The sequence below is a fragment of the Miniopterus schreibersii genome (genome assembly GCF_964146895.1).
Source record: "Miniopterus schreibersii genome assembly, chromosome: 8".
Taxonomy (NCBI): domain Eukaryota; kingdom Metazoa; phylum Chordata; class Mammalia; order Chiroptera; family Miniopteridae; genus Miniopterus; species Miniopterus schreibersii.
In genome coordinates this window covers 32,910,002-33,018,069 of record NC_138109.1, presented here as the reverse complement: position 1 = coordinate 33,018,069, position 108,068 = coordinate 32,910,002, and the positions used below count along the sequence as shown (strand labels likewise).

At 42.5% G+C, this 108,068-nt stretch overlaps 5 protein-coding genes and 1 pseudogene across 17 annotated transcripts; 3 read left to right on the top strand and 3 right to left on the bottom strand.

Annotated features, from left to right (window-relative positions):
• Positions 1-4,642: 4,642 nt before the first annotated feature.
• Positions 4,643-14,246, top strand: LDLRAD1 (low density lipoprotein receptor class A domain containing 1). 2 transcript variants are annotated; one of them, XM_081146239.1, is made up of 6 exons: positions 4,643-4,747; positions 5,122-5,173; positions 7,820-7,948; positions 9,629-9,766; positions 11,691-11,819; positions 12,997-14,246. In XM_081146239.1, the coding sequence occupies exons 1-6, from the start codon at positions 4,727-4,729 to the stop codon at positions 13,143-13,145; spliced, it is 618 nt and encodes a 205-aa protein (XP_081002365.1). In that variant the 5' UTR covers positions 4,643-4,726; the 3' UTR covers positions 13,146-14,246. The 2 variants fall into 2 exon arrangements, with proteins under 2 accessions (XP_081002365.1, XP_081002364.1); XM_081146238.1 differs by having other exon boundaries at positions 4,645-4,747; positions 5,119-5,173.
• A 6,554-nt stretch (positions 14,247-20,800) lies between these two features.
• On the bottom strand, positions 20,801-40,273 carry LRRC42 (leucine rich repeat containing 42). Its single transcript, XM_081145811.1, has 8 exons — positions 40,065-40,273; positions 34,333-34,819; positions 28,813-28,944; positions 27,492-27,610; positions 26,160-26,248; positions 25,871-25,984; positions 22,564-22,648; positions 20,801-21,299 (listed from the first exon to the last, which is right to left on the bottom strand). Exons 2-8 carry the CDS (start codon positions 34,803-34,805, stop codon positions 21,025-21,027), a joined length of 1,287 nt encoding a protein of 428 aa, XP_081001937.1. The 5' UTR covers positions 34,806-34,819; positions 40,065-40,273; the 3' UTR covers positions 20,801-21,024.
• A 46-nt stretch (positions 40,274-40,319) lies between these two features.
• On the top strand, positions 40,320-62,455 carry IFT25 (intraflagellar transport 25). Of its 9 annotated transcripts, none has more exons than XM_081146230.1 (7): positions 40,412-40,542; positions 46,604-46,674; positions 47,392-47,504; positions 52,590-52,696; positions 54,803-54,871; positions 58,638-58,681; positions 60,328-61,101. In XM_081146230.1, the coding sequence occupies exons 3-7, from the start codon at positions 47,407-47,409 to the stop codon at positions 60,439-60,441; spliced, it is 432 nt and encodes a 143-aa protein (XP_081002356.1). In that variant the 5' UTR covers positions 40,412-40,542; positions 46,604-46,674; positions 47,392-47,406; the 3' UTR covers positions 60,442-61,101. The 9 variants fall into 9 exon arrangements, with proteins under 9 accessions (XP_081002360.1, XP_081002356.1, XP_081002355.1 ...); XM_081146229.1 differs by lacking the exon at positions 40,412-40,542 and adding an exon at positions 40,682-40,724; XM_081146228.1 differs by lacking the exon at positions 40,412-40,542 and adding an exon at positions 40,714-40,842 and having other exon boundaries at positions 60,328-62,455.
• LOC308561329 (large ribosomal subunit protein uL15 pseudogene) lies at positions 50,870-51,357 on the bottom strand (annotated as a pseudogene). Its single transcript has one exon. The product of its transcript is annotated as a large ribosomal subunit protein uL15 pseudogene (transcript).
• Positions 62,456-64,109: 1,654 nt separating the features above from the next.
• On the bottom strand, positions 64,110-77,728 carry DIO1 (iodothyronine deiodinase 1). Its single transcript, XM_081146227.1, has 4 exons — positions 77,357-77,728; positions 71,579-71,722; positions 67,155-67,354; positions 64,110-65,185 (listed from the first exon to the last, which is right to left on the bottom strand). Exons 1-4 carry the CDS (start codon positions 77,676-77,678, stop codon positions 65,117-65,119), a joined length of 735 nt encoding a protein of 244 aa, XP_081002353.1. The 5' UTR covers positions 77,679-77,728; the 3' UTR covers positions 64,110-65,116.
• Positions 77,729-81,278: 3,550 nt separating this feature from the next.
• Positions 81,279-106,412, top strand: YIPF1 (Yip1 domain family member 1). Of its 3 annotated transcripts, none has more exons than XM_081145149.1 (10): positions 81,279-81,371; positions 82,089-82,168; positions 86,265-86,425; positions 89,882-89,962; positions 90,208-90,295; positions 93,854-93,970; positions 96,889-97,055; positions 97,493-97,675; positions 102,219-102,316; positions 105,905-106,412. In XM_081145149.1, exons 2-9 carry the CDS (start codon positions 82,138-82,140, stop codon positions 102,306-102,308), a joined length of 918 nt encoding a protein of 305 aa, XP_081001275.1. In that variant the 5' UTR covers positions 81,279-81,371; positions 82,089-82,137; the 3' UTR covers positions 102,309-102,316; positions 105,905-106,412. The 3 variants fall into 3 exon arrangements, with proteins under 3 accessions (XP_081001275.1, XP_081001276.1, XP_081001277.1); XM_081145150.1 differs by having other exon boundaries at positions 81,279-81,724; XM_081145151.1 differs by lacking the exon at positions 81,279-81,371 and adding an exon at positions 81,823-81,873.
• The last annotated feature ends 1,656 nt before the right edge of the window (positions 106,413-108,068 follow it).

Sequence of the window (108,068 nt, the reverse complement as noted above, 5' to 3'; positions counted from 1 at the left end):
GTCAAAACCCATACAATTAACTAATTAAGACGTTGGTCACAAAATACAGGTTTCGGGTTTTAAAATAGTTTGTCTGGATTTGGAAGATAGAGGGTTAGAAGATAATGAGCACATCCAGATGCAAAAGAGAGGAGTAATTACTAAGGAGTTGTCAAGCAGTCGTCTTATTTTTTGTGAGAAAGCAGTAATAGAACATAGGGATTGGATTGGAGTACAGCTTTAAAAAAAAGCCTGGTTGTCTTATTTCCCACCCATGGTGCGTATTTAGTATCAGGTTCAGGTTTAACTGAAATACATCCAGTGAAGCAAGCTGAGGGGGAAATTCACAAAATGCTGCAGATTTATAGGAGTCAGCCTACTGTTAGGAAAGCCCTCCCTTAGAAAAACAGAACGATAAAAGGAATATCTAGATAAGAAGGAACAGCTGTATGACTGCCCTATATTTTCTCACCTACCCTTGGTTTTGTTTTTCTTTGCTTCCCGAATAAGGTTCTCCTGAGATCTCATTTGTTTTGAAAGTATTGATCCAAGTGCAAACTTTCCCCTTTTGTTTATGAGATAATTTCCTTTTTTTCCCTTTTTTTTTTTTTTTCCCAGAGAGAGGAAGGGAAAAGGGAGAGAGAGACAGAAACATCAATGACAAGAGTCTTTGATAGGCTGTCTCCTGCATGCCGCCTGTTGGGGATCGAGCCTGCATCCAGGGCATGTGCCCTGACCGGAATCAAACTGCGATTTCCTGGATCCTAGCTTGATGCTCAACCACTGAGCCACGCTGGCCGGGTGAGATAATTTCTATCTGAAAACAACTCAATCATTCCTGGTGTTTAGTAGGCACTCAGATATTTGTGTCCTGCCCTCTTTTTATTTTAGCATGATTAAACCAGACTGACATTTCCAAAAAGAATTTTACTTTAAAAAAGAAAAGTTATCTTCCCCATTAAAAAATATATATATTGAGAAAAATGTTTGACTTGAAAATTCTAACAAAACAGCCTCTAGGCCCCTTCTCCTAAAGCCTAGGACTGATCTCTGGGACCTGGTCACAATCTGAGTGTTGCCAAGCAGACTCGGAAGGTTGTTCCATGTTGGGCTAAATTTTGAAGCTATAATGCTAGGTCAACCATCCTCAAATTCTAGGTTTGTCAACCCAGCCTCTCCCAACTGGGTGTGCTCTTGAGCACCTCCCACCAGGTTTCCTATTCCTAAATGCGTCATGTTTATATTTGAATATCATCAGGATATGTTACCTTATTTATCTTCCTTTCCTTGACCACTTTTTCTAGACTGGGTGGGGAGGTATGTACAGTAAAGGAGATAAAAGATTGAGATAGTGGAAAATGCAGTCTTCTGTGGAAAGCTAGATTATATAGTGTGGATTTTCCAACTTCTTGTGTTAATTCTGAAGCACAGTTTATATAACTTTCCTGAAATTTGTAATTGTAAAGTGGGCTTCATATATTACGCTATTAAGTATTCTCTTAGTGTTCTTAACCTTTTTTATGGGCCTTTTTGGCGATTTGGTGAAGCCTATTGACCTGCTTCTCAGAATACTGTTCTCAAATGCACAAACTAAATGTGAAGGATTGGAAAGGAAACTAATTATACTAAAATACAATTACTTCCCTGGCCAGTGTAGAGCAGTTGGTTGGGCGTCATCCTGTGCACAAGACTGCCGGTTCCATCCCCGTCAGGGCACATGCCCAGGTTGCAGGCTTGATCCGCAGTAGGGGGCGTGCAGGAGACAGCTGACAGATACTTAGCTTTCACATCAATGTTTCTCTCCCTCTCTTTTCCTTTCTCTCTAAAAATCAATAAAAAGCCTTCAAAAAATAAAATACAATTATTCAGATATTTTCAAAATTTTGTGATAGTTACATACGTGTTTTATTACTACATAAAGCAACAAGGTCTAGTGCTCATTCTAAAACAGCTGCAATTTCACATTATTATTTTGAAACGAATGCAACAACCACAATTTGATACCTAAATGTGATTTTTATTGGTGATAAAGTCACAGGTACTGCGAATACCACTCTCAATTGTTGCCTATGTTCCTAATTGAAGGAAATGCTATATTTCAGTTAGAAGTTAGTGAAAAAAAGGATTTAATTATTTTCCCGTCCAAGTTCACTGAACCCCTGGTTCAGAGGTTGCCTGATTTTACTTTGTCATTTTATGAGTAAAATACTTCAGTTTGTTCAATTCTAAATTATTTGGGCTTCTTTTACTACCGCTTGTGTGCTTTTTGTACTTGAATTGTTTTGCAACATTGGAGCAGCAATAATTGAAGGCTTGGGTGGAAAGAAATTAGCAACTGATTAGAAATGAGAAGTTTCAACAAAAGCTCTTGATAATGTTACCTCAAGATAGATCATCGTGCATTCACTGGAACCCCACCTCTGTTAATTTCATAATGCTTAAGTCTATAAACTTCAATAAAATTCGGATCATCTGCATTAAACTATTATTTTAGTGCTATCTGTAAAAGTGTCTACTTAGATATTTCACGAGGGATTTTTTCCATTGAGTCCCATGACTTTTGCAAAGCCCTTTATAGCACTTCCCGCTTTCACCTTAAATGAGTCCTTGCAACACGCCCCTAGGAGAGCAGGATGGGGTTTAATATCTGCATTTTGGAGTTGAGGAAGCAGAGTCTCTGCGAGGAGAGGTAGCTAGTCAGGGCTCCCAGAGTTGGGGAAAGCACAGGGGAGGAGTGATAAATGCTGAGGCAGGGACTGTGCCTCACCTCTAGCCTGGTCTGGAAGCAGATCTCCAGGTCCCTGGGTCAGTCTAATTGTGGTCTCCACTTAACATTCTCCAACTCAGAGTTGGGCCCTGAAGTTAGAAGCAGTCCCAGCCCTCAAGCAGATCTCTTTGTAATTGTAAACAAGCCAAGGCGCCCAGAAACAATATTGCACCTTCAAAGGATGCAAAAAAATGTTCCCATGTGTGCGGTCACTTCATCCTCACAACTCTGAGGTAAGTATTCTTATCCCCATTCTTCAGATGAGGAAACAGACTTAGGCTCTGATTGGCCACCTTAATTTAGATAGGTATTAATTTGGCAGAGTTGGGATGAAAACAGGTCTGACTCAAGCTGGGATTTGCTGATCTCATGTTCAGAGGGTCTCCTAGCTACGACCAGGCTAAGATGGAGTCCCAGACCACAAGAAATTCGGGGAAAGGTAAATCCAGGGGAGCAGGGAGAGTCGAAGAAGGCTTCGTGAAGTGAGACTTTTACCTGGTTCTGGGCAAGAAAGATTTAGAGAGAGGGAGCCAGCAAAAGTCACTAAGCAAGTAACAAGCTACAGACTGGGAGAGAGATGTATAACCAATGTGACAAATGATTCTAATTCAGCATAAAGAAATCCATAAATGAGTAAGAAAAAGACAAACCATCCATTTAAAAAAGTGGGAAAGATGTGAAAAAAAAAATTCACCGGGTGGGAAATCCATATAACCAATATATTTTTAAAAGGGCAGCCTAGCAGCATGGGGTGGGGCAGGGCTTTTCAAATTGTGCATTAGAATCTCCTGGGGATCTTGTTAAGATGCAGGTTCTGGTTTGGTAGGTCTGGGGTGAGACCCACCTCTGACCAGCTCCCATATGATGCGGATGCTACTGGTCCGAGGACCACACTTTTGAGTGGTGAGGGCATGGGTAGAGGAAAGGGTGTGAACCTTTCAGCCAGCCAGGTCTGTCTCCTGGTTCTGCCACTTTTCAAATGTAAACCTTGGGCAAGCAATTTAATGTATCTGTGCCTCAGTTCCCTCATCTGTAAAATGGAAACAATAATAGTCCCTATCTTCTGTGGTTGGGGAGACTAAATGAATTAATATAATAATAAAGTATGTAGAACAGCACATGGCAAAGGTAAGTGCTCAATAAATATTAGTGATTGGTCCTAGCAGGAGAAATCACTAGAGAAATGCAAACTAGCCACCCTGAGATGCCATTTCACACCTACCAGACTGGCAGATGTCAGAAAGCCTGACAATTTCAAGGCTGGGGAGACAAAGGCATCCGGCTGCAAGGGAGCTCACAACTCATGGAGTGGGTAGAAGGGGTTAGTCGGGTTAGCAACCTGTCCCCACCCCTTCCCCATCACAGGCACAATCTCAGGAAAAATTTAAATGCACATGGCCACTTTTAAAAAGAAAATAATTTAAAATTATATTTACTTTATAATTTTAGTGGAAAATGCATATTCTTTCAACCTAGATTACCTATTTAATTGAACAGAACATCAGTGAGAAAATGACCCCTGCTTTTTAGCCCCTGGAATATTAATTCTGGGTATTTCTGGCTGGATCTTCATGCCACTGGGGGCCTGAGATCCTCCAGTCTCATCACTGACATCGAGGAAAAATCATGTCCTGAAAAGCCCCTGGGTTCAAACCTGCACCCCCACCCGTACTGTGTGACTTGAGGGCCGTTTCTCTCCGCACCTCAGGCTGTCGGTTGGGAGTGAGGATTCAGCGACCTCGGGGCCTGGCCATGGGCCTGCGAGATGGCAAGGCTGGGCAGGAGCGGGGCTCTCCCGCCTCTCCCTCCACCTGGGAGGCTGCCCGGGAAGGGACGGCCCACAGGGAGGGTGTGGCCCGGGGGGCCTCCTGCCCTCCCTCCTCCAGGCCGCCCCTGGTGACAAGGCAGGGAACCTGATCTGAGTTCTACGCACCCACCCCAGTGCCCAGAGACTAGAGCTGGGAGCTGAGAACTGGAAACATGAACAGGATCTTCCCCCAGGTAAGATCTGCCCTGAGATGGCTCCTGACCCGGGGGAGCCAACCTGGAGTAAGAGAGATGTTGAGGTGGCTTAGCCCCCCACTGCTCTGAAGGTAAGGGGAGGGGGCGTGGGGGAAAGCCTCTCGGAGGAAGAGCCGCCTGAGCTGGGCTGAAGGATGAAAGTTTACCACGCGGACAGCGGGGCAAAGGCAGCCCAGGCAGAGGGCGCAGCACAGGCGAGGGTGCAGGATGTGGGCAGGCCTGGCGAGTTCTCTCGGGAGGGGCGGGCCGTTCCATCTAAGGCTCTCCATGACTGTAAAAACTTCGGTGTGGCTCCGTGAAGCTGGACTTTACCTCACCTACGCCCACCCTGACTCTGTTCTCTTGGGCAGCAGGACATCAATGGCAGAGCTGCCGCTGGAACCAAAGTCCTCCCTGGAGAAGAAGGTAAAAGATGGAGGGCCCGGGGCCAGTGCCCTGCAGGCCCCCTCCCCAGGCAGGGTTCCCGGAGGTTGAGCTGTTGCTATAGAGGCACATAGAGGGCACCCTAAGGCTGCCACTCTCCCAAAGACCTCTGCCCCCTATGTTGATGCCATTCGCTCTTTACTGCCAACTTCCTGGCTGGCCATGCTGACAGCCACCTGCTTAATACGGTTATTCATTCTCTCCATGCACAAGCATTTGTTGAGCACCTACTGTATATAGCCTACCTCACAGGCACTGCACAACATACAGAGTCCACCTGTAACCTATAAAGGAAAGGGCTCTGGAGTCAAATACTTGACCCAATGGGTCACCTGGGCAATTCTCTTTACTACTGAGGGATAAAGTAGGCAGGATCACAAACTTATTTAGCACCTACTTTGTGCCACTGACTTGTGCAATCAGACAGTTGAAAGGGAGGAACACACATTTATTGAGCATCTACTATGTGCTGTGTCTTGACCCACATTTGATCAATGGGGAAGCAGACCCAGAGAGGCAGATACTAATCATAGCTCCAAAGGATCAAGGCCCTATTACGTGCCTGGAAATGCATGGTCTCTTAACCCTCAGGACAACTCTAAGAGCAGGGTACTGTTATGGGGCAATAACAAATGAGGCAGTTGAGGCCAAGACAGGATGGTCAAGCTGGGATCCCACACAGCTGGGAGGTGGGAGAGACAGGGTTCATATTCAAATTGGGGTCCCTCTGGTTGCAAAGCCCCAGTGCCTGTGTTGCTCCACATTGGTGTTTGTTTATTTTCAAGTCCTGGTTCATGGTGGGCATGGTGGTGGAACAAATGGTTTCTTTTTCCCCATCTGTCCATAGGGGGATTGGTGCCTAAGGGCATTCAGCTTTGGGGTGCAGCATCTTCATCTGGGCATGGGCCTCAGTTCTGCTTGAGTCTCTCCTCGGACCCTATCCTGCCCATGGCCTGTGCTGTACAAATATTTGAGGAGCAGCTGCTTGGCTGACCAGGATACTCTTCTTGCCCAGCCTCACATTGTCTTGTCTCCCGGGTTACCTGAGTTTACCCTGTGTTTGCTGACAACAAGGAAACCACTGACAAGGACTTGTAGGGATTATTGGTTTTAGATTTATGCTAAATCTCCTATTGTCTGCTTTTCCAATAGACACCCATCCCTGGCTCCAGCCACACCAGCCACTTGCTGTCCACCACCCACCACCCACCAGGCCTTTACTCCTCCTACACTCTCTACTTGGAATGTCCTCTCCTTGCACCCTCCCCTCACCTGCCTGTAGAAATCCCACCCTCCTTCGAGCACCTATGGCACTTTTCTCACATTTCCTTTACCACATTTACTACATGGCTCTGTGAGCTGCACAGGGACAGATCTGACTAGGAGGCGAGCAGAATAGGCAGCTCCACAAATATGAGTGGATTGGATGAAGATGACCTGAACTGACCTGAATTGGGACCCTTTCCTTGTCTCCTGGAGCTCCGGGTCAGAGTACTCACAAAGCACCTACTATGTGCCTGCCTCTGGGCTGGAGCCTAGGGACACAGATGCATCAGACCTGTCCTGCTTCTTTCTCTGAAATAACTTGGACCCAGAGGACAGCAGCTGTACCCAGACTCTCCTTTTAACCTGTCCATGCTTTGCCTTCTAAAAGGAACTACAAACTTTCAGAGGCCAGTGACCAGAGCTATGATTGTTTTTGTGTCCTCTACAGAGCACGACACCTAGTAGGTCCTCAATAAAGCTTTCTTTCATTATTTCTCAAGCAAGCAAAAATTAAAGGAGCCAAGTAAGTTAAAGGAGAAGGATGTCTCCTATTACTGTTATATTCCCACAGTGCTTAAGATATAGCTTGGCACATAGTAAGTGCTCAATAAACACCAACAATAGCTAAAACCTTTATTGCACTTACTAAGTGCCAAGCACTGTTTTGATACATTATCTAGCTTAATCCTCTCGACAACCCTATGATAGGTATTATGACCCCCATTTTCCACATGAGGAAACAGGCACAGAGAAGTAAAGTGATGTCTCAGTGGGGCCCAGCTGGGAAGTGGGGGAGCTGGGATTCCAACCAGCATCCTGGTGGGCTGCAGAATGGACAATCAGTTGGCATCACAGAAAGGGCTCTGGTTTGGGCAGCAAATAGGTGTGAACTCACATCTCAGCTCCACATAAGGTGAGCTGAACCTTGTCTTCTCTGAGCCTCAGTTTCCTCATCTATAAAATGTTGTTTTAAAAAATAAAAAGAATGGCTATGAAGAACCTGTTATAGTTTCTGCCTCATGATAGGAGCTCGAAAAGCAGGTGCCCATCTTTCCTTGCCTCCCAAGGAGACCGTCTTGTGGAAGGACTAGAGGGCGAGAGTGGTGGAGCAGAGACCTGGGACCCTCATCCCAACTGCCACTCACTAGCTACAGGACTGGGGACAGGGACTGGTGCTTGGTGGGGGTGGGTCACAGGCAGAAATGAGAGCATCAGGGCTGGCTTAGGAGCCCCCACCTCCAGGGAACCTCTTTCTGCCCCCAGACCCCTGGTAGGGCAGGCCACTAATAAGAAGGGCCAAAGGAGGGGGGTCCCTGGGCCCCAGCACTGGCTGCTCCATCACTGGTTTCCTGCTCCACACAGCAGGCTGCAGCGCCCTCTGCTGCTCTCGCCGAGGGGCCTGCCTTTCGACTCTTGTGCTGCTCCTGCTGGCAACTGTTGCTGCCCTGATCACCTTGGTTGCCATCTTTGGACTCCCACCAAGTACACCAGGTCAGGGTAGTCAATAGAAGGTGGATCAAACTTGCTGGGAGGGGAGGGGATGGGTGGCACAGAGAAATGGGGGAACCCTGACCCTGCCTGGCTTCTCTACGAAGTGAGTTTTGGACAATTCCTTAGGGTGTGTGCTTAGACTCATGCACACACTCTGACATTAACATGTCTCTGAGCCTCCATGTACACTTCTGTAATATGAGCTATTGAGAGGACCCAGCTCTGATGACACACCTCCTTCAGGAAGCCTGCCCTGACGCCCAGTCTGGGTTAGAAGCCTCGTCTCAGCTCCCACAACCCCCTGACTTCCTCTTGCCCTGGCCTGGCTGTCCTGGGTGGTGCCATCCATGTGTGTGTCTGCCTCCACCATGCAGGATAGGAATGTGGCCCCAGCTTCAGTGGTGAGCCCCAACATGGTCCCTGCCTTCATGGAACTAACAGTTAGGAGAGCGACATAAACATTAATCAAATAAGCACGTTAAGGCAGAGTTCACGGGGCTCTGAGGATCTGGAATAGGGCCTCTGACCCAGTCCAGGAGTCAGAATTGGCACCTTGAGAAGGGAAAGGGAGCATGAAGGGAAAGTGGGAATTGGTTAGTGGGGGGGTGGCAGGAAAGGCATCCCAGGCACCGGAAACACCATGTGCAGAGTCCCTGGGGTGGGAGGAAACATGAGGGGAAGGAGAGATGGCAAGAAAGCTAGTGGACACCGAGGGCTGGAGCAGTGGGCAGGGCTCGGGGCCTAGGGCCTCAAAGGCTGCCCTGGGGAGGGAGGTCACTATCCAGAGAGCCATGGAAGGGGGTTGAGCTGGGGGGAGGGTGTCACCACATCTACCTTTCTGACAGATGGCTCTGTAGCCAGGCTAGGGGTGTAAGGGGACAAGGTAGGGAGGGGTGAATCCACAGTTCTCTACAGGCCTGTGCAGAAACGCAGGCTCTTCGGGCAGGGGTGCACACAAGAGGAGCTGCATTCAGTGGGATGGGAGGGAAGACTCTCGGAAGGACAGACACATTCAGATGGCTACCCGTGCTTCCTGGACACTGGGGAGACAGTCCCAGCCTCAGGAAAGAGATGAGTCAGCTGGCCTGGGTTATTAGCTGCGCGACTGGGCCCGTCACACCTCTCTGAGCCTTCCCTTTCTCACCTATAAAAGGGGCTAATCATGATACTTCAAAGGGGTTTAGGGAAAAAATAGAATAAAATGCCCAGATGTAAGGAATGATGGCATAACGGTCCCCAGGCCAGGCCCAATATATTGTTTCTGAGAACCTAAGCTGGTGGCAGGAGCCCACCATTAAAACCACTTTACTGACTGGGCCCTGTCCTCAGGAGCCTCCTGTGAGACTGTCCACAAGCTTTCAGTAAAGGAGGGAACCATGACTTACTCTGCACATTCTACGTTATGGGATTATGTAAATCTCAACAGTCTTATGGGTGTGTATTGTAATCCCCATTTTGCAGACAAGAAATCTGAAGCTCAGAGAGGTTGAATAATTTGCCCAAGGTCACTCAACTGGCAGGTGGTAGAGCTGGGACTTTGGCCTCCGGTGCCAAGCCCAGTGTCCTCCTCACTGCCCCAGCCCCTCAGTCCAGCTCAGGGTGGGTCTCAGGTGTGGGAAACAGGTGGTGCCCTTGTGAGCGCCACCCTTGACCCTCCGGGGCCTCGCCCTGCCCACTCAGGAGCCCAGGCCTGTGTGACACTGACGAACAGGACAGGCTTCCTATGCCATGACCGAAGGAGCTGCATCTCGGCCAGTGGGGTCTGTGATGGTGTCCGCACCTGTCCCCACGGCGATGACGAGGATGAGGCCTTGTGCCGTGAGTACTGCTCAGTCCTGCCCCTGCCCTACACGTGGGTTGCCCCCCAGCTCCAACTACCCCTGCAGCCAAAATGAGGCTCAATCATCCCTGACATTACCAGGCACTTTTGTGTCCTCAGGCCTTTGCTTATATGGCCCTCAGCCAGAACACCTGCCCCACCCACACGCATATGTACATGCCCACATTAGGGGATGCCTAATGCGTCTCCTTGCCCAGAGAACCTGTATTCAAACTTCATGGAAAAGTTCAAGTGTTACCTCCACCAGGAAGCCTTGTCTGACTCTCAGACTAGGTTAAAGTCCCTCCTTTGGGCTCCCACAGTCCTGTGCTTCCCTGTGTCCCAGTCCTAGTCACCTTGGTTGTCACTCTCAATTGGCATTTTTCCATGGCCATCAGACTGTAAACTCCCCTGGGGGCAGGCCTGATCTGCTTGACCTTGGGACCCCAGTGACTGGCACAGGGCATGACACAGAAGGGTATTTGGAATGATTTGCTGAATGAGTGAGTGAATGAATGAATGAATGGGAAGATCTTGTTCCAGACCTTAAAGACCTGACAATTCTCAGTAGAGAGGAGCCAGGACACTTTCCATGTAGGAGGGAGAGAACTTGGTAAGTTGGAGTGGAAGGAATAGGGGAGCTAATGAGGGGGAAGGTCATTATATCATCAACCCTCAAGGCTAGAAGAGATCTTGAAAGTCATCTAGTTATATCCCAGCTCATGCCCAAATCCCCTCTATTACAAACCCAACAGAGGCCACCCAGCCTTTGCTTGCATACTTCCAGGGTGGGGAGCTCACTACAACTTGAGGCAGTTGCTCCCTTCACTGCATGGTTGCTCTCCCACTAGCATCCTTGATTGGTTCCACCTCTGCCCTCTCATCAACACTTGACCCCAAGAACCACATCTTTATCTCCATAATGGTGGCACTGCATGAATTCGGAGATTGAATTTCTCCCCACTTAAGTGTCTCCTTCCCTGGGCCACACTCTCCACTCCACCAGCACTCCACAAACACATACCAACTGCCCATGCCTGTCTCCCCAGACAGGCTCCAGAAGCATTCAGGACACTTCTGACTGGTTCCGGTTAGTCTAAAGAACAAAGGCTTTTCCCCTCCCAGGTCTGGGTTATACCTCTAGTGATGTGGCCTGAGTTTGTGTTAATTTTTGGCAGCCTTGTCACACTGCTGCCTAACAGAACCCACTCTCAAGAAAGGTGCTCTGACTCCTTCTCACAAGGTATGTGAACCCATATCCTCTGAGTTATGGGACCCAGGTGCAAGACTTCACATTTATTCTTTTTTTTTTTTTTTTTTTTTTTAAACATATCTTTATCGATTTCAGAGAGAGGAAAGGAGGGGGAGAGAGAGAGATAGAAACATCAATGATGAGAGAGTCATTGATCGGCTGCCTCGCCCGCAACCCGGGCATGTGCCCTGACCGGGAATCGAACCCCGATCTCCTGGATCCTAGGTCAATGCTCAACCGCTGAGCCACGCCCGGCCGGGCCACATTTATTCTTGTTATGTCCCAGCTGGAGAAAGCTTCCTGGAGATGAAGGAGCTTGAACCTGGACTTGAAGTGGAATGGTTTTGAATAGGTGTCAAGGAAGACATTTCTGGAGGGAGGAAAGGGCAGACAATGGTGTAGGGTGGGGGTGCATATGAGCTAATAGGGAGCGAGGAAGGGAGAGGTGGCTCCATGGGCATCTTGTTGGATATACATGGAAAGAACATTTCTCTCTTTTTGACTCAACCTCTTCCCAGGGAAATCTTCCCCTCATGCCCTTCCTGGGATGGATGCATGGTGATCCTGAGTTTGGCAACTGCCTAGGGTAACCAGGACAGTCCACCTCCAGAAAGCCCTGAGACAGCTGTGGCCAGATGTGGACTTCCCCCTGCCTCATCTGTCCTCTGTAGGAGATGTGCCCCAGAGTCTCCCCAGATTCCTTGTGGCCCACTGTGGAAACCCAGATTCCTGGATCTACTCAGACCAAAAGTGTGATGGAACCAACAACTGCGGGGACTGCTCGGATGAACGGAGCCCAGGTGGGGGTCTAGGCACAGACTGGGCTGGGGTAGGTGGCCAGGCAGAGGGCAAAGGTTGACCAGGGAATCTCTGAGGCTCCCTCTGCCCCCACTCCTTGCATCCTAAAAAGAAGCTTTCCACCCCTGCCTGGATGCCTCCAGTGGTGGGGTGCTCACTACCACACCAAGTAGCTCCTTCTGGAGGTTTATTCTTCTGTGGTGGGAACTTACTTTCAAGAACACAGATGAGGAAAAAAGTGGGGCTCAGAGGGTGATCATGCAAGAAGTGTGGATGTGGCCCAACTGGGGACTGAACCTGCGTTTCCCTCATCTCCTCTGCAGCTCCCAACAACCCTGTGAGGAAAGTAGGGCAGGAATCACTGCCCCCAATTTATATGTAGGTAAACTGAGGCCAGAGAGGAAAAGGGATTTAATACAATGAATGATAGGAAGCTTGGTACACCCTCCCTAACTCCAGGTCTTCTGACTCCAAGTCCAGTATCTTTTCACTGCCCCAGTTTCTGTTCATTCTCTTCCCCAGTGTTCAATCAACAAACGGTCTGAGCACTGTTTGGGGCTGGGCCTCTGCCAGGTTCTGCTGGAGGACAGTCAGGAGTCAAACATGTGTCCTATCTATAGGATTCACATCACGCTGATGCCAAAAGGAAGTGACGAGGACCTGGGGAGGTTTTTCTTGGGAAGGAAGGGCATAAGAATCAAAGGAGACTTCTCAGAAGAGGCAGTATTCAAGCAGGCCTTAGAGGGTGGACAGGGTTTCAACAGGCAGAGGCTGGGCGTGCAGGGAAGAATGCTGGAGGCCCAGGATACAGAGCAAAGGAGGGAAGTCTATGGGGCACCCTCAGGGAGTCCTAAGTGGGCTGGTGTGGCTGAGTCAGGGGGAGGGAGGGAGGACGGGCTGGGGTAGACCCATTAATATTTGAACATGGACCATGCGCCTGGCACTATTTCTTAGTAACAGATGAGGAAACTGAGGCTCAGAAAGGGTAAGAGATTTGCTTGAGGTAATACAACCCATGAATTGGGATCTAGATTCTCTCTTCCACAGGGAAATAAGGAATACAGTAAACCATGTCAGATGGATGGGGCTCTGGGGAGCTATGGCAGGTGTCAGAGCAAGTGGTCCCTTGGGCATTCCAGGACACTACCGCGGCTCTTTTGTTGGCTCTTGTCCCTCTAGTGACTGCATGCCCACCTTGTGGCCCTGGGTGGTGGCGCTGCCCCCCAACTGTCTTCAAATATTGTGACTGTATCCCGATGAGCCTCTGCCGGGACCGTGTGCAGCACTGCTCCGACTGGTCTGACGAGTACTCCTGTCCTGGACCCTGAGTGGCACCCAGGCCAGAGCAGGAGGCTGGCTGAATGGCAGTGGTAGTCCTCCACATGAGCATCAAATCGAAGAGCATGAGGGCAGGAAAGAGCATTCAAGATCATCTAGTGAGATCTACTGACTGTGTCTGAATAGGACTTGCCTCTCCTGCTTTCAAGATGTTCAGCCCCCTCCTTGAATGCCTCCAGGGACAGGGAGCTCACTATCATGTTTGGCAGCTCCTAACAAAGATGAGAGGAATCTGCTTCCATGATTTTAGGCTGCCTCCGTGGCCACACGCAGCAAATCTCCTCCCCTCCAAGTTGGACTTGCAGATCCTGACCTTATCGCCTCTTGGAGAAAAGACAAGTCCGGAGCTCAAACACCAGGTTGAGGAGTTTAGCTCTTATGTAGAGTGTATGCCATCCCTTTGGTACCAGAGGCAGATATTGCTGGGCTTGGCTATAGCCTTGGCATTTTTCTCATCTCAGTAATCCTAGGAGGTGCTACTGACTGATCACATGAAATTGCACCTGAGAAGGAGCTTTGTCATCCTGCCAGCAGGGAGCCGTCCAGGAGGCTCTGAGCTATAGAAGAGAAGGTCTGAAGAAAGAGCAGCCCTTCTGTCCATCCCATTCTCCACCCTACCACTCCCCACCCTCCACTCCGTGCCCAGCGCCCAGACAAGCAGCCTAGGGTTCTTATAGTAGATAGTATTTTGATCCCAGAGCCTGAGTGAATGAGCTGTTTCTCTGCTTCACAACACCCAGACAGACAAGGGTGGAAGCTCCCATTAAACAGATGAGGAAACTGAGGCCCAGAAGAAGAAACGAGTTGCTCAGGATCATATAGCAAAGTCAGTGCTAGAACTGGAATTCAAACATAGTCTATGGTGTCCCAACCTTGGAACCTTTCCTGCTACCAATATGATTATATCTTGGCATGTGTGGGAAGGGGGTGTGCAGAGTCCATATGGGGTATTTTAAAAATTAGCTTGAGGGTCAGAAAGTGTCCCACCCTCATTCTGAAAGAGAGACTTGGAATCTGGCCAACAAGAGGGTTCCTGTTAAGGGAGACAGGCATATCCCCATTGGAAAGTAATAAAATCAGTTTTATCTATCAATCTCATGTGAGTTTTGAACGGAAAATGGTCATCTGACACACAGGCGAGCTCTGGTTCATTCATCACTCACTCAAGAGTCTCAGTGCACCTCTCTGGGCCAGTCTGGGTACCAGGCACCCAGAAGTGAGGAGAGCTGGATCCCAGCACATGAGGAAAGCGAGGTCTCATGGAGGAGGCACCTCACACCATGGATGGATGGGGGGACAGCAGGAAATGCCAGGTGGAGGATACTGAAGAGGGGCCTCTGGGAGCCAGGACATGGTCGTGTTCCTGACCCTGATGAACTGAGGACCAGTTCCTAGAACAGGGCTCCTCAGGGATCCTGCCTGAGGGATGGTCAGCCCTGGTCTCTAGCACCTTTGGCTGAGTTTCTCTCCAACTGCACCACAAGTGAGGAGCTGCAGGGACACTTGGGGCATCCTGGGTTCTGACCACCGATCTAGAGGAGCTTTTTTCCAGAGGAGGGGCATTTGGGCAGGCTCTGGAGGGCAGAACTTCCCATGGTACAGGTGGAAGCAAAGGGCATTCCCAGCTGAGGGGCCACATGCACGAAGGCTTGGATGTGTGCCAGGGTATGGCTCAGCCAGGGAATGCCAGCAGGTCAGGACAGCTAAAACATCGATGGGGTGGGGGAGAGATGGTAGGTGAGGAGGTAAGCAGGGACATGATCCTGGAGGGCACAGCATGTCACACTTCATCCTAAGGACAATGGTGATAAGGCACGATAAACAACACTATCTGGAGCTACAATGGCCTTTAATTACAACAGTTCAAGAAAGACATGCCAGGACTTGAACCAGGTGGGCAGAGAAGAAGGGAGGTCAAGGGCTACTTACTGGCAGAACACATGGGCCTCAGGGACCTATGTGGGTGAAGAGGAAGACGGAGGAGTCCAGAGGCCTGAGAGGCACCTGGCCCCCTGCCCTGGGCCATGCCTTCTTCAACAGGACACCAGTCTCCAAGGGGGGAGAGGGCTGAGCTGGTCTCTGAGGAACAAGGAGCTCATTCTGGCAAGCAAATGCCAACATGTTCCTGACACTCTGAGCATCGGTTGCTGAAAACAAAGTCGCTGGAGACAGACCACAGGAACATGAGCCTATGTTTGCTCATACCAGTCAGGCTCTGTGGCTCTCGTGACAGGAGAGAGCCCTGTTCCCGGCAGGGGCTGGTGGTGCATCAGTTGGGCCCCGTGGGAGAGAGCCAGGAGGACCTTGGTGGTCACCCAGTCCTAGGCCTCTTCAGTGGCCCGTGGCTTCTCAGAAAAGCTCCTGGAGGCACCAGCATCACGGTTGTACTTTTTACCCGCCCCTCTCAACCAAGCCCGTCCACAGGCCCCTGGGTACAAAGCTTCATTTTACAGAACGGAGAAACCAAGGCTGAGACCAACTTGTCCAAGTCCACTCAGTGTGTCAATAGCAGGGTAGGGGACTAAAAGCCAGGTTTCTTTTTTTTAAAAAAAATTAATTAAATTGATCAGGATGACATTGGTTACTAACATTATGTAAGCTTCAGGCACACAATTCTATTACACACACATACTGCATGCAGCACGTGCTCGGCACCCCCAGCCTAGTCTTCTCCGTCACCATGTATTTGACCCCCTTGACCCTCCTCACCCTCCTCCTACCCCCTCCCCTCTGGTAACCACCACACTGTTGTCTGTGTCTATGAGTTTGTTTGTTGCTGTTTTATATCCCACGAGTGAAATCATATGGCTCTTGTCCTTTCCTGTCTCCTTTATTTCACTTAGCGTAATACTCTCAAGATCCAAGCTGTCACAAATATAAAAGCCAGGTTTCTAGGTGCACACATTAGCCCGTGCCGAGCACTTACTGCGCACGAGGCACTGCGCTAAGAGCTTTACCTCTCATCCTCGCTGCAGCGCTCCGAAGGAGGTACTGTTTTTACACGAGGCTTAGACAGGCCAGGCAGCTGGTTGCAGGGCATATGACTGGTGGGGCTCAGAGCCAGGTGCCTGGGCACTTAGCAATGGTAGTTCACTGTTTTATGCTATGTCTCATGAGGTCTGGAAGCTTCCAGTGGCGATGATGCTTGAGCAAGGCAGTGATGGAGCCAGGTGGGAAGCAGCGACAGGGGTGTCCTAGCCGAGGAGTGTGAAGCAGTCCCCCCTGGCTGGAGCTGGAGCGTGAGGAAGAGCCTCAGACTCTGGGCTGCAGGGAGTGAACTTGACTCAAGGCTGCAGGGAGCTGGAGAGGAGTTCAGCAGGAAAAACAAACTGGATTCCTCCTTCTGAGGAGGGGCTGTAAAGAAGGCTCCCCCCTCTGTACATTAGAAATAAGGACGTCATGGCCAGACTATCTGCAGGCTTATGGAGAGGAAAAAGTGAGATCTGGCATGGGAACAACACTTGGAAACCATAAAGCTTCAAGCAGAAGAAAGGAGAGTGTCAAGTGCTGTGTTAGGAGATTAATGAATATTAACAGACAATATTTAGTGAGCAGTTAGTACATGCCAAGCATCATGGCAAACTTTTGTATGTCTTATCTCTTAGATCTCATTTCCAGGAACCTGGTTTGGTTATGCACATTTACAGAGGCATGAAATTGCTTAAGATCACACAGCTTTTATTTCTTGTTAATCTTCATCTGAGCATATTTTTTCCATTGATTTTTTAGAAAGTGTAAGGGAGGGAAGGAGGGGAAGACACGGGGGAGGGGGGGAGAAAGAGAGAGAGAGAGAGAGAAACATCATTGTGAGAGAGACACATTGGTTGCCTCCCCCATACATGGATTGAACCCGCAACCCTCCAGTGCCCAGGCCAATGCTCTAACCACTGAGACACGCTGGTCAGGGCAAGGTCACACAGCTTTTAAAGGACTTACTCAGGATCAAACCTTGATAGGTCCAAATCCAGAGCCCACCATACCCCTCCTTAATGTCTCACCCTTTCTCTGCCAGGACTCCCTAGAAGAGAAAACTGGAGCCCAGGCCAGAAGGTCGCTGGCATTAGCAGAACAGCATTTTTTCTTTTCTTACTTACTGGTTCTTCCTTTCAGAACAAAGCAGATGTCCTAGCAACTTCCCAAACAGCACTCCATAAACCAGGTCCAGAAAGACAGTGCCTAGCACAGCCAGCCAGGGCCCTCCCCTGGTTCTCATCTGCAGAGCAGGGGATTTGATGCCACAGCCTGCAGGGAGAATCCAGGCAGCCAGCATCAGTATTTGCCATCTCCCAGCATCCCTGGCCCCAGCTCCAAGATCAGTACTTAAGTACAACAGACTCTTTGCTGAGCAAACACGCAGGGATAGATGGATGGAATTTAAAGTGGCTCAGCCTTTGCCCCAGGGTTTGGACTGGAAATCTGGTCTGATTTAACCCTCTGCCATCACTGTTTGCCTGGGACTCTCCGTTCATCCTTAGATTGATTGAACTGCTGACATCAAAGCTGGAGAGTCACTCAGAGCCCAGGGCCCAATAGTCCTTATATACTTTTTGGTTGTTCCAGGCAGGAAGGTGAAGCTGATCCCATTACTCCATCTTGGCTGCTTTCTGAATCCTTTGAGCAAAGCAGAGGGAGGCGCTTTCCCAGAAGTCTTCCACGACCAGCCAGGCTTGGGGGAGGTGGGGGGGGGAGTCTAAACTTGGATATTTGTTCTACCTCATTCATTGAGAAGGCAGGACCCAACCATCATTTCATTTTTTTAAAAAAAATGATTTTTAGAGAGATGGAGAGGGAGAGAAACATTGATTGGCTGCCTCCTGCACACCCCCTACTGGGGATTGAGCCAGCAACCCAGGCATGTGCCCTGACTGGGAATTGAACCAGCAACCTCTTGGTGCATGGGACAACGCTCAATCCACTGAGCAACACTGGCCTGGCATTATTTTATTTTATAGGCTGAGTTGGAGGCAGTGACTTGAGCCTCCTATTTCCTCGGATGGGAGTGGGGGAGTAAATGAGATTAAGGCCTGTAAAATTCTCCATTTAGCCTGCTCGATGCCACAGGGAAATACCGGACCTGAAGTCAATCTGAGATTTTTTTTAAAAAATGTATCTTTATTGATTTCAGGGAGAGAAAGGGACAGAGAGAGAGAAACATCAATGATGAGACAGTCGTCATTGATCTGCTGCCTCCTGCACGCCCCCGACCAGGGATCGAGCCCGCAACCCGGGCATGTGCCCTGACCGGGAATCAAAAGGTGATCTCCTGGATCCTAGATCGATGCTCGACCGCTGAGCCACGCCTGGCGGGGCAATCTGAGACTTATACCCTGACTTTCCCAGCAAGTCCCCCACACACCCAAGCAGTTTCTCATCTGCAAAGCACACTGAGATTTAGAGTACTTTATTTGGGGAGTCCTTGTCATCCTCATTTCATCTTCTTCATCTAGTTTCTCAAAGAGAAGTCCTGGGATCTTCCACATCAGATTCTTGGGGGTGGCATAGAGGAGTGTTGCTTGATGAAAACGCAGGTTCCTGGGGCCAACCAGTGCTCCAGAATCAGAATGGAGGGGTGGGGGTTATTTGCACTTTTATTACAGGCTCCCTATAGTAAGTAAATGAGAAGAAAACTTGGCCCAATGTAAGAATCTTCTGTAATTCAAACAAACTAAAAGATTCTGAGTCACTGAATATGGGTGGAGTGTAGGAATTTTCATCTTAACAAATACCCTAGGAGACTCTGGGCAGAGGTCCACAGACCATACTTATGAGAAACATTGATTTATTTATTTTTACAAGCATTATGTAGGTAGGCGGCAGTTTTCAAGAGGTAAATTGAGGATTAACAGAATTGAGTCACTTGCCCAAAGTCCATAAATCAGCAAGTGAATCCTAAGAAATAAACTATAATTTAAAAATAGCTTAATCCTCACATGTAAGTTAAACATACACACACACATACACACTCCATCTATTTTATGCCAAATTCTTGACCTTCATCTCAATCGTTAAAACAAACCTTAGACTTTCATAACTCCATTTGAATGACTACAATAAATTGTTCAGCTCAAACAAGAAATATTTGTTTAGGGGAATCACCAGTGGACAAAAATGAGATCCTTGAAAGAAAAAAAAAAAGAATTAAAGAAAATGAAACCTTAGCTCTAAAAGAAAACTGTGTTTATAAAAGAAGTAATCAGATGTTGCTTTGAAGGAAGATTTGCCTTCCAAAATGATCTAAACAGGTGGAATGTTTGAGAAGTAATTCTAGATGCCACTTTCTGACACAGCATTGCACCACACTATGGGGGTGGTGGCAGTGGGGGGTGATCAAATTAGACTCAAGTTTGACTTTCAATATAAGCCAAGTTTGACAAGGCTGTTTATTTGCACTGGGAATTTGATAAGGTGTGCTACTGTCCACCCAAATAACATTGTAAAACTCAAGTTTACTTCTACAAAAAGAACAATCTATGCTGCCTTTTCATTTCATAAATTTCACAAATCAGAGCTTCTGATATGATGCTGGGAAGCAGGCTAGCACCATATCAGATCCAAGCTCTACCTTTATAAAAATCCCAGTTAAACTCCAGAGTACTTCCAAATGTCAAACCTGTCACACCAACTTTCTTAATTCCTTAAGGTATTCTCTCTTCCTTCCTTATACTTGCCAGGTCTGGCTTTAAGCTACTGTTTAAGGATGGAATATGGTCTAGAGCAGCACTGTCCAGTGGAAATATAATGCAAACCACAAATGCAAGCCATGTTAAGCTTTTTAGGAGCCACATCAGAAAAACAAAACCAGGTGAAATTCACATTTTTAAACCCCAAATTACCATGTTAACATGTAATCAATACTTTAAAATGCAGATATTTTTCACTCATACTTTTGTACTTTGATGTCTGATATCTGGTAGTTAGTTTATACACATCTCAATTTGGACTAGACACATACCAAATGTTCAATGGCCGTAAGTGATTAGGGGTTACCATATTAGACAGTGAAGGTCTAGAGCCCTGCTACTCAAAGTGCAGTCCACAGATTAGAAACACTGGCATATCCGGAAACTTGTTACCAAAGCTGAACTTCAGGCCCCACTCCAGACCTACTGAATCAGAATCTGCATTTTAACAAAACCCCCAGGTGACTGCATGCACAACAAAGATTGAGAAGCACTGGTCCAAGGCAAGTCGTCGGTCTCAGGTTCCTCATCTGTAACACAGAGGTGATAATACTTACTTTGCAGAACTGCTGTGAAGATTCCTGCTGCTTTACTTCATAGACATAGCAGTTGGGATTTTAATAAATGGTAATTATTATTTAAAAGGCACTAACAGAGTGGGCTTTAGAGTCGGACAAAAAGGAGTATAAATTCTGGTTCTGTCACTTATAAGCTCTGTGACCTTGAACAACTCACTTAACTTGAGGCTGAGTTTTCTTAACTCTAAATTGGGGCTAATACCTTTCTTCCACGGAGGACAGGGCTTGGCACCTAGTAAACACTCAATATGGTAGATATACATGTAATTGGCCAGGCCAAATTGAGGTGGTAACAAATCATGCTAAGCTGCCTTGTTATTTTAGATGGCCTTTCATCCCAAACCAGTGTTATTTCCTATGGCTCAGTCCATATATCATAAGCATAACTTAAGGACAGCAAAAATGTTTATTTGAAAAAATTACTATGTATTGAAAATATACATTAGAAATTATTACATACTTCCATAGCATTCCCCTCCCCCACCACAAAAGTAGAAATATCTGCTTGCTATGCTAATATCATAGGTAAATTCAAACAAAGAGGAAAACATCAGCCCCCTTTTCTCGTACATTAGAGTTGGCAGGGGGAAAGGTCAACTTCTATCTGCCAATCAATAGGAATTTAACAAGTCCCAGTCTTCCACAGTGAGACACACGTATTTCTGCTTTGAAGACTGTGAAGAGTTACTCTGTTCCTTTTCTGGTTCCTCAAAACCTCTTTTCTTGCTCTTCTTTGACTCCTGGCTTGAGACAGCTTCGAGTTTCAACACTGGCCCATGGCAGTCTGGGGCTTTCTCTCTATAGAACTGGAGTTTCTCAGAAGAGTTCATGTGGGTGTCTGCCAGGGGATACTTCACTGGGGTTTCTGTCCGAGCCTGCTTCCCATCTGTAAGAGAGACAGAAGGGAAGGGTGAGGAGTTTACTACACTGGCATGTTAATGCCTGCCCAGGTCTAGAAAGATGATCCAAAGAAAATGACAAAGGCCCAAACAGGGTGATGTTTGGATTAATTTTATTCCCTTTGAGTTACAGTGGCATATGCAAAAGCACAAGTTGAAGGCATGTACTCTAATTTCTGGATTAGAGACCTTGGGTAAATGACCTGAGATTCAGTTTTCTCATCTTTATAGGGATATAAAACCTGTTTCTTAAGGGTGATGTGAAGATAAATGAAATAATGTGCATAAAATGCTTAGCACAATGCTTGACACATAGTAAAAGCTAAAAAATGTTGGCTATTACTATTAAAAATCTGGACTTGACTATCTTCTAAGAGCCAAATTTATGGCACGACTCTAGCGAATGATATGACATGTATTCGTTTTGGTATGCCTTCACTTCCTATTTTGTTACCTTTATTTTTCCTTCACTTAGATTTCATCATTTAACCCTGTTTTTAAAAATTATGGTAAAATATACATAACTAAATTTACAATTTTAACTATTTTTTAGTGTACAGTTCTGTGGCATTAAGTACATTCACACTGCTGTGCTACTGTGACCACCATCCAACTCCATAAGTTTTTCATTTTGCAAAACTGAAATTCCATACCTATTATTAAACAATAAGTCCCTATTACCCCCCACCTAGTCCCTGACAACCACCTTCCACTCTCTGCCTCTATGAACTTGACTATTCTAGGAGCCTCATATAAGAAGAATCATACAATATTTGGGTTTTTTTGACTGGCTTACTTCACTTGGCATGTCTTCAAGTTTCATCTATGTTATAGCATGTATTAAAATTTCCTTCCTTTTTAAGGCTTAATAATATCCCACCATATGTAAATAATACATTTTGATTATTCATTCATCTATTGATGAACACTTGAGTTGCTTCTACCTTTGGCTATGCTTAATTCCTTTTAATCTTCTGTAATCTATCTACTTTTGTGCCATTGCAAATCATTTTTGGAACAAGATGGGATAAGTAAATACATATATACATTTAATAAGCTATTTTCCCAGTACTGGTGCTCAAAGCTAAGTGCGAACTTATACTGTAAGCTATGTTGAAGAACACAAGGTTTGGTGATTTAATTAAGTCGGTACTATCAGAATTCATTTTCCACTTTGTGAAAACAAGCTAACTGCTTTATGGGTGCAAAAAACCTAAGAGCAAAAATTCCAAAGGAAATAGAATTCCTCACAGAAGTGCTGAGCTGCCTTTCGAGGTTCCAAGGCTTCTCGTGGCTTCACAGCTTCCGAAGTCACACGCTCCCACTGCAGGACAATCTAAAATGTATTTGAAAAGATGTGAATCTGAACAAAATCTCAAGCTTTTAATCACAAACCTTCCTTGTTGCCCTTTGTTCCCTGTCCGTGATCACAAACTCCTGCAGTAGTCTCACTTCAGATGACTGTGGTTAAGAACAAGGATCAAGTCAGGCCTGGTCCCTGTGTTAATACTGGAGCTGGTCAGATACAAGCCTGTGGGGTACGTGTGTCTGCATGACTCAGGAAACACCTGGAACCTCACTCCCTATTCTCATCTCTCATCCAAGCTAGAAATAAACTGCATATCCTTAAACTAAATACTAAAATTTGAAACCTTAGTCATTACTATTCACACATTCCTAGTCTCACTCTCATGCCTCAAAATGCACCAACTATAACTCAAAACTCTTGTATGTGTGTAAAATGCCCACATTTCCATATTCTTAAGACACTTCATGATCAACTTCCATTTTTAACACCATCACAAATGTATTTTTATTATAAGCGACTACAAATTCTTTAGGAAATCTGGCCGAGTAGAAACTATATATAAATAAATGATTATTTCACATATACCATGAGTAACAAGAACTAAACTTAATATTTTTCATTATAGTATGCAATGAAATGATCATAAAGAAAAATATTTCAGGACACAGAGCCAGTATGTCCTGAAAAATATTTCAGTACACAGTTTAAGAATACAATTCCAGCCCGGCCGGGCGTGGCATCGACCTGGGATCCACGCGATCGGGGTTCAATTCCCAGCCAGGGCACATGCCTGGTTTGCGGGCTCAGTCCCCAGTCGGGGGCGTGCAGGAGGCAGCTGATCAATGACTCTCTCATCACTGATGTTTCTGTCTCTCTCCCTCTCCTTTCCTCTCTCTGAAATCAATAAAGATATATTTAAAAAAAAAAAAAAAAGAATACAATTCCAGAGCTTGCGCTACTACTTACTAGCCAGGGGGACCCTTGGCAAGTGATTTAATTTCTGAGTCTCAATTTCTTGTTAAATGAGATAACATACATGAAGGGTGCGGCACAGTGTCTGGCACACAAAAAGCACTCAATAAATATCAACTGACAACCCTTCTACAATACTTTCCTGATTATGGAAAATGTGGACAGATCGAAGAAAATGCCAAGATGGATGAACTGAATCTGGTGACTCAGTGGGCAACTAAGAAATTAGAATGTCCATAAGAAGAGCTTGTGGATAGGGAAGAAGAGTATGTGTTAGGTTCTAGAAAAGGGGAATTTGAGGTACTAGGTGGAGATTTATGGATGTTATTTAGGAATGGGTCGTGTGAGAGAGAAGGTGGATCCACAGGGACAGTTACACCTCTGAGAACAGTTAAGATCACCAGGAGAGCGAGTGGAGGTATCAGAAAAGAGGTGAGGAATCAGCAAGAAATAGAGGGAAAAGTGAAAAAGTTAGGGGAGAACCAGGAGAAAGGCCAAGAGAGAAAAAGCGTAAGGCAGGCATGTTTCTATCGATGCTGCAGAAAATCCAAGGAGGTGACTATGAGATCACATGCTACCTTTAAGAGAACACCTACAGTAGAGAAGTGAAGGCCAGACCTAGATTACAAAGGATTAAGAACTGAGTAGGTAGTGAGGAGGTGAGAGAGATAACAGAAAACAATTCACCATTCTGTTGGGGGATGAGGACCATGTTAGAGTAAGAGTAGCTCAAGTATGTTTATACACAGAAAGAAAATAGCCAATACAGGGTGAGACTGAAGGTGCAGTGGTGGGGCAGTGGAGGGAAATAATTAGTAAAATATCACAGAGGAAGCTGGTGATCTTAGGGAACAGAACTGAAAAAACATACCAAAAGGACTTATCACTAAAATAGTCACATCCCTGTTCCCCTTAGATAGGAGGGAAGTAGAATACAGCAGAAGAAATGGAGACAATTTAAGAAAGAGATAGGGAAGTAAGGAGACTCCTGTTAGCCTCATTTTTTCTGTCGCATGCTGAAAATGAGGCAGGAGGAGCACAGAGTCTGCCTGAAACAGTTTTAACAAGGGATCAACAAGAGACAGATAAAGCTCTGCAGCCAAGTCCTGGGGGCCAGGCTGAATCTGCACAGAGTCTAATTCACTTACTTCCAGGCCAGGCTGCCAGGTACTTTACTTTACCTTTACCAAGCTCTGAAGGAGAGCTCCTGGTTTCTGCATTTTACAGATGAAGATACAGAGACTCAAAGTTGCCTTAAGTCGGGTTGTCAAGCCAGGATCCCAAATCCAGGTCTCTTTGACTCCATAGCTCTTTCCACCATGACAACCTGCTACCAAACTACATCAGCCTTTATATGACCATCCACACCTACCTGCCCCAAGTCCACTACTAGCTATGTCTAGGATTCATCCAGTGCTACAAACTGTGTCTGGCAATGCACTATGATAATTATTTCAGCATGCATTTTCTGGACCAACTTCAAAATGCTTCTGAAAGACCGACTCACTGGCACCCCTTCCTGTTTATCTATGGGGAGGTGATACTACAATCAGGCAGTTGGATAGGTCCACCATCATGCATTACAGCTTGAACCAAGGAAGAATACAGAACAAAACAGTTTGGGGAGTCCTCTAGGCCTCTACCAAGGAACACTGATTTAAAGGGTCTGAAGGAGAAAGGCACCAGCCATAGTCAAGCTGGCATCTACTGGTGCTGTATACTTAGTTACCTTTTGGCTTCCCACTTAAGCCTGTACTTTATGAAGTTGAGGGAGACCATCAAGACAACGAGACAGAGTCAAGATAAAAATGGGAATGTCCAGTGAGAGGACAAAAAGACCTTTCCTCATTTAGGCTCTAAGATGTAAGAAATTTGTCCCCCAAAGAGGAAGAGGTTTGGATCATTATCAGTGTGACTTACTCTCTTTCTAGACAGCTAAGAGAAACTGTCCTTCAGAAGTGGGTCATACTGCTTTTTTCAAAGTAAGCCAAAGTTCATTTATTTTCAGAATCTTTGTAAGATGAAATTTTCTCCTAGGTCCAATAAGGATGAGGCACAGTCTAGTGACCAGAGCATGAGATTTAAGGACTAGCATCTAACATCTTTCTTGAAGTAGTTGGGTCAATTATAGGCCATCGGTGTGTCTGATTTAACATGAAGATGACAATTCAGTCAAGAAATACCAAGAGGATTAATGTTTGTTCAAAGTGTTGAATATGAAACTTAGAACGAAAATGAAAAGCCATATTAATTGTGTGGGGGGAAAATATGCAGTACCTGGTCAGCCCAGCCCTCAGTCTTGCAGTTACTGTGATCAAATTCCTTCAGAGGCACTTTGGAGTGGACAAGGCCTATGTGGGTCTGGAGCTTGTGTTTGACAGCTTTGATGTCCTAGTGAGGGAAAGACAGAACAGGAAGCCCACACATCTGGTCAATTAGTACTTGCTTTCAGTAGGAAATAAACACCATCATACATACCAGTTTTTTCTAAACACCAATCAATTAACAGAAGCAAAATATCTAATTGTGAGTATGGAAAAATAAGAGAAGGGAGTAAAAGTCCTACCTTGAGCCCTGTTCCAGAGATATCTAAGCAGTTTAGTTTTCTAAAAGAAAAGAGGTATCCAATTCCTGCATCTGTGATCTCAGGGTTACCTAGACGTCAAAAACATAGGTAGTGCTCAGTTACAGTATCACTATTGCTAAAATGTCAACAATAAGGTCAGAAAAAGGGGCAAACAATGATAAAATATAAAATATTGAGTGAACAAGCTTTTCAGAGTAAATTAAATATAGGGATCTTCTCTGTATTCTACCTGTAATATGAAGGAGCCACACACAAGATGAACCTTAAGATCCTTTATAGCTCTAACTTTCTAGGAGTTGGGGGGTTAGCAGAAAAATAAATGAACCAGGTAGGTATTCCAAAGGGTTTAACTTGCAACCATAAGGAAACAACATATATCAACATGTATTTAAATGGTTCATCAGACTTTGTTCATGGCTGTTTCACTTCCAGAGTAAAAAGATTTATTTTGAAAAGGTTTTCAAAGGTACTTAGACACAGGGGCTATTACTACTATTACTAACTTGCTTTTTTTTCAGAAGCCTTTCTTACATATTACCTTCTCACATCAGACAGTACATTTAGCACTGAGTCCTCAAGGCCATGAGCACAGTGCCTGGCACATTGTAGATGCTCAAAAGATATTTGTTGAATGAATACACTTTCCTGAGAGGAAGGCAGGACATTATTATTATCTTTATTTTACAGAAGCCAAAACCAAGGCTCAGAGAGGCTAAACAACCTGCTGAAGGGCACACAGCTGCTAATAAGAGTAGCAGAGCAAGGAGTGTCCTCTGAATCTTGCTCCTTCTCTTCTTCTGACACTGTACCATCCTGCCATACATTCAATGGATGCTCAGTTAAATTGTAAATGATCTCTATCAACTTTCTAACATTGGTGTCAGTATCTGGCTAATTCTAAGTAAGTTATCACAACTGTGGATTCATTTAGATTTTCATCAAGCAAATATTCGTATTAGAAAAAAGACCTAGATGACAGACACTATGGATCAGCAACTAAAAGAAAGTAAAGATGAACCAAATGTGCCTTAAAGATGCTACAGATATGATGAAAGGCTGCCCTGTTTGCACACAGTGAGTGGCACTGATGAATCTGTGAGGGCTTTTCCTACAGTGAAGAGGTGCCAGCATGCCAGGAGAGGTATCTGGCCAGGAGTCAAGAGCCTCTGGCTTTAGTCCTGCTCTGTCACTAACTTGCTGTGGCATCTAGGAAAGTCCTCTCACTTTATCACCTCTAAAATGAAGGGAAGAACTAGGTGATTTCTAAGGCCATCCTTCCAACATTAATAATCTATTTCCAATAACACTTACAAGATAGGTCTAATAATGATAGATTTTCAAGGCCTCTTTTCATCACTCGAACTGGTGCTGTCATTTTCCGTACCCCAGCATCAGATAAACAATTATCCTTCAGGTGGAGTTGAGTTACACTAGGGAAACAAAGTCCATAAATAAATTAGAGAGTTTGAGAAAGTCTAGGTATAACACACTTTCATAAATTTCATTTAAAAATATAAAATGTAAAATATCCTCTACACTGCCTCCTTCCCCACCCTGCTATTTCACACCCAATGCATTTAATGGAGCTAAAGATATTTTGGTGCTATTTCAGTCACTAAGTGAGGGTTAATTTAGGGATCAAAGTGTCATGTGGCATTAATCTCAGATGGCAGAAGGCACTAATAGTATATGGTGGAATGAGATAAATGGACTCCATTAGGAAGATAAATATACCTTGTTAAACACAAAAGCTGCATTTCTGACAAATGCTGTGTGGAAACCAAAAACACTCTAGATTATGTGAGGGAAGTCTGCTAAAGAACTCCTATGAGAATTCTTTTGGCAAAGCAAACAATCCTCTAAGTTTAACTAGCTTTATAAATCCAGATTTTCAGAATGGGTTTTTAAGAAATACCCATAACCCAATCCATCCAGCTTACCTGAAACTGGTGTATTAATGTGCTCCACTGTCCCACACACAAGAGGAAATCTGAACTTTTACTAACCTCACACAAAAATACCTTTGTACAGAGCAGTATGTAGGTGTCTGTCCTAGGAAGGCCCCAGGAAGTGGGTTAGACTCAGGTTTGTAATGCTGTTATCCCTCTGGGTGTTTATAAAACCACAAAGGAATCCATTCGGCCTCCTCTCTGCTGGCCAGACTGAGATCAGTCAGATATTTGTGAATGGTATGAACTGAGTGACTTCTTTAAATTAAGGTTCTTGAAAAGGATGTACTTGGCTGTCTTTAATAGTTGACTTTTTAAATAATTTATAGTTCACTGACAGTTAAAATAGAAAGTGATGATTATGGAAAATTATATAACTCCTCATCTCTTGCTAGAATAAACTAGGACTAGACAAATAAAGGGCAAAATAATTTTTCAAACCAGGTAGCTTCAAGTACTACATGTTGAAATAAAGGTTATTTAGAAAAATGAAACTGACTTACTTTCATAAGAGTTGTCCAACCTATATTTGTTCTATCAAGTAAATGGAAATTGAAAAGGTTTACAAAAAAATTAGCAAATAAACATAAGATTGGGAAGTAATTGGCATTCTTCAAGATGATCAAATTGGATTATCCTTTTAAAAAATACTAAAACAATTCATCTGCAAATGGTGGCAATACCTAGATAGGGCCTCATTGGTGAGATGCTCTAGAAGTTCATGTTCATCTCCAAGCTTGCAACAGGAAAGATCCAGGCAGGTCAACTCCCGGAAAGACTTAATCTCCTCAAGTTTTTCCGAAATCACCAGATATCTGTGGGGCAACAATTAACAGTTTTTCTTTTCCTTATTTTACAACATTATCATTTGTGGCTTCATGCCACACAGTAAACATTCCATCAGGACAAAGTACTATGTAATAAGCAGACTTTACTAATTACTATGTGGGCACTGGTTGAATTTTTTTCCTTAGTAAATGCCTTTAAAGTCTTTTTACATGACAGTGGAATAAAAACTTTAAATAAATAAATAAAAGTATATGAGCAAAGATAAGTCACAGGAGAAAATATCTGCTTTGTTAGCAGACAGACAGACTTTGGTGGTGTTGGGACCTTATCAGAGAATTTCCAAACTTTAGGGTACTCAAAATTGTTTAATCATTCCTTTAATGTTGCTTTTTATCTAATGCTTAATATTTAGTGGTTTGAAAACTGGAACAGGGCCAAGAACTCTGGGTTCTAATGTTCATATCCAAGATCATATCAAGAAGTATTTTGCAGATCATATTTGATCTTTTCTAATCAAACCCAAGTTTGAGTAGCTGCCCACTCCTCTGTGTCTCTGTTATCATGCTAAATTTACTCTGAAAGCATGTGCAGCATGACCACTAAGAGAACTCACTCTAATCTAGACGGTTATTAAGATAAACCTGTGAGCACAACCACCAATTTAATTACACTAGCACCTTGCCAAACTGTTATCAGGAGGCATCAGGGAGGCCTCTGAAGAGGAAAAGGAGACCAAAAAGGCATTCCAATTCCCAGGCCGTGGCCCCCACCCTGCTTTCTAGTCATTCATTTCTTTTAGATGACATCAGTGAGAAAAAAATGAAAAGGGATTAGGTGTGACAGAGGAAGAGGATCCTAAAAGAACAGGGATACTGACTTGTGGCAAAAGTGTGCCTTTCTCATCCACTTTTCTCATGGGTGTCTAGATATTTCCACAGAGAGATGGCATGCCAAGACCAGTGGGGTTATACTTAAAATGTGGCACATCTCTATTCTGTCAGCAGGATCATAATTACCAAAAACAGGATGGAATAATCCGACAGTAAGAGGAAAGTTAGATCTCTTTTCTTCCTACTTGCAACAAAAGATGTACTGAAGCTGTCACTGGACTGCTACATACAGATGACCTGGGGCACTGATACCCCTCTAAGCTGCCTGATGACTGAGCTCAGATGCGTACACAAATGAGCCCTATTTCCTCAGATGTATTTTAATTGCACTGTAAATAAAGCTGCTGTTTTCCATTTTACAATCACTGAGTTGAAGCGGGTTAATGGGAATTACTGTAATCAAAGAAAAACACACATCCTTTGATAAATTAATCAAAAGATTTTTAGTAATTCTGAAACATGTTATCCAAGAAGGACACAACAATGTATAATATGATTAACATACATTACAAAATTCAAAGCTGAGAAACCAACATGCAAAGCCACAGATCTTACTAGATGTTTATCTAGAAGAGCAATTTTCAACCTTTTTCATCTCATGGCACACAAACTAATTACTAAAATTCTGTGGTACACCAAAAAATGTATTTTTTGCCCATTTGACAAAAAAAAAAAATAGGCATAATTTTGATTTACAAAATAATAATAATAGCAATTACCTACCCCTTTTGCTCCAAAGTGACTTTAAAAAAAAAAAAGTCAGGTGCCTATACTTATATATAAGGATTTCTGGTACCAAGAATTAACCAATTAGACACAGCCTTATTATATGATGTGACCAAAAAGATGCAACTCTATTATATGACCTATATACTTATGGTTCAAGACAGGGCATTCACACAGAAAGGCTACCATTGTGTTGGCTGTTGTCATTTTTTTACTTGACAATCTAAGGAAAAAGAGGTCGTGCCCCTGACTAAATAGTCAGGTATTGCATGTTTTAAAAATTCTTGTGGTGCACTGGTTGAAAATCACTGATCTAGAACATAAAGTTCTAGGTCTTGCTCAAAACTAGTCTACCAATTTGCCCCTTAAAGAGTTCAGAACAGTGAGTGAAGAAGCAACAGAATGAGCACATATTTTAGAATCCAGACCTGAGTTTGGATTCTAACAACCCTAATTACTTGTATGATTATGAAAAAGTTACTTAACCTCTCTGAGCCTCAATTTCTCCAGCTAGAAAACAGGGCTGATGATTACTTCTTTTTAGGATTATTAAGGCTCTCATTAAATGGTGGCTATTATAATTACTTCAGTTACACAGCGTGACATATTAAGGAAAACATATTTGCCTCCCTGTGACCACCAGTGGGATTAAAAATCACTGGGGTTTCAACACAGGGAGGAGACAGTTTTGGAGAGTTGGAACTCAGTTACAAAGACACTGGCTTCTCCTTCTGGCAGGCAGCTTTGTGACTCAATCCCAAGACAGCAAGCACCTGCACCTACAGAATTATCTTATTTTCAATTATTTTCTCAAGCTCTTTCCCTTTGACCTGAATGCTTTTGTGCTGGCACAACCTTTGCCGCTGCAGCTTCAGCCCTGGACTGCAAATGCAAACCCAAATCTCCTGCCTTCTTCCTATTTTCCTTTGGGAATTCAAAAGGAGAAGGGAAGTTTTTAAAATCACAGCCGAAAATCTTATTCTTGTATCTGAATAAGACAGCAAAGTTTGGAATTGTTGCAAAAAAATCTGAGCCAAAAGATTATGTTAAAAATGTTTCTTATATTTTTTCTGATTATAAAAATAGTACCTCCTTGGAGAAAAAATTAAGAAAATATGAAAAATTATTAAAAAAATTAAAACCCAGTTTCAATCCCACTAATTAGATTATATTTCAGTGGGTTTCTCATTTTTCTTTCTATATATGCAATACATATAAAAATTTCAGTTTTAAAAAACAAAACTGGGATCATATGGTGTATGTAACTTTAATTCTTATTTTTTCATTTAGTATATAATGAACATGTCACATCATTTTAAATGTTCTTTGAATATTATCTTAATAGTTATATATCTCATATGAATATACCATAATTTGCTTAACTAATTTCCTATTGTTGGATAGTCAATTTTCAGGTTTCACTATTACAACTACTATTATAATGAAAACCCTTATTTTAAAATACTTGTTCCTATATGTGATTATTACATCAGAAGTTAGAACAGATTCTTAATAAATGGAATAGGCTAACAAATGGCATGGATGTTTTCTTAAGGCTCTTGATACATATTACTAAGCTGCTTCCCAGAAATGCTACATTAATTTATACACTCATCAAACATGAATAAAAGTGCTATTCTCATCCAAACTGACCACTGGAACAGTATGCAGACATCACAAATGTATAAAAAGCATTTTCACTATCACAAGAAATTACTTAAGCCATAATGGTTAAGTAGATGAAAAAAACAGAATACAAGTTGTAGATTAGGGTATATTCCAAAATGCAGAAAGATATATATTTGAAAATGATTACCATGAATGGTGGACTATTAAGTGTTTAATGTTATAATTTTATGTATTTCACAAATAGTATGTATTGCCTTTATAAAATTTTAAAATGAGGTATACATCATAATTCTATTTTTCATTGTTCAAACTTTTCTACAATAAACAGATAACTTGGAATAAAAAATAAAGAAGTAAAATGTATTTCAAATGCATGAGCTGCAATGAAATATTGCCTGACTTTTTCATTAGGCAAGGTAATTTTTTCCTTTCCACTGGCAGCAGCCCCAGGCCCAGCCATGACTGAGTCCACAGCACAAAGACAGAGCTTTCATAAGGTGTCTGTACAGTTCATGAGTCCACAGTTCTATTTTTGTCTGCATCTGCTTATGTCTTTTCTTTTTAAAGTACAATATTTGGCCTCGGGTAAAAGCATTAATTCTATGAGCCAATTAAATAAAAATTGCTTCTTTATTTTTCCAAGCATATGAGCTTAGCTTATGCTTTCTGTTATGACTTTCTCTTCTTTTACTACATGCTTTCTGTTTAGCCTTGTTTTAATGATCATATTTTTTTTAAAGTTGATTTTAGAGAGAGAGGAAGGGAAGAGAGGGAGGGGGGAGAGAGAGAGAAAAAAACATCTATTTGTTGTTCTATTTATTTATGCATTCACTGGTTGATTCTTGTATGTGCCCTGGCCAGGGATTGAACTAGCAACCTTGGCATATTGGGACAATGCACTAACCAACAGCTACCCAGCCAGGGCCTAAATGATCATATTGATTGTGCATCTTAATACTAAGCTGCCTTTCACATTATCACAGAAAATGTGATATAGTGGTACACTATACAGCTACTTAAAAAACCTATAAGTAGCCCCAGCCAGTTTGACTCAATGGTTAGAGCATCGACCTGTGGACTGAAAGGTCCCGGGTTTGATTCTGACCAAGGGCACATATGTCAGTTGTAGGCTCAACCCCCAGCCCCCGTCAAGGCGTGTGCGGGAGGCAACCAGTCCATGTATCTCTCTCACATCAATGTCTCTCTCTCTCTTTCTCTTCCACTCTCTCTGAAAAGCAATGAAGAAAATACCCTCAGCTGAAGATTAAAAACAAAAAAACTATAAGTATTGATGGTAAATGATTTTCAAAATATGTGAAGAAAGCAAGGTGCGCAACAGTGTAAGCAGTGTTCCCATTTGCATGACAAAGGGTAGAGCTATATATGCATGTGTATATACAGAATATCTATGGAATGATATAAAAGAAATTGGTAATAGTAGTTGCCTCTGGAGAGAAAAAATAGATGAGAAGGAGGCTTGTGTTTGCCTTTCTACATTTTTTGCTTGTTTTAAACTCTTTTCTGTGTACATTTTTTAAAAGTTAGTTTTAAATTTGTAGATGCTTTAAAAGTCATTTTACATGATGGTGGAATAAAAATTTTAAATAAATCAATAAAAGTACAGGAGCAAAGGCAAGTCACAAGAGAAAACAGCTGCTCTGTTAGGAAAGACAGACCTTGGTGATAGTGTTGGGACCTTATTTGAAAATTTCCACACTTTAGGGTACTGGAAATTTTAATCACTCATTCTTTTAAAATTTCTTTTTATCTAGTGCTCAATATCTAGTGGTCTGAAAACTGGCACAGGGCTGAGAACTCTGTTACTAATTTTCACATCCCGAAAAGCATACCAAGAAATATGTGGCAGATCACATCTTGTCTTTTCTATTTTCTCTTACTAGGAAAGTTGGTAGAAGGGTATTTTCAGCCTAATGGAACTGTGGCAATCAACTAATCCTTGTAAAATGTTTTCAAAATAAAGCTAAGTTGTTTGGGAGAATGAGGGTGGAAGACAAGACAGTGATTTTCCTTAAAATGGCCCACCACTTTGTGTCTGAAAGTTCTAAACTGAAGTGCTATTTGATGGGGAAAGCCCTCAAGTCTACTAAGCTCCAGAGCTTGACACAACATAGCCAATAAAACATTCAATATCCTAATCAGAATACCCACCTGTTTCGCAAACACAGGGAGCAAAGCACCAGACTTCCATAGGCCTCGGTGAATTTCTGTAAAGCTCTCAGCCCTGCACCAGGCTCTGTGAATTTCTGTCTGGCTTCAGCAGCAGAGAATAGCTTTTCAGCAATCTGCTCAGGAAAGCCAATAAGGGAATCAATGTGATCAACATTGTCAGAGATGAAGCCCAGGACTAGGCTGAAGAGGGATTTGGCGGAGTACCGAAGGTTCCCCTCCCGGGTGTACGTGAAGATAAAATGATCGGTTTTCTCTTTCTGTGCAGTATCATCTTCCCTGTTCATGCAAAGCTCCACAGAAAAGCCTTTGGGAAACAGTCTGAAAGGCCTTGGCTTCTGCAGGCTACTCCTGACGCCATCCAAGGCCAGATTGACCATGTGCAGCTGCCCATTCTCTCGCACATAGATGGGACCTGGGTCCAGGTGGTTTTCTGAGTTGAGGTAGTAAGACATTGCCTTGCTTGTGACTGTAAAAGCAAAGCACAAGGGAAGCTTTAAATCCAATTAAAATGCCATCTGTAACATGTAACTTCATCTTGCTGTGCCCAGAACTTTATGAGCCTACCGGGCAGGCCCTGTGGCTGGTTTGGGTAAATGAAGCTTACCAGTTGCCTGTGAACTCTGGCACTGGAAGTTGCCTCTATTGCCTTTACCTGGAATGCCCTTTCCTTCCCTCCCCCTTTTGTATATCTGGTGATCTATTCATCTTTCAAAATCCAGTTCAAATGTCATTTTTAAAATTCACCCTAAGGAAGTTCATCACAGAAGTGGGCAAAGAATCATCTCACAAGGAAAGTCATGGCAGCAGTTGATGTTAGTAGAACTGGATACAACTTAAATGTCCAAAACCAGGGATGTTATTAAGTAAATTATGATACATCCAAACCATGGAATGTTACACAGCCATTAAAATTGTCAAATTTTTATTGATTTTCAAGTTACAAATAGTACATTTGGAATTTACTTCTGTTTTTAAAACCAGGTTTATACATAGAAGACTCGAAATGAAAAATTCCCTTGCTACCGTGGCACCTTCCACACACTTCTTTGTTGTACTTGGCTCACTGTTCTGCTACTGATTTGTTTCTGGGTCTGTGTTCAGCTGGTTTGAGCTCCTTGAGAGGAGGGATCATGCTTAATTCAACCAGACTTCCCAACAAAGTGCTCTGGCATGTAATAGTCCCTGAGCAGATACTGGGAGAACTGCAGTTTACTCATTTGCTAAACCTTATACAGAACACAAGCAACAGGGTTTTTATTGGATTTACAAATGAAGATGTCTATCATAAGAGCTAAATAAAAGCCATTCTGGCCCTTGGAAGCACCACTTCTATTAAGGCTCTTTTAGGGAACTTCTGAGGTAAGATGAAATATCAAAACCAGTTGGTTATTTATGCCATCACATGGGTGACATTTTTGTGCCAAAGCACTAACTGGAATAAATACTTGTTTTCCTGAGGAACTGTGAGATTTCAATATACATGTGAAATTGCTACATTAAATGAAAGTATTTGATTATCATTTCTATAACAATTTAAAGGGAGAAGAAAGGTAAAATTTAATATAATATAGATTTAAAAGCTATTATCTCTGAAAGACTCTCATTGACTTTTATAGTGAACCAACCCAGCTTCTTCTGCATCAATGCAGGGCTAGGATGTAGCTATGATGACACTGAAAAGTATCAACAAACAATCAAGTCAATGATAAAAAATGCTGAGTCTCTGGAGATCAAACAGTTGATTCTGTTTGCAGGCATCAGTACAATCCATGTTTCTCCCAAGGATAATTATGTGTGTAAAACACACGAGAAAAGAGGGCCCTGCTTAGGCTGAGAGCCTCACCCTTTCCTGCTCATTTCCTTATGCCCTACTCTAACCATGCAGTACTACCTAGGTAAACTGGCTGGGCTCTTTTCCCACTGGCCTTTCCCCATTTGGCTCCCTTTGGCTGGTACAACCTTCTCTGGCTTAGCTAATTCCTACTCATCATTAACGCCACCATCCCTCTCCTGGGGAACCTTCCCTAACCCCTGTACCAGTGCATGCCTGTCTGTTTTTTCCCAAAGCACCACTGGCTCTTCCTACATAGCACTTAACACCATGTACTATGCCTGTTCTCTTACTAATGTTCCCAGAGTTGTGAGCTCTTTGAAGGTAAGATACTTATTTGTTTCTCTTTCCCAGGCCTAACATAGTGCCTAGTGCTGAGTAAGCCCTCAACAGATATTTGCTGAGATGAAGGGTGAGACCTCAAAGGGATAGGCTTAGTGCTCTGAGCTGCAGGGTCTGCTGATATTGTTGCTAGGAGCCAGCTCCTCTTCCAGGCAACAGCTGCAGCTCCTCCCCCACTTGCCAGACCCTTCTGCAGGTGGCAGAAGCAAAGCAGATGATGGGAGTATATTGCTACTGGTACTACCAGGGGGAGAAATCTACCAACCAGAAGAAAAACTCCTGTCACAGTGCCAGCTCTTATAATTCATAGTCTTGCTAGTGTTCAGCTTGCTGCTAAGGAGATGCCTCACTTATTCTACACTCTTCTTCCAGCAGAAGCAAGCGTCTGGCCCTTTCAATCTCACAGATTTTAATCTTGATGAGAAGATAAAGCAGATCCTCTTTGGTCTTTATCCCTGTGATTGGACATTCAGAATCCTACTCTACCTATAAATGAGAAAGTAGACACTAAGTATGGTCCTAAAAAGGAATGACTTGATTTTAATAGAAAGGCAAATTCAATGGAAGATAACATATTATAATGGACTAGCACACTATAAGCTCCTTGGCAAAGAAATAGGGTCTGTGCATCTGTATTACCTGTAATCCTCACTCCCAATAGTGCCTTCCACAAACTCAGGAGTAAAATGGACAAATGGATGAATGGATGACTACTTCGGATAAATTTCAGAAAAGTCTGATTCTATCCAGCAGAGGGCACAGCAGCTTGGGACAGGAGTAAGGATGTTAACCCAGGCTGCTCCAAATCCTGGCAGCTTCTGGTTCCAGGGATCATTTTCAAAAAGGGGCACAGTTATGGCTCTATTTTAGCTTTAAATTACTCATCAAGTGCTAGTCCTCTTTCTAAATAATGAAAAGAGATCCAATATCTCCTAAAGAGTAAACCTACATCATCTGTCCAGAAACCCCAAGGTCTCTTCTTCAACTACGGCACTTGAGGAATTCATCTTGGTTCAGGGTATCCTAGTGACCTTTGATTTCTGCTACTGAATTTGCGCATCTTGCATTCTCCCAATAAGGAGCTTCCTGAGAGCTTGTGAGGTACTATAAAATGATCTAAGAATTATAACCCGTAGCATTTAAACCTTTCAAGGTTATTAAGAAGCATAAAGGCAAGAGAATTCCATACAAAGCTTCTGCACTTAGTTTTTGCTTCTGCCTGGCTGTTGCACAGGGTGGTCTATTATAAATGGGTCCTCTCACGAGACATACCATGACAAAAACCCCATACAAACTAGAAAATGAAAATACCCAGTATCTGTAAGAATAACAATGTTCTGTGTAGATCTCCATTAGCTATATTTTATATAAGATGAACAGAGTAACAGGGACATTCTAATAGTCTCCCAGCTCCCTACAGAGTTTGGTAACCCATACAACATTGTAGAAAAATATTACTATAGTGCATGTTCTAGTATTTGGCCACCATAAATGAACCAATACCATGAAGCCAGGTAATTTCATCAAATGAATAAGATATAACCTTACTACATTAATAACTCACTTTTCTACAGCCTCCTTGAATAAGAGGCAAAATAAAAGAATTGATAACTAAACATGATAGCTTTTTAGAACTTGAAGCCAGTTTACCAGGCAAGAAGCATGAGAATACGGAGATGCTTTATTCTTATGTCATGGGGGTTGGAGGGTTGGAGGCAACAGGATTAAAATTGGGAGCTCAGTCTATAGATATCTAATTTGAAGAGAAAGAGAAGAAAACACCTAACTTTAGTAGGTAAAGTAAGTTAACAATCCCCATAATAAATCATAGTAAAGATTATGATGATGATAGTGGGTATGATAGCTACCATTTATTAAGCACCTATCAGGTGCCAAGCACTGTGCTAGGTACTATATATTAAATGGTCTCAAGTAATGGTCAACAAGTCTATTAGGTTAGGATTGCCATTTAACAGATTTTTAGGCTCAGAGAAGTAAAGAAACTTATTTAAGGAACAGAGCTAGTGAGTGGCAGAGCTAGAATTCAATCTCAAGGCTGTATTACTCCAAAGTTCAAGCTCTTTCCACTGCATGATGCTGTCTCTCAAGAATAAAAATATGGCATAAGCCTTAAGGATAAAAAAAATATGTTAAAAATTAATCTCATCCACCTGTTTGATTCCTCTGGTATTCACTGCTCAAGCTGGGGGGATGGAGGGAGGGACAGGGAGATTTTAAAAAACACACAAAAAAACAGTGAACATTTGAGGAAAGAGTTGGTGGGAACAGAGCCAGGACAGAGCGCTACATTGAGGCCTCCCTTCTTCCTTCTGCCAGGGCAGAAATTACCCACATCCACACACCAGGAAAACATCTGTCAACTCTTGGCCTTCATCCCAAGGCTGCAGACACCCTTGGTTAATTTGAAAATGCAGAATTCTTGAGAAAATTTCCAACATAAAAACCTGAACAGAAACTAGTTCTAAACCATGAATAACCAACTAACAATCTTACCTTCATTGTTCTGTGTCAGCCATCATTATTCAATGTTCAACTCCCTCACCCTTTATTTTTCCTGTAACTCGCATTTTCCTACCTGCCTTCTCATCCATACCCTTTCCTCTCCCAAGCTCCAGAGGTTGGTACCATACCCTGCTCCCTAGTTTCCTTCAGGAACATTATCAATCTCTCCCACACCTTGAGACTTACAGTTTAGTTTTTCTACCTAACTTTAGAGCTTCTCACACAAAATCCAATTTCCACATGAAAAATCCTAAACCCTCTTTCCTTCACCCCCTCTCAGCTCTGTCCCCACCTCTCAAACCTTATGCCCTTCTAATCCTCCCATGGCCCTTCTGAATGAAATCTGGCTCTCTGACCTCTAGACCCAATCCCACGACCACCAGCCTCCCTGTCCTTCCCCACATCATTCATCTCCACCCACTCTCATCCGCAGGCACATCTATTCGGTCATTACCACCTATTCTTCCCTTCCTCCCCTCTCTGGGATTCCCTCTCCTAGGATCCATATCTCTCCATTTCTTTCCTTGTCTTCTGTCCTCAACCTTCAAAATCCCCTTCCTTCAGGCTTCTCTGTGCTCAACTTCACAATCCACAGCCCCAACTTCTTTCTTCCCTACCCTCAAGACCCCACCCTTTCTCCTTTGACAATCCTAGATCCCTTCCTCCTTGCACTCCTCAAAGCTCCTTTCCCAGCACTGCAATTCTCCATTTCTCTAAATTCCCACGCATGCCCCTCCCCGAGTCCACCCAAAAAAACCCTGTCCTCTTCCCCTACCCCTCCCCGAACCCCAATTCTCACACGCCCCCCATACCCAACCCCAGCACCACTACCTCATCCTTAAACCCATCTTCCACACTCCTACATCCTCATCTTCACACATTTCACCCAACCACACCCCAACCGCATCCCTCCGGGTCTTCCCCTCCCCCACTCCGCCCCTCCCTCACACCCCGCCCCCGCCCCCACTCACGGCCCAGGGCTCAGTAAGCGGCCCAGCCCGCGGCCGCCACCTACCTGTGCCCCTGCCCGGGGCAGCTAGCTGCAGCTCGTCTGTGGCGGCTCCCTCCTCCCGTGGCGGGGCTGAGAGGGGAAGAGGCTTGGCTCCCCGGGCACAAAGCTAAGGAGGGTGGGACAGAGAAAGGATGGGAGGAGGGAGGGGGCTCGGGGCGACCTAGAGCCGTGGGACCGCGGGGCTGACAGGGGCGGGGGGTAGGCTGGGCAAGGGAGACGCGCGTGCGCGGGACCCGGCATGAGGGGCGGGGCCGGGCCGGGCCTGGAGGCGGGGCCGGGCCCTGGTCAGGCAACCTGAGGGGCCAAGGGCTCAGATCTCCGAGAGGTGGGGACTGCGCGTGCGTGCTCGCGCGGGGGCGGGTCCCTTGGGTCCTGCTGGCTCCAGGGTTCGCGCTGAGCTGGGGGAGGGGGAGGCAGCGAGTGCTCAGGCTCGGGTCCGTGAAAAGGCCCTGGGGCGGTACTGCGCCGCTCCCCAGGCGAAGTAATGTTGAGCATGGGGGCGTGGCCCGGGGTGGGCGTGAGGGCGGGGTGGAGTGAAGAGCCCAGAGCCGAATTGTGTGCCTGCCCGGGAATTCCGACGAGGCGGGGGCGGGTGAGGGGCGGGGCTGGGGGCCGGGACACGCGGGGCGGGGCCTGCTGGCGGGGTGGAGCGAAGACTCGGAGGTAAGAAGTGCGCGCTCCTGGGAACTCCGTGGAGACCCGGAGGTGGGGGCGGGGCTGAAGGCTGGTGCCTTGGCTACTGTCTACCCTCCCGGAGCTAACCCGAGGTCCAGTCGCGAAGGTGGGCCGGACGCCCAGGCGAGCGGGGTGGCGCGGGGGACTAGGCAGGCACCTGGGGGAGGTGGGAGCCTTGTGGACGAGGCCTCTGGTGGAGAGGGAAGCGAGCGAGAGTGGAGGGGGTCGTGAGGGACGCGTGGCCCGGAGCCGGGTGGCAGGAGGGCTCTGAGGGGCGGCTGGTGAGGAGACTGTGATGGGGAAAGTCTGACGCGGGTCTTTAGCCCTAGAGACACCAGCGCCAGTCCACAAACTTTTTTGAGTTCTGAAATAATGTTTTCACCCCCTAAAAGGAAAAACTATTGCAATTAATAAATCTACCAGAATGTAACATGACTATTGCAACGTAACCCCTATTTTAATGTAGGCTGTGGGTTCATTTAACGTATTTTATATAATTTGTGGCGGGGAGTCCAAAAATGTATGAGTGTTTAGGGCCCTTGGAGGTCTTGAAATGGCCTGGGACTTAGGAGGAGGGTTTGTTTGGGATGGAAGTGAGAGGTGGTGTCAGGGCAGGTTTGCCTTTCTAGTGATATCAAGGACAGAGAATGGCTGTTTTCTAATTTCCCAGTGGATGCTACGGAAAAGGGGCTGTTTAAGGAGAAAGTGAACTGAGAACTAACTGGAGAGGTTTTTGGAAAGAAGGGTCTGAAAGGGTACGTGAACTGGAGGTGAATGGGTAGTTAAGTGGACAATACATAAGAGAAGGCCAGGTCAGGGATCTTTTTCTTTTCTTCTTCTTCTTTTTTTTTTTTTTTAGAGAGAGAGAGGAAGGGAGAGTGAGAGAGAGAAACATTAACGATGAGAGAGTCATTGATTGGCTGCATCTTGTACGCCCCATACTGGGGCCGATCTCCTGGATCATAGGTCCATGCTCAACTTCTGAGCCTCTGGCTGTGCAGGTCAGGGATTTTTAAAATGCAAAGGATAGTGCCCCAGAGTGTACAACCTGTGATAAACTGAGGCCCTGAGGGAATAAGTGTATTTAGAGTAAGGCACCCCAGGTTGAGATTAGACTACATCCCCCAAACCTACATTTTGGAGTTGTGGAAGCAATATATCAACTGAGTTGTTCCATGGGTTTCTTTGGGGTTGGTTTGCCTCTTTCTTATTAACCACAACAAAGGAACCTGAAAGAGAACCCAACTTCTGCCATTTATTGTTATTTAAATAATTTTACCCAACACAGGAAATAGGAAGGATATTAATGGATATAGGAGGTATGAAATGAGTTTTGTATTAAGGACATGTTTGCTTCCCTTAGAGCACTGAGGTAATAAGCATGTGAGGTAAGAAAAGAACTGAATATTTAGAAAGTAGTACACTTTCTTCCTTATTCATATGTTACGCATCTAGATACTTTCCTCTAAAACAGCGATTTTCAACTGGTGTGCTGCAAGAATTTTTAAAACATGAACTACCTGGCTGTTTAGTCAGGGTCACTGACCTCTTCCCTTAGAGTATCAAATAAAAAATGACAACAACCAATACAGTAGCCTCCCAGTGTGAATGAATCAAAGTTATACCTTTTTTTTTTTTTTTTGTCAGATCAGCAAAAAGTATACATATTTTTGGGTGTGCCACAGAATTTAGTAATTAATTTATGTGTGCCGTGAGATAAAAAAGGTTGAAAATCGCTGCCCTAAAATATAACTCTTTTTTAAAGCAAGTTCTCTCCCTAAGTCTCCAACCCCTACATTTCCACTCCCAGATAGATTACCATACCATTATTCCACCTCTACACTATTTACATTTTAGGCCAGATAATTATTTGTTGCGGGGGACTGTCCTGTGCATGGTGGGATATTTAGCAGCATCACAAAATGCCCATTATATACCAATAGCATCACACCCCCTACTAAGTTGTGACAGCTCAAATGTCTCTGGACATTGTTAAATGTCCCCTGGGGGACAAAATCACCCTTAGTACAGTTGAGAACAACTGGACTACAGGATAAAACCCATTGTCTGTAACCTGGCTTTAAAACTCTTCATTATCTGTTCTGAATCTACCTTTTCTAGAATTTGATTGCATCTGAAAGAACCACTAAATGCAGGAATTCTTTATTTAGTTTCCTTCATAAATTATTACCTAGTCTTGGACACTTGCAGGGATGGAAAAGATTTAAAATCTTTATTTTTCCAGAAAGTTCTAATATCTGTGATGTCTTCCTGCTTAAAATTCACATTTGTTGAGTCTAGTTCTCCCTCTTGAAGTTGTCACAGAAAAATTCTAATCCTTTTTCCACTTCGGAACACTTGTGATATTAAAAATTGTAGTCATATATCTCTCAACTCTCTTGAAATTTTCAGCCTGTATTCTTTTAGCTTTATCCATGTAACATAGTTTATAGATTATCAGAACTTTTTGCTCTCCTCTGAACAGTATCAAGCGTGATAATGTCCTATTTAAAATGTACTACCCAGAACTGAACACAGTATTCTCGATGTAGATCACACTATTAGCATATAACGTTATATTATTAGTTGCACACTTGTCCATCTTCCTTAACTGAGCTTGAAGGCAAGAACCAAGGTTTAGTCACTTTGTCTTAGGTTGTTATCTTTACATTATCAGCACAGTGCCTGGCACTAAGTTCAAGTTAAAAAATTTTGATGGAGTGCAGTTCTCTACCTTTGTGGGCAGATACAGTATGCTTTTGCCTTATAGGTTATGAACCAAACCTATATGTTATAAAAAGCATTCTTAGCTCATGGGCCATACAAAAACAGGTAGCAGGCTAGGCTTGGCTCTCAAGCAATAGTTTGCCAACTCCTATCTAGACTAATCCTTGTGTGATTGATTTTTTGAGTCTGAGTTACATAGGCTTTTACTATTAGCCTTATTAAATATCTTATTGATTGCAGCCCATCTTTCTAGCTTGCTCAGATCTTTTTGTGTGCTGATTGTGTCATCTGGCATATTAGCCAGTTTTGTGTCATCTGCAAATTGATAAGCATACTATTCCTGCCCTTAATTGATAAAAATGTTGAATGGGATAAAGATGGAGGTCTTTCACAGTTTATTTCATTCCATTACTCATCATTCTTTTAGGATAGCCATTCAGAGAGTTATAAATATCTACTTAAAGTACTACCTGTCAGCCAACCCACATTTCTTCATCTGTCTAGTCTACAGGGTATCTTGAGAAGCTTTGTCCGAAGTTTTGTTGAAATGTTCAGAACATGTCCCTAATTGGTAGTAACTCTATCAAACAAACAAAAGAAATGTATAAATATGGTATAACTTTTGTGACCTAATGTTACGGCTACTTATTTTACTACTTTCTTATTTACCTTTTCAAGGCCATCATTTTAATAATGAAATTTAATAATTTTTTTGAGTATTAACATCTAAGTTCATCAATCTGTTATTCCTAGGAATTCACAATCTTCTCCTCAAACTAAGGGTTAATGTTTATCTAATATCAGCCCTCTGGTACCAGTAGTAATAAAAGCAAGAAAAATGCACAAATAAAAAAAATATTAGCCTGGCAGGCATGGTTCAGCAGTTGAGCGTCGACCTATGATCCAGGAGATGGAGGTACGATTACCAGTCAGGGCACATGCCTGAGTTTCGGGCTCGATCCCCAGTGGGGGACGTGCAGGAGGCAGCTGATCAATGACTCTCTCTCATCATTGGTGTTTCTCTCTCTCCCTTCCTCTCTCTGAAATCAATAAAAACATATTAAATATATATATATATTAGAATATATGCCTTCTTGACCAACCTTAACCACAATTTTAATTCTATCATACTAGATTTTACAATTACAATAAAAATGAATTTTATGCCAATAAATATAAAAACTAAGACAAAACGGATAATTTCCTATAAAATATAAATTTCAAAATTGTGTCAAGAAGGTGTAGAAAACTTGCCCTGGCTAGGCAGCTCAGGTGTTAAGAGCGTGGTCCGAATGCAACAAGTTCAATGTCTTGTCAGGGCACATACAAGAATCAACCAATGAGTGCATGAATATTGGAATAACAAATTGATGTTTCTCTCTCTCTCTTCCTCTCTCTAAAGCCAATTAAAAAAAAAAAAAAGTGTAGAAAACTTGAAAGAACTATTGAACTTGAAATAGTAAAAAAAAAATCTACCTACAAACACTTTATCAGGTTTACAGGATCAGATAACTCCTATTGTTTTAAAATTTATTTGAGAGAGAGAGAAACATCAATTTGCTGCTCTACCCACTCATGCATTCATTGGTTGATTGTTGTAGGTGCCCTGACCAGTATTGAACCTGCAACCTTGGGGTATGGGGACAATGCTCTTACCAACTGAGCTACCAGGCCAAGACCAAGATTTTTTTTTTAAATAAAGGTTTTGTGTGTGTTTTTTTTTAAAGATCCCATTTAAAATACAGCCATAGGTATGTAAGAGTAGATTGAACAGTAAGAGGTGAACAGTAAGAGGGGAAAACTTTAAAACAACTTAACGACTCTTACACAAAAAACCAAAGTTACAAAGAAAAATCAAACCACAGAGTAGAAGATACTTATAACACATAACAAAGGATTTCTATCCTGAATATTTTATTTTAAAAATACCTACAAATCAAAAAGAAATGGACAAAAAAAAATTATTTTAGAACAACCAACCTGATATGAAAATGAGCTAAGGATAAGAAAAAGCAAATAACGGAAGAGACCTGAATGGCCCATAAACATATGGTACGGTATTCAGCCTCACTAATGATCATGGAAATACAAATTGAAACCTTATTGAGATACCATTTCACACCAATGAGGTTGACAAAAGCCAAAAGTCTAACAATGCCACATAGATTATGATTAGACTATGAGGAAGCAGAAACTCTTGTACAATGCTGATGGCAATGTAAATTGCTATAATTTAGAGATCAAATTGATCAATTATTGACTTGGAGATATGCTGATTCTAAGTTTCTGCAGTTTTATTTCTATAGAGAGATTCTTTTATCATAAAGACTTTCTGCCCTGGCCAGGTAGCTCAGTTGGTTAGAGCATTGTCCTAATACACCAAGGCTGCTGGTTTGATCTCTGGTCAAGGCACATACAAAAGTCAACCAATGAATGCATAAATAAGTAAAACAACAAAAATCCATTTCCCTCTCTCTCTCTTACTCTCCCCCTTTCTCTCTCAAATCAATAAATAAGAAAAAATTTTTAAATTAAAAAAAAACTTTCTTCCATATGTGCATAAGGATACACGCACAAAGATGTACATTGCGAATTTGTTTATAATAGCAAAATTGGAAACTGACCTAACTACCCACCATTAGAGAAACTGAGAAATCCCTTACAGCAGTTAAAATGATAAAGTGGATTTACATGTATCAACATGATAAAACCTTGAGAACATAATATTCAATGAAAAAAAAAACAAGTAGCAAAAGAATATATACCTATGAAACCATCTAAGTTTTCAAAGAACAGTACATATTGTTTATAGAGACGTATATATAATAGTGTAAAATACAGTCAGGAGGGATATTCATCAACTTCAGAATAGCTGTTACTTCTGGGCCAAGAAGGGAATGGGCCAGTGAGGGGTTACATATTTCTCAAAAAAATTTTCTTAAGTAGATATGGCAAAAATGTTAACATTTATTCAGTCAGGGCTGTGGTACATAGGCGTTTAATATATATAACATTCTCTGTAGTTGGTCATTTGGTTGTTTGAAATTGCTTCATTTTTTAAAAAAGTTAGATTGAGATCAGTCTGTGAAGGGTATTGGAAGTCTTCCTAGTTTTCTAAACACTCTTTTAATTCTTTGTAGATACAGCTTTTCCAGTCACTTTGCATCTATATATTAGTTTTTACCCTGTCACCGCCAGATCAAGGAGGAAAGTGAGTGAGATCTGACAAAATGGCCTATGTCTTCCTTCTGTCTTACCCACCAGGGTTCATAGTAGAGGCTCAGTAATTTATCTTTTCAGGATACTTTTATTAAACTTAAAATATTACCATACAACATAAATGTCTTTAAGCCCATGACCCAAGTGAGTGGTTTAGAATTTGAAAATAAGTAAAAGGATGTCCTCTCTTAACGTTCCTGTTTAAAAAAAAAAAAAAAAAAGATGATGTGTTTAAGATATAAATAATATTGTTTGCTACTTCAGTTGATAAATATATAGATAAATAGTCACAAAGAACCTGTTTTTATGCTCCAGGGTTTTAAAAAATAATTTCAGAAATATAATAATTTAAGTAATTTTTAAAAATTAACCCATTCATTTATGTCACCTTAGCTTGTTAGCTGTTCCTATAGAATTATTGAGGGCTTTTAATTTTAGAAGCAGAAAAATTATGTCAGAGTAGTCAAAGACTTGTTTTGTGGAGTAGTGTAGTAGAAATACTCATATAGATTATTCCTGGGAGACGTCTGAAGTTTACTTATGTAAATAAACATGTTAGAATCCTTCCCACTTGTTGAATAGTTGGTTGTTAAGCTGTGTGCTAAGCAACAGGCTTTCTCTCTTTTCCTTTTCTCAGATGAAGTACACAGAATCAAGAAGTGTCTTTTATCATTACTCTTTTGTTATTGTGTGTGTGTGTGTGTTTCAGGTTAAACAGTTTAAAATGAGAAAAGTTGATCTCTGTTTGAGCTCTGAAGGGACTGAAGTGATTTTAGCTACCTCAAGTGATGAAAAACACCCCCCTGAAAATATTATTGATGGGTAAGAGTTTCTATTTTTTCTTCCTTAAAGTCTTGATAGTAGGTCAGTGAACCCCTTGAGTACTAGGACTGTGTTTTACAACAACACTGTTAAACTTAGTTTAATAAACTTTTGGTGAAGTAGATTACCTCACAATATCCACCTTTGGTCCCATTTCCGAAACTAATTCAGTTGTATATGTTTAGGTTTTGATCCTTTTGTTAAAAATTCGTAAACTGACCTTTACAAATGGTTTTTAAGAAGTAGTTTAACAAGGCAAATCTTCAAACAGCAACCACATCATTTGATGGAAGTATACATTTTAATATCTGGTTATGGTTTTATTGCAAGTTTTTCTTAGTAAATAGAAATATAATCTTTGTAACTTTCTTGCCACTACCTATTTCCTTATTAGCCTAAGCAACATCTTTGCTAAACTGAATGTTTCACTATCTGCTTTTTACCTGCCTATTTGGTTCTTGGCCTCTTGATATTATTCCAATTTCTACTCTTCACCATGCTAGAGTTTATTCTAGGTAGAGATGAATATCGTTCTCAGACTTTTAAATTCCAAGAAAAAGTAATTAATGGGAGAACTCTGGCTATTTTATCACTCTCTTGAGTTCTCTTTCTTGGTATTTGTACAGTGACCAGAGTTTGATTAATAGAATAATATAATCTTAGAACTGGAAGGACTTAATGAGTTCATCTTATCTAAACCTTTCATTTTAGACTTGTGGTAAGACAGGTCTAAAGAGGTCAGATACTAGTTTGAACTATTGAAGGCAGAGCCAATTGTAATACAGATCTTGTGGTTTTTTGAGTTCTGTTGTGAAGCCCATGTATCTGGATAAATATGTGCAACTCATCCTCTTCCTTTAAGCCTAGTTGTTATCTTCTTTCTGACATCTCCCCCTTTCTCTCAGGTAGGATGAGTTTACATTTTTTTTGGACTCCAGTAGAATTTGGTTGATACCTTTATTACCTTATTTCTTTACTGTATAATTATTTATCTTTAATGTTCATTTCTTAACTGTGAATTCTTAGAATTCAAAGACTATGATCTTCATCTTTAACTCCATAATGTCTTAAAATATTTGTTGAGTAGTTTATTGAATTTGACCATCAAACATTAGTCAGACTTAACTAGTATTGGAGAGTAGCTGAGTATTTATACACACAACACACATATACAAATATACACATATACGTATATGTTCATGTGTTACTTTACACTTGCATAGGAGTTTATAGTTTCATAGACGCTGTTATTTGACACACACTGTAAGCTTGGGGAATAAGAGGCAAAAAAAAGTATTTTCAACCTCATTGTAAAGATGAGGAAAAGGATGATCAGAGGTAAAATGACTTGCTCAAAATCACACAGATAACCAACCAAGTGGCAGACTCAAGATTAATACTCATATCTTCTAACTCCTGGTTTGGGGTTCTTTGTACTACACTATAGCTCAAACTTAAGGTTTACATCAAAAATTTGGTATCTGTTTTTTGCCTCTGCCTCTGAATCCTCTAGTTTTTTGCTTGCTAAAATTCAGGTAATAGTTATCCTGCTTTGCCTTGGAGTAGAAAAATTAATGTGGGAACTGCTGTAAGAATACATAGACCTATAAAGATTCACCTTAAGTTGTTTGCCAGAAATAGAGATCTTTCCATATCACTCCATATTAATGAATGACTAAGGAGATCATATTTTTTAGACTAGACAAAACCCTTAGTACAAAAACCACATGGAATAAAAGTAGTTACTGACCTGGTAACTGAATAGAGCACATCGGATACTTTTAAATCCATATTCAACTCCAACAAATACAATTAGATTTTATATAGCAGATATTAAAAATTAGTCTCTGCTCATAAATTGGTTTGTCTAAATGGAAGTAACCATGGAATTATTTGGAGTAAACAGTGCTATAAATTTGCCCCAACGGGGCAGTTTTCCCAACTCTCCATTTCCCAGAAATAGGACTTAAAGAAAGTGATTATATTTCTACTTGTTCTTAACTCTACTTTTTCCTCTGGCATTTAATATATCAATGAAAAAGGAGAAAAAGTTCTTCGCTAGAAAAAAAAAATGAATTAAGAGAAAAAGAAGAGAATTAGCTTTTTTGGGGTACTGTACAAGAATACTAGATTTACAGTTAAAATTCCTGAGAAGTGAACTATATGTTTTACCTTGGGCTGAGAGTATATGTGTTACTCTTTGAGCCTCAGTTTCCTGGTCTGAAAAATGGGGATAATACCACCTTCCTTAACTAGCTCAGAGTTGTGGAAAAAATCATGGGAGATAATAGATACTAAACAGGCATTAGCTATAAAGCCTTCTTTAAAAGAAAACTATTTTGATGACTTCATTAAATATGAGGATTCAGTTATATGTCATTTTGAAATCCATGTGTATACATACTATTTGATGTTGTTATATTAGTTGTGTTCATTATAAGCACCCAAGGAAAAAAGTAGGGCAATTAAAAGTCATTTAATTAATTTAAATAAATAATATTTAAAACTATAGAAATGTAAATTTTAAAAATTGTCAAATATTAAGCATTGTATTAAAAACCCAGAATTGTGAGTTAGGAAACCCGGCTTCTTCTTTTTCTTCTTCCTCCTTCTTCCTTCTTCTTCCTTCTTCTTCTTCCTTTTTCTTCCCCTTTCTTCTCCTCCTCCTCCTCCTCCTTCATTGACTTATTATTCACACACCATGCAATTTACCCATTTCAAGTATACAACTCAGTGGCTTCCGGTATATTCATGGAGTAATGCAACAATCTGCACAACCAATTTTAGGACATTTTATCACCCCCAAAGAAACCTTGCAATTCATTGTAGTCACCCTGTTTTTCTCTTATCCTTACCACCCCTCGGCACCCACTAATCTACTTTCTGTTTCTATAGATTTGCCTATTCACATGTATATGGAATTATACATATGTGGTCTTTTGCTTCTTTCAGTTACATGTTTTCAAGGTTTATCTATGCTACAGTACATATCAGTGCTTTGTTCCTTTTTATTGCCAAATAATATTTTATTGTATGTATATAGCATATTTTATTTATCCATTTATCAGCTAATAGATATCTGGGTTGTTTCTGCTTTTGGGCCAGATAGCCCCAATCTTATTTTAAAATGCCAACTTATAGGTCCAGGAAACCCAGCAAACCCCAAGCAGGATGAATACAAAGAGACTATATTATAATCTGCTAAAAAATAGATATAAAGAAAAAAAATTTAAACAGCTGGAAGGAAAAAAAATGCATTGAATACAGGGGAACAATAGTACCAGCGACAGCTAACTTTGCATCACAGACAGTGAAATCCGGATAACAGTGGAAATTTTTTTTCTCTTTTTTTTCACCTATGGACATTTTAATGAACTTCCCTCCATGTAGCTTCAAGCTACCAGGACACAGGCTCCACCAACACCCTTAATCTTCTCCTCAGCTCTTCTGCTGAAGAATTTGGCCTTCACAATGACGGGCTGCTTTGGGAGCTTTCCCTTCCCCAGAACTTTGTAGTAGCCCTGTCACACCACATCAGTGATGGGTGCAGCTCTAGTCTTGTGTTTGGCAGCATTTACCCGTGTCTGCTCACTGACTAAGGTCCACAGTTTATCAAGGTTGAAAGTTGGGCAGAAACTCTGATTCCTCTTTAAATGAAAATGCCTCATACCAACTTTCCCAAAGTAACCTGGTTGATATTTGTCAAAGTTGATCCTGTGATGATGGAAATCCCCAGCATTACCTCGGCCTCCCGGGTGCTTCCTGTGCTTGCCAATGTGGCCCTGGCCATGGCTCATGTGGCCCTGAAGTTTCCGGGTCTTCCTTAGTCTGGATGGCATGTCGGCGGCTGAGATGGAAGTGGAAAAATATTTTTAATGCTGGAAAAAAGAGACTCTCCCCCCCAAAAAAAACCTGTCAACCCAGAATTCTGTATCTAGGTAAAATATAAAAAAGGAGGATAAAGAGATTTTCTTCATCACAAGTGGACCTGCATCACAGGAAATGCTAAAGAAAGTTCTATAGGTTAAAGTGATATAATACATGGAAATTCAAACCAGCCCTGGCCAGGTAGCTCAGTTGGTTAGAGTGTCTTCCCAATATGCCAAGGTTGTGAGTTTGATCTCCAGTCAGAGCATATACAGGAAGGAACCAATGAATGCATAAATAAGTGGAATAACAAATCCATGTTTTCCCCTCTCTGTCTCCCCCCTCCCTCCCTTTCCCTCCCCCCTTCTCTTCCTCTTCTTCCCTCCCTCTCTCTAAAAATCAATAAATAAAATTTTAAAAAAGAAATTCAAACCTACAGAAAGAAATTAAGTTCACTGGAAATAGTAAATATTTGAATAAAATAAAAAAACAACTCTTGCCCGGCCGGGCGTGGCTCAGCGGTTGAGCATCGACCTAGGATCCAGGCGATCGGGGTTCGATTCCTGGTCAGGGCACATGCCCGGGTTGCGGGCTCGATCAATAACTCTCTCATCATTGATGTTTCTATCTCTCTCTCTCTCTCTCCTTTCCTCTCTCTGAAGTCAATAAAGATATATTTAAAAACAACAACAACAACAAAACACCCACAACTCTTTAAGTTTTTTGAACGACAACTAACCACTTAATGGGAAAAAAAACCACATTGCACTGTGGGATTTATTACATATAAAGGCATAGGAGCATGAGCTTGCATGGCATGTTTGCAGAATTTTAACTGCCCAATGTGACTATGTAATGGGAGGTGATAGCATGAAAGGTAAGGATATAGTACTTTAATGATGGGACCAGATTATTATCTACAGAGTTGTAAAATGCCATACTAAGGCATTTAGATTTATAGGCAGTAAGGGGTCACTGAAGGCTTTAGACAAGAGTGACATAAATTCTATGTTTCTGTGCTTTTAGAAAATATATGTGGTAGTAGTAAAGAAGAATTATTAAAATTGGGGAGAAATTAGAGTTAAAATGAACAGTTAGAAAGAGATTGCAAGAATCCAGGGGTTGTTTATTTTTTTAAATACTTATTCACTAGAATGTTGTGAATGTTTAATTTTTATTTGGTTATTTTTTTCTCTTTTTTTCCATAATTAACAATAGGAATCCAGAAACATTTTGGACCACCACAGGAATGTTTCCCCAAGAGTTCATTGTTTGTTTTCACAGACATGTGAGAATTGAAAAGCTTGTAATCCAGAGTTACTTTGGTAAGCAAATCATACATTAATTTTCATCATCTTTTCATTTTTCCATAGGCAGAGGGCACATATGTAAACTTTTGGCAAAACACTAATTTTTCTTTGCAACATGGAATCCAGGCTTATTGCTGGGTGGGAGAGTGGGGAGTATGGGTTAACTGCCTTGAGCACAGTTAGGCTCTATGAAACTGCAAATTTGAAGCCCTTCCAAAGCACATAATAATTTCCATGCAGTTTACTATGTGAAAGTCTTTGGCAAAAGACCCTATCATGAACGTAAGAAGCCAGCTTGCCAGAACGCTAGATTCCTTGACATATTTATTACAGATTGTTTGGCTTGGGGTTCTTTGTCAAATTCTTTCTGAAAATCTGATAACTCTGGTTATTTGCATTGGATAATTTAGATTCTTCTATTAATAATGACATTTTTCTGTGGGATTTAGGAGGAGAATTTCCCATTGGAATAGCTTTCTAATCCTGCCTTATATTTATATAAGGATAAAGTATATTAGACAGAATCATGGCAGGAAACAGAATACACTCCAGATGGTTCAAATGAAGAGACTTTATTGATGGGTCTACTTACAAAATTATGTTCTAGCTTAAGGGACTCAATCAGGGATGGTGAGACACCCAGGAACTGGCTACAGCAGGATGCCATTACCACCCCTGGGCCAAGTGAAGGAAATAGTGTTATGGGAGCCCAGTAAAAGCTGGAGCCGGTAAATAAGGGCTTGCCTGGCAGGAGCTGTAATCACGAAGGAACATAACCACTGTCAAAGACATGGCACTGAAGCAGGAAGGGACTGGAGAAAAAACAACCTGATCTCACTTCCCCATTGCCCTCCAGTTTCATCCCAGTGCCTCCCATTGGCCAGATATGTCCAGTAGCCAGTGAGCAAGTGGGTCCAGGTGATGCAGTCCACAGGCATCATCCCCCCAGGGCACAGAACACAGAAGGGGAAGAATGGATCTTGGGTGGCCAGAACTGGGTTAGGGGTAATAGAGAAGAAACAGTGCAGAAGGAAGATGACTGCATTCCTGTTAAGTCTCTCTTCTGTCATTAATTGTAGATGCTCTGGAGTCAGACAGACCTAAAGTTTGAATTCCAGTTCTGGCACTTACTAATTCTTTATCATTGAACACTTTGCCTGACTTCTCTAAGTTGCCTGATTTCTCTAAGTCTGTTTCCCCACCAGTAAAGTAAGTTAATAATACTTTTCTTGTAAGGTTATAGTCAAGAGTGAATGAGTAAGTATGACTGACTAATAGTAGATTCTCCTTAAAGATAAAGATTTATGACCAAGACTACTAATACTGATATTATTATTATTGTTACCAATATACAAGAAAATCTGAATGATACCAAATTCAAAAAAGCTCCACTAGCCCGGCCAGGCATGGCTCAGTGGTTGAGCATCGATTTAGGATCCAGGAGATCTCGATTCAATTCCTGGTCAGGGCACATGCCTCAGTTTTGGGCTTGATCCCCAGTCAAGGGCGTGCAGGAAGCAACCGATCAATGATGACTTTCTCATCATTGATGTGTCTATCTCTCTCTCTCCCTCTTCCTTCCTCTTTCTGAAGTCAATAAATATATATATATATATATATATATATATATATTTTAAAAAGACTCCACTAGTTCTATGTTGTATGTTTGCAAACATTTGTAAGATTACAGTGACACAACACTGCATTTCACCTTAGGGACTTCTGGAAAAAGAGTGAGTGACTTTCATAACATGGCGTTCCTGATCCCAGTTCTTTTTAAAAAAATTTATCTTTATTGATTTCAGAAAGAGGAAAAGAGAGGGGGAGAGAGAGAGCAAGAAACATCGATGATGAGAGAATCATTGATTGGCTGCCTCCTGCACGCCCCCCACCTGGGATCGAGCCTGCAACCTGGGCATGTGCCCCAACAGGGAATCGAATCAAGATCTCCTGGATCATAGGTTGATGTTCAACCACTGAGCCACGCCAGTCGGGCTGATCCCAGTTCTCCATGCATTTCCATCAAAGCCTGACAGTCTCAGAGGAAAAAAAGGAATAAGGAACAACAACATAGAATCAATTAGATAATTAATACTTTATTTTGTTTATTTACAATGTCAGTGCGGACTTTGCGGATTGAAAAGAGCACATCTAAAGAGCCAGTTGATTTTGAGCAGTGGATTGAAAGAGGTATGTGCTAGTTTCACCAGCATTGTTCTGAGCATGAGGGAGTAGAGAATTGTCCTTTGACTGTATTTCCAATCAGTCTACATTTAGATGAAAAATGATGACCTGAATGAGTCTCATGACATATTTAGAGCCTAGAAAAACCCAAGTTTGAATACAAGACTGCTTCTTTACTCACTCATTATGTAACTGGTAACATGTTACTTAATTTTTCTGAGTTTGTGAGTCATCTGAAAAATGGAGATGATACCTATCATTTATGGTTTTTGTGAACAGAATGCCTGGTATATGGTAGACAGACAATAAATACTAGTTTTGTCTTTCCAGCAGAACTGGTAGCCTCTTGTTAAACCCATACTGCCTTCATGTGTCTATCTCCATTCCTTCCCAAAACACCATGAAAATAATAGTAAAGGGATAAAAAGCATAAACCTAGAAGGACAAAAAAACAGGAGACCAAAGCAGACATGAGAGATCAATATGTTATGGAAGAGAGGATGCAATGGAGAAGTAACTTCTGTAGTTGAATGGAGTAGGCTATAACCTAAGTGCCTGCCAAAGAGGAAATTAACGAGAAGCAAGCCAGTTTGCCCAACAGAACCCCAGAAAGGTCTAGAACTTGAAGGCAAATGGTAATATGGAAATGTGAGTGAGGCATGAGCCAGAAAAAAAGGGTCATTAGTTGAACATCTATATACAAAGTGGTTGGACCCTAGGTACTTTCTACCCCCAAAAGCTAGGTGACCAATCCTTCCTCCAATAAACCACCTCCAAGGACTGTGTCCTCCCCAAGGGACACTGAATATTGAGGCTCAGAATTCAGGGAGACCAGGCATAGTAGAGAGAGTGAATGCGACCTGGAGTTGAAAACGGATTTAGGTGGAAGCCTGCATATTGAATAGTGGGAATTCCTCCTATGCTCTGCTGTTTATGACAGCAACCAAGAATATAGCCCCAGCCAGGAGATGGGAGGACTCATCTTTGGAGAAACTGAATGGCCCTAGAAAAAAGATCTATGGATGTTGACAAAGGCTAGCTCATTCCTGGTCACCCTATTGAAGTCTACTAGCAACAAGCCTGGCTCATGCACATAGTATTCAGAAGACTTATTCATAAGTATCAAAAGACAAAGACCGTCAGACATTTGATGAAGTCCTGACTATAATCAAGCCTTTAGCTTTAATTTCCAAACTATAGGAAATACACAGGATAGAGGAACAAATTAAGTGAAACCATGAGGAAGCAAGGTGACAAAATGTGGGGCATTCTACAGGACAACTCACTTGGTCTCATCAAGAACTCAGTGGCATGGGGGGAAAAATGTGTACATGGGAGAGAGAAATCTGTTCAAGTTTAAAAGAGACAATTCTGATTTGAATAAATCAACTATAACAAGACATTTTGGGGACAATGGGGAAATTTGAATACAGACTGGGTACCATATGATATTAAAGCATTATTTTAAGTGTATTTATGATAATGGTATTTGGTTATGTAAGAAAATATTATTATTTAGAGATGGATAATCAAATACTTAGAAGTGAAATATCATGATGTCGTATATTTGCTTTAAAACATTTTAGCAAAAAAAGTTAGAAAAATCAAGTATGGTGAAATAGTAATAGTGAAATCTAAATGATGATTTATATATAGGAGTTTATGTTCTGTCTTTTGTTTGTTTGACATTTTCCTATGTTTCATAATTTAAAAAACTCAGCAAATGGAATGAGGTTATTATTTACTCCTGGTCGGGGAGGAGTTGAATAAGAAAATAATTTGTTACTTATTTCAGCAGCAAATAACATGTATACAGACAATGTAACCATCAAGTATTTTTTTAAATTTATCTTTATTGTTGAAATTATTACTGATGTCCCCCTTTTTCCCCCCATTGATCCCCTCTACCCTGCATCTACCCCATCCCCCGGTCTTCCCCATACTATTATCTGTGTCCAAGGGTTATGCATTTATGAATATAAGTTCTTCGATTAATCTCTCCCCACCCGCTCCCTCACCCCTCTGAGATTCGTCAGTCTGTTCCATGCTTCTATGTCTCTGGATCTATTTTGTTCATTATATTCCACATATAAGTGTGATCGTGTGATACTTGTCTTTTTATGACTGGCTTATTTCACTTAGCATAATACTCTCCAGTTCCATCCATGTTGTCCCAAAGGGTAAGAGATCCTTCTTTTTTACAGCTGCATAGTATTCCATGGTGTAAATGTCCCACAACTTTTTTATCCACTCATCTACTGATGGGCACTTGGGCTGTTTCCAGATCTTAGCTATCGTAAATTGCACTGCTATGAACATAGGGGTGCATAAGTTCTTTGTGATTGGTGTTTCGGGTTTCTTAGGATATATTCCTAGAAGTGGGATCACTGGATCAAAAGGCAGCTCCATATTTAATTTTTTGAGGAAACTCCATGCTTTTTTCCGTAGTGGCTGCACCAGTCTGCATTCCCACCAGCAGTGTACTAGGGTTCCCCTTTCTCCGCACCCTCTTCAGCACTTGTCCTTTGTTGATTTGTTGATGGCAGCCATTCTGACAGGTGTGAGGTGGTATCTCATTGTCACTTTAACTTATATCTCTCTGATGATTAGTGACTGAGCATTTTTTCATGTCTCTTAGCCATCCATATGTCTTCTTTGAAAAAGTGTCTGTTTAGGTCCTTTGCCCATTTTTAAATTGGATTGTTTGTCTTCCTTTTGTTAAGTTGTAGGAGTTCCTTATATATTTTGGATATTAACCCTTTATCAGATGTGTCATTTAGCCATCAGGTATTGATTTCAAAATTGAGAGGATGGCAGGAGGGGAAAGTTGCCAGAGGAGGAGTAAGAGGATATTAGTTTAAGAGATCTAAATTTTCACCTACCATAAGATAAAGTCAGTAAAAAATTGATACTTCAATAAAAGGAATATAGACATAATATAATTCCAGGAAAACCCGCTTAAAGAGTCAAAAACGTTTACCTGTATGGAGCAGGACTGGAGGACAAAGGAGAGGTTGAGCTGGGGATTACTATTTTTCATTACCCCAGAGAAAGGTTAGGAAACAGAAAGAAAGTCACATGTAATCTCACTGCCCTTTTCATAGTATGTGCCTTTTAAAATTATGTACACTAAAAAAAATTTAAAAAAATAAATAAATAAAATTATGTACACTTACTATTTTAATACAAATAAAATTAATTTCTAAATAATGTCAATATTTTTATTATGTCAATTAAATATTTCATGGTTCCAAAGGAATGTTTGATGTGATTAACTCATGAGCAAAAAAATTAATATGTCCTAAAATTATACGAGTAAAGGTTTCCTAAAGTTAGATACCAGAAAAGATCAATTCAGGGGTAGAATAATTCTGCATCATAGTAAAAATTTATTGTGAGAAACTGAGCTCTAGTCGTTGCCCATGGGAACAATAAAATGGCTCCTTTCAGGCCTGCAATTGCTATTAGTAGCTTGATCCTTAAAAGGGATTTTCGCATTTTATCAATTCTTCACTTTATATTTCTATAATTTACATTTGGATTTCCTTATGTTTATACTCACTGGAGATATTTTATAGCTCATAAACAGTTTATCTTTCATACATTTTATATCAAATATCTCTATTTGTATATTAAATTTTAACCCCAAAGCACTGGTAAATCTGGTTTAACTATAGTTTACCAGATAATCATGCTTTGCTGAACATAAATTTTAGTAGCTATCCTCATGTCTTTTAAGCCCTAACTCATTTCTGTTAAACTTATGTTTTAGATCTAGTTCACACAGAGGGGCAGCTTCAAAATGAAGAAATTATGGTAAGTAGATATACTGTGTAGAGATAAATATTATTTTTAGCCAGCACAATATATTTAAATTTTAAACCTATCTCTATAGCCATAAAGTTAATAAATACTCTCAGAATATTATATGTTCTGTTTTAATCAATCAATAGAGGTTATTCTCAATAATATTGTAATCTAAATGTAGCATTCGTAAATTAGTCTTTTATTTATTACAGACAGAATGACAGTAAGGATAAAACAGAATTCACTTGTTTTAGCTTTAATTGTGTTCATTTACTTATTTGGAAGTAATTACTTGCTTTGTGTTCTTTCATTTGATTCTGTAGGCCTTTTAGAATAGAAATCGAAAAAGGTCGAGATGCCAAAACTGGATGTTAATTTCAGCATGAAAGGACAAGGGAGATTCAGATAAGGGGAACTGGAGCATAGGATCAGCAACAAATAAGCCAAAGAGAGATGAGGTGGAAAGAGAACAAGCATTTGTCGACAACATTCCATTGGGCTTTGCTTGTCAAGTGGAATGAATGCCTGTTGATGAGGAAGCTGCTGCCTCATCAGGAGTTTCTCTGTTCCTGCTAGCTTGTCATGCTCTGGCTTTAGACAAACACAAAAACATGAAAAAAGTGAATGTGTGTGTTTTTTTAGTTGATTTTTGGGGAGAAAGGAAGGGGGAGAAAGAGAGAGAGAGAAACATCAATGTGAGAGAGAAATATTAATTGGCCCTGGCCAGTGTGGCTCAGTTGGTTGAGCATTGTGAGGCACACCAAAAGATTGTGGGTTCGATTCTGGGTCAGTGCACATAACCAATAGGTTATGTTTAGTAAGTCTCTGCTGAATATTTTGTTTCAGGACTCATTAAGGATCAGGGAGACTCACATCATTATAGGACATTTGGAAAATAATAAGGGGGGATGGGAAGCTGAAAGTCACTCATAATTTTATCACCTTGTCACAACAGCTTTTTCTATATCTACTTTCTTCTAGTTGTTGACCATATGCATCACATATAGTTATAATAGTAATGTATGAACAATTTGCATCATTTTTAAAACATAGTATTATATACAAGCTTCATAATTATAGTTTTAAGATTAAACATATGCAAATAGGCAAACACAAACTAGTTTCCTCTTTCCTCCCTCTGTCATTATAAGTAACACTACAAGGGACATCTTACCATGATCTTCACCTTTTAAATTATTTTCTAAGATTAAATTTCAGGGAATGGAATTACTGGGTTGAAGGATATAAACATATTTATAGCTTCTTTATATATTGCCAAATTGCTTTCCAGAGAAATTACAGAAATGTAAAAGTATAGTAATGTTTCAGGGTAATATATTCCGAGGCATCGTTAACCAAAAGAAATCTTTTATCATGAAAACTACTTTAGAAAGACACTTTGAAAAAATTGTATAGAAATGTACAGTGGTAATTTTTAGCTCCATCAGCTACTTTACATCAAACCAAAGCTGATATTTGGCTAATACACACTCGAACAACTGTACTGTGATATGTGACTGGCTTCTCTTCTGAACATTATCTTATATATTGTTATATATTTAGACTATTACTCTTGCATCAAACCCCTTTTTCTGCTAACTGCTAACAGTTAACTAGAATTACTAAGAGCATTCTTACTGATTTTTCCTCTACAGGCACATGATGGCCATGCCACTTACTTGAGATTCATTATTATATCAGCCTTTGATCACTTTGCATCTGTGTACAGCATTTCTGCAGAGGGAATAGCAGTCTCAAATCTTTCTTAATAATTATAACAAAATGCTTTTGTATGATTTTTTAAACAATATATTTAAAAATAAAGTTGTCATTGACATACTTTATTAAAGGACTTGAATCAGTCTGTTTCAGTTTTTTATTTTCTCTTTAACATTTTGTGCAAAGGAATTTGGTATCATTGGTCAGCAGTGATGGCACCATGGAGGATATAAGAAAGCTCTTGCTTCAATATGTAGCCTAATCAAGGAAGTGACTGTACATGAAAACTTAACTGATAATACATTGTATCCCCACAGCATCTAACATGGTGCCCTTGTTATCAGTGCATTAATTTTTAAATTTATTGATTGATTGATGCAAAGGGCTAAGTGAGCAGTGTAGACAATAAACAATGTATTAATTTAGAAAAGAGAAAGTACTTATGGGAAGGTTTCATTGAGGTCATGGAACTTGAACTGGCCCCTGTAGAACAAAATCATTTTATTCTTTTTCTTTTAATTTTATTTTGTCCTGATTTGAAAACCTCAGAGAGGAGTTAGGAAACACATAATCTTAGTTTCCAGGGACAACCATTATTGATATTATTTTATTTTAAAAGTATTTTTGGTGGTAAAGGAACTGAATGGGACAGATTGGGGGGAAGTTATATTTTATTATAGAGATTGACTTTGTAAACATAAATAACTAATATAGCCAAAAATTAAAATAAAAAAGCAATTCCAAAACATTGAAAACAAATAGAAATGAACCTGACTTTTTAACAAGTTGATAAACACACAGGAAAGAAATGACATGAGAATACATTTTGTCTGTGTAGTCTGTATTAGTTTCTTAGGGTTGCTGTAATAAAGTTCCACAAACTTGGTGGCTTAAACAATAGAAATTTACTTTCTCACAGTTCTGAAGCTAGAAGTTGGAAATAAATGTATTGGCAGGGGTTGTTTCTACCTCTCTCTTAGCTTCTTGTATTGCTAGCAATTTTTGGCATTCCTTGACTTATGGCACCATAGATCCGATCTCTGTCTCTGTCATCACATGGCATTCTCTCTGTGTGTCTTCATGTCATCTTTCTCTGTGCATATCTGTTTCTGTGTGTCTTTTTATCTTTTTATAGGGATACTAATCATATTGAATTAAGAGCCCACCCTACTCCAGAATGACCTCAGTTTAAATAATTACATCTGTAATGACCCTTTTTCCAAGTAAGGTCACATTCAAAGGTACTGGGTGTAGGACTTGAACATATCTTTTTGGAGAGACAATTGGACTCACAACAGTCTTACTGAGATATATTTGTCATTTAATTTTATGTATCATACTAACTGGACCACAGTGCCCAGATATTTGCGCAAACATTATTCTGAATGTTTCTGTGTGGGCGTTTTTGGATGGGATTAACACTTAACTGGGAGGAGTTTGAGTAAAGTAGATTGCCCTCTATAATGTGGGTGGGCTTCATAATCACTTGAAAACCTTAACAGAACAAAGGCTGACCTCCCCTGGGCAAGAAGGAATTCTGCCTCCAAATGGCCTTTAGACTTGTACTGCAACATCAGCTCTTCCCTGGGTCTCCAAGTCAGGTCATGAAAAATGTTAATCTAGAATGGGGTTTGCTCCAGATCCAAAGAGATGCAAGAGTTCCAATAACCAAATAAGTGTACTTCTTATTTGGATGCTGATTTGGGCAAAGCAAATGAAAAGAGACATTTTTAAGAATTAGAAAATCTGCTTATGGACTGTTATTATTGTTCATTTTGCTAGGTGTGATACTAGCATTAAGCTTATGCAAGAAAATGCCCATATTTTTCAGAGATGCACACAGAAGTATGTAGGGGAGAAATTACATGATATCTGGGATTTGCTTTAAAATACTTAAGCAAATACTTTGTTAAAGGAAAAAGTGTTAGTTGAAAGCAAATATAGCAAAAAATTGTTGAATCTGAGTGATGGATAAATGGGCTTCATTGTACTAGTTTCTCTACTTTTATGTATGCTTGAAATTCTTATAATAGAAAAATAAAAATAAATAATGCTACTAATGACATCTTTGTGCATAAATCCTTTGCCTGCCTCTCAGATGATTTCTGTAGAAGAGATTTCCAGAAAGGGATTACTCAGTCAAAGTTAGGAACAATTTTAAGCCTCTCGATACTTCCTGATAAATTGCTTACCAAGATTTGTTGCACAAATTTACTCTTGGAAAGGTTGCTTTTAGATAAATGGAGGAGAGTAGGAAAGGTATTCCAATAGCAACATTGGTGTGATCAGATGTGAAGGTAGGTACTTTTCCATAACATACATTTGGGGATGATAAATATATAAATTGGACTCAAGCAAAGAATAGACTAAAACTATACATTTCAGCCAGATCACAGAAAGCCTTTAATGCTTTCAGATATTTTTCTGTAACACTGGAGCCATTTAAGGTTTCTAAGAAGGAAGGTGAGTTAGACCAATTGTGTTCATGTTCAATACATTGAAATGCTAAGGATTTTCTTTTTGCCAGCTTCCTAAACTGAAATGTCAATAATTCTTTGTGTGAAAAACACTGTGTTAAGCCTTAGAGATTGCTGGAAGGGATCTTCAGAGATTATCTGATTGATCTCTTTGGCACAGGCCTAGTAAATTATCTCTAAATCTTTTTTCTCTTTCTCTGTGTTCTGTGGATGCCCAGAACAAGTTCATATAGTACTTGTAATACTGGAACTTTATATTGAAAATAGAGTTCTTAAATCTTCATTTTCACCTTACAAAACTACTGCAAGTTTCAAGCAATAGATATAATCATGTGGCTTTATCCTTTGTTTTGTTTTGCACTGCTGAATCCCCATCATCTTTTTAAAGTCTCATTTGTGCCCAATTGACTTCCTCTACCCCCTCATCTGGCCATGTCTCCACCTGCCCACTAACTTCTGACTGCCAAGATGCTGTCGTCTTTCCATCCTTGCCCCTTAAAGGGAGCCCAAGGAGGCAGTTGTAGAACAATAATGATGATAATAATAACAGCCAATGCTTCCATGGATGGCCCAGTTCTGACTGCTTTTCTCATGAATCCTCTCTATAGGGTAGGCATTGTTGATATTCCATTATAGTTGGAGATACCAAGGCAGCTTAACCAGTCACACAGCCAGCAGGGACTAGAGCAGGACTCTGGCCTTGAAGTTAGAGATGGGGTTTGAATCTCAGCTTATTACTTACTAATTTGAGACCCTCCACAAGTTACTTAACACTGAGCCTTGATTTCCTCATTTGTAAAAGGGAGATAATAATCTCCTCTTTAAGATATATAGAGATTAAATGAGATAACATGTCTGAAAGTGCCTGTGTCTGGTAGATGACTAAAGATAGCAATTTTTAAAAGTGTAAAATAACACATTAATAATGTTAACATTGTAGCAATTAAGGCAGAGCCAAGGAGAATGTGTTTTCATGTTAGAAAAATGGCTCCCAAGCTCATTCTTTTATGTCATGTTGTGAAGGTAGTTTGATTCCAATGTGGAAAAATTCTCCAGCAGTTCACCAGACAAAGCCACATTTGACACGTAACAGAGACGGAGTGTTCTTCCCATCAAATGAGGCCCTTCCAGCATATGGTATTTTAGCTGATCAGATTACTGTACATTGGGGTATAATAAAAGACAGAACAGGCTGACACAAATTGGAAAAGAAAATAGAAAGATCACACTGAAGCCATCCTAAATGGGCTGATGTATTTTAATCATTCTGTATTAGCCTGCTGCATCTTAAAATATTTTGTTTTCACATCAAGTCACAGCTGTGTGCACTTTAGGCTGTGGCCATCATAAACAAATATGAAAAGAAGCAGAGTTAAAACAGATGAGTACCAATGATTATCCATTAGTCTGATATAATTGAACACAAATGACCATTAGGAGACTTGCAAAAAAAAAATCTGAGAAATAGAACTTCAAATATGAGCTTCTGCATAACTGAGTGACAGCTTTGCGGGTGCCTGTTGTCTAGTTTGGCCAAGGTTAAAATGTTTTGGTCAGTCCTCCCCCTCCCAAGTGACACTGTTGATAGTGGAAGATTCCAGAGTACAGAGAGCTAGATTTCCAAGATAGATATTCAAAGACTGTAAAGTAAGTACCCACCTCTTCTATAGTAGAATTGGAGATGTGTTACCATGAAAACTCACCCCTCACCACCACCACCATTGACTTGTTCCAGTTTTTTGGCAGGGAAAGGATTACCATCTTTACTGTCTCCTCTCCTCCCTCCTTTTCCAATTCCTCATCTCTCTCTAAACACCTGGTGTTCTCTCCATGCTTGGTTTTGAAAACCAGTTTCGTGCCTTAAATATCAGTTCCATAAATGATAAATTTGGTAAAATGCATTTACCTAATGTAAGGGTTGCCATATCTAGCAACTTGGTATTAGAGTGACTGGCGAGAGACCACATTTCAGAAGTGCACCCGTGACCTGCGACTGCCCTCACACTCTGAGACATCGTGACATGAAAGTGGTCCCTGCAGTGGAGGCAATGTGGGGCTGCACATTCTTTAACAGCTCACTGGCTGCTTCATTTCTGATTATAACAATTGTTTGCTTAGGTCAGAACATCGGAGCTGGTAATTCACTTGGGGACACAGGTCAAGAGGTAAAAGCCAACTGGGTTGGGGGGAGAGCCAAGCCTTGAGGAACCCTCTTTCTGGTCACTTGGAAGTGGGGGATCTGTCCAAATTAACTGTGGAGCTTTTCCAGAACAGCACGAACTTCCTCTGGATGATAGTTCCAAGGGCCAGGTTTACCCTGCAAGAGAAATAAATCAGCTTTCCGAGAATTCTGACTTGCAGGAGATCTGGACTAGTGATATCCATGTGGGAGTCATCAGGATGGTGTGGTCAGTGGCAGATACAACCATGAGGTGTTGGAGATCTCCCAGGGAGAGTGTGTGGAGTGGCACCAACATTTAACAGGAAGACAGGACAGAAGCAGAAAGAAAACCAGAGTGGGGTAAAGTGAATAGTTTCAAAAGGAGAAATGGGTCTTTACAAATACAGTTTTCTGCCATAATCATACCTGCAGACTGGCCTTATCTTTTCCACCCCTCACATCAAGTTCTATCCATTCTACATCAGAACCACCTCTGCCTCTCCAATCCCACTGCCTAGTTCAGCCCTCTTCCTCTCCTACTCGGGCAGCTCTCTCCACTCCATTTTTCACCCAGTAGCCAGCAATCTTTCTAAAGTAAGGATCTAAATCATGCCTCTCCCCTGCTCAAAACTCCTCAATTGTTCTCCTTTGCCCTACCATGAAGGCCAAACTCCTTGGTCCAGAATGAAACCCCTGTAACCCAAGTGCCCTCAGTTCTCCATTCACATCCTGCCCTAGCATGCCTCAGTGCCTTTGCCCACCCTCTTTCCAACGTCTGCAATGATTCCAATATCTGCAATGATTTTCACTCACCATGCTCACATGGCTGGCTGCTTATCCCTTAGCAAAGCAATTGCCACCTCCTCAGAAAAGCTTACCCTTCCCCAGGGTTGGAAAACTGTCTGAGAGCTAAATCTGTCCTGATGCCTCCATACCCTTTTGTTTACATTTTATCGACGCTATTTTTGTGTTATACTAGCAGAACTGAATTGTTTCGACAAGGATTGTTTGGCCAACAAAGTTGAAAATATTTATTATCTGGCCCTTTACAGGAAATGTTTGCTGACCCCTGCTCTGGAGTCTCACAGCACATGGGATACTGTGACACTCTATTTTGGGTGTTCCTTATTCCCCAGACTGGGAGCACCTTCAAGTAAGATGCGGGCCATTTTTCATTCATTTTTGTGTTTCCAGTGTTCCCACAGGGCCTAACCCAGGGTAGGGACACAGTGCCCAGCTTACCTCAATCATGCCATCTTAGAATCATGTCTCAGGGGAGAGGAAAGGAAGAAGGACATGAATCCTTGCGCTGTGACGCTTGGGACCCTGGGGATTCATGTACAAGTTGTTTCTTGTTTCACTTGGATACACAGGGCAGCTCACCCACTGGGGAGAGGAGTATCCGCATGGTTGGACTTCATGTGCTCTCCAAGGCTGGAAATCCCTTTAGCAGCTATCAAACTTAGTTTCTGCCCTCTCAGAGGAGGCCAGCAGTGCCCAGGGTGTCAGAGGCTGTGTTTATGTCCCTCACCCTGGCCAGCTGGGAGCCTCAAGAGGAACACAATCCTTCCAGAAAGAAGCCAGGACTCAATTCCTGTCCTGAATTCCTGCTTCAGCATTTCCAGCTCTGAGCTTCAGAGTTTGCTTTCTTCCATCCAGCCTCCTTCAGCCCCTCCAGGTTCAGGCTTGCCTCAGAGTTAGCTGCTTCAGACCCTCCCACTTCTGACTCACCATCCAGAGGATTTAGAATTAAAATCAGCCTTGTGCAGTGACCTCAGGCAAGTCACCCTCTCTGAACATTGTTTAGAAAATGGAAACTATCTCTCAGCTTCAAACTAAACCAGGGCTGGGCCCAGTCTTCTGGGTTCAGAAGGCTGCGGGTAGGCTCCAGCTCCCATCTAAATGCCAGGGCCTTCCCTGTGCATTATTTCATGCCCTGAGACATGAGAGCCAACATCTCCATTTTGCAGAAGAAGAAACTGAAACTCTAAGAAAAGACAAGACTTGCCCATGGTCACATGGCTGGGCAGCAATTTGAATCCAGGTCTGCCTGACAGGAAGCCTCTCTCTGCCCTTTGCCCTCCCTGGGCCCTTGCCCCTGGGGGGGGGGGGGGCTGGTCACCACCTTGTAGAGAATCCTGCCCTCCTGGAGCACATAGAGCCTGTCCGGCAGTGCCGCGTAGAGCTGGCTGCTCTGGTTCTTCATTGCGTCCACCACCACAGGGCACCCGGGGCTCCTGTCCAGCAGCAGGCGGGCTGCCTGGAGGCGGTCCTGGAGGTTCCGGTGAGTCCTGATGACCACGTTGTTCTTAAAAGCCCAGCCATCTACAAGAGAAAGGCCAAGCAGTGCACCCCACAAGCATGGCACACATTTCCTTCAGACTAAATACCCCCCTACACTTTCAACTGGGGGTCTCATACAGAGGAGCCCTTGGCCATGATTTGGCCCAGCTTCCTATCATGGGTAGATGCGTGAGATCACAAAGGGAATTAGTGGTTGATCCAGAACTGAAGCCTGCGGCTCCTGACTTCCAGACCTCGGCTCTTCAATGTGAGAGGGTCCAATAGACCAGTGCTTCTCAAACTTTAATGTGATAAATCACTCAGGGACTTCATTAAAGGAAGATTCTGATTCAGTCAGTCTAGGGTGGCACTGACTCCAGCTAGCTCCCAGGATGCCAAGGCTGCTGATGCCTGGTCCACACTTAGAGAGGCAAGGGTCTAGAGCAGTATTTCTCTCAGTGTGAGCTGCCCAGGCCAGCAACGTCAGTGTCACCTGGGAGTTTGTTAGCCATGCAAATTCTCAGGTCCTACCCTAGACTGACCAAGAATGGGGCTAACAATCTGCTTCCAGAGCCTTTCAGATGATTCTAACACGTGCTGATGTTTGGGATCTACTGCTCTCGAGTCCAGACAATTTCCCTTTTCTAATCATTCTCCACCAGAGTGTTTTTTCCAAAACGCAAATCTGACTATGTCACTCTCCTGCTTAGATCTTTCAGTAGCTCCCTATTACCTTCAGGATAAATCCCTCCTCAGTATGGTCTACCAGGTCCTTAGTGACCTGGCCCATCTCTCCAGTCTTCCTTCAGCTTTTTGCTCCAGCCAGGTGGGTGTAATTCTTGCAGTTCCTTGACCCACTCACCCCCAAGCTGCCTCTCACTTCCCCACTTCTCATCACAGTTCCTGTCTCCAGCTATAGTGTGAGTAGAGGCGGACTTTCTCTTTCCTTGTTTGGATACTGTGACTTCTGCTGCTGTAGCTAATGTGTTAGCTCTACTGACAGCATCATGATAAGCCACTGAGGGTGAGCTTAGAGCCAAGTACAACTGCTAGCCTGGCAATGACCTCCTGATCTTACTACCTTCTAACTTGTCATCCAAAAATAAAATTTGATATTTTTTTCTGCTTAAACTCCAATTATAAGACTAATCCCTTAGCACAGCATTTAATGATCCCTGTCATCTTTCCTCACCTACATTTCCAGTCACAGCTGGCATGGAAGGTAAGTTGCTCCAGGTTGTTTGGTCAGCACTTGATGGAGTCAGGACTCGCATTCAGGCCTGAAACTCCAGAGTCTGTTCCACATCTAGCCAGAGTGGACTCCTCAAATGATGCTGACACCTCTCAGCCCTTTCTTGTTACTATCTCTTCCATGTTTGAAATCCTACCTATTCTTTTAAGGCTCAATTCTAATGCAGGGCTTCTCAAAGTTGGCACTATTGACATTTCAGGTTAGATAATTCTTTGTTGTAGAGGGCTATCCTGTGTGTTGTAGGATGTTGAACTACATCTCTGGCCTCTGCTCACTAGCTGTCAGTAGCTCCCCCCCCCCACCCCCACTTCAATTTGTGACAACCAAAAATGTTTCCAGATATTGCCAAATGACCCCTGGAATACAAAATCCCCCTTAGTTGAGAACCACAGCTCTAACATCATCTCCAGGAAGCCTTCCCTAACACACTAAGCCATGCAGTATTGGGCAAGTTTTCTAAAATCTCTAAATTCTCAGTTTTCTTATCTGTTAAATGGGGTTAATAGAACCTATTACGCAGATGGTTGTGAGGCTTAAATGGGAAAACATGTATGGAATTCCTAGTACTCTGCCTGGTTCATAGAAGCTACTCAAAAATTTTGGTTTCCTTTGTCTGTTTGCCCCAAAATAACAGGTGGGAAAGAACCCAGTTTTTATTATATACTGCAGATTTTCTGCTAATTTGCTCTGAAGATGTTTCCCCCATCCCCTTCCAAACAAAACCATTTAAAGCTGCTTAACTTTAAATGGAAGGAGATTTTTCAATTCACCTCATTTGCCAGGGTGCCCTTCTGCCTACTTACAGGAGGTGGCACTCATTAGCTCATGGGCCCACAGGTGGAAAAAAATAACTAGAAATTGCTATACCCCCTTCTACTTGCCCCATTTCTAGGAAGCCTGGAGCCCAGGTAATATGGTCATGGGTTCCTTTGGAAGCCACGTGGCCTGTGTTTACAATAATAGTATCTCCCAGGTTGATATAAGTTGCTTAAGTCCATCAGCAGAATTCGCTTCACTTTCTCAGTGCTTCAAAGTCCTCTGCTCAGTACCCTTCCCCCAAGAAAAACCAGTATCTAAAGAATTTATTACCTGCCCAAGACATCAAAACTTTGTAGATGACAGTAACACCAGCTTATACTTGTATCACGTTTGGGCAGTCAGTCTTGTGGAGCTTCACGGCAGCCTCCTGTGGGAGGCCGGGCAGAGGGGCTCGTCCCCATCCTGCAGCTGAGAACATGGAGCCCAGACGGGAGCACTAACTTGACTCCTAACTTCAACTGTCCTCAGTTCCTCAGAGGCAAGAATTGTATGTACCTTTCATCTCTATATCTCCAGGTCCAAAATAGGGCTGGGCATATACCAGACACATGTTAAGTATTACTGAATGAGTGATTCTGTGAGATCAGTTTTGTCATCCCATTTTGGTGGCACAGGAGCGGACACGGAATCTAAGTTGCTCCAGGTTGTATGGCTAGCACCTGATGGAGCCAGGACTCACATTCAGGCCTGAAACTCCAGAGTCGGTTCCTCACATCACACCTTGTGCTTCCTTATAATATACCTGGACAAACGTGGTGTCTGTGAAGAAGGAAGCGAACTGATTTGGGCCACAGACCTCCTAGGATTGGTGGACACTGGCTCTGTGCACTTCAGTTGTGATGATTTGACCACTATTGTCACAGTTTGCAAATCATTTTTTAGAGATTAAAGCTAGATCCTCCATGACCTTGTTACTCGAGTGTGGTCCCTGAACCAGCAGTCTCAGATCACCTGGGGGGGAGGGGGGCTAGTGAGACACGCCTACTGAGCCAGAATCTGCAGCTCACTGAGATCCCCAGGTGATTTAAGTGCAAACACTGAAATTTGAGAAGTGCTGGCCCCAAACAGTTAAATCAGCCTTGGCTGAGCTCCAGCTGTGAGCTGTGATGACACCAGGGCATCATTTCCTCTTCTTGCCTTCTTCAGTCTCTGGCTTTGAGAGTTGGGCCAAATTCATGGATTTGATCCCCATGAAAACCAGGAAGATAGAAGTCTGTCTGACCATTTTGTAGTTTGTGGGGCTTAGACCGAGATGTAGAAGTTTCAGGGAGGGATATATGTCTGCACATCACAAGGAAGTGCTTTCTCACAAACTGAGGTGTCTGGTAAAGGAATGAGATTTCCCATGAAGTAATAAAGATGGGTGGCCACCTGTTAGGGACTGAAGAAAGGATTCCTGTCCCAGGTAAAACCTGACCTGGGGAAGTGATTCTCAAAGGGTGGTCCCCAGACAAGTCCCTTCAGCATCACCTGGAGCTTGTTAGAAATGCAAATACTCAGGCCCCGCCCCAGATTGGACTCAAACTCTGGGGGGGGGGGGTGTCCAGCAGTCTGTTTTAACAAGCCCTCCAGCCCGGCTGGGCGTGGCTCAGCGGTTGAGCATCGATCTAGGATCCAGGTGATTGGGGTTCGATTTCCAGTCAGGACACATGCCCGGGTTGTGGGCTCGATCAATGACTCTCTCATCATTGATGTTTCTATCTCTCTCTCCCTCTCCTCTCTCTGAAATCAATAAAGATATATTTTTTTAAAAAAAACCAACAAGCCCCCCAGGTGCTTCTGATGGTCTCTAAAGCTTGAGAACCACTGAGGGAGATGAATCACGATGTTCCTTTGAGCCCAGAAGGTCTTAGGATGGATTTCACAAGTAGCTAAATTGTGACATTTCAGCTCTAAATTCCTTATAATTGTGCTCATATTAGCTCCTCCCCCTTGATTCCCCTATTTATCCATTCAGAATGTTAGATGCTCCCCCAGTTAGACTCTGGCACTCCAGGTTTTCTGCTCTGTGTACCTGGTTGAAAGCACAGACTGAAGTTAGAAGTAGTGCGTAAACCTCGCAGAGACTGGGAGATGATGGGTGAACAGCAAGCCTTTCCCTTTCTCCTCCTATACCTCTCCCCACTCCCAACCTTGGGGGAAGAGCAGCAAGAAAGGAGGGCAGGAGGAGGTAGAGGCAGGGAAGCTTCGTGTACCTGATGCATGTGCTTCTTCAATGTAAATGACGAGGAAATCTGCTGTGGAACTAAAATCTTCAATAAGTCTCTTGAATTGGTCAAATTTGAAAAGAAATGAAGGTCAGGTACAACTTCCAAAATTCAGCACCAGTGGCCTCTTGCCTGAAACGGAAATGGAACCATCACCGACCAATAATCTACACCCAGCGTTTGTTTCGCAAGCACCATCTTCTCTTCCACTTGTATCTTTATTTCCCCTCTACGATGGGTCGAGGGCATAGTGAGGAGCTGAAGCTTGGAGAGCATGACTTAGCAGAAGCTGGAGCCGGTTTACTCCTCTATAAAGCTCAGGGTTTTATCAGGCTGTCTTACTGGACCACCTGCAGTTGCTGTGTGGGAATGAAGGGTCCCTTTAGTGCAGTTTATAAGGCAAGCACACACCCATTCTCTCAGGTGATGTGATTAGTATACTGCAAGGTAGATAATCCTCCCCTTTATAGACAAACTGAGCTTTACAGGCTTATCTCATGTCACACGGCAGCTCAGTAGTGGAGCTAAAATTAACACTCTGGCTCTTAGACTCTCAATTCAATGTTCTTTCCATTCAAAGCACCTCAATTTCCTCATCCACAAATGGATACAGTAATAATACTTTATAGGATTGTTATGATAATTAAAGAAGTTAATACAAATAAGGCCTTAAAATGGTGCCTGGCCCATAGTAGGTGCTCAACAAATGTAAGCTGTTGTTATTAGCTATTATTTGCTCCCTGAGCTATGATGGGGGGACTCCAAGAACGGCAGTGAAGGGTGGGAGCAGGGCCAGCTGCGTAATTTGCTGGGTCCAGTGCAAAATGAAAATTCAGGGCCCCTTGTTCAAAAAGTGGGGAAAAGCACTATTTAGTATATTAAAATATAAAGATTTTTTAAAATCTTCTGTGGCCTCTCTCTTACTCTGGCATGGTACTTTTTAGTTGCTATTTAATGTTGTGCACCCCTGGGCACAGGGATATTCTTAGGGTGAATGCAGACTCTCACAGGAGCCCCCAAATTCAGTGTGCATGTGTATGTGTGTCTGTGGCCGCTGGCTCCTGGCTTTCCTCTCCCTCCAGCCACCAGACCAATGAGTGCACCATGCCCCAGCCAGGCACACAGGAGCAGAGGCACCTTAACTTGCTTGTGGTTTAGCTGGTTAGTTATTCCCTCATCTACTTCTGTAAAGGATTTGAAGCAGCTTGCACATATAAAATATTAGATAGAAATTTTTAAAAAATCATGTCCCTCTGGGAGGCACAGAAGAGGAGTGAAATGTGGAACACAAATAAATAGGCTTTAAGGTGCCTACATTCATTATAACTGAGCTGATATTTGACACTGAGTTTCCTGGTGGCCAAATAAAAGGCCTCATGTTATATATTCCTCATGTTTCAGTAGAAGAGAAAGCAGGCCAGTTTCTCTGAAGACACCTAGTTCTCCTTGCCCTTGGCTCATGGATTTTCTCCTAGGAGCCTTAGAGGGTGTTGAGTAGGCCTCAGTTGCTGTTGGTGGATTGCACAATGAGTCCTTGCCCATGAGACAGGTTGCCCAGGCCTCAGTAGAAGCCCAGAGCCAATCACGGACAAGTGGCTGGCCATTGGCCTCTAATCCAAAAGATTTAAGGTCAGGACCAGAGTTAAATATTAGCTGTCGGGAATTTGTTTTTAACTGGGGGGGAAAAAAAAAAGATTCAGCACCTACTGATTAGGACCTTTGAAGAGACAGAGCCATTTGTTTATTTGTAGGGTGGTTGGGTGCAGTGATCAGTATTGAGGGCAAAGTTTAAATTCAGTTCCCTGCTTTCCTGGTAGCAGAGAGAGGACAGATGGACACAAGGGGGTAGCAGTGCTGAGGGCCGACACCCTGCCAGTGTCCACAGGCCATGGTGCAGAGAACACCATTTCAAGAATGTCGGGCAATGCCCTGGCCCCGTGGCTCATTTGGAGTGCTGTCCTAGGCACCAAAAGGTGGCTGGTTCCATTTCCAGTCAGGCTGTGGGGTTTGATCCCAGGCCAGGGTGCATACAGGAGGCAGATGATCAATGTTTCTCTCTCTCTCCCTTCCTCTCTCTCTAAAAATCAATAAATAAAACATATCCTTGGGTGAGGATTTAAAAAAAAAAAAAATGCCGGGCAAGGACTGTCAAATTCAACTCATCTGTATAAGTGGGAAAACAGCTCTGTAGTAATGCTGGACTCAAACCTACCACCATGACCCCCCAGACCAGTAAATTAACCGCACGCCAGGCCCTCTCAGCAGAGAAAGCCCATTTATAATTACATTTTAGATCACACCTCAAAAATGTGCTTGGAGAGATTTTAAATGATATTAAACAAGGGCTGAAATAAATCTGGTTTCAGATTAACTCCTAGGTACCTAGAAAATAAATAATCAAACTTGCCTTCTACCACAATATACCAGTTAATGAATGTTTGGCTGTGTGCGTGTCAAAGGCATGTATATGTCATGTGTGTGCATGTGCATGTACCTACAGAGGACAGGCTGTGGCTGAGAATTTATCTGAGCCTCTGTTGTCTTACTCAATAAGAGAAAGTCCACTGAATGAGAGTCAGAGGCACAGGTTTTAGTCTGGCTCTAAAAGAACTTGCTGTGTGAGTGAGTGAATAATTTACCTCTCTGGGCCTTTGTATCTAAAACCAGAAAGAGCTGCTTTGGGTTATCGATAAAGACTCTTCTAGACCTTCTGGCCTGTGGCTCTAAAATGAGTGCAGATATATATCCAAAGCATAAAACAGAGCTTTTCAGTAGCTTCATGGGTTTCCAGAGCAGTTACAGGAGGTCTTTCTAATAAGCAAACCTGACTGAGTTAACTCCTAGCTTGAAAAATCTTTCTAGAACTCTGAGGATAAAGTCTACTCTTTGTTAAGACACATAGCTCCCCCCGCCCAGCAAGTTCTAGTCCTTGATGGTGTCTCCAGCTTCATCCTTCACCCCTTTATGCCTCCCACACCCCAGTTTTGCCAAACTCACTGATGCTCCTCCCCATCTGCCCTTCTCTGTTCTCACTCCCCCTTCCTCACCTCTCCCAAGGCTTCACTGTCCCTAGACAATCAGCTCACCTTCCTCTTTTCCAGGAAGGCTTCCTCTGAATACCTCCCTACTCCACCCCCCTTCTTCCAGAACCTTCTGTCCCCCTCTCTCACTACACTGTCTCCCCCTCTGGGTATGAGGTCTACCAGCACAGAGATCAGTTGTGTTGATTTCTGTACCACCAAAATCTATTATTTCAGGGGATTCTGGGTCAATGTGCTGAAATCCAACTCTATTTCATAAGTAGAGTTTTCTTTTGTATTTTAGTCTCCTCTCTTCTTTCTTCAGTCTCAGGTATAATAGCAGAAAACAGAGATAAATAGAATAGTCTTTAAAATCTGACCTGGCCCACTGAAAGTGAGCAATTAAAAGAGACAAGTAAATTCTGTGAAGCTACCATGAGGCAAGTTGGCATTCATGGAACTGATTGCTAGATGGTTGATATTCTGCACATCAGCCTGGCTCTACACAGTTCTTAGCACATAGTAGACACCAATAAGAGTTAGTTGCTATTCTCATTGCTCTTATTTTCAGTGGTCACTTGGCAAATGTTTGTTGAATAAATAGAGGTCATTTGTGCACCCTGGTTTACAGCCATGAGCAAAAACCTCTTGGCTTTCCTTTTGCTTCAAACACTTCCCCTTTTCCGCTTTCAGGTACAAAACTCTTACTCATTCTTCAAGGCCTAGTTCCAAAACCACCTCCTCCAGGAAAACTTCCAAGCCCTGCAGGCAAAGGTCCTACCTGCATGACCTCCCCCCTCTCACAGAACTGTAAGGATTTGTTCATTACATCCACCTGTCCTGTAGAACCATAAGCTCCTTGAGCAAAGGAGCAAGCTCTTACCTAGCTCTGCGTCCCTGGCCTCTAGCTGAGGGCCTGGCACGTAGGAGGTACTCATGAATGTTTGTTGAGGTGCAGTGAAAAACCCAGGAAGAAGCGGCCCTGGTTCTGGATCTGAGTCAGTCACTGGCTCTGTTACCTTTGCCTCTTAGTTTTCTCCATTTCCTTTCTAAAATGAGAGGACTGGATTAGGTCAACATTTCCCAAAGGGTGTTCTTTGGAACCAATATGATGATAGGCATTTCCTCTGGTGGAGAGTGGGGAGGTGTGTGTGTGTGTGTGTGTGTGTGTGTGTGTGTGTGTGTGTGTGATGTAGTAGGAAAATTTGTCAATGCTGTGTTAAAGTTTTGTCAAGTTTTGTTTGTTTGCTTTTAGGCATCGGGTCTTCTCAGAGCCTGTTATATGTTCATGTGCACTGTGAATTTCCAAGAGGAGGGTATAGTGTGCAAGGTTTCCCAAACTACTTTGACCAGGGCACTCTATGTAATAAAGCATATCTGTGAGATTTGGGTTCAAAAGAACACTTTGAAGAGCACTAGATTAGCCAACTGCCTCAGGGACCTTCTCTACCCGCTGTATCTAGGCCCTGGGAATTCAGAGATGAAGCAGACACAGCCTGTTGCATGGCTTCCCATTGGGCAAGAAGAAAACGCTTGTGCTTAGGCAACCCGAGGCTGGGTAGGAACAATTAGTGACTGAGGAGAGGTGGAGATGGTGAGCCATGAATTAAGAAAAGAGAGAACACATGCCCAGTTGTAAGCATCTGCGATGGCTTCACAGACAGGGCGGCAGGAGAGCAGGACCCTCATAATGAGGGGGATTTGAACTGTTGGTGATGGAGTGGAACAGCCAACAACTTCAGCAAAGTCAGAGAAGGAAAAGCGCAAGGGATGTACAAGGTCCAGCAGTTGTCTGCAGGCAAGGAACGTGAGGGGAAGCTTGCAGGTGAAATTGGGAAGAAAAGCTGGAGTCAGCCCAGGAGGGACCTTGACCACAAAGCATAGCCCAGGGGGGGACCTTGAGCACTCATTCTGAATGCATGGGGGGGAAGGTGTGGAAGTTTGGTGAGCTGGGTGTTGATGGGTCAGGGATATGCTTGTGGAAGGGTATCTGGGAGGCATTTGCAAGTTAGGTGGGAAGAGAGGGCAGGAGGGGGAGGAGGAAGACCTGGCAGGAAGAGCAGCTATGAGGAAAAACGAGAAAACTGATCGGAGAGGTCTTTAAGAACCCGAATGGGTTGAGCTGGTTTGCCTGGAAGAGACAGAGAGCACATGCGAGATCTCCAAAAAATATTCACTGAGCAACTCCCATGAGTCAGGAGCAGCCATGAGGGTGCAATAGTGGGTTAGAACCATGGTCTCCACCTGCACAGAGCTTGCAGGCTAGTGAGGGCAACAGACCTCAACCACATACCACACATAATTACAGACCAGGACAGGTGTGATAACAAAGGAAAGTTTAGGATGCTAAGTATACAGGAGAGGGTAACCTAGTCTGGGGGGGAGTTGGGGGTGGCTTGTCGCAGGAAGTGTCACTGAGCAGAAAGTCTGAAGGATGCCTAGGAGTTGACGGGACAGCGAGTGGGGTGACGTGCAGCTCAGGCACAGTGACCGTGTGGTAAGGCAGTGCTGGAGGAGCCGAAGGCCAGTGTGGCTGGTTTGTGGTTTGAGTGCCTGCAAAGGTGCCGACGACACTCAGAAAACAGAATCCAAAAGTCCTGGTTTCAGGAAGTAGAAGGAAGACAAGAAGTAAAAAGGGGAAGCTGGAGTAGTTAGAAGAAGAATTCAGGACTTTCCAACGCCCCCCCCCCCACCCCTTCGAGCATCCCCATTCCAAGCACCTCTCAAGTTCCATTAGCCTCCTGACCTTGCATGAAGTCCCAGATGTTACACCACTGTCCGGACAGGCGGACCACGGGGCAGTTGGGGGCTAGACCCCCTTCCTCAGTCTTGTCCTCCAATCGTTGCCAACGGACCTTCAGGATGAACCAGAAATACTGGGTGCCAAAGAGGGTCGGAACCCAGTTGTCATAGGAGAAGTGCGGGTTCTTCCGGTTCATGGCCAAGATATGCTGCTTCACTCTCCTGGGAAACAGCTTCAGTTGTACTTTGCCTAAGATCACATGGAGGGCCACCTGCAAGAGTACCCAGAGCTTCTTCAGCCACAGCCCTGGCTGGGGCAGCCCCATCTCGGCACAGCCAGAGCCTGACTGAGGCCGACCGAGGGACAGAGACTCGGCAGCTGGGCCACACTGGGCGGAGCTGAACAAAAGTGCAGGGTGGGAGTAGCCAACCCTGGGCAAGAGGAAGGTCCCAGGACAGAAGGTGTTTGCCTTCCTGTCACCAAACCAGGTGCTCAAAGATCTGTTCTAATTATTATTTCTGATTCTTTGCCTTAACCTTTGAGAGGTTCTTGGACTGGAAGACTTTAGATCTTAAATTCTCCCTCTGGTACATTTTTAAGAACAAACACTTTAAAAGATCACACTTAAAGGGACTCTGCGGTCCTTTAAAAAGGTTCTGTTACAAGCAAGTAAGTTCTAATGTTAATCATTCTTTTAATAAAGTAAATACTTCTTTTACTAATGAAAGATGGTTTTCCCACTCACAGCTTCTAGCTGGTGGTTGAGTGTTTCTGGAGGCAGAGCCATCCCTGGAGGATTTGGGTCTGGAAGCTCCCCAGGCAAAGGCAGAGCTGGGGCGATCCCCAGGGAAAACTGGGCCTTCGACTTCCCTTCGCGCAGGGGCAGAGTATAGATACAGCACTCTCTGACCTCAGTGGTGTGGTAGTCTAGAGTGGGGAAGAGACCGTCAGAAAATGACCACCACAGTCTTTGAAGTCTACTGTTTTGTCTTTAAAGAAGTATATAGATTGACTCACAGATACAGAGAACAAACTGATGGTTGTCAGATGGGAGGGGGGCTAGGGGAATGGGTGAAAAAGGTAAGGAGATTAAGGAGTACAAATTGGCAGTTACAAAATAGTCACAGGGATATAAAGTGCAGCCTATTTCAGTTCTCCCTTGCCCACACATGGCCTCAGACAATCTTAGCTCTTAACACCAGGTACATTTTAAAAGAGGGAAAAGAGGCCTGTTTGCTGAGACTCCAAAAGAAAAAGATTAAAGTGGTACCAACTACCCATCCCTTACTTGCAACCCCTGGAGCCAGGATGAGATGCTCCCACTGTACCAGGAACCTTCTTTTTGGGATGAATATTGCTCATGGGGTGTTGAAGACACCTTCTGGAGCATGGCTCAGCTGTGTGCTCTCCAGCTTTCGTCTTCACAGAAGGCCGGGGATTCCGTCAGGATCACATGCAGCATCTAACCAAAGCTCATACTTTTCACTCCCTCATCAGAGCAAACTCATCAGCTTCCCTTCCTCCCCTTACCCTTTCCCCATTCTACGTGAGGGTGGTGGGTTCATTCTCCCCTCAGAGCAGTAGAGGTCTGATTTGTATCATCAGCTGGGCTCACCTACCTTACCATACCTGGGCAGACAAGTTAAGGAAATGTGAACATTTGAGCTCAGAGTTTTTCGACCTTGACACCATTGATATTTTGAACTAGATACTTCCTTGTTATGAGGGGGCTATCCTGTGCATTATAGGATGTCTAGAAGCACCCTGACCCTAGTACCCCACAAGTCAAGACAGCCAAAAATGTCTTCAGACATTTCCAAATAAATATCCCCTGGAAGCAAAGTAGTTCCCAGCTGAGAATCACTGTTTTAGTTAAACCAGTACAGTTATCTTTGATTCTTGTCTCATTTTGAGCCAAATCTTACACGTCATTATAACAAATATATCAATATAACTTTTACTTCTGTTTCTAAGAGAAGAAATATGTAGTTTAGGTGTTATTATCTCCTCTCATCACACACACACACTTATCATTAGCAATGGTGGTGGTGTTGCCATCTGACTGGTGAGAAGTCCAGTTTCAAAATTCCAGCCTGAGGGCTACTTTCTGGGGCCACTCTTGGTACCAACATGCCTTAGTGTGGGTTCCTCATACTGTATTTTCAAGTGTGATTCCAAGGACTAGAAGTGAAAGGGGTTGTAAAGCAGGGGAGGAAGGAGAGTCCTTGTAAGGACCTATTACCAAATCAGCCACTTCCAAAGGCATTTGGTTGCTTGATCCTGTGAAATAGTTTGAAAGCTATATGAGCTATCTGAGGAGCATCTGTCTGAGCAGAAAAAGGAAGAAGCATGTACTCATCAGGTGTTCAAACCACTGGTCAAAGATTTGCCCCCTGAGGCATTAACTACTCCCCAGACCTGCACCCTGGGTTGTAACCGTCTGGCTGCTGAGCGGTTCTGGCAGTCCCCTGATCCCATAGTATCAAGACACAAGCCCTAAAGCAGAAGGTGAGAAGCCTGAGATATGGTCTGGAGGTGAAGCTCACTTAGGTTATACCTGCTGAAGCCAGAATAAGATCAGTGGTGGTGAAATAGATCCAAGAGGATCTGAAATGGGGCACAAGAGGTGTCTAATACACTTGCACACCTGAATTTGAGATTCATTCCTGGTACCTATTCAACCAAAGTACCCTGCACTTACTTTAAGCCTCAGCTTTCTCTTTATAAACTGAGGATCATCACCTCAATCTTACAGGATTGTTCTGAGAATTAGAGATCTTGCATTTGTAAAGCCTATTCAAGATGCCAGTTCAACATATACACTATATTTATGTGTATACACACACATATAGTAGTAGTAGTAGTAGGTGTAAGTCTTTCCAACTGACCACAAAGGCCCACTGTGGTGAGGCCAAAGTTACAGGATCCGCCTTGTGTGATCTGTGAATTTGGCTTATGCTGGTTGGACAGCCAGAACGTGCTCACTAGCTTTCATGAGCAACTATTTTGTGCGCCCCACCCTAGACTGGGCACCGGGGTCCCAGAGACCAGAATCACTCCTGATCCTTGCCCTCAAAGCACTCACAGGCTGGCAAAGATGGACACACAAGAACAATTGTTGTGGCGTTAGAGAAAAGCTCGGGACTAAAGGAGCAAATGTCCTGGGAGGAGAAGGCGAGCGCCCCCTAGAGGAGGACACGGGACCAAAGTCTGGAGGGCCGCGCAGGCGTTAACCCTGGGCGGAAGCCGGGGCGAAGCGTTTCTCACCGGGTCCCCCCGGAGCCGTCGCGCCGCGGCGGGTTACCGGCCCCGTGGTGTCCGAGTTGGCCGTCAGCCAGTCCGACGCTCAAGGGGACACTGGGGCGAGTGAGCCGATTCTTACCTCCGCCCTGGCCAACCCCTCCCCACCCCGCCCCTGCGCAAAGGCAGAGACTGTCGTGGGGGTGAAGGAACAAATGACCACACTTACCGGCGGGTGTCTTTATTAACAGACACCACCCTGACTTTGATCATTCATTCCATAAACGCACAAACTTATTCACTTCCTCACTGGCTAATTAAATTTGTATGGCCAAAAAGAATTAGGGGAGGGGAGGATTGATGACTTTTTTATTTTCACAATCGTCCTTCGTTACCCTATTTTATAGTTCAATAGGAAAAGAGGTATAAACAAACAGAAAGTAAGCCCCACACTCCTGAAAACGCTCTGCGCCCCGCCGGAGCGAGGCGAGCTAAGGGGGACCTACGCGGCGCGCCCACCTCTCCGCCTGTCTCTTTAAGAAACAGAGCTTCGCACTTAAAAGGGGCCGCGAAGGGAGCCTGTGGGTTCAGGGCGCCACTGCCTGCCTCTGTATTCGCGTGATGCTGTGTCTTTAAGGAGGCTGCGCTCCACCAGGAGAAGGCGGAGATGTCCCGCCCCCCGGATCTCCTACTTCCGGCAACTCGGAGGGACCGGAACCTGCGCGGAGCATCTGCGGCCCCAGCCTTCCCGGACGGCTGGACGCCGGGGTCCCCCGAGGTGAGGCGGCAGGTGTGCGGCCTGCCCGCGACAGAGGGGACCTGGGAGCCCCCTGCCTGCCCAGGCCGCTGCCGCCCAGCGCCTCCACCTAAAACACCGCCTCGGCTTCTTGGGCAGCTCTTTCCCAGACCTTCCTTGGCTCAGGGTATCCCAGGCTGCAGGGGCGCCTTCACTCCTGCGCCTGCTAATTGCTTGGCTCTGCATTAGCGCCTTACTGTCTTATTTAATGCCCCCCCCCCCCAACACCGTATGAGTAGGTACCATTATGAACCCATTTTACAGATGAGGAAACTGAGGCCCCAGGAGCCCACAGTTACACAGCGAGAAGCAGCAGAATCAGGAATGAAACCCAGGTCTGTCTGACCCCAGAGCCTATGGCCTTAACCACGGGCTAGGCTGACGGCCTTTGCTCTTCATTGTCCTCATAGCCACCATCCTCAACCCCCAGATTCCCCTTCCTCGTCCTTCCATCTCCACTCTGCACCTGGCCCCTAAACACACAGTGAGTGAAATTGGATGGAACCCCTTTGGACACCCCCCCCCCCAGTTTCTTTATAACAGTTTTAATAATATCTAATGCTAAACGGTTATCTTTATATAAACCTATCAAACCCCACTAAAGAGAAAATGGAATACCATTTCAAATGCTAAAGTAAGATTTGTTTGCAGACATTCTATTTTTGTATCCTATTAAGTTTATTCATTTTTTCCTTTTAGACCTCTGCAAATTTGCTTCCTAATAATTGGGAGAAGACCCACTGGCTGAATGGCAGCTGTAGATGACTTGCAGTTTCAAGGTACATCAACTGGGTACCCACCTTTGTCTTTACGATCGGTATTTCTGCAGTCACAGTAACAGATTTTCGTTGCAATGCTGGCACATACATTAAAGATCATTTCAAGCATCTTGGTAAAAGAATGTTGGCTCACCCAGGTTTTTCTGTTTGTCCACACCAGCCGTTCTTTTTTGCCAAATAACCCTTTATAAATGTATGGTAACATCATAAATTTAGTACAGTGATTACAGAAAATGTGAATAGAGTTCCTGCTTTAGTTCAACAAACATTTATTGAGCACCTACTTTGTGCTTAGAACTATGCTAGATACAGGAGATAAAAAGATAAAGGACAAGTATTTTCTGCTGGAGTAGATAAAAGTATAAAAAGATAATTATGATGAAATATGATCAGGTCATTTCTTCTTTGAATCATTAAGTATCCCATGAGTGGGACCATGAACCAGGTCATTGTTCTAGTTATCAGGAATAAAAGAGTGAACAAACAGCTGGATTCTTCCCTTATGAAGCTCTCAGTCTAGTGAGGGAGACACTTACTTGTTAAATGGTCATTTAAATATCTAATTTCAATATTAAATAATCTACAAGCTGTGGAAATGCTGGAGGAAAAGTTCCTAACTCATAACCCAGAGCTGATCTAGACTAGGGATTGACAAATGCTTATTTGTCTTATAAACACTTGTGTAGTTCTTACTACATGGCAGACACTGTTCTAAGTGTTCTACAAATATTAATTCATTTAATCCTTATGTCAGTTTTATGAAATAGGTATTTTATTCTCCCTACTTACCAATGAGGAAATAGAGTAATTTTCCTTAAGGTCATATAGTTAATAAGTGCTAAAGCAGGGTTTGAACCCAGGCAGCCTACCTTTACAGCCAGTGCTATCTCACTATTATCTGAGGAAGAGATATGATGAGAAATCCATTTCATCAGCAAATACTGTCAGCTCTGTCTTAAAAATACATCCAGCATCTGACTATTTCTCACCACCTCTGCTACTTTCCCACCATGCTCAAGGTCATGACCCCCTCTTGTCTGGATTATAGCCCTTTTCTTCTGGTCTTTCTGCTTCCTTCTTTGCTCTGCTGCAGTAGGTAGCAGAGAGTCCTCTAAAACTAAGTCAGATCATGTCACTCCTATAGAACTTTCCAGTGGCTCTCATCTCACTAGGAGTGTAAGCCAGAGCTCATTCTGTACTTAGGAGGCTCTACATGATCCAGCCCTCCATGGCTTGATTTCATCTCCTACTACTCTTGCCCTGTCTCTGCTGTATCCACACAGGCCCCATCACTGTTCCTCATGGACACCAAGTACACTCACAGCTTAGGGCTTTTGTGCCATTTTTCTGTTTGGGACATTCTTACTCCAGATAGCCACATGGCTTGTTCCCTCACTCTGCTCAGATCTCACTTCATTAGAGAGGCCTTCCTTGGCCATCCTATCTCAGTACAGTGTGAGAACGTTCAAGCATAAAGAACAGCACATACAAAGTACCTGTGGAGGGAGGAAGTTTGCTTAATTTCCCCCCTCAAGTGATTGAAAGAAGGCCAAAGTACCAGAGCACAGATGGTGAGAGAAGCTGTTACAAGGTGAGGTTTGAAAGGGGAGAGGAGCCAAATCTCACAGGATTTTATAAACTATGTTAAGGACTTTTCTCTTTAAAAAAGATCACAGGATGCTCTGGAGGTCACGGAAGGCTTCCCTGAGGAGGAGTGGTAATGTTACATGAACAAGTGTAGTTCAGGACCTTTCAGGTGAAAGACATTGTGTCAGGAAAGGAACAGAGGCAAAACAGCATGGAATATGCCCAGATGTAGAAGCAGAGAATGTTGGTGGCAGAAATAAGAAACATACCAATCTTGCCCTTAGGAGCAGAAATGGGCAAGAATAACTAGTAGAGAGCAGAATGTGTGAATAGTTATCATGTGAGAGGAGCACACATTCTACATTTCAGTCAAACTATGCCACCTGCTATTCCTCCAACATAGGACACATTTTCCATCTCAGCCTTGCTCATCCCATTTGCTCTGCATGAGATGCCATCCCCACCATTCTGACCATCCTTCTCACATGGCAACTTCTCCAAGAAACCTTTCCAAATCCCATCAGCTGGATGAGTTATCATCCTCCTTTGAACCTCAGGCTTTTGTACCTCTAATCTGACACACTCTGTTCTTCCTGCTGGCACCCCCTTATCCCTGGTAAACTACTGCTTTTAAATGTAAGACTTAAGTATATCTTCCTTGGTCTGATTCCCTAGGCAAAGTTGTGACTGTCTTTTTAAATGTCAGTGTAGTGCCCAGTCAATAAATGATAGCTATAACAGTATTTTTTTATCTCATGTCATCCTCCACATCTCTCTGTAAGATAGATATTATCTACATTTTATAGTTGAAGAAACAGAGACTCAGAGATATGGAGTAATTTGCCCAGGGTCATGGAGTGTTAGAGAGAGAGTTTTAACTTAAACAAAGGACCTCATGCTCCAGAGCCTCATGCTGCTTCAACAGCCAAACACTGGAGACTGAAGCCTAAGCAATTGTAACATATCAGCCACCTAATTAATTTCAGTCACTTTAGTTCTCTCCATAAAACTATTTGCAGAGCTGGAAGGCAATAAGAGTGGGCTCGGCTATCCAACAGCCCCATCCTATTGTCAGTTGTAGGATTCATGCCATGCTTGTAGTGTTATAATGGTGCCCTGCTGGTATCCTGTCTTAGTCTTGCCAAGTTCTAGAGATGTCCTGAATTACATTCAAGAGCCGCTAAATAAAGTTCATTAAGATACCCAGGGACAGGAAGTCTCAGTCATTGCTTGTGGACATGAATAGGTGAGGTTCTTTTGGAAAGCAGTTTAACAATGTGGCTTAGAGCCTTAAAAATGATTTGCACCTTTGACCTAGTGATCACACAGAGATGTTCATCCTAAGGCAATAACCCAAAAAGCTTTCATTACACAGACACTCCTCACAGTGTTATTTGTACTAACAAAGAGTTGTAAACACCCCAGACATCCAATAACGGTTGAATAATCGTATTAACTTACGGTGTCTCTCACCTACTCTCCCTACCCCCGGTTGATAGACTATTATGTACCCACATAAAGGATCATTGTAAAAACTGATATAAAATGAAAAAAATCATTTTTATATAATCCCCAGTAGACAGAACAGGATACAAAATTGTTTACATAGTACCATCACATCCTAAATTAGTACTTGGCACATTGTAGACATGCAGTAAATGTTTGTTGAATGAATGATCTTCATTAGTATGAATCTTACTATATAGAGAAAAGGAACTATACCAAAAGTTAATAGTAGTTGCATTTATGTGGTGGGACTAAGAGTGATTTTTATTCTGTGGCTTCAACTTTAATTTTTGTCCCCATATTTTCTATAGTGATTACATAGTCCTTATTGGAAAAAATAACTTTATTAAATGTTTGTACTAGAATCAAAGAAGAAAGGTTTCGATTGGGTCCTTGCTGTGGGCCAGGCACCCTGCTAAGGACTTTACTAGACAATATTCCTAACTTGCCCCAAATTCTTTAAAGTAAATATTATTCTCCCCATTGTATAAACACTGAGGCTTACAGAGGTTGGTTACTTACTCATGTTCATGTAAGTAGCTGAGCAAGTACTAAAATCTAGATCTGTCTCCAACTTTTGTTATCTTCCTAGTCATTATTCTATGTCAGCTTGATTCCTGGATGAGATTTTTTTTTTCAGAGCCTTTTGCCATTTGTTTTAGACAGGGTCGGTAGCAAAGTTGAGGTTATAACAGCTTGTTTTTAAATGAAAAGTGTAGCCCAGCTGGGCATGGCTCAGTGGTTGAGTGTCAACCTAGGATCCAGGCGATTGGGGTTCGATTCCCAGTCAGGGCACATGCCCGGGTTGCGGGCTCGATCCCCAGTCAGGGGCGTGCAGGAGGCAGCTGATCAATGACTCTCATCATTGATCTTTCTGTCTCTCTCTCTCTCCCTCTCCTTTCCTCTGAAAATAAAGATATATTAAAAAAAAAGAATTTAAAAAAATAAATGAAAAGTGTAGCATTTCCAGTGTGGGTAAGGTCTTTGCTCTCATTGATTTCAGAATTTGGTGATGTAGCCACTTCCCTAGCAGCACACCCAGATGCCACCACGATAAGCATCGAGAGTCCTGGTGAAACTCCCAAACATCAGCTGGGATCCCCAAGAGGCTCTGGGAGAGAAGAGGATGATGAGTTACTTGGAAATGACTCTGACAAAACTGAGGTTTGCACTTGTCTTTGAAATTGTTTTTTGTTTTTTGTTTTTTTAATTTTGAAAAAACTTGTGCATGCGTTTATTCACTGTCTCCTGTGTGCCAGATAGTGCCAGGCAGAGGAAATACATAGTGGCGTCCCACGTGGTCTCTGCCTTGGGGGGATAAACAGGCAAACAGACGGTTGTCATTCACGGGAAGCACACTGTGTGGGGGAGCATGAGGGTTGTGGGAGCAGAGAGAAAGGGGCTTTGGAAGGCTTCCTGGAAACGGTGACACTTAACTGGGTCTTGATGAAAGAGTAGGTGGTAGCTGAGGGATGAAGGCAGGGAAGGATGATGCAGGCAGTAGTTTTGGCAAAGTCACAAGCGTGAAAGAACATGGCACAGACAGCACATCTCCCATTTCCACATACACTGGGGACAAAATAATAGGTCAATAGGAGATGGGGCTACACAGACAAGGACTCAACCCAATGAATATAAATATTCTGAAAACTATAGGGGACTCCTAAAAGATTTTGAACAATATGACCATATATGTCTAAAGATATTTAAGATATGGTGGTTGTGTGGAATATAAATTGGAGGGAGATGGACTGGAGGCCAGAAGACGATGGAGGAGACTGTTGAAGTGGTCTAGGCTAGAAGTGATGAAGCCGGTCTGGGTCAGGAGTAATAGCTGTGTGGTCTTGGGTAAGGTACTTTAATTTCCTCAAGCCTAGGTTTCCTCACCTGAAATATAAGAAGATAGTATGTTGACTGTCATCATTATCATCACAATAGTTAATGTTTATTCAGTGTTTAATAGCTGCCAGACACCATTTAAAGTTCTTAACTTGGATCTTCTTATTTAATCCTCAAAAGAACCCTGAATGCCAGGAACTATTCTTATCTTCATTTTACAAATGAGAAACCTGAGACACAGAGCTTAAGTAACTTGCCCCAGTACACACAACTGCCAGGTAGCAGGTGGAACTTTAAACCAAGGCAGTCTGAGTCCAGAGCCTGTGTCCACCCCTCTGTACTGGAGTTAGTATATGTTAAGTCTTATTAAAGTGGTCGGCACCCTCGGGAGACAGGTGTGATTAATTATTAGTATAGTTAAATGTATTAGTCAGGGTTCTCCAGAGAAATAGAACCAATAGGATATCTGTACATAGAAACTGAAATTTATTTTATTTTAAAGAATTGGTTCAGCCCTAGCTGGTTTGGTTCAGTGGTTAGAGTGTTGGCCTGTAAACTGAAGGCTCCCAGGTTCAATTCTGGCCAAGGACACGTACCTCAATTGCAGGCTCAATCCCCGGCCCCAGTCAAGGGCGCATGCGGGAGGCAACCAATTGATGTGTCTCTCTCACATCAATGTTTCTCTCTTTCTCTCTCTCTTTCTTTTTCTCTCTCTCTCTCCTCTCTCCCTCCCTCCTTTCCACTCTCTGTGAAAGGCAATGGAAAAAATATCCTCAGTGAGGATTAAAAAAAAAAAAAAAAAGAATTGATTTACATGATTGTGGATGCTTGGCAAGTCCAAAATCTGATGGAGAGGCTAGTAGGCTGGAGGCTCAGGAAAAAGTTGGAGTTTGAGTCCAAAGGCATTCTGCTGTAGAACCAGGGAGAGCTGATGTTGCAGGTGAAGTCTGAGGCAGTCTCCTGGAGAATTCCCTCTTGCTCAGGAGGTTGGTCGGCCTTTTGTTCTATTCAGGCCTTCACCTGATTGGCTGAGAGGTTCACCCACACTTTTAAAAAAATGTGTTTTTATTGATTTTAGAGAGAGACAGGAAAGGAGAGGGGGAGAGAGAGAAACATCGATTGGTTGCCTCGCGTCCAGGCTGGGGACCTGACCCACAACCCAGGCATGTGCCCTGATCAGGAATTGAACTGGCGACCTTCCAATGCACAGGACAATGCTCAACCAACTGAGCCACACTAGCCAGGGCAGGTCCACCCACATTTTGGAGGGCAACCTGCTTTACCCAAAAAGTCCACTGATTTAAATGTAAATCTCATCCAAAACACCCTCTTAGAAACATCCAGAAGAATGTTGGACCAAATAGCTGGGCACTATGGCCCGGACAAATTGATACACATAATTAATCATCACATTGAGCAACAAACAGCAGGCTTCAAAAGTTTAAGTTAAAAAAATCTTAAAATCGAAAACATTCTGTCCATTATTTTAATTTGTGTATTGGGAAGAAGTTACCAATATTCTTACAATTCCTTGGACTAGCTTATGGAACATGGGTCTATGCTCTTCCACATCTTGTAATATTAGGGCTGGAAAGAACCTTCCAATTCCTCTTTCAGTTTCTTTAACAAGATAATGCTGTTCGTGGTATGTTGGAAGGACAGCACATGAATACATCCAGAAACAGGCTGTTCATTACCATGTAAAGCAGCCACTGCCACTGTTGGACAACTTGAATTGTGAAAATTTTTTCCTTTATAACGAACAAAAAATATTTGCCAGGAGTACCTTCCCTTGTTCTTCAAAGTTCCTCAGAGTCTATCTTTTCCACTTGCTGTATGAATCCTCTTCAGGTAACTGGCTTGAAAACAGCAGTCACGATTCCTGGCATGCAGCCTGCGTTCTGCTATGCTGTTGGGACAGGTGTGGCCCTCCGTGGGAGCCTCTTCTAAACTGGAATTTTCTTTCTTTTTCAGAGGAGTATATTTTAAGTTTCTAGTACTTTAGAGTGACTCAGTATATCAGATCTTTGAGAATTCAGGTGGCAACAGTAGTAAGGATCTTGAGGGGGTGAAAGAAGAAAAGATATTTACGCTGCCTTCCATATGTATGTTATTGTACATAATACATATATTATGTATAATCTAATTTTTTCTATAATCCTACAAGGATTAATATAATCTATATGATTTATATATCTATAGATATAATCTTCCTCTGAGGTAGATTTCGTTAGCACTACTTTGTAGGTAAAAGATCTAAGACTGAGAGGAGTGTAGTGATTTGATGAAGCTTTTCCTAATGGAGGGCTCAGAATTTGAAGCCTTTTGGTGTGACTTCAAAACCCATGCTTGACCCTGGCCGGTTTGGCTCAGTGGTTAGATCATCAGCCTGCGGACTGAAGTGTCCCGGGTTCGATTCTGGCCAAGGGCGCAGGCTCGGTCCCCAGCCCCTGTTGGGGTCCTGGGGCATGTGGGACGCAACCAATCGAGGTGTCTCTCACATCGATGTCCATCTCTCTCTCTCTTTCCCGTTTACTCTTTCTGAAAAGCAATGGAAAAAATATCCTCAGGTGAGGATTAAAAACAAACATGCAAACAAGCCATGCTTATTTTATATCATGCTGAGAGTTGGGCATGGCTGTTGCAAAGTTGAATGATGGATGCATAAGAGCTCGGTCTTTTGTGCATCTTGGTTTTACATTAGGTCAGTTCCCTCTCTCTCTGTGTATCTGGAATAAGGAAATCACTTGTGTTCATTATATTTTATTTTACCTCTGACAGTTACTTGCTGGACAGAAGAAAAGCTCCCCTTTCTGGACATTTGAATACTATCAAACATTTTTCGATGTAGACACTTACCAGGTATGTAAAGCAGTTTCACTTTTCCTTTTACATGTAATGGAGACTTGTTTCTTCTATGGCTAAGCAATGAAATAATGTAAAAGCTTTTGTATACTGGATACAGTCTTACAAAAGTAAAAGGGTTACTAGTTTTTGAAAATACTACCATCATAAAAGGTCTAATAACTGAGTTTCAGTTTTGCGGTAGTTAAATTTATTAATCTTAAAAAAATCTTCAGTAGACTCATTGCTATGTTATTTTTCAGGTCTTTGACAGAATAAAAGGGTCTCTTTTGCCAATACCAGGAAAAAACTTTGTGAGGTTATATATCCGCAGCAATCCAGATCTCTACGGTATGTGTAGTGCTGTTTTGATTCTTTACTATATGTCCATTGAACTCAGGTGATTGTTCAGGTTACCTGGAAAGTTGGGGAAGTGCACTCTTGGCAAGGCATGCAGCATTTTATTTGACTTTTCTGAGCTTCAGGAGCAACCCTTGCAAATAATTTTGGAAAATGCAATTATCTATTACATTAATGCCATGATTATAAGTAATAGTTTGTCCTTTGAAATTCTTCAAATGACCTTATAAACTCGAGACAAATTAAGTTACTTTGTCTAAGAGGAGATTGTTGATTTTAATTTTGGAGGAATTGGTTTGGAGGAATGTGGAGAAGTATTCTTACATTTTATTGAGTCCCAGCTCTGCCTTCAGACAGGCTGGCCCCCCTTGGGACCCAGGCAGCAGCACTGGAAGTCTGTAAGAGGGATGGGCCAGGAGATGACTGCCATTCTTGATGTCTCTGCTATCTGAGAAAGGTCAGACGTCCACCCAGTACTCTGCAGGAGAGGGCTCCAACATCAGTGGGTTTCTGTGTCTGAAGGGAGAAGGGAGCCAGTGGCTCTGAGTGCTTTCATATGCAGGTGCTCTATAAAAGACTTTGTGTACATGGTCACATCTAATTCTCGCAATGGCCTTCGGGGTAGGTAATGTTATCCCCATTTGTCAAAAGAGGAAGCTGATGCTCAGTGAGGCTTAGTTATATATGTGTTCAGTCCTAAACAGTAAGTCTTAGAGTGATTATATATGTTGATTGTAAGAGAAAAAATTCATGAGAAATTTCTGGGTGCCAATTACTACATATACTTTCATGCTTACAACAAGACTATATAGTAAGCGCTATTATGCGTGTTTTCTGTGTGAGGAAACTAAGGCTGAGAGTTGTCAAACTAAAAAAGTAGAACTAGAACCTAGGTTCAGTTTATGTAAAGCCCAGATTTATTCTATTAGACTGCAGGTTTTAAGCTACAGAACCTTTTTGTCAAATGGCACAGATGTCCAACATTTAAAACCAGTAAAAGTGTAACTGCTCTGGAGGTTGAGGAGAGACCCCCTCTGTTCATCTGCCACGCTCTGTGACAGTACCAGAGTTCCATCCTGAGATCCTGGAATTCCTGGAGCTCCAGTGAGCATAGCGTGAAAACCAGTGCTTTGGCCCATGCCCCTCATCCAAGGGTTGCCAAGTGGTTTTTTTAGCTCTCTCATTCATTCTTCTAGCCTGAGAACTTCTTGAGAGGCAGGCTGTGTGTCTGAGTAATCCATGTCTTCACTGCCTGGCAAGGGCTTGACACAGAGTAAGTGCTCAAACAATTTGTGAGCACCTTATTTTGTGCTAGAGACTGAAGGTTCAAAGATAAAGTCATAGCCTCCACCCCCAAGAGGGAAGAAGAGAGAACTAATGTGTTGAGTACCCTGCAAGTGCCAAGCATAGAGTTCAGTGCTAATTTATACTGTTTTATTTCCCACACTCCAAGGTAGCCTTATCAAAAGAGAAAAATTGAGGTTTGTTTTATTATTCTTTATGCTTTTTTGGATGTTAGAAATATTTCATAATATAAAAATACATACTACAAACTAAATTAAAGCTCCCCCCCACCCCTACCCCATAATAAGAGTAGGAATTTGGCAGGAAGCAGGAAGAGAGAAGGCAGGATGAAGCAGTGTGCATTCCTGGGATGAAGAGGTGGGTGTGTCCCTGGAGTCCAAGCTTCCTTTGTGCCTGCTGCACCAGAGGCAGCAACTGTGTCTGCTGTGCGTTGTTGTGTCTCCAGCACTTAGCCCAGGGCGGCAGAGGGTAGTGGTTACTTAGTAAATAATGGCTGACAATTCTGTATTCTCTGCTTTCTAATTATGAGTGCTATAATATTGTGGGCACTTATTGTCATATACTTGGATGGTCATCGCTCACCAACAACACATGGTCAGTTTTGTTCATTTGTTCTACAAAGCTTTTGGGAATTTGTTGTTGTTGGTTGTAGGGTTTTTGTTTTTTTTAATTCTTTTTTTGTTTGTTGCATCTTAAGGTGCTAGGCTCTTAGAATAATACAGTGAACAAGATTTAGCCCTTGGCTATAACAGAGAGCTTACAGGATAGTGAGTAAACAGCAATGTGTGGAAAGCTGATGGTGACTCTTTGGAGCACCCAGTTGAGTGTTTGTGCTCCCTTTCAGGATCCAGGGTGGCTTGGAAAAGTGCTTAATCCATTACTGCTAGTTATCTCCCCCAACACAATAATCCTCTTAATTTTATGATATGTCAAGGTGCCTGCAATTATCCCAGAAGGTGTTGCAAAATATTAGTGAAATTGAAAATGGAATTCATAAAATTTATTAAAATCTCTAGATTAAAAATTATATTTGTTCCAATAGTACTTTTTCTAGTTGGGGAGAAACAAAGATAGTGTTCACAAAATCAAGTGAAATGATGAAAGGGATTTGCAAAGCATGGTGTATCATCCATTCAGTGGGATGTTTTATAACCACTAAAAAAGAATAAAGCTGATTTTTATGAATAGCTATGGTAGAATCTCCAGGATATATTAAGGTGAAAATACATATATATGTATGTTACCATTTGTATAAAACAAGCACACACACACACACACACACACACACACACACACGCATTTGCTTATATGTATATAGAAATCTCTGGCAGGATTTACCAGAAACTGGTTACTATAGTGAGGTCTGGGAGGGCAAACGCATAGCTAGAGTATAGGGAGGAAATAAAATTTGCTTTTCTCTATTTCCCATTTTGTACCTTTTGAACACTGAACTATGTGTGTGTATTACTTTGTTTTTTTGTGTGTTTTTTTAAAATATATTTTTATTGATTTCAGAGAGAGGAAAGGAGAGGGAGAGAGAGAGAGATAGAAGCATCAGTGATCGGCCGCCTCCTGCACTCCCCCGTCTGGGGATCGAGTCCGCAACCCAGGCATGTGCCCTGACCGGGAATCGATCCCCGATCGCCTGGATCCTAGGTCGACGTTCAACCACTGAGCCACACCCGGCCAGGCTGTATTGCTTTTTTATTAAAAAGAAAGAAGAAAATAAAGCCTTAAACACACACCCATACACCCATAGTGAACTGGTGGATTACATTAACTCTTCCGTGAAGCATTCTGCTTGCCCTGCTCTTCCGTTAAGACTGCAGAAGGACCTGTCTGATTTAACTTATTTTTTTTTCTGGCACTAACATTTGGCACTTAGATAAGGGAAGTAACTTGCTTCCTGTGTCCTGATGGTAAAGGTTTAACAAAATGAATTTTTTTTTGGCAATTGTCCAATAAAAGAAGCTATAAACAAATCAGTGTTTTTATTCACCTAATTATGGGAGGTGTTTTGGCTTTTGCATTTCAGTCTCCCCCTGTCTTTAAGGCAGCTAATTACTGAGTTCTGTGTTTGACCTTTTAAAAAAGAAAATCCCCACTAAACAAGTATTGAATGCATCTAAAAATCATTGTCCCTTTCTTCGTGAATAGGGTGAGGGAGATAAGAAAATACTCTTCAAGAGTCTAAAGGCTGGTGCTTCGTTTTTTTGTCTCTGAATTTTCTGGTTTCTTTTGCAGGCCCCTTTTGGATATGCGCCACGTTGGTCTTTGCCATAGCAATCAGTGGGAATCTTTCCAACTTCTTAATCCATCTGGGAGAGAAGACATACCATTATGTACCCGAATTCCGAAAAGGTTGGTGAATAGCTTGACTCATTTGAAATGCTGTCTGTAACCATGAGTTCATTTTACCCATGGAGCTCTTGGGTCCCTGTCTCTAGGTACCACATCCCCTGCCTTCTGTATTTCAGGGTTCAAGCATACCTAGTGTCTCAGAATTTACCACCCCTCTGTATAAATCCACATACAATTTTTTAATTGTAAAATATACATAACATAAAATTTATCATATTAACCATTTTTAAGTGTACAATTCAGTGGTATTAAGTATAGTCACAATATTGTGAATTCACATAATCTTCTGGAAAACGAAGGGAACGCCCAATAACAATTGGAATTTATTTAAAGAAAAATGTACAAAATAAGCAAAAAGCAGTGTACATAAAAGTTTCCACGTAGCATTAGTTGTGTTATCCAAATATTGGAAACAATAGGGGCGTTGTTATTTAAGTCATGATGACTCACCTAGCCGGGCCTGTAGCCACTAATTATGAAGCTCTAGAGTGATCATCCAAGCTTATGCCTGTGCTGTCAGCGACTTTGTTAAAGAGAAATCGGCAAAGGGTCAGGGCCTAGAAGGGAAAATGCAGAAATGGGTGTGTCCTAGTGATGGGCTTATGGATGGCATTCCTATTCTAAAACTTCCTTTCTTGTGGTAGTATTAGCCAATTAAAAACAAAACCAAAAACAGCTTTTAGGGACTTGCAGGTGAGAGCCACTCCAGAATGAGCGAGTTTGGCTTTGTAGGAGATTGCCCTGTGCCGCTTTCCTCAATTTCCCCTCCTTTCCCTGCCCGCCTGCTCTCCTGTTGAGAAGCTGTATCTAGGCTGTATAAAAGCGTGGTCTCTGGAACTGGGTCACTGGCTTCAAGTTCCAGCCCCACCACTCGTTAACTTCTACCTCGTTGGTCAGGTTATTTCATCTCTTGACTTCAGAGTCTTTATCAGTGAAATGGAAATAATACCTTTATTATAGGGCTATTGTATGAATAAAGAGTTGATATATGTACAGTTTAACTCAATCTTATCTATGAGATATAGACCCTGCCTTCCAGTAGCTTCAGTGGTTAAGGAAAGAAAGACAGGTAAATGCATATTGCTGTAAATAGGTTGTGATAATTTCTATATCGGGGTAGGTATTGACAGAAAAGAAGGAATGAATCAACCTGCCTGAGGGTCTGGAAGCTCAGGATGGTCTTCATCTGTTCTTATCCTCTTTGGCTGGGCATCCCAGTATCAGGGAGTCATGGGATGTATGTACTAGTAAAATAGTCATTGCCTCTATCAATAAACAGTTTTCCATTTTATGTAAAGAGTATAAGTCACAGATCCTGCTTCCACCACTTATTATTTTACCTTGACCATTTAGCTTCTCTGATCCTGTTTCCTTGCCTCCAAAATGAAGATATAGAATATATGAAATAATGTGTTTACATATCTATTAACAAAAGCTAATTATTGGTTATTATTTATCAATCTATGTTCTAGGTATACCCGTTTGTATTCATTGAATTCTAATAATCTTATAGGGTAGTATATATTATTATTCACATTTTACAGATGAAGAAACTGAGGCAGGATGGTTAAGTAACTTCCACCCAGGGCTACTTAGCTACAAGTGGCATAGCTAGGATTAGAACCCATGGGGTCTGCATCCAGAGTCTGTGCCCTTGACTGTTATACCGTGTTGCCTCTCCATAAAGCACTCAGTGTAATGCCTGACACCCAGTGCCTAGCTGTAGCCATAGTAGTAATTCTTTTCCTCCTCTCTTAGTTATCCAAGAAAAAAGCAGTATATCAGCAAAATCCCTGGCTTAATCAGGGAGTTTCCAATGTCAAAAAGCTGCTCTGGGAGCTGACAATGTTTTGGACAATCACGTGTCTCAAACAGAGTCTGACTATAATTGCTAGGGGTGCCTTTGTTCTTGCCAGGAGTGTTAAGTGAATTACCTGCTGATTTCCATGTAGGAAGGGCTGGTGCCATGGACTTAGCCACGCTTTACGATCCTCCACTCCAGGAGAGGGAGAACGAATCCTCTAGGGCGTGCTGCTGCCAGAGGAGGAGGGAGGTACAGAAATATACTGAACATTGCTGTTCTGAGGAGCCGCTAAATAGCTTTTCCACCACAGAGACAGAATTATTTAAAGAAGGAAGTGAAACAAGAATATTTTAAGCAATTCATCAGTGATCTGGAACTCCCTATTTTGGAGACAGAAGGAACCCTAAATAGCATGCAGAGCAAGTTAATTTGTACCCAGGGCATTTTAATAAATTTGCTGAAGAAATCACTGTCAGCTCTTGTTATACTAGAAAAGAGGACGTGTTCTTCCAAGGGGATAGTTGGCTTTTATTTGATTGAAACGCTTGTATATTTAAATACTTGTAGTGTGGCCCTCTGAAGTGTTTCAGAAGCATAATTCAATTTTTATTTTTTATTTTATTTTATTTTATTTTTTTATTTTTTAAAAGATATCTTTATTGATTTCAGAGAGAGGAAAGGAGAGGGGGAGAGAGAGATAGAAACATCAATGATGAGAGAGTCATTGATCAAACCCACAACCCGGGCATGTGCCCTGACTGGGAATCGAACCCCGATCGCCTGGATCCTAGGTCGACGCTCAACCGCTGAGCCACGCCCGGCCGGGCCCATAATTCAATTTTTAATAACTAATTTAATAATATTGTTAGTTATTAAACAAATTTTAAAAACCATATGAGACAAAGACAGATGCTAAAGATTCATCAATTCAGCACATTTACAGAGCACCTACTATGTGTCAAGTGCTGTGCCAGGCTCAGGATCTATGAAGACCAGTAAGACACAATCCCACAGTCCAGGTGAGTAGATGGACATGTTAGGAAATAGGTCCAGTGAGGTAGTGGAAATGCTCTGATAGTGCATGGGGTTTAAAACTGTGTCCTGTCATCCTCAGTGTCCATAGCAGCCACGATCATCTACGCCTACGCCTGGCTGGTTCCTCTCGCACTCTGGGGTTTCCTCCTGTGGAGAAACAGCAAAGTTATGAACATCGTTTCCTATTCATTTTTGGAGATTGTGTGCGTCTATGGATATTCACTCTTCATTTATATCCCCACAGCAGTAAGTACCACACTTATTCTGAGTGATGCCCTGTTCTTGGTTGAATATTCAACCAGCATCATTATTTCTAGCCTAACACTGATGTGCACCTGAACCACACTTATTCTGAGTGATGCCCTATTCTTGGTTGAATATTCAACCAGCATCATTATTTCTAGCCTAACACTGATGTGCACCTGAAAAATACCCTGCAAATTTAGAAGTTCAATGTGAATGGGGCTGGGGAGTCAAGTGCCTCCACTGGATCTAGTGCCCTTCCCTTTGGAAGCCTTCCCCTCAGTCTGCATGCTGGTGCGGTTTCTCCAGGCTGTGCTGAGAAACCAGAGAGGCAGTGGGGGCCCAGTGCTGATTGGCTCACAGGCCTTTATAAACACAGAATGAACACATGCCTCTCTGAAATGCCTCCAAAACCCCCTCCCCTCCCTCTCTCCTTTCAGATACTGTGGATTATCCCCCAGAAAGCTGTTCGTTGGATTCTAGTCGTGATGGCCCTGGGCATCTCAGGCTCTGTCTTGGCAATGACATTTTGGCCAGCCGTTCGTGAGGATAACCGGCGTGTTGCATTGGCCACCATTGTGACAATTGTGTTGCTTCACACGCTGCTTTCTGTGGGCTGCTTGGTATGATCTCATTCCTATGTCCTTATGGTGTGATTTAAATGCAAATACCTAAAAGCCTCAAACTGTTAGACTTGGTGGTTCTTTAAAAACTGGCTTCATGAAATAAATGTTTTAGATAGACTCTCCTGGATGACAAGTGGTAAAGTCATGAGGATTTTTTTTAATCTTCATTCTAGGATATGTTTTATTGATTTTAGAGTGGGAGCGGGGCGGGGGGTTGGGGGGAGAGAGAAACATTGATGTGAGAGAAACATCCATCGGTTGTGTCCTGTACACACCTTGACCAGTGATCCAACCTGCAACTTAGGTATGTGCTGTGACCGAGAGTCGAACCCACAACCTTTTGGTACACTCCAGCCAGCTGAACCACACTGGCCAGGACAAAGTCATGAGGATTTAATCGTAATCTCCAGCTTTCCCTGATTTTTAATGTTTGATTAAGATTTGGTGTCTGGCTAGAGGAGGTGGGGGTAGATGAGTGTCTGTAAATAAGACTGGGAGCTCTTCTGCTTTGGATGCCTTTGCTAGTTTTCTGCATAGAACTAGAAGGAGTTTTGAAATTTAAAGTTTCCTAGGTGGAAAGCTTAAGAATGAAGTCCAATACAGAAAAGGGGAGAGTTATTTTTAATATGGACAACATTTAAAACAGTTTTGAGTTCATGTGTTTAGGTGTCTTTTTAGGGAGAGCATGTACTTTTGAGTCAGGCCCAGATTGAAGTCCAGCTCTGTCACTCACTGGCTATGTGAACTCTGATTCTGTAATGTGGGTATAATAGGTTCTGCCTCAGAGGGATTTCTGAGGACAAAATAAAATAATACATATAAAGCACAGGACCTAGACCTTATCCCATAAGTGCCCATAAATTAGGCCCCTTTCCTTTGATCCTAAGGAGAAGTGGGTTTATATCTTTTGTACACATGGTGCTCAAAATTGCTGTCCATGGCCTTAACGAGGCCTGGCGCAGGTTTTGAAAAATCTCCAAGTCCAAGAATGTTAATAAGGTCACTGATGAGAGAAAGGATATGCCCGTGGGAAGTCGTCCACAGAGCCCACGTCCAGACCCTTGGTCAAGTTTTGCAGCTGTGGGAGGAAATATTTCTTTGGCATCGTTTGGTCTTTAATATTTTTGTGTAGACGACCATGGTCTCATTAATATATTAATAAGATCCCAATACTTTGTCATTGAACAAGTCTCATAAAAAGTGTTATGTTCTGAAACACAGACCTGGTTTACATGCACTCTACATGTGCCTGCACTTTAAACCCTTGAGACAGAGGACTGTGGGTTTGACTCTTGGGAGAGTGACACTGCTCATTCCTGACACTTGAAATCTCTGGCTGATCCCTTGAAATGCTGCTGTGACCCTCCTGTTTGCTGAAGAAGAATGCCCTTTTCATTGTAACTACCTCTCTCACTGTAACGCCTCTCACTGGCATCTTCCACCTCTCTTCTGAATTTTCCCCCCCATTTATATACCTGGTTGAGAAGTTGGTAAGGAGAAAAGGCATTGCCTTGTTTGGTTCTGAAGAAGAGAGAGGAGCAGGGCAGATTGGATAATGGGGCAGGGAGGTGTGGTTGTGGTTGTTATTATTATTAGCCCATTTCACCTGGTACCCGTGGCCAGGCTCTTGTACCTCCTGTGCCTATTACTCCCTCTAGGGGTAAATGACACTGAAGTTAGGATTTCCCTGCCCATCTTGCTACTCAGGAACTTTTTAAAAAGAGACCACTATAATGAGGTGGAAAGAGCACTGGACTGGGAGCTGCTTAGCACTGTGAGCCCAGGCAAGTGACTTAACTCTTGGAACCTTGGTTTCCTCATCGGTTAGGGAGATTCTTATTTTCATAGGCTTTTGTGAGACTCAATTAAATGGCTGTGAAAGCCCTTCACACACTGCGGCAGTTTCTTCAGATGTAAAGAAGTTATTAAAAGAGCCCTGTGTATCAGAAACTGCCAGAGCCACTCTGCTGCTTATTCCTCCTGAGCGCCCCAGTCAGAGCTGTCCAAGGCCACACAACTCTAAAGACTGTGCCCTTTCATTGGTGCCTCTCACTGGCATCTTCCTTTCTCTCCTGAACTTCTTACCCATGATATACGTGGTTGAGAAGTTGGAGGAGAGAGGGAGGCAGGAGAAAAGGCATTGCTCTGTTGGATTCTAAGGGGCTTGAGGAGCAGGGCAGATTGGATGGTGGAGCAGGGAGGTAATGTGGGTGTAGGACTTTTTCTTGGAGGGGAGCAGTTTTCTCCTCAGAGAAGGGAGCCATCCATGATCAGGTATGTGGCCAGGGTCCCACGGAGCCTGGGGTTTTGTTCTCCACACTGGAGATCGCCTCTTCCTCTCTGTTCTGGAGGAAATGTGCAATGTAAGAGGGCTGAAGCAGAAGCTAGGAGACATGTTCTAGTCCCAGCTCCATCACTCCCTGCCCTGGTTACTTCCCCTCTCTGGACCCCTCCTCCTCACTTAGAAAAAGGATCTCTAGTAACATCTTTACTGTTGTAAGGACTGAATGATATCTGCAACATGAAAAACAGGACAAGCTGTACAAATGAAGACATTATTGGAAAGGCAGGGAGAGGAACTGGCAGGGGAGCTAGTTGAACCAAGGGACACCTGCTGAATTAGACAGCTTGGCCTTCTCACTCTCTTCTGGGGAGCATGGATCGATGTTTTCCCTTTAGTGCAGTGAAGCATATGACAGCTCTACACCTGCTGATGTCCCCTCGGTGCTGCCCCTGTACTCAATCTCTAAGTTGGTACTCACACACACCTGGCAGGGATGACTAAGGAAGCAGCAGAGGGTGAGTCCTTGGCTGGTATGATTGGAGATATACGAACCTACATTTGAGGTGGTTACTGCTGATGGCCACGGATCCTGCGCCCTAGTATTTGTGGAACTAATGGATCAGAATTATAACTTGTCCTTAGAGGTCATTTTCCCCAATCCTTTTGTTTTATAGATAAGAAAACTGACACCTATATGCCTCAGTCTTTTTTTTTGGGGGGGGGGGAGACTAAAAGGGCTAAAAGGTGTTGTTTTTTATAACAGGGTACTTTCACGTTTTTGTATTATTTGAATTTGTTACACTATGTTTTACTTTTAAAATCAGTGGGGGAAAATATATTTTCTTCTTTTAAGAGAGAGAATTCCTCAGCTTAATCTGTAAAGTTAAACTGAACTATTAAATTGAACAGTACCTCCCCCCAAATCTCCAGCTCTTAAAAAACAAAACAAAAAACAAAACTGAGGCCACAGGGGTGAAGTGACTTGTCCAAGTCACAGTGCAAGTTACTAGCAGAGCCTGGTTTAGAATCTGGGCTGTTGCCTCATTCCATCTGATGAGGGTTTCCTCCAGTAGTTGTTAGAAAAACATTGTTCCTGCCTCATGGCAGCTCCGTGGCCCAGTGCTCCTACCAGTTTACTGGAGGGCAAGTAAATACTAGCACCATCTTAATACTCTGGCCCCTGTCTTAAGCTAGGGACTGTTCTTTCCCTGCCTCAGAAAAAAGTTACTGGAAGGGATCCTGGGGAGGAAGACTTTTAGAATGAATTTACTCTGGATATGCGATAAACTAGAGGGAGTCTGCAGTTAGAAACTTTGAAATGGACTATGGTGGAGTTAACTGGGAACCTGCTTGGGAAAGCTCCAGTGTGTTGTGTTGGTGCCCCCTTCTGGCCAATAGAGAGCAAAGCAGGTGGAATGGTTCCTGACTTAGTGGCTTTTTAGCTTTTTACCTTTTACCTTCCTAACACCCTGACTCCAGGGCGGTGTCATGGGCATGCAGTGGTCCTTGATTTATTAACGTGTTCACCATTCCATATTCAAGGCTAGTGAGATTGGTATTTTCCTGGGCTAAAGTTAGCATTCTCAGACCTTGACACAGGTGAGAAGATCCTCCTTAATGTTTTCTCTCTTCCACCTTCTGACTTTTGACAGTTAATTAAATTGTAGATGATGAGTGGAAGCAGTTACCAAACATTTTATTTCCAAGCTGAAGAATTATATGGTATGGCCTGCCTAGCACTTTCTTTTAAAGGTCTTTACAGAAAGCCGCCTGGTTTAGCAGCAATCTATAGTAGTTCAATTCATTAAGTATTGATTGTTTACATGGTGTGCCAGGCCCTGTATGAGGGTCTGGTGACACTGGACAAGCAGGATACAGTCTTTGGAGGAGAGATTTGATCTTTAGAGTTAGACCCAGCTTTGAGTCCTGGCTTCACCACTCATTAGCCGTATGCACCTGATTGCATGACAGCCCCTCTGAACCTCAGTTTCTTTATCTGTCAAATGAGGATAATAATAATAACCTCAGGGGGTTGTTAAGTTATATGTAGTAAATGCTCAATAAATGGTAACGAAATTTAAAAGGGTACTCACAGTCGAGTAAGTGAGACAGACAGAAGCAGAAGTGGTTGTAGTTCAGTGTGATGACCGATGTGTTATGAGGAAACATTGAGCCCATGAGAACCAAGAAGTACCATTCGCATGGAGTCTAGAACACTCTTTTGTAACTCCCCATATGGGTCTTCTTTTTCTGCAGGCATACTTTTTTGATGCACCAGAGATGGACCATCTTCCAACAACTGCAGTTGTTCCAAACCAAACAGTTGTAGCAGCCAAGTCCAGCTGAAGAGGAAAGTAAGAGATTATATATATCTTCTTGCTGTGTGGTACAGGAAAAAATGGGCAGGTGTATCAGTTCTGCTACAGTCAGCATAAGAACAGAAAGGTCCAAACCCTTTCATCTTTTTGCACAGTTTAGTGTGGTGTGTGTGTACATGCATGTCCTTCTTGCTGAAGTCTTCAATTGTGAAATCCACGTAATCTGACTCTGTAAAGATTTGGGCAACACAAGCTCTTAGATTCTTGTAGAAGAGCTCCTCCCTTTTGGTCTCAGCATCCCCGCTCCTCCCTGTTCCCTTCCCAGCAGCATAATATAGGTTTGTTCCATTTGGTTATAGTCCTGGTGTTTTTTTGCTAGTTTCCCTCTGACTTCTGAACCTGGCCTCAGACTCTGGGTGTGACCTCTCTTAAATTATTCATGGGTTCTCCCAAGCTTACAAATTCTTTTGACTGGTATGTTCGCTGAGCCTCTGATGATTCCACTGTCAATGGTTAGTTTAGTGGGTCAGAATACAGGAAAAAAAATGTCAGTTCCTCCATGGCCTCCCTGATCAACCTCATCAGTATTCCAAGGCTGCAGCCATGCTGAACTTCTTGCCATTGCCACACACATCATGCCTTTGCACTTGCTGTTTCAAATGTCTGAAGCATTCCTTCCCTTCCCACGGTCATCCCATTACACCTGTGTTGTACATCACAGAGGGATTCTTGTTTGAACTGGGTCCTGAAGATTGAGCAGAAGTAATCAGTTACCCATTGTTCTGAAAAGAGTAGTTAGCTAGCTTCCCATGGCTTTTTTGAAAGTGAAGACACAGGCTGTTCATTGGGGCACAGTGATGCTGTATCACTGAGAACAAGAAAATCTGAGCCCAGCTGGAGAGGGACAGAGGTAGAGAATATAATGTTGACAGCTGCCTGGGTCTCTGCCCTGGCCCAGGATACCTGACATCAATCTGGTGAGGCCCTGGTGGGGGCTATCTCAGCCTTTTCCTGAGCTGAGACTTCAGTTCCTTATATTTCGGTTATGAAGGTTCCAACCAAGTGTCCCAGGTGCTGTAGACCTTAAGAGTCAGAAGCTGGTATCTGAGAAGAGACTGGCTCACAGGACCCTTGTAGACCTCCCATCTTGATTTACAGATTTGATGCCTCTGGGCTTTGCTCAGATCTATAAACTTGGGTGTCAGTGCCTCCATTTGAGTGTCAAGTCTCCAAATGAGATAGTGATGAACAGTTTTTCTGGAGCCTCCCTGGCAGAAGCATCAATCGCTTTGCCAGTGAGAGGGGCTGACCAGAGCTCCAGTCACTGCAGATTTATGAGCCGGCTGTGCCCTCTACTGTAATCTCTGGACTCCCAGCTTTCACTGAAAAAGTATGGCTTCTAATCCCGCAGATAACCTTCCTCATGTAAATCTGTGCATTGGAGGGGTTGGCCTGGAATGGATCACTGGGAGACCATTAACCTCTTTTCTCCCTGAAACCTCAGGATCATAGGGGAGCCTCCCATTACTTGTAATCAGAGAAGCTACCCTTACATGTCATTGATGTTATTAAGAATATCTTACTTCCTTCTTTCCTTCCTTTTAAAACATTATCTTAGCACCTGAGCGCTAATGATATTTCTTCCCTGAGCCCAAACCCTGGTAAAGACTGGAAACTGTACCTAGGAAGCCTTACTTTGGCTTGAGGGATGGAGTATCAGAAGGGCCGCATCCAGACTGGGGCTGCCTTCCCAGGGGCAGTGATAAGTGGGTCTGTCCAGAGCAGTGCAGCCAGCAGATAATTATACTGCAGTGTGAGAAGGGCTTTAATAAGGGCTTCAGGAGACTCCTTTATAATTAAAATCCTCCTGACCTAACACAGGGTTTATATGCAATTATCCATTCACTCACTTATGTCAAGAGTGCTTATTTTATAAGCCAAAGTTATATACCTTTTTACTAGGTTTTTACACATCAATTCTTTTATTCCGAAGTCAGATTTAACTCAATGCTATAATCCTTTTAACACAGCACCCAAACTGCATGACTTTGCACCGTGGCTAACACTATTTTCTACCAGCCCCTTCTTTCCACACTGTGTCTGAAATGTCCCCTCCCAGAGAATCCATTTTCAGTGCCTGACCTATTTCTTTCTCAATGTTCTTCTTTGTTCCCTTTCTTTGAGGTAAATTGGGAGAACCTGGGGTGGCAAGTCATCAACATAACTTATTATTCTTTTAAAACTTATTTAGTGGAAAATTTTAAACATAGGCAAAAATAGAGTAAATAGTATATTGACTCCCCATGTACTCATCACTCACTTTCAGTGGTTGTCAACTCTTGGCCGATCTCTTTTCATCCATATACCCACCTCTTTCCCCCATATTATTATTATTAATTATTATTATTATTTAAATATATATCTTTATTGATTTCAGAGAGAGAGAGAGAGATAAACATCAATATGAGAGAGCCATTGATCAAGCTCACAACCCGGGCATGTGCCCTGACCGGGAATCGAACCCCGATCGCCTGGATCCTAGGTCGACGCTCAACCGCTGAGCCACGCCTGGCCGGGCCCATATTATTTTGAAATAGACATAAGACATCCTGTTATTTTATCCATAATATTTAAATTCTGTATCTATAAAAGACACTCTTTAAAACATTACCATAATACTATAGTCACATCTAAAAAATTATAACTCCTTGCCCGGCCCGGCGTGGCTCAGCGGTTGAGCGTTGGCCTATGATCCAGGATATTGTGGTTCGATTCCTGGTCAGGGCACATACCCGAGTTGCTGGCTCAATCCCCAGTCGGGGGCATGCAGGAGGCAGCCGATCAATGACTCTCTCTCATCATTGATGTTTCTGTCTCTCTCACGTCTCCCTTCCTCTTTCTGAAATCAATAAAGATGTATATTTAAAAAATAATAAAAATTATAACTCCTTAATATCAAATGTATTCAATGTTTGAACTTCATATTGAAGTTAGTTGATGTGTCTCTTAGGTGTCTTTTAAATTGTAGAATCCTACTCCGTTTCCCTCTCTCCCTTTGACATTTATTTGTTGAAGAATTATTTATCCTATAGTTTCACTATCTGGACTTTGCTGATTATATCTCCATAGTGTTATCTAACTTGTTGACCTCTTGTCTTTTTTCTGCAAATTGGTGGTTGTATCTAAAGATTTGATCAGATTCAGGGTTTGCTTTATTTGGGGGGTGGGGGAAGGCAAGACTACTTGGTATGTGCTGTTAAATTCTTCCATCCATAAACTCATAATGCCTAATTAGCTTTATCTTTTTGATATTAGTGGCCATTAATAAGCAATAACTAAATCCAATAATTTATTAGGGGTTTCAAAATGGTGATATTTCAATTCTATCTTTCCTTCTTTGTTTACTAACTGGAATACTTCATTTACAAAATTTCCCTTCATCTACTGTTTGGTTATCCAGTAATATAATTTATATAAGAAAAGCAGTCTGCTGGTGGCAGACCACTTTGGTGTTAAAGTTTTATCTCTATACATAATAATATGCTTTTGTACAATTTAGCTCCTTTCTGTGTGAGGGAGTCTTTATCTTGAAAGTTACTCTTCTTTTGTGTGTCTGTTTTTCAGTCCTCTTTTATGTTTTTTGGACACCAAAGCCAGCAGGAAAACTACTGATGGAATGGAACCAACCTCTAACATCTGGATGGTGCCACACTGAAGCCTAATTACTTATTTAACAAACAAAAATTAAATGTTGTTCAGCACTCATGTCTTTCAGCTCTTCTTTCTCGCCTATCCGAGACCATTGTGACTAAGCACTGATTTGGAAGGAAACATGGGCTGGGTTAGGCATGCTCAGGTGCCCTGCCATTTGCCTCTCACTGTCAAGTGATGTGCCTCACGTCAGGCGTGTACTAAATTCCTGAAATGGATCCATCCTAACTTCTGATGTCTTTTCTCTGGATTTTGTACAGATTACCTAGGCAATCCTCTTTTCTCCAAATGCTTGCCATCCTTAAGTGGCCAAACAGTGTGAACTTTGTTTGGGATTCATTGGGTACCTGAAAATTTGTCTTTGGCATCCTGATTCTTGGCAACTGAACCTAATGGTTGCAGAATAAATACCTCACACATCATCTGTGTCTACACTCATGACTTTGACCTCAAGTGCTTCCTCGATGTTTTAACTTCAGCATGCTGGAGGCTGCTGAGAATTTGATTTAGTGTGCTAGCTGCTGTGATATGGGGGTTAAACTGAACATCTGCATTTTTCCTCCTGTAAGTATGGAATAGTGGGTTTAAAGAACATGCCCTCTTACAACCTATTTTGACAGTGATTTTAGAAATTTCTTTAGGGGCACTTTGAGCGTCTCTTCAAGGTGGCGTGACTTCCTGGCTAGAGTGCATTCAAGGGAGAAACCTCAAAGATATTTATTAATACTTTGTATTCCAAATGCACACCATCCGGGAGGCTGAGCTGCTGGGCCAAGATTGCTGATTCCCTACTGTTTTGCTGTCCTCTTAGGACAGGAGTTCCTATGTATTTGTGAGTAGGCTTCAAAGACACATTGGATTTAAAAGGCTGACTGAGCAGATAAAGGAAGATGCACACAAATTCAGGTGACAGTGAGCTTAAAGGTCACCTTGGCAAACCTATGGACAGCATCTACAGTAGAACTGGGTGAGAAGATACCACCACAAGCACCAGAATTCAAGAAGGGGAAACCACTGTCAGTTTGAAGACTTACAGGGCATCAGCATTTTTGTGCAAAGAAGCAGAAGGAAGCAACAGGGTGTCTGAGAAAGCTAAAAATAAGAGAATCTCAAAATAGCCAGCAAGTACTCCCTGGGAAGTACAGAGGACCAATAGAGCAGCAGCTGGTTTTGTACAACCTAGTTGGCAGCTGATGAGTACAAGGGGTCCAAAGTAAGGTCTGAAGAAGCTGGAGCTGTCCAGGTCCTGTGACCTCTCAATTCCAGGACACCAGAGTGAAAAAGGCCAGGAACAGAATACAAGTAGGGCAGGCCAGGGATATCTGGGGCAAAGGAAAGGGAAGTCCAGATGAGAGTAGGGATGGAAACAGAGCCAGGAGATCTCAGAACATCTGAAGCCGTATTTTTGAACACTTCATGAAAACATAGAAAAGGAAGCTGTAGAGCCTTGAATTTAGCAAAGCTGTCCTGACTCACCTCTCCCTCCTAAATGTGCAGAAAAACTAATTTAATGTAAAAATGAGCAACCAAAAAAGGATTGCAGCCAAATCTCATAATGAAGTTATAAAAAAATGAGAACAAGGAGTAGAATAACATTCCTAATGAATGAAAGCATTCCAGAAAGACATGCACTCAAAACCGGATAAAAACCATAACAATATATCAAAATAAGCTAAAGTAAATTAAGGAAATAGTATAAGATAAGAAAGAAAAGCACAAAGAAAGCAGAAATTAGGTAGTAAAACCCAGGAAAGAATTGGAAAGAAAAGGGAAAACTCATTTCACAAATGAAGACTGAACTAGAAGGAATATTAGAGTAACATAGTGTTTCCACAACAGATAATGCCTTAAGGGAATAAAAAATGAAGAAAAGGGAAATTTTTAATTTCAGAATGAACAAAGAGAAACCAAAGAGAAAATGACAAATACAGAAAATAGGCCAAAAAGTTCTAAAGGCATATTATACATGTCCTTGAAGGAACAAGATGAGAATGCAAAAGCTAATGAAAAAACTTGGCCCCTCAAGTTAAAAAGACTTGTGACTTCTTATAGAAAGAGCGTTCCTCATACCTGGGGA

Coding starts and splice junctions, on each gene's coding strand:
- LDLRAD1 (XM_081146238.1), top strand. CDS start 4,727: ATGAACAGGATCTTCCCCCAG. Junction 9,767..11,690: donor CGAGGATGAGGCCTTGTGCC/GTGAGTACTGCT, acceptor TGTCCTCTGTAG/GAGATGTGCCCCAGAGTCTC. Junction 11,820..12,996: donor CTCGGATGAACGGAGCCCAG/GTGGGGGTCTAG, acceptor TTGTCCCTCTAG/TGACTGCATGCCCACCTTGT.
- LRRC42 (XM_081145811.1), bottom strand. CDS start 34,805: ATGTCTTACTACCTCAACTCAGAAAACCACCTGGACCCAGGTCCCATC. Junction 27,611..28,812: donor ACCAATGAGGCCCTATCTAG/GTATTGCCACCA, acceptor TTGTTTCCCTAG/TGTAACTCAACTCCACCTGA. Junction 25,985..26,159: donor TCTCTGGAACAGGGCTCAAG/GTAGGACTTTTA, acceptor TTCCCTCACTAG/GACATCAAAGCTGTCAAACA.
- IFT25 (XM_081146232.1), top strand. CDS start 47,407: ATGAGAAAAGTTGATCTCTGTTTGAGCTCTGAAGGGACTGAAGTGATT. Junction 47,505..52,589: donor CCTGAAAATATTATTGATGG/GTAAGAGTTTCT, acceptor AATTAACAATAG/GAATCCAGAAACATTTTGGA. Junction 54,872..58,637: donor TGAGCAGTGGATTGAAAGAG/GTATGTGCTAGT, acceptor CTTATGTTTTAG/ATCTAGTTCACACAGAGGGG.
- YIPF1 (XM_081145149.1), top strand. CDS start 82,138: ATGGCAGCTGTAGATGACTTGCAGTTTCAAG. Junction 90,296..93,853: donor CAGCAATCCAGATCTCTACG/GTATGTGTAGTG, acceptor TTTCTTTTGCAG/GCCCCTTTTGGATATGCGCC. Junction 93,971..96,888: donor TGTACCCGAATTCCGAAAAG/GTTGGTGAATAG, acceptor TGTCATCCTCAG/TGTCCATAGCAGCCACGATC.